Here is a 144,179-nt window from a genome sequence, read left to right as displayed (position 1 = left end):
TGTATGTGAGGTTTTATGTCTTGTTGGATGTACGTCTTGGTCAGTTTAGGCTGGAAAATTGCACCCTCGTCAATGTTCTGCCACATAATCTTGCCTAACTGACGGGCCGGCCCTGGTTAAAACACGGGCCGGCCCTGGTTAAAACACCTCATTAGAATTCCACCAGTGGGAAAAAATGGACCAGGAAAACCAACAAGTCAAGACTGACTTTTTCTCAGAACTTGTTTGTCTTCAAGTGTAAAAACACTGAACCACTAAGAATATTGGGTAAATCCATTTCAATTCAATCACTTTTTGACACCATCCCTTAACAAAACATTCTATACATTTTTGCCCATGGAAGAAGTGGTCAGACCTGAATGCCAAAATATTCAGTAGATAAAGGTGTTCAAAGTTGACCCATTTTGAATACCCATGCCATGAGACATCCATGTCCTAATCACTGGAAAATAAACAGTCGAGTTTGATATAATTTAAAAGCTAGCAAACAGTGGTGCCATATTAGTTTACTATTTCATGAAAAAAAATTTTTTTTAAATAAAAGAGATGTCAATTTTAAACCTTTAATGTAAATGATCTAAAAACGAGTGAACTCCAGTTCAACCCTGTTTGTAACCTTTAAGTTATATCAATTCCAATCCGTTTATATTTTGCAGTGATGAAGACATGGTATGGTGGGGTATGCAAAACAGGTCAACTTTGAGCATGTTCATCTCTTGAATGTCCAAAAAGTCACTTTCTGAGCACTTCTACAAAGACCAAATATGGAAGGTTTTGTTCAAATAAAAAATGGTGCTGTCAAAAAGCGATTGAATTCAAATGGATTTTACCCTATTGTTTTGCAATTCAGCGCCCTAAATGTTCCAGTCAAATGCGTTAAGTGGTGTGTGGAGTCATGGACATTGTACATAAACTCAGCAAAAAAAGAAACTTCCCTTTTTCAGGACCCTGTATTTCAAAGATAATTGGTAAAAATCCAAATAACTTCACAGATCTTCATTGTAAAGGGTTTAAACACTGTTTCCCATGCTTGTTCAATGAACCATGAACAGTTAATGAACATGCACCTGTGGAACAGTCATTAAGACACTAACAGCTTACAGACGGTAGGCAATTAAGGTCACAGTTATGAAGACTTAGGACACTAAAGAGGCCTTTCTACTGACTCTAAAAAATACCAAAAGAAAGATGCCCAGGGTCCCTGCTCATCAGTGTGAACGTGCCTTAGGCATGCTGCAAGGAGGCATGTAGTAGGACTGCAGATGTGGCAAGGTCAATAAATTGCAATGTCCGTACTGTGAGACACCTAAGACAGCACTACAGGGAGACAGGATGGACAGCTGATCATCCTAGCAGTGGCAAGACCACATGTAACAACACCTGCACAGGATCGGTACATCCGAACATCACACCTGCGGGACAGGTACAGGATGACAACAACAACTGCCCGAGTTACACCAGGAACGCACAATCCCTCTATCAGTGCTCAGACTGTCCGCAATAGGCTGAGAGAGGCTGGACTGAGGGCTTGTAGGCCTGTTGTAAGGCAGGTCCTCACCAGATGTCACCGACAATAACGTCGCCTACAAACCCACCGTCACTGGACCAGATAGGATTGGCAAAATGTGCTCTTCTCTGACGAGTCACGGTTTTGTCTCACCAGGGGTGATGGTCGGATTCATGTTTATCGTCGAAGGAATTAGCGTTACACCGAGGCTTGTACTCTGGAGCAGGATCGATTTGGAGGTGGAGGGTCCGTCATGGTCTGGGGTGGTGTGTCACAGCATCATCGGACTGAGCTTGTTGTCACTGCCGGCAATCTCAACGCTGTGCGTTACAGGGAAGACATCCTCCTCCCTCATGTGGTAACCTTCCTGCTCATCCTGACATGACCCTCCAGCATGACAATGACATCAGCCATACTTCTTGTTCTATACTTGATTTCCTGCAAGACAGGAATGTCAGTGTTCTGCCATGGCCAGCAAAGAGCCCGGATCTCAATCCCATTGAGTACGTCTGGGACCTGTTGGATCAGAGGGTCAGGGCTAGGGCCATTCCCCTCAGAAATGTCTGGGAACTTGCAGGTGCCTTGGTGGAAGAGTGGGGTAACATCTCACAGCAAGAACTGGCAAATCTGGTGCAGTACCTAATGCAGCTGATGCCCCCCCCCGTTGTTTAGAGACACATTATTCAATTTCTGTTAGTCACATGTCTGTGGAACTTGTTCAGTTTATGTCTCAGTTGTTGAATCTTGTTATGTTCATACAAATATTTACACATGTTAAGTTTGCTGGAACTCAACACAGTTAACAGTGAGAGGACATTTCTTTTTTTGCTGAGTTTAGCACAGTTTTCAAAAGGTTACTGTGTTTGCATGCCTTGGTTGTAATTTTTATGCTTTATGGTCCTGGTTTATTAAAGTTTACTTGGTAGGCACCCTGTTTAATTTTCAGGATGTTGTTATCAACTGGAACCAAGTTGAATAATCAAATTATCATGACTTTACTGACCAAATGGGTCTGGCTCTAATGATCGGAGAGAAATGCAGTTCCACGGTACTGATCTGCTCACAAGGAAATAAAAATGTTTTATCATTATAATATGCTGATTTTACTCATGTAGCAAGCATTTCAGGGAGAACTTTTCAGCTGGCACAAAAACAGTTTTGAAATGCCTTTGCCCTACTTTATGAGGGCTGGCTGAGTGGGTTTTTGTATTGGTGGTTTGTTAGCAATGTTTCAGTGATGGGATCAGCTGATAACTCATTCATATGTAGGGGAGAGTAAGGTGAGTTGACCCAATGGGTTAGATCCATTGTTTCTATGAAACCATACACAAAATGAATCATGTGACCAAAAATGTAGGAAGAGGTCAGGTCATAATTTTCCTGTGAAGGAAGAAACCACATGGAAACATTTATATATTGTGTTATAGGTTTCATGATCCTTGTAAAAGTACATAGCTTTATGATTGTTTTGTGGTCTCCGATCACATTTTCGATTCAAGCGTAAATTGGCTTTCATGTAGTCAAAATGTTTGCCAGATGCCACCACACCCCATACAAATGATGATTCGATTTTGTGCAATGTGTCATGCATATTAACTCAAGATGCCCCGTGTATACAAACGTAAATCAAGCAGGGGTCTAGCCTCCCTTGAGGTTCTAGAGAGAGCAGCCAAGGAAGTGAGTGAAGGGAAGGAGTCCATTTAAGGAGCAGCAGGGATGAACAAATAGACTGAATGACACTGAAGATGTACATTGTCAAAAAAGAAAACAAACATGAGCGAAAGAGAGGTCTTATCTGATGACATGGAGTCTGAGCTTGCTGAGCTTGCTGAACATATCAAGAATCTCTCGGACCAGTTTCATGGGCTTAGTAGCCTCAAATGCAGAGAACTACGAATTCACACATCGAAACACCATCGCTGTCCCAGACAACTGGTCAAGAAATTGAAGGCTAAGTGATACTGAACAGAGAGATTAACACTGATTATTCTAAACATTAGAAACACTTCAAGAAACATACTCAAAAACTCAATTAAAATAAAAACACACAAAAAAACATATACCACTTGCAGCAGCACTATCAAGGTTCTTATCAGCTATTTCAAGCATTCGCTGAGACGACGGGCCAATAATTCGTTTTTAGGTTTTACAGTACCTTACACAAAATGTATCTGCGCATTTCCCTAGTCACCCCGTTCACTCTGTCCAGTTTGAAATATAGTTGAATAGTGGAGACCAGAGTCTATCAAACTTGGGCTGTCTCTTGTGGAGGTCATAAGTGAGCTTTTCAAGAGGAAGAAAGTCAACAATCTGGTCAATCCACATTTTAAATGTAGGGGGGGTATTAGAGGCCCACAATAGAAGAATACATTTCTTAGCAAAGTATGTAATAGTCATAAGCAAATTTTCTTTGTCATGATCAAGAACAAAGTCCTGCTGGGCATTAAGAAGATAGATACACGGGGTCATATCAAACTGTACCTCTAGTATTTTCTGTGCAGCAGTATGTACAGATTGCCAGAATCTGGCAATCTCCCTACAGCTCCAAAATACATGCATATAGGTTCCACTTTCAGAGGTACATCTTTTACAGTTAGGAGACATATCTGTTTTCATTCTATGGAGTCTCAAAGGAGTATAATAACATTTGTACAAAAATTTGTAATTAGATTCTTTCATTTTTACACTGGTAGAGGAGCAGTATACCCTGTCGCAAACCTCCGCCCATAACTCATCACTAATAGTCAGACCAAGGTCCTTTTCCCAGATTATTTTCAAAGGAGTAAAGGAGGAGCTTCCTTTCTCAGAAAGGAGTCTATAGATGCAAGATATTTTGCCTTTAATGGATTGTGCTGTGACAAGAAGGGTTTCAACTTCGTTCAACTGAGTTCTAAACCTCCTCTTGGAGGTAAATGAGGAAATTACATGTCTAATTTGAAGATATTTAAAAAAAAAAAATGGGATCTTGGCACATCGAATTCACTGCAGAGCTCTTGAAAGGATTTCAGTGTAGTGGTTTTCTGATGAAATAGGTCTGAAAAGGTCCTGATTCCTAGAGTATGCCAAAGATTAAAGTTGGCATCCCTCAGGGCTTTTGGCAAGTCTGAGTTGCCTACTATAGGCGAGTGAGAACATATTTGGGAGGAAATGCCGAGTGTTTTTAACAATTGACATCAATAAGGGATCCTAGCTTGGATTCACCTGGTCAATCAATCAATCAATCAAATGTATTTATAAAGCCCTTCTTACATCAGCTGATGTCACAAAGTGCTGTACAGAAACCCAGCCTAAAACCCTAAACTGCAAGCAATGCAGGTGTCGAAGCACGGTGGCTAGGAAAAACTCCCTAGGAAGGCCAGAACCTAGGAAGAAACCTAGAGACGAACCAGGCTATCAGGGGTGGCCAATCCTCTTCTGGCTCTCCCGGGTGGAGATTATAACAGAACATGGCCAAGATGTTCAAATGTTCATAGATGACCAGCAGGGTCAAATAATAATAATCACAGTGGTTGTCGAGTGTGCTACAGGTCAGCACGTCAGGAGTAAATGTCAGTTGGCTTTTCATAGCCGATCATTCAGAGTATCTCTACCACTCCTGATGTCTCTAGAGAGTTGAAAACAGCAGGTCTGGGACAGGTAGCAGCACGGCCAGGTGGACTGGGGACAGCAAGGAGTCATCGGACCAGGTAGTCCTGAGGCATGGTCCTAGGGCTCAGGTCCTCTGAGAGAGAGAAAGACAGAAAGAAAGAGAGAAAATTAGAGAGAGCATACTTGAAATCACACAGGACACCGGATAAGACAGGAGAAATACTCCAGATATAACAGACTGACCCTAGCCCCCCGACACAAACTACTGCAACGTAAATACTGGAGGCTGAGACAGGAGGGGTCGAGAGACACTGTGGCCCCGTCCGACGATACCCCGGACAGGGCCAAACAGGCAGGATATAACCCCACCCACTTTGCCAAAGCACAGCCACCACACCACTAGAGGGATATCTTCAACCACCAACTTACCATCCTGAGACAAGGCTGAGTATAACCTACAAAGATCTCTGCCACGCCACAACCCAAGGGGGGGGGGGGGGGGCAGGAAAATCACCTCAGTGACTCACCCCTCCTAGGGACAGCATTGAAGAGCACCCCAGTGGAGAGAGGGGAACCGGCCAGGCAGAGACAGCGAGGGCGGTTCGTTGCTCCAGTGCCTTTCCGTTCACCTTCACACCTGGTCAGTCTATGTCATGGAAACTCAGTGAATATCTGAATGTATACATACATTTAAGATATACAATATCCCACAACCCTATTCCATTAATTAATCTTTGACCTCCCAGCACCATCAACCACTGTCACAGGAAACCATCACCCACTTACCCCAAGGCAGCTCAATTTACCCTGTACTTATGCTAAACTTACCCCATGATAAGTTGTTTGCCAAGATAATACTTTTGGACAAGCTATGTTTGAAACTGTTATGTTGAAATCTGATTTCCAGGGATATACAGTTGAAGTCAGAAGTTTGCATACACTTTAGCCAAATACATCAAAACACAATTCCTGACATTTAATCCTAGTAAAAAATTCCCTGTCTTAGATCAGTTAAGATCACCGCTTTATTTTAAGAATGTGAAATGTCAGAATAATAGTAGAGAGGATTATTTATTTCAGCTTTTATTTATTTCATTACATTCCCAGTGGGTCAGAAGTTTACATACACTCAATTAGTATTTGGTAGCATTGCCTTTAAATTGTTTAACTTGGGTCAAACATTTTGGGTAGCCTTCCACAAGCTTCCCACAATAAGTTGGGTGAATTTTGTCCCATTCCTCCTGACAGAGCTGGTGTAACTGAGTCAGGTTTGTAGGCCTCTTTGCTCGAACACGCTTTTTCAGTTATGCCCACAAATTGTCTATAGGATTGAGGTTAGGGCTTTGTGATGGACACTCCAATACATTGACTTTGTTGTCCTTAAGCCATTTTGGCACAACTTTGGAAGTATGCTTGGGGTCATTGTCCATTTGGAAGACCCATTTGTGACCAAGCTTTAACTTCCTGACTGATGTCTTGAGATGTTGCTTCAATATATCCACATAATTTTCCTGCCTCGTGATGCTATCTATTTTGTGAAGTGCACCAGACCCTCCTGCAGCAAAGCACCCCCACATCATGATGCCATCTATTTTGTGAAGTGAACCAGTCCCTCCTGCAGCAAAGCACCCCCACAACATGATGCTGCCACCCCCATGCTTCATGGTTGGGATGGTTTTCTTTGGCTTGCAAGCCTCCCCCATTTTCCTCCAAACGTAACGATGGTCATTATGGCCAAACAGTTCTATTTTTGTTTCATCAAACCAGAGGACATTTCTCAAAAAGGTACGATCTTTGTCCCAATGTGCAGTTGCAAACCGTAGTCTGGCTTTTTTTATGGCGGTTTTGGAGCAGTGGCTTCTTCCTTGCTGAGCGGCCTTTCAGGGTATGTCGATATAGGACTCGTTTTACTCTGGATAAAGATACTTTTGTACCTGTTTCCTCCAGCATCTTCACACGGTCCTTTGCTGTTGTTCTGGGATTGATTTGCACTTTTCGCACTAAAGTACGTTCATCTCTAGGAGACAGAACGCATCTCCTTCCTGAGCGGAATGAAGGCTGCGTGGTACCATGGTGTTATACTTGCGTACTATTGTTTGTACAGGTGAACGTGGTACCTTCAGGCGTTTGGAAATTGCTCTCAAGGATGAACCCGACTTGTGCAATTCTACCATTTTTGGACTTGGCTGATTTCTTTTGATTTCCCCATGATGTCAAGCAAAGAGGCACTGAGTTTGAAGGTAGGCTTTGAAAGACATCCACAGGTACACCTACAATTGGCTCAAATTATGTCAATTAGCATATCAGAAGCTTCTAAAGCCATGACATCATTTTCTGGAATTTTCCAAGCTGTTTAAAGGCACAGGCAACTTAGTGTATGTGAACTTCTGACCCACTGGAATTGTGATACAGTGAATTATAAGTCTGTAAACAATTGTTGGAAAAATGACTTGTGTCATGCAAGAAGTAGATGTCCTAACCGACTTTCCAAAACTATAGTTGGTTAACAAGACATTTGTGGAGTGGTTGAAAAATGAGTTTTAATGACTCCAACCTAAGTGAATGTAAATTTCCGACTTCAACTATAGGTACCTCCCACATTTTCCTTACTCTAGGCTCTGATTAAGGCGATTCATGTCAAATCATAAGCTAGTTGTCTACTTGTCCTGTCAATAAATCTATTAGATTTATGCAGGAACAGAGTGCTCCTATTTATTTATTCTCCCGGATCGTCACCAGCTGAAGTATCCTGGGGTAAGGAATGTTTTTTGGATCATCAGCAAGTTTTCAAGATGCTCTGGCAGAGGACCTCAAATTCAGTTCCACGTTTTCCTCCTTCTCACCTCGTCACATGGAGATGTGAGAAAATAAGAACAACAGAATTGTGCTTGAAGGGAAGTGTCAAGTCTGGGAGGCATTGCCAAGGACTGATCGTATTTGATCATACGTTATGGCCTCAAACTCATGCCGCTGGCTCCAGATATTTAGGAGAGATTTTTTTCTCTCCCACTGCACTGTTTTTGAGAGTATCTCTTCAGCTGTGGTTAGTGAAATGATCCCAAGCCCTGGGACCCCACAGGGGACTCTCATGCACAGCACTGGGAAGAGAGATACTCTTTCAGTTGACACAATTCATTCACTTGAACTTAACTTGTGAATATACAATGTCAGGACAGGGTCTAGGTGCTGTGGTCCCCCTCCTTTATCACATCTGAGCAAATGTTCCATCGTGGAACCTAATCTTGGGAGCTATGCAGCCCAACCTCGGCAACTGTGGATCAGGCTGCACTTTGTTGGGGAAGGAGAGGTGCCTAGTAGAGAGCACATGGCAGAAAATCTACTGCTTGAATCCCAGTGGATCACTCCTGCAGACATCTATTCTTACATAGTCTTCCCAAACCGGTGAGAATTTGAATTGTGTTTTTTCTCAGCCAACTCCCTATGCTAGTTTTGAGCACCGCAACGCAAATGCACATGAGCAGAAATGGAGTGACTGGGAAGTGGAGTCCCCATTCAATGTGGATGAGAAGACTATAACGGTCAAGTTCTGGACAGAAAGAGTCTCTGACCATGACATAAAGCCATATCTGTAACACTACTGCACTCTCCTTCAGCTTGCCATGAAGTCAGTAGACAACAATTTCCTAAGGAGGTACAAGGTCCGAACCAAGAGAGGAACCAAAGGTGAAGCTGTAGAGATTCCCAACAACATCATGTTGGGTCCACACAGTGGCAGAATCTTCTACTCAGGACAGACCACCCACTGCTATGTCTGTAATGCCACGGAACTCCAGGTGAAGGATTGTAAGACTGTCAAGTGCTGGAGATGCAGTGAGTTCGGCCACAAGTCCAGAGAGTGTGCGAGTGGAAGCAAGTGCACACTCTGCAATGGTGATGGGCGCACCTACTTCAACTGTCCACAAGCCTACAGCAAAGGAGCAAAAACCGTGGAAGGCAAGCAGAACCTGAAACGCAACAACCAATAGTAGATAAGCCTGAAGAGCCCCAGATCCCACAGCATGTCCCCAAACAGATGAGCAGCAGAGAAGTGAGGAAGAGAGGGGACAAGGCAGTAGAGAAAGGTGAAGAGGAGAGACAACACAAACCCGAGAGCAACAGCCAGTCATATGCCAGTCTTGTCGTCAGTACTGACAGCACAGCAGAGAACAAGATTGACGAGGAGAGTAATGACAGTTTTGATTCCTCCAGTGAAGAGCCATCCCAAGACTCTCCCCTCCCTGATGACACAGGTCCGGCAGCAGAATGGTCCATTCAAATGGAGGCTAATCACGACCCACCAAACCTTACCAGTACTCCGGCTGCCTCCCACCTCCCTGGTGGCTACCCTCCTCTGCCCCTAGACACTTCCAGCTCCATCGAAGGTACCCGTTTGTCAAAACGTGATAAGAAACATCCTGTCTCTTCCTCTCAGGAAGAGGGGACCACAAAAAGACAAAGAAAATATCATTTAAATGAGTATAAATAAATATAAAAATAATAAACAACTTTATACAAGCAAAACATAAACAAGGGAAATATTTACAGGACTTCTTTATTATCAGTATTTGTCTGCCAAATAATATTCTAAATTCTAAACATTGAAGTGATTATGTCTAAAGACAACAACATTTATTTTTGAAATGTGTGCCTTCTATTATGCAATGTGTATAAATAAAATTGTCAGTCATGTATTTGATTAATTATTGACTGAAAATAGATACAGTGGGGCAAAAAAAGTATTTAGTCAGCCACCAATTGTGCAACTTCTCCCACTTAAAAAGATGAGAGGCCTGTAATTTTCATCATAGGTACACTTCAACTATGACAGACAAAATGAGAAGAAAAATCTCAAAAATCACATTGTAGGATTTTTAATGAATTTATTTGCAAATTATGGTGGAAAATAAGTATTTGGTCACCTACAAACAAGCAAGATTTCTGGCTCTCACAGACCTGTAACTTCTTCTTTAAGAGGCTCCTCTGTCCTCCACTCATTACCTGTATTAATGGCACCTGTTTGAACTTGTTATCAGTATAAAAGACACATGTCCACAACCTCAAACAGTCACACTCCAAACTCCACTATGGCCAAGACCAAAGAGCTGTCAAAGGACACCAGAAACATTTACATTTACATTTACATTTAAGTCATTTAGCAGACGCTCTTATCCAGAGCGACTTACAAATTGGTGCTTTCACCTTATGACATCCAGTGGAACAGCCACTTTACAATAGTGCATCTAGGTCTTTTAGGGGGGGGGGGTGAGAAGGATTACTTTATCCTATCCTAGGTATTCCTTAAAGAGGTGGGGTTTCAGGTGTCTCCGGAAGGTGGTGATTGACTCCGCTGTCCTGGCGTCGTGAGGGAGTTTGTTCCACCATTGGGGGGCCAGAGCAGCGAACAGTTTTGGCTGGGCTGAGCGGGAACTGTACTTCCTCAGTGGTAGGGAGGCGAGCAGGCCAGAGGTGGATGAACGCAGTGCCCTTGTTTGGGTGTAGGGCCTGATCAGAGCCTGGAGGTACTGAGGTGCCGTTCCCCTCACAGCTCCGTAGGCAAGCACCATGGTCTTGTAGCGGATGCGAGCTTCAACTGGAAGCCAGTGGAGAGAGCGGAGGAGCGGGGTGACGTGAGAAACAAAATTGTAGACCTGCACCAGGCTGGACGACTCAATCTGCAATAGGTAAGCAGCTTGGTTTGAAGAAATCAACTGTGGGAGCAATTATTAGGAAATGGAAGACATACAAGACCACTGATAATCTCTCTCGGTCTGGGGCTTCATGCAAGATCTCACCCCGTGGGGTCAAAATGATCACAAGAACGGTGAGCAAAAATCCCAGAACCACACGGGGGGGACCTAGTGAATGACCTGCATAGAGCTGGGACCAAAGTAACAAAGCCTACCATCAGTAACACACTACGCCGCCAGAGACTCAAATCCTGCAGTGCCAGACGTGTCCCCCTGCTTAAGCCAGTACATGTCCAGGCCTGTCTGAAGTTTGCTAGAGAGCATTTGGATGATCCAGAAGAAGATTGGGAGAATGTCATATGGTCAGATGAAACCAAAATATAACTTTTTGGTAAAAACTCAACTCGTCGTGTTTGGAGGACAAAGAATGCCGAGTTGCATCCAAAGAACACCATACCTACCGTGAAGCATGGGGTTGGAAACATCATGCTTTGGGGCTGTTTTTCTGCAAAGGGATATGTATCGTGAGATTTTGAGTGAAAACCTCCTTCCATCAGCAAGGGCATTGAAGATTAAACGTGGCTGGGTCTTTCAGCATGACAATGATCCCAAACACATCCCAAACACAACGAAGGAGTGGCTTCGTAAGAAGCATTTCAAGGTCCTGGAGTGCCCTAGCCCGTCTCCAGATCTCAACCCCATAGAAAATCTTTGGAGGGAGTTGAAAGTCCGTGTTGCCCAGCAACAGCCCCAAAACATCACTGCTCTAGAGATCTGCATGGAGGAATGGGCCAAAATACCAGCAACAGTGTGTGAAAACCTTGTGAAGACTTACAGAAAACGTTTGACCTCTGTCATTGCCAACAAAGGGTATATAACAAAGTATTGAGATAAACTTTTGTTATTGACCAAATACTTATTTTCCACCATAATTTGCAAATACAATGTGATTTTCTGGATTTTTTTTTGTGTACCATAGTGTACCTATGATGGAAATTACAGGCCTCTCTCATCTTTTTAAGTGGGAGAACTTGCACAATTGGTGGCTGACTAAATACGTTTTTGCCCCACTGTACTTATATATACAAAATGAATAAAGATGATATTAATACTAAAATGAACAAAAAAGCAAGATATGATGCAAAACAACTTGTCTGTATCTCATAAACGAGGTTGGAAAATGATAGAAAATGGTGTCGTGGCTTTACAAACTTCTGATAGGCTAATTTACATCATTTGAGTCAATTGGATGTGTACAAGTGAATGTATTTCAAGGCCTACCTTCAAACTCAGTTCCTCTTTGCTTGACGTCATGGGAAAATGAAAAGAAATCCACCAAGTCCTCCGAAGAAAATTGTAGACTTCCACAAGTCTGATTCATCCTTGGGAACAATTTCCAAATGCCTGAAGGTACCACGTTCACCTGTACAAACAATAGTACGCAAGTATAAAAATACTGCTTTGGAAGGAGATGCGTTCTGTCTCCTAGAGATGACTGGTGCATTTCACAAAATAGATGACATAATGAGACAGGAAAATTATGTGGATATATTAAAGCAACATCGCAAGACATCAGTCAGGATGTTAAAGCTTGTTCGCAAATGGGTCTTTCAAATGGACAATGACCCCAAGCATACTTCCAAAGTTGTGGAAAATGGCTTAAGGACAACAAAGTCAAGGTATTGGAGTGACCATCACAAAGCCCTGACCTCAATCCTATAGAAAATTTGTGGGCAGAACTGAAAAAGCGTGTGTCAGCAAGGAGGTCTACAAACCTAATTCAGTTACACCAGCTCTGTCAGGAGGAATGGGCCAAAATTCACCCAACTTATTGTGGGAAGCTTGTGGAAGGCTACCTGAAACGTTTGACCGAATTTAAACAATTTAAAGGCAATGCTACCAAATACTAATTGAGTGTATGTAAACTTCTGACCCACTGGGAATGTGATGAAATAAATAATAGCTGAAATAAATAATTCTCTCTACTATTATTCTGACATTTCACATTCTTAAAATGAAGTGGTGATCCTAACTGATCTAAGACAGGGAATTTTTACTAGGATTAAATGTCAGGAATTGTGAAAAACTGAGTTTAAATGTGTTTGGCTAAGGTGTATGTAAACTTCCAACTTCAACTGTATGTTTCATGTACTGTAGGGGAAATACAACCCTAAAACACATTGAAGAGTTTTCTACTGCTCCCATATATGAGATCAGGGTGCCCTCGATGCTTTACTGTCTGTGACCTCACAGCTGTTGGGGAGCCTGTGTGTTTGTGGAAAGGGGGGATCGCTTGGTCTGCACCCATAATCATCCACCCACTTAGCATCAGTCCTCAAATGTGTCTACTCTTAACACAGAACCCCTACTTAACAGTGTGATCTCCCATAAAAGCATCAGGATGGGAAATGTCAACTAAACACAGGCTGTAGTGAATGCACTCTTAAAGATTTGTCTATGAAGAACATGCACCTGACCTTGGGGTAAAGAACAGTTGCAAAAATGAAAATGTAGCTATTCACTCTGGAATTACAAACCTGCAATAAAATGTAACCTGTGGAAACATCAAAAGCAGACTATATGTGGTGATGGTTTCTTTTTAAATGTACTGTTCCCCAGATATTGCTAAACACGTAGCCTGGATGGGCTGAATGGCCAGTTTGAATCGATCTAGAGTTCTGCATGTTCAAGGTTTGGGGAGCAGTTGACTGAAAAAAAGAGGATCCAAGGCTGCGGCTGGATCCTATCAGATCATCGCCCAAGGAACACACAGTGGGAAAGGCATCACACATACAAAGGAGACAACTGTTTGGATCTGTCAGAAACCCTCAGAGCCACTGCAGTCCAGCGAGCCACAAAAAGCCTTCTGCTGTATCTAATCTACAACTGATCTTCAGGAAATCTCCAGTTGTTTTGGTCTGAAGAAGATCTCCGTGAGAACCTATGTGGTGTACATGCATTTCTTCATGGCAAATGTGAAACCCTCTGCATCATGCAACAAGAGACCATACACTGACAAGTTGGAAGAAGGCTAAAGGAGACAAGATCCCAAGATATGTCAGAGTTAGGTTAAGGCGACCCCTTAAACGACAACGAGCTAAGATATACCTTCTTACCATGCCTTTGAGAGACAGTTGCTTTCAAAATGGGGTAAAGGTGAACCAACTAAAGATGTGGAATACTTTTCACGCCATGCAGAGTCCAGAGGACACCTTTGATACAGTACAGAATTATCTCTCGCCACAATGTGACAGCCGAATCATTCACTGGTCCTCCTACATCTGACCAGACCCCACCCGACCTCCCTGCAGCTGAAATATGGCTCTGATTATGGGTCTGTGTGTCAAATAAGCAGCATGGGGAAGGAAGCCTTGGGAGGTGCCATAATGTAAAGCAGACAGATCTTTAGCACCATTGGCGCACCCACTGACAGAGACATAGCTCTGTCATCGTCCAGAAAATCATGTTAAACTCCTACACTTGGGCCTTGTACATCGCAGTTAATATCCAGATACCAGAGTCCTTCCAGTCTCGATAGGCGCAGACAGTATTACCTGTCAGCTTGCTAAGAGCTTTTCCCCTGAAGTAATATCTGCATACCCTAAGGTAGTGGTGTTCAGTGAAGGGAGGTAATAGAGTTTGCATGCCGCTGGTAATAGAATAGGACCGTACCATTTAAGCCTCTACTGCTACTCCATCCAATAACAGAAGGCTCTGAAGCAATTTCAGGTCAGGAATTGTTTCTTTTTTTTGTCTAAACTACCAATCACCTATATTCCCTCACACTTCTGTACCTGATCCTCTCTTAATATGACTAGGGTGAGAAAACAAATACCAACCTTAACCTCGCCAATTTGTGTGATCCTTCTTATTTGAAAAAATGGAGATCACTTCCCTACGGTATCAGTTGATTTCTGTCATGCCTTCCAGCTGTACTTTATTGTCATCTGGAGTCAAGTTTTCATAGAAATGTTCCTGTGATGTGCAAGGAATGTTTTCAAAAGACCATTCCCACAATGTCAAATAAAACTTACCCAGAGTGGTTACCATGTTCTCAGAACTTAAAATATTAATGTTCTAGACACATTTCATGGGAACTTTCCAAGGCAATCAAGGCCCTGATTGGTGAACTACTGATCCATTCACAGCTCTTTGTCTGTTGGCAAGGTTAAGGACACTCACACATACAGTGTTTTCAATTGACATATTTACATTAGGCACGTAGACAGTAATAACTATTCAGCATGTCCTCGCCTGAGATTTGAACTCGCAACCTCATGGTTCACAATATTCGGATCTTCCTGCTACGCCTCCACGTCAGTTATCAGTTAATCTGACTATTCTCATCAATGATTTGATTTACTTATTTCAGGATTTGAAGGGCTTTCTGTGTAGTTGTCTAATGTCTGGTGGGGCATATTAACCTGTTTTAACGATACTCCTGACCAACTATGATCAATAAAATATGTTATTAAGTGTACTTCCAACAGAGTTCAGATTTACTTAAGTGCACTCACCCTACTGCTTACCCCCTATAAAGTTGTTTCAGACCTACACAAGTGCCTAGGAAGGAGGGTTTCTTCTGGACATGACCTAACTATACTGGCCAATAAGCAACTCTGTGAACTCTGCGAAGCATTTATTTAGCTGCAATCTGAGGTACAGTTAACTCTAATGAACTTGTCCTCTTCCTTTCCTGTGGCGGTCCTGATGAGAGCCAGTTTCACCATAGCTCTTGATAGTTTTTGCGACTGCACTTGAAGAAACGTTTAAAGTTCTTGAAATATTCCACACTGACTGACCATGTCTTAAAGTAATGATGGACTGTCATTTCTCTTTGCCTATTTGAACTGTTCGTGACATAATATGGACTTGGTCTTTTACCAAATAGGGCTATTCCACAAATGAACTTTTAACAAAGCACACCTGTTAATTGAAATGCATTCCAGGTGACTAGAGTGTGCAATGCTATCATCAAGGGAAAGGGTCGCAACTTGAAGAATGTCAAATATAAAATTAGTTTAACACTTTCTTTTGGTTTGTACATGATTCCATATGTGTTATTTCATAGTTTGTCTTTACTATTATTCTACAATGTAGAATATATATATATTTTAAATAAAGAAAAACCCCGGAATGAGTAGGTGTGTCCAAACTTTTATCAAAACATTTATCACACATTTCGATAGAACACTTGGACATGTTATTTATGCATCTTGGTTTATTATAACAATGTGCATAGATTTCTCCTCTTTCACTAATTTCTGGAACTTTGGCTACTCGCTTTGTGCATGACCTCCAGATGCGTTTTCAGGTTTGAGGTGGTGTTTCTGGACGAAGAGATCAACGCTGCCTTGGCAGAGTTTGCATTTGACTAAAATGTTGTTCTCTTTCTCCTTGATTAACTCAAAATAATGGGAGCATTTCCAGCATTTTCCAAGGAAAAGGTTCATTAAGCTGGCTAACGACACTACATATTTCAGCTTTACAATAGCCTATTGGAAATGGGTTAGACTACAGCATGAATGCCATTAGCATTTGACAAGGATTTAAATACAATACATGACCAAAAGTGTGTGGACACCTGCTCGTCAAACATCTCATTTCACAATGATGGGCATTAATATGGAGTTGTTCCTCTCCTTTGCTGCTATAACAGCCTCTACTCTTCTGGGAAGGCTTTCCACTAGATGTTGGAACATTGCTGCGGGGACTTCCTTCCATTTAGCCACAAGAGTATTAGTGATGTCCTGGCTTGCTTTGTGCATAGGGGCATTGTCATGCTGAAACAGGAAAGAGCCTTCCCCAAACTGTTGCCACAAAGTTGGAAGCACAGAATCGTCTAGAATATCATTGTATGCTGTAACATTAAGATTTCCCTTCACAAGATTTCCCTTCAACTAAGGAGCCTGAACCATGAAAAACAGCCCCAGATCATTATTCCTCCTCCACCAAACATTACAGTTGGCAATATGCATTGGTGCAGGTAGAGTTCTCCTGGCATCCGCCAAACCCAGATTGTGCATGGTTATCTTCGGCTTGTGTATGCCTGCTCGGCCATGGAAACCCATTTAATGAAGCTTCTGATGTACAGTTCTTGTGCTGACGTTGCTTCCAGAGGCAGTTTGGAACTCGGTAGTGAGTGTTGCTACCAAGGACAAACAATTTGCATTTAGAAATAATTCGGACCCCTTATTACTTATTCCAAAATGGATTACGTGTATTTATTTCCTCATCAATCTACACACAATACCCTATAATGACAAAGTGAAAACAGATTTTTAGAAATGTATGCAAATTTATTACAAATAAGAAACTAAAATACCCTATTTACATAAGTATTCAGACCCTTTGCTATGAGACTCGAAATTGAGCTCAGGTAAATGATGTTTCCATTGACCATCTTTGAAATGTTTCTACAACTTGATTGGAGTTCACCTGTGGTAAATTGAATTGATTGGACATGATTTGAAAGGCACACACCTGTCTATATAAGGTCCCACAGTTGACAGTACATGTCAGAGCAAAAACCAAGCCATAAGGTCAAAGGATTTGTCTGTAGAGCTCTGAGATAGGATTGTGTCAAGGCACAGATCTGGGGAAGGGTACCAAAACCTTTCTGCAGCATTGAAGGTCCCCAAGGACACAGTGGACTCCATCATTCCTACTGTAAATGGAAGAAGTGTGGAACCACTTCTTCCAAACTGAGCTGGTCACTCTGACAGAGCTCCAGAGTTCCTCTGTGGAGATGGGAGAATCTTACAGAAGGCCTTTATGGTAGAGTGACCAGATGGACGCCACTCCTCAGTAAAAGGCACGACAGCCCGCTTGGAGTTTGCCAAAAGGCACCTGAGGACTCTCAGACCATGAGAAACAAGATTCTCTGGTCTGATGAAACCAAGATTGAACTCTTTGGCCTGAATGCCAAGCATCACATCTGGAGGTGAACCAGGCACCGCCCATCCCTACTGTAAAGCATGGCGGTGGCAGCATCATGCTGTGGGGATGTTTTTCATCGGCAGGGACTGGGAGCCTAGTCAGGATCGAGGGAAAGATGAACAAAGCAAAGTACAGAGAGATCCTTGATGAAAACCTGCTCCAGAGCGCTCAGGACCTCAGACTGGGGCGAAGGTTCACCTTACAACTGGACAACGACCCTAAGCAAACAGCCAAGACAGCGCAGGAGTGACTTCGGGACAAGTCTCTGAATCTCTGGAGAGACCTGAAAATAGCTGTGCAGCGAAGCTCCCCATCCAACCTGACAGAGATTGAGAGGATCTGAGAAGAAGAATGGGAGAAACCATTCTTTCATAACCAAGAAGACTCAGGGCTGTAATCGCAGCCAATGAATATATATGCAAATGTGATATTTCTTTTTTTTAAATAAATCTGCAAAAAGATCTAAAAACCTGTTTTTGCTTTGTCATTATGGGGTATTGTTTGTAGATTGATGAGGGGGAAATGAAATAATCAATTTTAGAATAATGCTGTGACGTAACAAAATGTGGAAAATTCTAGGGCTCTGAATACTTTCTGAATGCACTGTACATAGTCATTGTTTATCTGGAATGGAATGTTCACACATTGTGCAGTTCTTTATTTAAAAAAATATTGTGATTTGTTACATTTGACCGAGCAGTACTACTTGTTTCTCTGAGATTGAGGCAGATATACAGCTTTTTATTTTTTTTACAAGAAAACATGATTATTTGTCTCTCTGAAATGAAACCATCAAGTCATAGATTTCAAGCAAATACAAGAACTCCATTCCATGATTAGATAGTGAAAAAGCACATCAATCTCTTTCATAATTTCTTTAAACAATAAAATCTAATTGACCAACATTTTTGAAAATTGATATATAGTGTTTTGGAATGAAATTCTTCAAATATACACATTTGTGATATTCTGAGAATATGGTAACCATGTTTCGGGTATGTTTCTATCAGAAGCAACATTACCACCTGGCCCATGTTCACCACCTGGGCCATGTTTGCCACCTGGGCCACGTTTACCACCTGGGCCATGTTTGCCACCTGGGCCATGTTTACCACCTGGGCCATGTTTACCACCTGGGCCATGTTTACCACCTGGGCCATGTTTATCACCTGGGCCTTGTTTACCACCTGGGCCATATTTACCACCTGGGCCATGTTTACCACCTGGGCCATGTTTATCACCTGGGACATGTTTACCACCTGGGCCATGTTTATCACCTGGGCCATGTTTACCACCTGGGCCATGTTTATCACCTGGGCCATGTTTACCACCTGGGCCATGTTTGCCACCTGGGCCATGTTTGCCACCTGGGCCATGTTTACCACCTGGGCCATGTTTACCACCTGGGCCATGTTTATCACCTGGGCCTTGTTTACCACCTGGGCCATATTTACCACCTGGGCCATGTTTGCAGCAACATATTAGGAATGTTACAGATATACATGCAATGATGAGAGCTGATGTGATGATTCCTTATCAGAGACAAGAACAGGGCTCCGGGCAGCCGAGCGGAAATGGAGGAAAACTCGCCTCCCTGCGGACCTGGCATCCTTTCACTCCCTCCTCTCTACATTTTCCTCCTCTGTCTCTGCTGCTAAAGCCACTTTCTACCACTCTAAATTCCAAGCATCTGCCTCTAACCCTAGGAAGCTCTTTGCCACCTTCTCCTCCCTCTTGAATCCTCCTCCCCCCCCCTCCTCCCTCTCTGCAGATGACTTCGTCAACCATTTTGAAAAGAAGGTCGACGACATCCGATCCTCGTTTGCTAAGTCAAACGACACCGCTGGTTCTGCTCACACTGCCCTACCCTGTGCTCTGACCTCTTTCTCCCCTCTCTCTCCAGATGACATCTCGCGTCTTGTGACGGCCGGCCGCCCAACAACCTGCCCGCTTGACCCTATCCCCTCCTCTCTTCTCCAGACCATCTCCGGTGACCTTCTCCCTTACCTCACCTCGCTCATCAACTCATCCCTGACCGCTGGCTACGTCCCTCCCGTCTTCAAGAGAGCGAGAGTTGCACCCCTTCTGAAAAACCTACACTCGATCCCTCCGATGTCAACAACTACAGACCAGTATCCCTTCTTTCTTTTCTCTCCAAAACTCTTGAACGTGCCGTCCTTGGCCAGCTCTCCCGCTATCTCTCTCAGAATGACCTTCTTGATCCAAATCAGTCAGGTTTCAAGACTAGTCATTCAACTGAGACTGCTCTTCTCTGTATCACGGAGGCGCTCCGCACTGCTAAAGCTAACTCTCTCTCCTCTGCTCTCATCCTTCTAGACCTATCGGCTGCCTTCGATACTGTGAACCATCAGATCCTCCTCTCCACCCTCTCCGAGTTGGGCATCTCCGGCGCGGCCCACGCTTGGATTGCGTCCTACCTGACAGGTCGCTCCTACCAGGTGGCGTGGCGAGAATCCGTCTCCTCACCACGTGCTCTCACCACTGGTGTCCCCAGGGCTCTGTTCTAGGCCCTCTCCTATTCTCGCTATACACCAAGTCACTTGGCTCTGTCATAACCTCACATGGTCTCTCCTATCATTGCTATGCAGACGACACACAATTAATCTTCTCCTTTCCCCCTTCTGACGACCAGGTGGCGAATCGCATCTCTGCATGTCTGGCAGACATATCAGTGTGGATGACGGATCATCACCTCAAGCTGAACCTCGGCAAGACGGAGCTGCTCTTCCTCCCGGGGAAGGACTGCCCGTTCCATGATCTCGCCATCACGGTTGACAACTCCATTGTGTCCTCGTCCCAGAGCGCTAAGAACCTTGGCGTGATCCTGGACAACACCCTGTCGTTCTCAAATAACATCAAGGCGGTGGCCCGTTCCTGTAGGTTCATGCTCTACAACATCCGCAGAGTACGACCCTGCCTCACACAGGAAGCGGCGCAGGTCCTAATCCAGGCACTTGTCATCTCCCGTCTGGATTACTGCAACTCGCTGTTGGCTGGGCTCCCTGCCTGTGCCATTAAACCCCTACAACTCATCCAGAACGCCGCAGCCCGTCTGGTGTTCAACCTTCCCAAGTTCTCTCACGTCACCCCGCTCCTCCGCTCTCTCCACTGGCTTCCAGTTGAAGCTCGCATCCGCTACAAGACCATGGTGCTTGCCTACGGAGCTGTGAGGGGAACGGCACCTCAGTACCTCCAGGCTCTGATCAGGCCCTACACCCAAACAAGGGCACTGCGTTCATCCACCTCTGGCCTGCTCGCCTCCCTACCACTGAGGAAGTACAGTTCCCGCTCAGCCCAGTCAAAACTGTTCGCTGCTCTGGCCCCCCAATGGTGGAACAAACTCCCTCACGACGCCAGGACAGCGGAGTCAATCACCACCTTCCGGAGACACCTGAAACCCCACCTCTTTAAGGAATACCTAGGATAGGATAAAGTAATCCTTCTCCCCTCCCCCCTTAAAAGACCTAGATGCACTATTGTAAAGTGGCTGTTCCACTGGATGTCATAAGGTGAAAGCACCAATTTGTAAGTCGCTCTGGATAAGAGCGTCTGCTAAATGACTTAAATGTAAATGTAAATGTAAATGTTTGTTTCTACATTGTACACGTGGTGTGGATTTCAAAAAGACTCTGAGATGCTCCAGTTATCTAGAATTCTACCGATTCCCATCTTTTAATGATAAACACATTTTAATTAGATCAGATATGTGTGTTGTAACTGCTGCCATATAATGACATTAACATATTTTTGCTAAGTGGGTGATGGGTAGGGTGATTCACCCCAGCGGGACCTGATCCCAGGCCACCAGCACCAATGATGAACACCCTGTCCCAAAAAGGGATATCTCTAGGTTTATGTGCGTATTGGGCCAGTATAGTTAGTCCCTGTCCAGAAGATGTTGGTTTGTTGGAACCTTGATGGGATATTCTCCTAACCCTTTGTAAACTGGACACATGAATGTTCTTGCAACATCCTATAAAATGCGTTGTATATTGTTGTATATTCTGAGAACATTGTTCTAGATAAGTTCTGCTTGACATGAAGGGAACATGTTATAAAAAGGTTCTCCGAATGTTTTTGTTAACATAGAAATGTTCCCCTAACTAACAGGAAACGGTACAGTCAAACATTAGGGAAACATTACAAGTAAACATTACAAAAACGTTTACTCTCCCTAGAATTTTTAGCTACAGTAGGTGTTCCGCTTGGTACCTATTGTAAAGTCACTTTTACACATCCATTGTGTACGAAGAGGAATTGATCAGCCTTAGCATCCAGTTATAAACATCTGCCTTTGGGTCCTGAATCAGACTCTCTGTTGCGTCAGTGAGTCCCCATAGTAGGTTGTGATTCCCACTCCTCCATAGAGTCACAGCTGCAGCTGGCCCTGCAGTAAACCTCCAGTCTCCTACAATCCCCTTGCTGTTCATAGGTCTCACTTTTGGGAAGTGTCTGTCCAGGCGTTAATTCTATAGGACAAGCCAGAATCAGCCCCTAACCCAAACATATATAGGCAATCCCTGAACATTTACCCGGGACTTTGGCCAGAATGCAATCAAACCAATTGCCACTCAAACCATGGAGCCTAAGGGTGTATCTTTCACAATGGAGTTATTGTTAGTTATACCCAGTGCTGTAATTAATAACTTTAGCTTCATGTTTTTATATAGTAAAAGGATATTGGCCAGTTGACCTGTTAAAGTTTTTTTCTAAGGAATACACATTAATATCATCTCAGAGGATAAATGCATCCAACTACTGAAAGGATTGGGGCCAGAGTTATCTTTTGTCTTACACAGGGGCATAATTATCTTACCTCACTTGCAAGATATGGCTGATTCCCATCCATGTGCTGAATGACAAAGAAAATAGCAATATCCTATATTGAGTCCCTATTGACTTATTAAGACATGCACATATGGGAAGTTTACATACATACATAGAGGTTTTGGGAGGTTGTATGGACCCCTGGGTGGGTATACAGAACAGGGCCTCTTTGTTTTCAGGGCTACCCCATCCTGTGGTCCCAGCAGAGCGTCCATACAGGCCTGTGATCTTTACATCCTGCCTAGGGATCCGGGAGGATCTGCACCAAGCAGAGTGAGCTGCATTTTACGCGGGCCTGCTGGAAATTCAATTATCCTCTCCTTCAAAATGCTCGGGTGGTCACCTGTAAAAAAAGCCATGAAGAATAATATTACTTTTTGAGATGGCTAAAGATAATAGTTTCAGATTAATGGTCTCAGCCCCCCTCCAGCTGTTTAGTTGAGAGTTTTGTTGACCATCAGTTTATATTATGTTGTACATGCTTATTAAAATGTAAAGGTTACCATTGCATGTCTGGCGAGCAGCAGAAACCATATTTATTATCCACCAACTTCATGCTTGTCTCATGCAATGACCGTGTATTGTGTTAAAAATGTTCTCCCCCCAAAACAGGTTGTATATGTATGCAGTCATTTTAGCCTTGAGGTTGTGGTACAATATGTCTTAATAACCTCTCTAGGATAGGGGGACAGTCGCGTCTCACTTGGCCAAAAACCAGGGAAAATGCAGAGCGGTAAATTCAAATAAAATTATATAAAAATCGAACTTTCATTAAATCACACATGTAAGATACTAAATTAAAGCTACACTCGTTGTGAATCCAGCCAACATGTCAGATTTGAAAAAGGCTTTTCGGCAAAAGCATAAGATGCTACTATCTGATGATAGCACAACAGTAAACAAAGAGAGTAGCATATTTCAACCCTGCAGGCGCTACACAAAACACAGAAATAAAATAGAAATCATGCCTTACCTTTGTTGGCACTCCAATATATCCCATAAACATCACAAATGGTCCTTTTGTTCGATTAATTCCATCCATATATATCCAAAATGACCATTTATTTGGCGCGTTTGATCCAGAAAAAAACAGCTTCCAATTTGCACTACAAAAGGCACTACAAAATATCTCAAAAGTTACCTGTAAACTTTGCCAAAACATTTCAAAATACTTTTGTAATACAACTTTAGGTATTTTTAAACGTTAATAATCGATCAAATTGAAGACGGGTCTATCTGTTTTCAATAGAGGACGAGAGGAAACTAACGCTACTTTTCTAGTCTTGCGCAACTCTCAAAAGTGTTACACTTTTTCAAGATGGCCGTACTTCTTCATTTCACAAAGGAATAACCTCAGCCATTTTCCAAATACTGGTGACATCCAGTGGAAGCGGTGCCTAATAAATATTGTTTCCCTATGAGAACTCATTGAACAGACAGTGACCTCAAAAATAAATAATTCTGAATGGTTAGTCCTCGGGGTTTTGCCTGCTACATAAGTTCTGTTATACTCACAGACATGATTCAAACAGTTTTAGAAACTTCAGAGTGTTTTCTATCCAAATCGACTAATAATATGCATATCTTATATTATCGGCATGAGTAGCAGGAAGTTGAAATTGGGCACGCTATTTATCCAAAAGTGAAAATGCTGCCCCCTATCCCAAAAAGGCGTCTTAACTTGCAATGTCACGGATTGTTTTGACATTTCTCACTAACAAGCTTTGCCCAAGCCACCACTTTTTTTAATGCTTCGTTAAACCAACTGACTGTCTTTGCACAAATACTGGATGGAGTACAACTTTATTTCATGGTCTTCATGTCTCTGCAAAGCACTCGGCACAAGGGAGGGAACATTTCTAAACTCTTTTCAGTACCTCCTTTCAGAGCTAAGTATGCCTCAAACCAAACCAAAAAAAACATGAAACTTCCAACTGCAGACTGGCACACCTTCCAGACGGAGTGTGTATGCCAAAAACCTTGTTTAACATGCAATCTGTTGATGCTAGTAGCTCTCAGGCTGATGCTGGAAAGCCTCTACTGTGTGCGGCAGTATAACGGTAGTGACAAAGCGAAGATAATGTCATAAGTGATTTCCCGATGGCAGTGCCAAGAAGCATTAGCAAACTCATATATCTTCATTAATACTGAGTCATTCAGGGACATGAAAACTACATTAGGCCAACAACTAGCTCTTGCCTGCAGTGATACAGATATTTCAATCTCTACGCCCAGACAAGCAGACCACAAAAAATTATTACGCACTTAAGGGAGACATATTTTTTCTCTTGTAAGTCTATTGATTCCCAGTTTTCTTACATTTTCCTAATTGTGTCCCCACTTTCCCATGATGTTTCTGTTTGTAATCCTGAGTAACACGTCAGGGGATGCCAACACTCTCATCTGTGGTTGCTAAAGCCAGGAAGCAAGGAGAAAAGGAAGCCACATGACTTTCTTCGCTGTCTCACACAATTCAAGAGAAAAACTGTTTCATTTCTCTCCCTGGCCTTGTAACGAGGGTTTTCCAGGATTTTTGGGACTTTTGTCAAGTTTGTCAGTGTTGCTCAGGTTTCCAGTTTGTTTTGGCAGAAAACTATTGACCGTGACATATATGAACAGGTTTCTTCCCTCTCATCTCATTGTCTTGTCCATGCCATTCATTCCTTCTCAGAGTTCTCAGGGCAGCTAAACGTGTGGATGAATGACCCTAAGCTGGTGGAGGTATTGAGTTTGAGAGCGCTGACTGTTCGATGCGGACTGTTCCATCTGTTAGTCAACACATCTCAGGAAACCCAGAACCCAACAGATGCATAAGCCACCCACACAGAGTCAGAGATCCTAGTATCAACAACAACAAACCACGCCGGAACAGGGCTGATAAATGAAAAATGATGGTTTCTAAATAGACTGAGAACAGGCTGACATTCAGGCATTGTTGTTGTTGTGTTTGTTTTTAAATGATATCTGTATCTGATCTGTATATATAGATCTGTATTGTATCTGTATGGTATTCCATTGGGCAGGCTTGTGTGTTTGTGTTGTGGGAAAACAGAGTTGTGAGGAATTGCAGCTCAGCCCGAGACAACTCTGACTCAATATCCAGAACATATTCTTTACATTTTTGTTAATTTACTTCCAGTATTTGTGGTTTGTAGCAAATTCCGTACGGCATGTGTATTAAGTCTGGGACATGATTAGAAACATTGGTTTTATTCATTCGGGGGGTCACAGGTTGTTTAACCCATTGTATCGCTTGTCTAGGCGGTTTTCCAGCGCTTTAAGGGTCTCTGTCTACACTACTATTACTACTATATTATTATTTCCTCTTAGATGCTCCTACAGCTCTCAGTCCCTGTGGTTCCACCACCCTCCAGACAGTGGAGACCCCCGTCTCTCTAATCTCCGGCCCTCCTACTGTACCTCACCCCTGCAGGGAGTGACAACCTCCTTCCCCTCCTTACTCATCCTTTGTTCTCTCCTCCTCCCACTGCTCTTTCTGTCTCCCTCTTTTTTTACTATGACTTCACATCTCTCCTCTCCTCTCTAATGGTGTGTTCACCCCCGCTATTCTCTTCACTCTTCTACTGACCTACACATCTGGAGAGGGTTAAGAAGGGGAGGCTGTTCAACTTCCCAGACATTTTGAGGTGTAGAAAAACGAACTGTGCTTCATAAAGTGTTGGCGAAGAATAGTCACTCCACATCCAAGGTGAAATGTGCTGAATCCATTGACCTGCAATACATTTTCTTCACACAGTGTCAGCATTTATTCCACAGGGAACCTACAGGCTGAATATCATGACTAAAACCAAAACAAGGGTTGAATTCTGGCTTCCCAGGAGCATTCATGGCTGGCGGCAGGTCAATTTGTTAAATCATTTCTGCCGTTAATCCTCCTTGGAGACTACACCTGACCTGTCAGGTGAGAAATGTAGAGGTAGCTGTCTTCCAAGTAGGGTACAGGTGAGACTAAGAGGTATGGAGGAGGAGGGGGGGGTGAGACAGAACCCACAGGGATTTACAAGCACCTGCCCTTCCTAGTGGGTTACAGGTGAGACTAAGAGGTATGGAGGAGGAGGAGGAGGAGGGGGGCTGAGACAGAACCCACAGGGATTTACAAGCACCTGCCCTTCCTAGTGGGTTGCAGGTGAGACTAAGAGGTATGGAGGAGGAGGAGGAGGGGGGGGGCTGAGACAGAACCCACAGGGATTTACAAGCACCTGCCCTTCCTAGTGGGTTACAGGTGAGACTAAGAGGTATGGAGGAGGAGGGGGGGTGAGACAGAACCCACAGGGATTTACAAGCACCTGCCCTTCCTAGTGGGTTGCAGGTGAGACTAAGAGGTATGGAGGAGGAGGAGGAGGGGGGGGGCTGAGACAGAACCCACAGGGATTTACAAGCACTTGCCCTTCCTAGTGGGTTACAGGTGAGACTAAGAGGTATGGAGGAGGAGGGAGGGGGGCTGAGACAGAACCCACAGGGATTTACAAGCACCTGCCCTTCCCAGTGGGTTACAGGTGAGACTAAGAGGTATGGAGGAGGAGGAGGGGGAGGAGGTGGAGGGGGGGGGGGCTGAGACAGAACCCACAGGGATTTACAAGCACCTGCCCTTCCTAGTGGGTTACAGGTGAGACTAAGAAGTATGGAGGAGGAGGGGGGGCTGAGACAGAACCCACAGGGATTTACAAGCACCTGCCCTTCCTAGTGGGTTACAGGTGAGACTAAGAGGTATGGAGGAGGAGGAGGGGGGCTGAGACAGAACCCACAGGGATTTACAAGCACCTGCCCTTCCTAGTGGGTTACAGGTGAGACTAAGAGGTATGGTGGAGGAGGAGGAGGAGGAGGAGGAGGAGGAGGAGGAGGGGGGTGAGACAGAACCCACAGGGATTTACAAGCACCTGCCCTTCCTAGTGGGATACAGGTGAGACTAAGAGGTATGGAGGAGGAGGAGGAGGAGGGGGGGCTGAGACAGAACCCACAGGGATTTACAAGCACCTGCCCTTCCTAGTGGGTTACAGGTGAGACTAAGAGGTATGGAGGAGGAGGGGGGGTGAGACAGAACCCACAGGGATTTACAAGCACCTGCCCTTCCTAGTGGGTTACAGGTGAGACTAAGAGGTATGGAGGAGGAGGAGGAGGAGGGGGGGGCTGAGACAGAACCCACAGGGATTTACAAGCACCTGCCCTTCCTAGTGGGTTACAGGTGAGACTAAGAGGTATGGAGGAGGAGGACGGGGGGGGGGCTGAGACAGAACCCACAGGGATTTACAAGCACCTGCCCTTCCTAGTGGGTTAAGGTGAGGTGTTTGGAGGAAAGTGCACTTCCAGGTAAGATTCAGGGTTTGGGTTCTCAGGTGTTGTAGGTTTGAGGGTGAGGATTGCGTTGGAGAGACAGGACTCTCAGGTAAGGGATAGGTTAGGGGAGGGAATGTTTTAAGGGGCAGAGCCTTTTAGGGTAGGTCTGATGAGGTACTTAACTGGTGAGCGGTAGGGTTATAGTGAGGATGATGTGAGACGATGATGGGGACAACATGTACAAATGCGAGCAGGGACACAATTCTTAGGTGAGGTTCATGGAAGAAGGGAGGAGCCAGGAATATCAGGTGATGCACAGATAAGGGGTGAAACAAGACTTTCAGGTGAGGTTTAGGTGGTAGAAACAGAAATCCCACCTGAGATGATTTTAAGACAGATTACATCTGCTTATTACTTGGTCAGAGGCCTTTAAAAGACATTATTAGAGTGGCTTGAATTACAGCTGGGAAATGGAGGCGAAAGTGATAACCTGTAAGAAGACACTTGCAGATACACACACAGATGCAGCACAGTGGGTTTCTAGAGTGAGAGATTGACTACCAGTCGTAAATTAACATCAGGGGGAATGTTCTGCTTTGTCAGTCAGGGTGTAATCGGAACCTAATGTCACATGAAGGGAGGGTTAAAACTAAGTGCCACGTCTGCTAGGAAGCAAGAAGCACCTTTAACTTCACCCGGACTAACGTTTTGTGGCTAACCATTTACATGTGAAATTTGATCAGTTGTACTAAAGTAACACTCACAGCGTTCTCTTCATGAGGGGCTGTATTATTAGGCCTACACAATGAGGCCATTTGGTGGAGAACCTGGCTCTTGGTCTTGTGGTTACTTAGCGTAAGTCTGGATTATAACAGGAAACTGTCAACCTCTTGACTGTAAGAGTATACAACACATCCTCAGAGACCTGCACTCCTGTAGAAGTGATGGGGCCTCCTTTCAGGCCAAAACAGACACTCCACTCTCAGAGGTCCCCTGCTCAGGATAAACACCCCCCCCCCCCACGCATCCACATGTCAACTCACAGAGATGTGTCTTGACCTGAGATGGCTACAGACGATTGGTGATCACAAAACAGCGCAAAGGGAGTGTGTGTGTGTGTTGTGTGTGTGAACAGACTGGCATGTTTTAGGTTGTTTTCACACATGGTTCATTGGCTAAAGTGCAGATCAGAGTAGAGGTCTTCACGGCTCCACCTGTACCCGAATACCCAAGATCCAATGCAAGATCAATGGAAGATGAGAGTGTAATCAATGGAGGATGGAATTAAAATGACAGAGTTCAAAGTTAAAGGAGAACAATAGGCTACAACTACCAGAAGCCAACAGGTAGGCTGCTACTTAATATTCTGAACGGAGTTGTTGCTATTTGTAACTGCAGAATGAGAAAGCCATGCACTGCAGCCTCAATTAGCCGAGCTAACATTAGCTAGCTTAATTAGCTTCTTCCGGTTTGAAGCAGTCAAGACAGGTACTACGTAATCATTTGATTATAAATAAACTAAAACCAATGATGTGTACTGAACCTGTCGCCCGTAATAAAGCAAAGTGCTTTATGATAAACTGCGTCCAATTGCTTCAATACAGTGGCAGCTGCATTCATATAAACCAGGGGTGGGCAACTGGGAGTCTCATGGTCAAATTACCGACAGGGGTGGAGCCCATTGATCATCAGTTATCATATTAAAAACGGCAAACATTTGCCTTCACCATATGGCAAAATGTGTAGAATTGCAGGAAATTAGCTATAAAACTGCACATTTTTATCTCTGTCCCATGGCAAAATGAGTAGAATTGCAGGGGGTTGGATGTGGGTACGCAGACCCAGAAGCCACTGCGGCCAGTCATGATGAGTTCCGTTTTTTTGTAGCCCCACCCCCATCAAAGTTGCCCACCCCTTATATAAAGGACGTCACCATAATCTATAACCAGTATGAATGTCGACTGTATGATTTGGTTTCTACTATTTAATGAAAGGCATGGCCTATTCCTATGAAATGTTTGTTTCTTAACTTCTTAACTATCCCTTCAATATGCTTCCTGAAAGATATCTTCTCGTCAATCCAGATATTTATAAGCGGGAACACGATCAATGTGGGCACCATCCAATGTACAAATGCATAAATCATCAGATACATTTTTAAGATATTTGGAAAATAATATATACAGTACGTAGTTTTGCCTGCATTAAAATGGGCAATCAGCAGCTGCTACATCCACACACTGAACAAAAATATAAATCAACATGCAACAATTTCAAAGATTTTACTGAGTTACAGTTCATATAAGGACATAAGTTAATAGGAAATAAATTCACTATAATCTGGATCAGAAAACCAGTCAGTATCTGTGTGACCACCATTTGCCTCATGCAACGTGACACATCTCCTTCACATAGAGTTGATCAGGCTGTTGATTGTGGCCTGTGGAATGTTGTCCCACTCTTCAATGGCTGTGTGAAGTTGCTGGATATTGGCGGGAACTGGAAGACGCTGTCGTACCGTATCATGCTCAATGGGTGACAGGTCTGGTGAGTATGCAGGCCATGGAAGAACTGGGACATTTTCAGCTACGAGGAATTGTGTACATATCTTTGCGACAATGGGCCGTGCATTATCATGCTGAAACATGAGGTGATGGTGGTGGATGAATGGCATGACAATGGGTCTCAGGATCTCGTCACGGTATCTCGGTGCATTCAAGTTGCCATCGATATCATCTAATTGTGTTCATTGTCCGTAGCTTATGCCTGCACATACCACAACCCCACTGCCACCATGGGACACTCTGTTCACAAAGTTGACATCAGCAAACCACTCGCCCACATGATGATATACAGGCTGTCTGCCATCTGCCCAGTACAATTGAAACCAGGATTCATCCATGACGAGCAGCCTTCTCCAGCGTGCCAGTGGCCATCAAAGCTGAGCATTTGCCCACTGAAGTCGGTTACGACGCAGAACTGCAGTCAAGTCAAGATCCTGGTGAGGACGACAAGCACGCAGATGTGCTTCTTTGAGACGGTTTTTGACAGTTTGTGCAGAAATTATTTGGTTGTGCCAAACCCATCACCTGTCCGGGTGGCTGGTCTCAGACAATCCTGCAGGTGAAGAAGCCAGATGTGGAGGGCTGGCGTGGTTACACATGGTCTGCGGTTGTGAGGCCGGTTGGACGGACTGCCAAATTCTTTAAAATGACATTGGAAGCGGCTTAAAGTAGAGAAATTAACATTTAGTTCTCTGACAACAGCTCTTGTGGACATTCCTGCAGACAGCATGTCAATTTTACGCTCCCGCAAAACTTGAGACATCTGTGACATTGTGTTGTGTGACAAAACTGCACAATTTAGAGTGGCCTTTTACTGTCCCCAGCACAAGGTGTACCTGTGTAATGATCATGCTGTTTAATCAGCTTCTTGATATGCCACACCTGTCAGGTGGATGGATTATCTTGGCAAAGAAGAAATGCTCACTAACAGGGATGTAAACACATTTTGGAGAAATACGTTTTTTGTGCATATGTAACATTTCAGGGCTCTTTTATTTTAGCTCATGAAACATGGGACCAACACCTTATATGTTGAATTTATATTTTTGTTCAGTATATGTTCCCATTGATTCTTGAAGAATATGACTTATAAATGCCTCATGAGTTTAGTTCAACTGTCATACCCCGTCAGAACCCAAACTATAAGCTTATTTTACTCCAAAGTGTGTAAACAAAGTGTTAACACTGTATAGCAACAAAAAAAACATGGTTCAAACTATAATTGTGATGTCATGGATGGTCAGTCCTTGCATTCATAGCACTCTTTGTGGTTCCATTCCTCCATCCCCATCCCCCTGCTTTATACCGAAACAGTGGTGGGGAGAATGCTTTGTTATTGTTTCAACTGCGGCTGCCACTTCAAGTACCCATCAGTCCAACAAGGGCTTTCTGCAAAGCAAAAAGGCCGATTGTAGCTCAGAGAGAGCCTTGTCAACAGAAGGGGCAACAGAATACACAACAGTATCATCTGCATACAAGTGGAGGTTACAGTTTCCTACAGACAAACCACTGTTGTTTACATAGACAGTAAAAAGTACAGGGCCCAAAATTGACCCCTTTGGGACACCCTTAGTAATATCAAGAAAATCTGACATAACTCCATCAAAAGAAACACATTGTGTCCTGTCTTTCAGGTAGTTTTCAAAGCAAATGCAGGCTGCCTGACCCAGGCCAATTTCAGGCAGTCTACGAATTAACAATGAATGGTCAACAGTGTCGAAAGCCTATAAAAGGGCAGCACAATGTTGCCTTTTGTTCATGCAATTTACAGTGTTTACCATTTAACACCAAAGAAGTAGCAGAGATAGTGCTGTGACCTGGCAGAAACCAGACGGATGGACACTGAGAATACATTTTGAACCTAGAAAAGATCTGAGTGCTGATTAAAGATTCAAACATTTTCGCTAGGCAAGACAGTTTAGAGATCGAGCAATAATTATTCATGTCAGAGGGGTCACCACCTTTGTGGAGAGGGAGCACATGGCCCTAGGGGTAGCACCCGAGATAATTGTCAGGTTAAAAATATGTGTCAATGATTCCACAATTAGGGGAGCAGAAAGCTGCAGCAAGGCTCAAGCAAATCAGCCCCAGTGGATTTTTTAAAACATCAATCATAAGTAGAGTGTCTAGCACATCTCAAGTAGAGAGTTGTTGAAATGAAAACAAGAAGTTGAACTTGATGGTGTCACGCCCTAATCTGTTTCACCTGTCCTTGTGATGGTCTCCACCCCCTCCAGGTGTCGCTTATTTTCCCCAGTGTATTTATCCCTGTGTTTCCTGTCTCTCCGTGCCAGTGTATTTATCCCTGTGTTTCCTGTCTCTCTGTGCCAGTTCATCTTGTATGTTTCCAAGTCAACCAGCGGTTTTCCCGTTCTCCTGCTTTTTGCGTTCTCCTTTTTCTAGTCCTCCCAGTATTGACCCTTGCCTGTTTCTGGACTTTGTGCCTGTCTGTACCTCCTGGACTCTGATCTGGTTTTGACCTTTTTGCCTGTCCACAACCATTCTCTTGCCTAGCCCTTTGGCTTAATAAACATTGTAAGGCTTCCTGTGTCTGCATTTGGGTCTCAGCTTGTGCCTTGATAGATGGACCTTCCATCATGCCAGCTAAAGGCTTTGAGAGGGAAGAGCAGTCGAATGACTGACCAGCCTCTAAACAACCATTTCTTTCAAATAAAAGATCTGCAGAGGTAAAATGTTGATTAAACTTGATTAACTTGCTTTAGGCAGGGAGGGAGATGACCACACTTCAGTGCATTAACTGTTATCCAAAATGTAGACCGATCTCCCACATGGTTTGAGATAGACAATATCATGATTTAGATGTAGCTTTTTTAATTGAGGAAGTGCAGCTATTTCTCAATTGCCTGAAAGCTGCAGTGTCAGTTTCAATCAATCTCCATACAGGGAAATTACAATGTATTACTGTCCATACAATAGACACCTGAGTTACCTCATTACAGAAGTATTAGTTATGCATTATTTGGGGTTTCAGTTTCATTGACATTGCTTTCATTATGCATTAATTACAAGTTATTTATGGGCAATGGTTGACTCATTGGGTTTACGAAAAAGGTAAACAAATGTCTTGTGTATGGGGGGAAATGCTGAAACACTACTTTTGGGAATTGGAACAGATTATTAAAAAGTGGACACTCCTATTGAATCAAATCATAGTCCATTTGAAGCAGACACAAGAACCCATTCTCTGGTGTGGACCTGATTTCTAAAAAACATTTTCATAATGGGGACAAAACAAAACAAGAGTTGACAATCTCATTTCAGACTAACCAGATGGGAAAATGACATACTGTAAATCCCTGGTTTAAACATTGGCTGTGGCCAAAGGGCTAACTGGTGATTGGGCCTGCCTCATTTACCTTCCTCACAGGTCAGAATTTTGACAACTGCAGTGTTAAATGTAACACTTTCTTAGTGTGTATATGTGGCCCACCAAAATAGTGTTAAGCTAACACTTTTCAAAGTGTTGATTAACTAACACCCCAATGTCCCTAATTCCAACTCATTAACACATTAGAGCTGATGCTGTTACACTTTCTCAGTGTTAGGGAATTAACATATTTGGTGTTACAGTAGCTCGCTTTTGGGTGTTTTAACACTATAGGGTATAAAACCTTATTTGCATATTGATTTCCCAGGGTGCCTTTCGAGTTAATTTTAGAGGTACCTGTACCACCCATGACTGTGTTTGCTAGTTACAGACATCATTATTGCTTTCAGTCCTATATCCAACTGCCTAAGTGAATATTTTTTCATAAAAATATTATTACAACACCATACTGCGACAGCCTAGTTTTACCCTAACATAGTGGTCTGAAACTCCTGGTTTGCAGGCCACATCGGCCAGCCATATTATGCTGGCTTTCCACATGTTATATAATTCCTATTGGAATCCAGTCAGAGTCAGGATATCCAACAACTGGAACTTTGAAAATCACCTGCAATCTGCAGATGGAATGACTGCCAAGGTAGGAAGATTGATAAATGAGACTACCTAAACCATCTAAACTGGAACAACTATCTCAATTTAGTCCACCCACTTACAGATTGGTTTAATTTATAAAAATGTATGTTAATTTATCTTTGTGTAGTATACGGCCAATTATTCAATCAATGTCCATGCAAAAACGTAGATATTGAAACAAACTATTCTAAAAAGCAACTTCTAACAAAGCACACTAGGGAGTAAGATGAGACCCCTTCCATGTCTTTTTCAAGCTGAAAGATGTAACGGGAATGATCTCAACACGAGTAACGTGTCGAGTAACAACCCCAACCACCTGATTAACACTTAATCTATTCACCACAGGTGGCATCAGTTTCAATCCAACTGGTGTTAACCTCACTAGAATCAACACTCAGATATAACGCTCACACTTTTTTACCTGAACACCGAGATTTTAACAGACGCAAATGTTCTTTGCTGACTGACATGTCTTTGGGTTTGGAGACTGGAGTTGTTTATATCCTTCTCACTTTTCTTAGAATCCCATGAAGTGTGCCATCAAATGTTTAACTTGGGTCAAACTTTATTTGGATAGTCCGGAAAGCCCATCTGTAGATGCTCTACAGATGGCCATACAAATGATCTGTTGATAGGCAACTGCTTGCTAAAGTTAGGGTTAGGTTTAGAATAAGGGTTAGAGTTAGGATTAGGTTAAAGGTTAAGTTTAGAGTTAGGAGAGTTAGTTGAAATGTTACTGATAGTCGCATCTACAGATGGTCTATCCAAATAAAATCTTACCTTAACTTGTTTAACCGTGTTTGTGTTTTGTTGTTTTGGTGTGTGGGTGAGTATGATTGTGGCTGTATACAAGCGAGGTTAATAGTCAAGGTTTGGCAAGTGTGCTCCTGCCTGAAGGATGTGGGACACAGAAATGTCACAATGGCTGAACCGTACTATTAATGAGACCTGTCCTGACCAACACTGGCACCAACCAGCTATTTCTGTCCCTTGTCACACACACACACATGCCCTCCATTCCAGTGTGTGTCCCGTGTCAGCCAGGCTGTATTGATGGCAGAGTCACCTATGCAGTGTGCTGGCCAGGTGGTCTCAGGATGGGACAGACAGCTGCCTGACTCTATTTTAGTTTAATATCAAAATAGCTGGCCTAATATGGCCATGAGACAGTGTTGTGTGTGTTATTCAGACAGACAGACAGACAGACAGACAGACAGACAGACAGACAGACAGACAGACAGACAGACAGACAGACAGACAGACAGACAGACAGACAGACAGTTAGTTAGTTAGTTAGTTAGTTAGTTAGTTAGTTATTGAGCAGCATGGACCCGTTGACCCCTCTGGTGTTTCATCTCGTTCCTGCTGGGCTATCAGTCTGACAGGCTGAGGTTGAGCTTGGCTGGACAGGGTCTCCCCCGACACACTCACCAGTCAACATAGATTCACCCATCACTATTAGGAGTGCGGTGTGTGTGTGTGGGGGGGGTTGAAAGTATCCTATTTCTGTGCACTTTTGTGTGTGTTTGTTTGTGTGCATGTATGAGTGATTATGTATGTGAGTGTCAGCATTACTCACTGTCCTAGTATGTATTGGCAAGTATGCTATATGATTGCATTCATGCATACATCTGCCAGTGAAAGCATTTTTAAATATGTGCATGTATGTGAATGTATTCGAGCTATGTGTATGTGACGTTAGTGTGTGTTTGTTTGTGTGTGTTGGGGCCTGTGCAGCCTAGGGCTGGGCGATTCCCAATATACAGTGGGGCAAAAAAGTATTTAGTCAGCCACCAATTGTGCAAGTTCTCCCACTTAAAAAGATGAGAGAGGCCTGTAATTTTCATCATAGGTACATAGGAACTATGACAGACAAAATGAGAAAAAAAATTCAGAAAATCACATTGTAGGATTTTTTAATGAATTAATTTGCAAATGATGGTGGAAAATAAGTATTTGGTCACCAACAAAAGTTTATCTCAATACTTTGTCATATACCCTTTGTTGGCAATGACAGAGGTCAAACGTTTTCTGTAAGTCTTCACAAGGTTTTCACACACTGTTGCTGGTATTTCGGCCCATTGCTCCATGCTGATCTCCTCTAGAGCAGTGATGTTTTGGGGCTGTTGCTGGGCAAAACGGACTTTCAACTCCCTCCAAAGATTTTCTGTGGGGTTGAGATCTGGAGACTGGCTAGGCCACTCCAGGAACTTGAAATGCTTCTTACGAAGCCACTCCTTCGATGCCCGGGCGGTGTGTTAGGGATCATTGTCATGCTGAAAGACCCAACCACGTTTCATCTTCAATGCCCTTGTTGATGGAAGGAGGTTTTCACTCAAAATCTCACGATACATGGCCCCATTCATTCTTTCCTTTACACGGATCAGTCGTCCTGGTCCCTTTGCAGAAAAACAGCCCCAAAGCATGATGTTTCCACCCCATGCTTCACTGTAGGTATGGTGTTCTTTGGATGCAACTCAGCATTCTTTATCCTCCAAACACGACGAGTTGAGTTTTTACCAAAAAGTTCTATTTTGGTTTCATCTGACCATATGACATTCTCCCAAACTTCTTCTGGATCATCCAAATACTCTCTAGCAAACTTCAGACGGGCCTGGACATGTACTGGCTTAAGCAGGGGGACACGTCTGGCACTGCAGGATTTGAGTCCCTGGCGGCGTAATGTGTTACTGATGGTAGGCTTTGTTACTTTGGTCGCAGCTCTCTGCATGTCATTCACTAGGTCCCCCCGTGTGGTTCTGGGATTTTTGCTCACCGTTCTTGTGATCATTTTGACCCCACGGGGTGAGATCTTGCGTGGAGCCCCAGATCGAGGGAGATTCTCAGTGGTCTTGTATGTCTTCCATTTCCTAATAATTGCTCCCACAGTTGATTTCTTCAAACCAAGCTGCTTACCTATTGCAGATTCAGTGTTCCCAGCCTGGTGCAGGTCTACAATTTTGTTTCTGGTGTCCTTTGACAGCTCTTTGGTCTTGGCCATAGTGGAGTTTGGAGTGTGACTGTTTGAGGTTGTGGACATGTGTCTTTTATACTGATAACAAGTTCAAACAGGTGCCATTAATACAGGTAACGAGTGGAGGACAGAGGAGCCTCTTAAAGAGGAAGTTACAGGTCTGTGAGAGCCAGAAATCTTGCTTGTTTGTAGGTGACCAAATACTTATTTTCCACCATCACTTGCAAATAAATTCATTAAAAATCCTACAATGTGATTTTCTCATTTTGTCTGTCATAGTTGAAGTGTACCTATGATGAAAATTACAGGCCTCTCTCATCTTTTTAAGTGGGAGAACTTGCACAATTGTTGGCTGACTAAATACTTTTTTTGCCCCACTGTATATCTACATTTTGTAAATGTTTTTTCTAAATAAGCTTTGTTGTACAATTAAATGTCAAATACAGTGCATTTAAACAGTCCAAAATAATATAAGGAATTCAGAGCTTGAGAAATTATACCTCGGATGAATATATTCCTTCCACAACCATAAGACCCACGAATCATTAATCATTTAAGTTGTACCTGCTTTTTTTTGCAGTAATCACTGATCTGGCATTCAAGTTTGTCAATAAAAAGGCCCTTTTTGTCACAAATGTAACCAGAACCATGAATAAGGCACATTCACTAATAATGTAGCAGACATTATAAAAAATTAACACCGGTCTCATGAACAATCTCTCAAGCACAAGCCCACGTTCTAGTGAGTAGCCAGATAATATTTATATTTCAAGTTTAGCCAACTTGGATCGAGGTATATTTTCACAAGCTCTGAATCCAGCTAACAAGGTAGAACAGGTGAATTGTTATGAAGACACCCTTCTGTCCGTCTCCAACTGTTTGAACAGCATGCTGGCCTGTCCACTATGTTCAGATGTTCAAATCACGTTGCCTACCTTATTTCTCAGGATGAGAAAGAGTTGCCAATTCCTTCTATAATTGTTTCATGCTTATTGCACATTTATAAAACACAGACTCAACAGCTACTATAACAATCTTTATTTGACTAAAATGCTGCTAATGATACCGTAATGCGCGCGACAAACTGCGCATTAATTTCCCAGAATGAATGTTCATTGGTACATCTGTTTTAGTAGTGTCTGCTCTGCTCGAAATTTGAGGATTTGAAACATAAACAGGGTATTTCTTTATTTATTTAACCTTTATTTAACTAGGCAAGTTAGTTAAGAAGAAATTCTTATTTACAATGACGGCCTAGGAACAGTGGGTTAACTGGTCTAGGATCAGTGGGTTAACTGGTATAGGAACAGTGGGGTAACTGGTCTAGGAACAGTGGGTTAACTGGTCTAGGAACAGTGGGTTAACTGGCCTAGGATCAGTGGGTTAACTGGTCTAGGAACAGTGGGTTAACTGGTCTGGGAACAGTGGGTTAACTGGTCTAGGATCAGTGGGTTAACTGCCTTGTTCAGGGACAGATTTTTACCTTGTCAGCTCAGGGATTCGATCTAGCAACCTCTTGGTTACTAGCCCAATGCTCTAACCACTAGCATACCTGCCACTCGGTATGGTTCAAAAGGTTAACTTCTCTGTTACAGTAAAATAATGTCTCCATGTGTTTCGGTGTCCATATGACCGATTCTCTAGGACCAAACCTCAAATGTAAATACTGAGTTGAAACCGTTTGTCAGAGAGGAGGAAGTGATCTCTCATCTTAGTTGTTGTGAGTGGTAGGGGGATGGGCTTGGGAGAAAGAGGCGAAGCGAGAGGTTTCACTCTCTCCAAAATCTGTCCAAAATAAGCCCAACGCGTTTATATGCGCTTATTTTGAACCTCAACTTGTCACCTGCCTTTCCGCCTTTGAGACAACGACTCCCATTGTTAGGGAGGTGACATGAGCATTTCGTCATTATATACAGACCTCTGGTGTAAATGGGAAAGTGCACAGCAAAGAAGGAGCGAACGAGCCAGGACCAAAAAGACAACACGAGAAGAAACGCTCATAAACGCTCATAAAAGCTAAAAACACAAAAAACTTGAATCTGCGATATAGGCATTTGGAATATCGTGCAAAAACATGAATTCAAATTAATCAAATACATTTGATATATTGCCCAACCCTAGTGCAGCTCATAACTTCCCCAGTGGGAAGCAATGTGTGTGATGTGGTGTGGTGGAGAAAGTTACTAACGTTTCTTCCAGAAGAGACACCTCCTATAGCAGGAGCCGGCTTTGATTCCACATAGATGAAGACAAAAAGCCCTTAAGCTACTTAGACTACCTGTTTTCTACCTCTTTTCCCCGTTCACTTACTTTTCTTCTTCTCTTTGTTCCTCTCTCTTTTTAATATCGTAGCTTTGTAATCTTGAGGATGAGGATAGAAAGAGGATAGATGGGGTAAGAGGTGGTAGCGTGAACTCAGGTTAGGTCAAAACACACACGCACGCACACACACACACACACACACACACACACACACACACACACACACACACACACACACACACACACACACACACACAGAGAGATGTGGTAGGATATAAGGCGTCATTATCAATCTCCAAGAACTCCTCAAACTCCTCACACACTCACGCACCACTTTGGACCTCCTGTCATTGGCAGAGGGCTCTTTGATTTGTTTGTGTCTCTCATAGACTAAATCGAGGGGAAATCTAAATAAAATCCATCTGTATTAAAGCCGCTGTAAACACACATCCATGTTTAAAGGCCACATTGTGTATGTGTGTGTGTGTGTGTGTGCATGCATGCGTGAGTATACTTGTGTGCATGTGGCGGGGGGGGTAATCATTTTGTAGGTTCGGATATGAGTCAGCTACTGAGTCAAGAATGTGTTGGCCCATTTCTGGGTATAGAGTTTGTTTGTATTTTGTATCAGTCACAGTCACAGTGGACCCAAAGAAAGCTATTAGTGTGATTGATGCGATCACATGGCCAGTGTCAGAGGCCTCAGTGTGAGTAGAATGATTCTAGTGTTTGTGTGTGTTTCTATTCCATGAGTGATTTGATGTGTTAGTGTTTTCTCCTGCAGTGATGTGTATGCCCTATGCAGTGACCCGTGCAGGAAAAGGAATCGGATACAAAAATTATACTGCAACTCCAGGTGCGCACACACACTGACACACACACACACTAACACTAAAACACTAACACACACACACAACGGCTGAGTACAGCTGTGAGCTGCTGTAGTCCCTCTCTCTCTCTCCTCCTATCTCTCTCGCTCACTCTCTTCCTATCATTTGTGTTTGTTTTTTGCTTGCTTATATATTTGAATGTTAAGCATATATTTTTACTACATTTTGTAACTTTCCCCAGGTTGTTGTTGTAAATGAGAATGTGTTCTCAGTCAACACCTGGTAAAATAAGGACTAATAAAAGAAAAATGTTTGATCACCCTGCTTTAAAGGGATAGTTCAGGCAAAATCTATATTTGAGTGGAATTACCTTTAACTTGAGTTGTCTGATCTCGCTCTTCCTCTCTGTCTCTTCCTCTCTGCCTCTTCCTCTCTCTGTCTCTTCCTCTCTCTCTCTGTCTCTTCCTCTCTCTCTGTCTCTTCCTCTCTCTCTGCCTCTTCCTCTCTCTGCCTCTTCCTCTCTCTGCCTCTTCCTCTCTCTGTCTCTCTCTGTCTCTCTCTGTCTCTTCCTCTCTCTCTGTCTCTTCCTCTCTCTCTGTCTCTTCCTCTCTCTCTGTCTCTTCCTCTCTCTCTTGGTCTCTGCCTCTTCCTCTCTGCCTCTTCCTCTCTCTGCTTCTTCCTCTCTCTGTCTCTTCCTCTCTCTCTGTCTCTTCCTCTCTCTATCTCCTCCTCTCTGCCTCTTCCTCTCTCTGTCTCTTCCTCTCTCTCTGTCTCTTCCTCTCTGCCTCTTCCTCTCTCTCTTCCTCTCTGCCTCTTCCTCTCTCTCTGTCTCTTCCTCTCTCTCTGTCTCTTCCTCTCTCTCTGTCTCTTCCTCTCTCTCTGTCTCTTCCTCTCTCTCTCTGTCTCTTCCTCTCTCTATCTCTTCCTCTCTGCCTCTTCCTCTCTCTCTGTCTCTTCCTCTCTCTCTGTCTCTTCCTCTCTGCCTCTTCCTCTCTCTCTGTCTCTTCCTCTCTCTCTGTCTCTTCCTCTCTCTCTGTCTCTTCCTCTCTGCCTCTTCCTGTCTCTTCCTCTCTCTCTGTCTCTTCCTCTCTGTCTCTTCCTCTCTCTCTGTCTCTTCCTCTCTCTCTGTCTCTTCCTCTCTCTCTCTGTCTCTCGCTCTCAATTCAATTCAATTCAAGGGGCTTTATTGGCACTTAGGTTGTAGTCATTCAAACTTGTTTTTCAACTACTCCACAAATTTCTTGCTAACACACTACAGTTTTGGCAAGTCGGTTAGGACATCTACTTTGTGCATAACACAAGTAATTTTTCCAACAATTGTTTACAGACAGATTATTTCACTGTATCAAAATTCCAGTGGGTCAGAAGTTTACATACAGAACAACAGCAAAGTACCTTGTGAAGATGCTGGAGGAAACAAGTACAAAAGTATCTATATCCACAGTAAAACGAGTCCTATATCGACATAACTTGAAAGGCCGCTCAGCATGGAAGAAGCCACTGCCCCAAAACCGCCATAAAAAAGCTAGAATACATTTTGCAACTGCACATGGGCCCAAAGATTGTACTTTTTGGAGAAATGTCCTCTGGTCTGATGAAACAAAAATAGATCTATTTGGCCATAATGACCATTGTTATGTTTGGAGGAAAAAGGGTTAGGCTTGCAAGCCGAAGAACACCATCCCAACCGTGACGCATGGGGGTAGCAGCATCATGTTGTGGGATTGATTTGCTGCAGGAGGGGCTGGTGCACTTCACAAAATAAATGGCATCATGAAGAAGGGACATTATGTGGATATATTGAAGCAACATCTCAAGACATCAGGAAGTTAAAGCTTGGTCACAAATGGGTCTTCCAAATGGACAATGACCCCAAGCATACTTCCAAAGTTGTGCCAAAATGGCTTAAGGACAACAAAGTCAAGGTATTGGAGTGGTCATCACAAATCCCTGACCTCAATCGCATAGAACATTTGTGGGCAGAACTGAAAAAGTGTGTGTGAGCAAGGAGGCCTACAAACCTGACTCAGTTACACCAGCTCTGTCAGGAGGAATGGGCCAAAATTCACCCAACTTATTGTGGGAAGCTTGTGGAAGGCTACCCAAAACTTGGACCCAAGTTAAACAATTTAAAGGCAATGCTACCAAATACTAATTGAGTGTATGTAAACTTCTGACCCACTGGGAATGTGATGAAATAAATAATAGCTGAAATAAATAATTCTCTACTATTATTTTACCATTTCAAATTCTTAAAATAAAGTGGTGATCCTGACCTAAGGCAGGGAATTTTTACTGGGATTAAATGTCAGGAATTGTCAAAAACTGAGTTTAAATGTATTTGGCTAAAGTGTTGTCACGCCTTGGTCAATGTGTTTTGTGTTTTCGTTATATAGTTGGTCAGGCCAGGGTGTGACATGGGTTTATGTGTTGTATTTCGTATTGGGGTTTTGTATTATTGGGATTGCGGTTGAGTAGGGGTGTTGTTAGGCTTGGCTGCCTGAGGCGGTTCTCAATTAAGAGTCAGGTGCTTCTCGTTGTCTCGGATTGGGAACCGTATTTAGGTAGCCTGAGTTCACGTTGTATTTCGTGGGTGATTGTACCTGTCTTTGTGTATTCACCAGATAGGCTGTATAGTTTCACGTTCCGTTTGTTTTGTATTCTCACAGTTATTTCATGTATCGCTATTTCCTTTATTAAAGCACATGAGTAACCTACACGCTGCATTTCGGTCCGACTCTCTTTTTACAGACGAACGCCGTTACAAGTGTATGTAAACTTCTGACTTCAACTGTATACCGTGCTGTAACGATGTACAAATGGTTAAAGTACAAAAGGGAAAATAAATAACCATAAGTTGTATTCTATTTTCAATGGTGTTTGTTCTTCGCTGACTTTTTCTTGTGGCAACAGGTTACAAATCTAGCTGCTGTGATGGCACACTGTGGTATTTCACCCAGTAGATGTGGGAGTTTATCAAAATTGGGTTTGTTTTCAAATTCTTTGTGGATCTGAGTAATCTGAGGGAAATATGTGTGTCTAATATGGTCATACATTGGGTAGGAGGTTAGGAAGTGCAGCTCAGTTTCCACCTCCTTTTGTGGGCAGTGTGCACATAGCCTGTCTTCTCTTGAGAGCCAGATCTGCCAACAGCCTTTTTTCAATAGCAAGGCAATGCTCACTGAGTCTGTACATTGTCAAAGTTTTCCTTAAGTTTGGGTCAGTCACAGTGGTCTCTCTCTATCTTCCTCCCTCTCTCAATTAAATTCAAAGGGCTTTTTTGGCATGGGAAATGTGTTTACATTGCCAAAGCAAATGGAATAGACAATAAACCAAAGTGAAATAAACAAGGGAAAGATGATTTAACATTACACTCCCAAATGTTTTAAAAGAATAGACATTTCAAAAGTAATATTATTGGCTATGTACAATGTTGTAACGATGTGCAAGTCATTGAGGAATGAAAGGGGAAATAAATCAACAGATACATATAGGTTGTATTTACAATGTTGTTTGTGCTCCACTGGTTGCCCTTTTCTCATGGCAATGGGCCACAAATCTTGCTGCTGTGACGGCACACTGCGGTATTTCACCTAACAAATTCTTTGCGGGTCTGTGTGATCTGTGGGAAATATGTCTCTAATATGGTCATACATTTGTCAGGAGGTTAGGAAGTGTAGCTCAGTTTTCACCTAATTCTGTGGGCAGTGGGCACATAGCCTACGGCATCCTCTCTCAATAGCAGGGATATGCTCACTAAGTCTGTACATAGTCAAGGATTTTCTTCATTTGGGATCAGTCACAGTTATCAGGTATTCTGCCAGTGTGTACTCTCTGTTTAGTGCCAGGTAGCCCAATTTGCTCCGTTTTTTTGGTATAGTTATCTCTCTCGATCTGAGTATTCTATCTGTCAACATGGTAATTAACCACACAGTAAAGTAAGCAGGACTACTGAACTGTCCTGCTCCATCTCACATTTTCCTCCTCCTCCTCACTCTCTCCTTCTCGCTCTCTTTATCTCTCCCACTCCCCCTCAGTTGGAGGCCTGCTAGTTTGTTGAATGTGTAAGTCTGCGATGTGTTTTAGTGTAAGTGAGTCCTGCTTAGCCGTCTCGTTTTACACTAATGGACTATGAAGGCAGCAGGGGGTAACACACAGGAGAACGTATGTGTTGTCCCACAGGGCCACTGTGTCAGCTGGTGTTATTCCAGGAATTTTCATTGGAGACTGATTTCAATCTGGAAAACCAGGGTTGTGTTTACTATAGGCACCAATGAGAAAATACATGTCCAAACTGAAAATGGAAAAAGTAAAGTCATAAAGTCAGTGAACTCACTGGCCAATCGGTGACATCAATTCATGAATCAAACCAGCAGACACTGCAGCTCACAGAGGACTGGAGTTGAGAAACCCTGATTCAGATGTTAAACTGTGAACCGTGAGGTTGGAACTGTGTTTGTGGGAGTGTTTCAAGGCATCAAGACACATGGAGGCAAAACCACAGTGAAAACAGGAAGTTACTTGTTTTATGTATATACACTTAAATATCCAAATAGGTTAGATCTCAGAGGCCAAATAAAAGGCCTATAGCTTTTTGTCTGAGTCTACTTCACATAAATCAGATATTACACATTTACTGCCCTGGCAACCATACAGCACAGGTGTTCAGACCACAAACACACCTCAGTCCAAAGTAGTTTTAAAAGGTCCAAGTTTTTGGGAAATCTTATTTTTCATTTCTAGCTATTGGTGAAAGGCCTGGAGGCCAACCAAGCACATGGTGGCAGACCAAGCAGCCAATGAGCCCTGAATTGTTCCAAGTATTATTTTAAAGAGGAGTTATTCACTGAGAGATTAGGAAGTTGAGGTTCAGAATGATGTTCAGATTTAGAACGCAACAAAAAGGGGAAGAGAAACTAGGCTATGAGCTTAAGAACTGTCTTCTGTGGAACCTAAAAATCTGGTGACTGCATGCGTTTCACAAGTCCGACCCTTCAGTTCATCAGCCAGGCAAAAACATGATTAAATTGAACTCCCATCTACTCCCCTGCTCTGGAGATGTGCGCACAAACACAAACACACACACACACACACACACACACACACACACACACACACACACACACACACACACACACTGCATCATATCTATGACTTAGAGTTGCCTCATCTAGACTGTTGTTGCAAGGGAAATCAGCTCAATAACTCAGTGTCACTTCACAAGCCAGTTCAATCAGGACACTGGAAGACGACCATAGTTCACAAATTAGCACAGAATAGGGTAGGTTTCCTAATTTAGCCTTCCTAAGCGTCAATGCTTTCCCCCGTTGAACTAACAGCTTTCGTTATACATTATACGGCCATTCATTCGGCTCACTATTGGTGCACTGATAATCTATACCATGATTGTGTTCACCAACGATTATTTATTTATCACCAACGCTTTATTTAACCATTCCAGAGAGAGACATTTTCCAATTGGCTTTGAAGTTTGAGAGGAAAGAAAAATGACAGAGAACAGAAAAGGATTTGTCTCACAGATCGGTCTGGAAAAGCCCATGTTTGGAGAGTAAAGAGAGAGAAACAGAGCGAGAGGTCACCCACTATTTACAACCCCAGAGAACTCCGGGACTCAAACCTCTTAACGTGTGAGGTGGGCGTCTACATCTATTATATATGACATCATCACTGGCCCACCTCAATACTGACCTCTACTTCATGGAGTGCTGAAGTCAAGAGGTTTCAGGTGTCTGGAGAAATCAGAGAGACCATTATTTTTTTTTAAAGGAGGAAAACTAATGCCCCTGCCAAGTATGAAATTAATATTTAGGGCTTGTGACATTTGCTTACGTCCCCAGTGCAGTTTACAGCTAGGGCAAGAAGCAGATAGCTGCGGTGTCCTACTGTCTGACAGGCTAGCTACAGTGGTGTATGGGACAGCCTGTCTGACAGGGGCCACATGCACAGGGCATGAGTGGATACACCGTGTGGATAGGATTTATGTGGTAACGACACATTTATTGCCACATACATTTGACACAGTGCAAGAGAGAGAGAAGGGGGCCATACCACAGGATGTTGGTGGCACCTTAATTGGGGAGGACGGGCTCCTGGTAATGGCTGGAGCGGAATCAGTGGTATGGTATCAAATACATCAAGCACATGGTTTTCATGGTTCCCATGTGTTTTATGGCATTCCTTTCACTTTGTTCCAGCCATTATTATGAGTCGTTCTTCCCTCAGCAGCCTCCACTGTGCCATACCTATGCTGGATCTAGAGCTGTGCTGGATCTAGACAAATTAGCAGAGGTGGGACCAAGTCATTGTTTTACAAGTCACAAGTAAGTCTCAAGTCTTAGCACTCAAGTCTCAAGTCAAGTCCCAAGTCAAGACAGGCAAGTCTGACTCAAGTCTCAAGTCAAGACTGTCAAGTATCAAGTCAAGTCTCAAATCCTAAACTTTGAGTTTCGAGTCCTAAACAAGTCATAATGTGCTCTTCACCAAATGTAATACCATTTCAGATTTTTTAAAGAGTAATAGTTAGTATATTACATTTACGCAAATCATTAATACTTAAAAAAAATATATATCTTTATTACTTTCCAAATAAACATTATATTTCCATGGAAATACATGGGTAGCCATGAGACAGAACACCCCCCAATAGTGATCAACTATCGAGGAACGCTATGGGGCGCAATCGGACAATGTAGGCGTGTACACAATCGCCCAACTGCATGTTTTACAAGTTGCAATCAGTTTTTGTTGATACAATGTTGTCTTTATATGCGAAAATAATACTTTTGGGTATCATCTTTCCAAGGCTCCATCTGAATTCACTCGCCGACGTTCCTTGTGAACTGCCACGCACAACCTTTTCTCAGCTGGCACAATTTGATTGGCTGCTATCCGATTCTAACTGTAATCTGTTAAATGAAGAGTTAATGCACTGCACACTTTTTTTAATAGCATCATTTTTCATATTTGGGCTTGAGGAGGGTATCAAGTTAGGTCGAGTCAAAAGGCTGAAGTCCAAGTCAAGTCACGAATCATTGGTGTCAAAGTCAGGTCGCAAGTCATCATATTTGTGACTCGAGTCCACACCTCTGCAAATTAGTATCTGTATTTCTACCAAAGACCACTACTGGTACTACTACAGGTTTTGCTGACTGTCACACTAATGCCACTGCAATTTGTATTTTACAAATACTGTACCTTCTATTGCTGCTACAGTATATTACTATTGCCTTATCTATGAAGCAGCTGTTGATACCACGCGTTACATTTGTACTGCAACGGTTCTCTTGTAGTGAAGGAGAGTCGGACCAAAATGTGGTGTGTAGATTGCGATCCATGTTTAATAAACAAACGTAAAACACGAATCAATACAAACACTACAAAACAAAGAACGTAATGAACATAACGAAAACCGAAACAGCCTATACTTGTGTAAACTAACACAGAGACAGGAACAAGGACACTAAGGACAAGCACCCACGAAACACTCAAAGAATATGGCTGCCTAAATATGGTTCCCAATCAGAGACAACGATAAACACCTGCCTCTGATTGAGAACCACTTCAGACAGCCATAGACTTAACTAGAACACCCCACTAGCTACAATCCCAATACATACACACCACATACAAAAACCCATGCCACACCCTGGCCTGACCAAATAAATGAAGATAAACACAAAATACTTCGACCAGGGCGTGACATGTACCATATTAAATCAAATCAAATCAAATGTTATTTGTCACATACACATGGTTAGCAGATGTTAGTGCGAGTGTAGCGAAATGCTTGTGCTTCTAGTTCCGACAATGCAGTAATAACCAACAAGTAATCTAGCTAACAATTCCAAAACTACTACCTTATAGACACAAGTGTAAGGGGATAAAGAATATGTACATAAGATATATGAATGAGTAATGGTACAGATCGGCATAGGCAAGATACAGTAGATGGTATTGAGTGCAGTATATACATATGAGATGAGTATGTAAACAAAGTGGCATAGTTAAAGTGGCTAGTGATACATGTATTACATAAGGATGCAGTAGATGATATAGAGTACAGTATATACGTATACATATGAGATGAATAATGTAGGGTATGTAAACATTATATTAGGTAGCATTGTTTAAAGTGGCTAGTGATAAAGTGGCTGATCCCTGCCTACAGGCAGAAACTAAAACAAAGAGGCTCCCACGCTGAGGTCTGTCCAACGCTGGTCAGACCAAGCTGACTCCACACTCCAAGACTGCTTCCATCACGTGGACTGGGACATGTTTCGTATTGCGTCAGATGGAAATATTGACGAATACGCTGATTCGGTGTGCGAGTTCATTAGAACGTGCGTCGAAGATGTCGTTCCCATAGCAACGATAAAAACATTCCCAAACCAGAAACCGTGGATTGATGGCAGCATTCGCGTGAAACTGAAAGCGCGAACCACTGCTTTTAATCAGGGCAAGGTGTCTGGTAATATGTCCGAATATAAACAATGCAGCTATTCCCTCCGCAAGGCTATTAAACAAGCTAAGCGTCAGTACAGAGACAAAGTGGAATCTCAATTCAATGGCTCAGACACAAGAGGCATGTGGCAGGGTCTATAGTCAATCACGGACTACAAGAAGAAACCCAGCCCAGTCACGGACCAGGATGTCTTGCTCCCAGGCAGACTAAATAACTTTTGCCCGCTTTGAGGACAATACATTGCCACTGACACGGCCTGCAACGAAAACATGCGGTCTCTCCTTCACTGCAGCCGAGGTGAATAAGACATTTAAAGGTGTTAACCCTCGCAAGGCTGCAGGCCCAGACGGCATCCCCAGCCGCGCCCTCAGAGCATGCGCAGACCAGCTGGCCGGTGTGTTTACGGACATATTCAATCAATCCCTATACCAGTCTGCTGTTCCCACATGCTTCAAGAGGGCCACCATTGTTCCTGTTCCCAAGAAAGCTAAGGTAACTGAGCTAAACGACTACCGCCCGTAGCACTCACTTCCGTCATCATGAAGTGCTTTGAGAGACTAGTCAAGGACCATATCACCTCCACCCTACCTGACACCCTAGACCCACTCCAATTTGCTTACCGCCCAAATAGGTCCACAGACGATGCAATCTCAACCACACTGCACACTGCCCTAACCCACCTGGACAAGAGGAATACCTATGTGAGAATGCTGTTCATCGACTACAGCTCGGCATTCAACACCATAGTACCCTCCAAGCTCGTCATCAAGCTCGAGACCCTGGGTCTCGACCCCGCCCTGTGCAACTGGGTTCTGGACTTCCTGACGGGCCGCCCCCAGGTGGTGAGGGTAGGCAACAACATCTCCTCCCGCTGATCCTCAACACGGGGCCCCACAAGTGCGTTCTGAGCCCTCTCCTGTACTCCCTGTTCACCCACGACTGCGTGGCCATGCACGCCTCCAACTCAATCATCAAGTTTGCGGACGACACAACAGTGGTAGGCTTGATTACCAACAACGACGAGACGGCCTACAGGGAGGAGGTGAGGGCCCTCGGAGTGTGGTGTCAGGAAAATAACCTCACACTCAACGTCAACAAAACTAAGGAGATGATTGTGGACTTCAGGAAACAGCAGAGGGAACACCCCCTATCCACATCGATGGATCAGTAGTGGAGAGGGTAGCAAGTTTTAAGTTCCTCGGCATACACATCACAGACAAACTGAATTGGTCCACTCACACTGACAGCGTCGTGAAGAAGGCGCAGCAGCGCCTCTTCAACCTCAGGAGGCTGAAGAAATTCGGCTTGTCACCAAAAGCACTCACAAACTTCTACAGATGCACAATCGAGAGCATCCTGGCGGGCTGTATCACCGCCTGGTACGGCAACTGCTCCGCCCTCAACCGTAAGGCTCTCCAGAGGGTAGTGAGGTCTGCACAACGCATCACCGGGGCAAACTACCTGCCCTCCAGGACACCTACACCACCCGATGTTACAGGAAGGCCATAAAGATCATCAAGGACATCAACCACCCGAACCACTGCCTGTTCACCCCGCTATCATCCAGAAGGCGAGGTCAGTACAGGTGCATCAAAGCTGGGACCGAGAGACTGAAAAACAGCTTCTATCTCAAGGCCATCAGACTGTTAAACAGCCACCACTAACATTGAGTGGCTGCTGCCAACACACTGTCATTGACACTGACCCAACTCCAGCCACTTTAATAATGGGAAATGATGTAAATATATCACTAGCCACTTTAAACAATGCTACCTTATATAATGTTACTTACCCTACATTATTCATCTCATATGCATATGTATATACTGTACTCTAGATCATCGACTGCATTCTTATGTCACTAGCCACTTTAACTATGCCACTTTGTTTACTTTGTCTACATACTCATCTCATATGTATATACTGTACTCGATACCATCTACTGTATGCTGCTCTGTACCATCACTCATTCATATATCCTTATGTACATATTCCTTATCCCCTTACACTGTGTATAAGACAGTAGTTTTGGAATTGTTAGTTAGATTACTTGTTGGTTATCACTGCATTGTCGGAACTAGAAGCACAAGCATTTCGCTACACTCGCATTAACATCTGCTAACCATGTGTATGTGACAAATAAAAATTTGATTTGATTTGATATATTTTACATCATTTCCCATCAATTCCCATTATTAAAGTGGCTGGAGTTGAGTCAGTGTGTTGGCAGCAGCCACTCAATGTTAGTGGTGGCTGTTTAACAGTCTGATGGCCTTGAGATAGAAGCTGTTTTTCATTCTCTCGGTCCCAGCTTTGATGCACCTGTACTGACCTCGCCTTCTGGATGATAGCGGGGTGAACAGGCAGTGGCTTGGGTGGTTGTTGTCCTTGATGATCTTTATGGCCTTCCTGTGACATCGGGTGGTGTAGGTGTCCTGGAGGGCAGGTAGTTTGCCCCCGGTGATGCGTTGTGCAGACCTCACTACCCTCTGGAGAGCCTTACGGTTGTGGGCGGAGCAGTTGCCGTACCAGGCGGTGATACAGCCCGACAGGATGCTCTCGATTGTGCATCTGTAGAAGTTTGTGAGTGCTTTTGGTGACAAGCCGAATTTCTTCAGCCTCCTGAGGTTGAAGAGGCGCTGCTGCGCCTTCTTCACGAAGAAGAAGAACTTAAAACTTACTACCCTCTCCACTACTGTTCCATCGATGTGGATAGGGGGGTGTTCCCTGGATAGGGGGCTGTTTCCTGAAGTCCACAATCATCTCCTTAGTTTTGTTGACGTTGAGTGTGAGGTTATTTTCCTATTACCACTAATACTTGTATTTTGGACCTAATTGCTGTATAATAATGTTTCTCAAAGCCAAGCGAGGACAAGAGAGGCGGAGAGTGTCTAAGACAAGCACATGGTTTAGCTATAGTTCCTAAAATCACAGTGGTGGACCAAACATTACAGCTCTGTTTACCTTATGCCTGATTCCCTCCAATGTTATTCTGGATGTCTTTGTTATTACCCCATTATTTAAGTTTTATATGTAAGACTTGGGTCAACATCGAAGTGAAATGTTTTGTAGCCAAAGAAACCAAGTGTTGCTTAATATGAGGTTAGTGTGAGAGAATGGAGTGGGGTTGTCGTGGGGGCGTGGGTGGGGGTACGGGGGACGGGGGGTTTGTAGCTTGTTTGCGGGGAGTGAAAACACATGACTTTGGCCCCAAAGAGGGCTGCAGAGGGAGCTGCTGACAGAGAGGATTTGTTAGCATCAGTGGTCAGGATGAAACGTGAGGAGGAGATACAGTATCTGAATCAGTTTTATATCTCTGTAAGGGAGGAGCCCTTACTTACCCCCTGCTGCATTACCTCAACCAATCGCATGTGGCTAATCTTTGTCTCAAAACAGGCTACACAAACTCAACCCACGCAAACTCAGCCCACGCAAACTCAGTGTCACGATCGTTGTTTTATGAATCGGACCAAAATGCAGCGTGGTATGGTTCCATCATCTTTTATTAGAAGTGAAACACACAGAAAACAATAAAGCGCACAAATGAAACGTGACGCTAATGTAGTGCTCGCAGAGACAAGATCCCACAAAAAAAACATTGGGAAAAGGCTGCTTAAATATGATCCCCAATCAGAGACAACGATAGACAGCTGCCTCTGATTGGGAACCATACCAGGCCAACATAGAAATACAAAAAAATAGACTACCCACCCTAGTCACACCCTGACCTAACCAAAATAGAGAATAAAAAGGATCTCTAAGGGTAGAGCGTGACACTCAGCCCATACAAACTCAGCCCATGCAAACTCAGCCCACACAAACTCAGCCCACGCAAACTCAGCCCACGCAAACTCAGCCCACGCAAACTCAGCCCACGCAAACTCAGCCCACGCAAACTCAGCCCACGCAAACTCAGCCCATGCAAACTCAGCCCATGCAAACTCAGCCCATGCAAACTCAGCCTCTACTGAAACTACTTAAGTTGCTTTTACACATGCTACTATTCCTTTAACATTTGCTACACAAAGTCTGCCCACCTCTTCCTCTCTGTTCTGTGATCATACTTTTATTTATTTTATTTATTTCACCTTTATTTAACCAGGTAGGCTAGTTGAGAACAAGTTCTCATTTGCAACTGTGACCTGGCCAAGATAAAGCATAGCAGTGTGAACAGACAACACAGAGTTACACATGGAGTAAACAATTAACAAGTCAATAACACAGTGTAAAAAACGGGGGAGTCTATATACAATGTGTGCAAAAGGCATGAGGTAGGCGAATAATTACAATTTTGCAGATTAGCACTGGAGTGATAAATGATCAGATGGTCATGTACAGGTAGAGATATTGGTGTGCAAAAGAGCAGAAAAGTAAATAAATAAAAACAGTATAAAAACAGTATGGGAATGAGGTAGGTGAAAATGGGTGGGCTATTTACCAATAGACTATGTACAGCAGCAGCGATTGGTTAGCTGCTCAGATAGCTGATGTTTGAAGTTGGTGAGGGAGATAAAAGTCTCCAACTTCAGCGATTTTTGCAATTCGTTCCAGTCACAGGCAGCAGAGTACTGGAACGAAAGGCGGCCAAATGAGGTGTTGGCTTTAGGGATGATCAGAGAGATACACCTGCTGGAGCGCGTGTTACGGACGGGTGTTGCCATCGTGACCAGAGAACTGAGATAAGGCGGAGCTTTGCCTAGCATGGACTTGTAGATGACCTGGAGCCAGTGGGTCTGGCGGCGAATATGTAGCGAGGGCCAGCCGACTAGAGCATACAAGTCGCAGTGGTGGGTGGTGTAAGGTGCTTTAGTGACAAAACGGATGGCACTGTGATAGACTGCATCCAGTTTGCTGAGTAGAGTGTTGGAAGCCATTTTGTAGATGACATCGCCGAAGTCGAGGATCGGTAGGATAGTCAGTTTTACTAGGGTAAGCTTGGCGGCGTGAGTGAAGGAGGCTTTGTTGCGGAATAGAAAGCCGACTCTTGATTTGATTTTCGATTGGAGATGTTTGATATGAGTCTGGAATGAGAGTTTGCAGTCGAGCCAGACACCTAGGTACTTATAGATGTCCACATATTCAAGGTCGGAACCATCCAGGGTGGTGATGCTAGTCGGGCATGCGGGTGCAGGCAGCGATCGGTTGAAAAGCATGCATTTGGTTTTACTAGCGTTTAAGAGCAGTTGGAGGCCACGGAAGGAGTGTTGTATGGCATTGAAGCTCGTTTGGAGGTTAGATAGCACAGTGTCCAATGACGGGCCGAAAGTATATAGAATGGTGTCGTCTGCGTAGAGGTGGATCAGGGAATCGCCCGCAGCAAGAGCAACATCATTGATATACACAGAGAAAAGAGTCGGCCCGAGAATTGAACCCTGTGGCACCCCCATAGAGACTGCCAGAGGACCGGACAGCATGCCCTCCGATTTGACACACTGAACTCTGTCTGCAAAGTAATTGGTGAACCAGGCAAGGCAGTCATCCGAAAAACCGAGGCTACTGAGTCTGCCGATAAGAATATGGTGATTGACAGAGTCGAAGGCCTTGGCAAGGTAGATGAAGACGGCTGCACAGTACTGTCTTTTATCGATGGCGGTTATGATATCGTTTAGTACCTTGAGTGTGGCTGAGGTGCACCCGTGACTGGCTCGGAAACCAGATTGCACAGCGGAGAAGGTACGGTGGGATTCGAGATGGTCAGTGACCTGTTTGTCGACTTGGCTTTCGAAGACCTTAGATAGGCAGGGCAGGATGGATATAGGTCTGTAACAGTTTGGGTCCAGGGTGTCTCCCCCTTTGAAGAGGGGGATGACTGCGGCAGCTTTCCAATCCTTGGGGATCTCAGACGATATGAAGGAGAAGTTGAACAGGCTGGTAATAGGGGTTGCGACAATGGCGGCGGATAGTTTCAGAAATAGAGGGTCCAGATTGTCAAGCCCAGCTGATTTGTACGGGTCCAGGTTTTGCAGCTCTTTCAGAACATCTGCTATCTGGATTTGGGTAAAGGAGAACCTGGAGAGGCTTGGGCGAGGAGCTGCGGGGGGGGCGGAGCTGTTGGCCGAGGTTGGAGTAGCCAGGCGGAAGGCATGGCCAGCCGTTGAGAAATGCTTATTGAAGTTTTCAATAATCATGGATTTATCGGTGGTGACCGTGTTACCTAGCCTCAGTGCAGTGGGCAGCTGGGAGGAGGTGCTCTTGTTCTCCATGGACTTCACAGTGTCCCAGAACTTTTTGGAGTTGGAGCTACAGGATGCAAACTTCTGCCTGAAGTAGCTGGCCTTAGCTTTCCTGACTGACTGCGTGTATCGGTTCCTGACTTCCCTGAACAGTTGCATATCGCGGGGACTATTCGATGCTATTGTAGTCCGCCACAGGATGTTTTTGTGCTGGTCGAGGGCAGTCAGGTCTGGAGTGAACCAAGGGCTGTATCTGTTCTTGGTTCTGCATTTTTTGAACGGGGCATGCTTATCTAAAATGGTGAGGAAGTTACTTTTGAAGAATGACCAGGCATCCTCAACTGACGGGATGAGGTCAATGTCCTTCCATGATACCCGGGCCAGGTCGATTGGAAAGGCCTGCTCACAGAAGTGTTTTAGGGAGCGTTTGACAGTGATGAGGGGTGGTCGTTTGACTGCGGCTCCGTGGCGGATACAGGTAATGAGGCAGTGATCGCTGAGATCCTGGTTGAAGACAGCGGAGGTGTATTTGGAGGGCCAGTTGGTCAGGATGACGTCTATGAGGGTACCCTTGTTTACGGAGTTAGGGTTGTACCTGGTGGGTTCCTTGATGATTTGTGTGAGATTGAGGGCATCTAGCTTAGATTGTAGGCCTGCCGGGGTGTTAAGCATATCCCAGTTTAGGTCACCTAACAGAACAAACTCTGAAGCTAGATGGGGGGCGATCAATTCACAAATGGTGTCCAGGGCACAGCTGGGAGCTGAGGGGGGTCGGTAGCAGGCGGCAACAGTGAGAGACTTATTTCTGGAAAGAGTAATTTTCAAAATTAGTAGTTCGAACTGTTTGGGTATGGACCTGGAAAGTATGACATTACTTTGCAGGCTATCTCTGCAGTAGACTGCAACTCCTCCCCCTTTGGCAGTTCTATCTTGACGGAAGATGTTATAGTTGGGTATGGAAATCTCTGAATTTTTGGTGGCCTTCCTGAGCCAGGATTCAGACACGGCAAGGACATCAGGGTTAGCAGAGTGTGCTAAAGCAGTGAGTAAAACAAACTTAGGGAGGAGGCTTCTGATATTGACATGCATGAAACCAAGGCTTTTTCGATCACAGAAGTCAACAAATGAGGGTGCCTGGGGACATACAGGGCCTGGGTTTACCTCTACGTCACCCGCGGAGCAGAGAAGGAGTAGTATGAGGGTGCGGCTGAAGGCTATCAAAACTGGTCGCCTAGAGCGTTGGGGACAGAGAATAAGAGGAGCAGGTTTCTGGGCATGGTAGAATATATTCAGGGAATAATGCGCAGACAGGGGTATGGTGGGGTGCGGGTACAGCGGAGGTAAGCCCAGGCACTGGGTGATGATGAGAGAGGTTGTATCTCTGGACATGCTGGTTGTAATGGGTGAGGTCACCGCATGTGTGGGAGGTGGGACAAAGGAGGTAACAGGGGTATGAAGAGTGGAGCTAGGGGCTCCATTGTGAACTAAAACAATGATCACTAACCTGAACAACAGTATACAAGGCATATTGACATTTGAGAGAGACATACAGCGAGGCAAACAGTAATCACAGGTGTTGAATTGGGAAAGCTAGCTAAAACAGTAGGTGAGACAGCAACAGCTAGTCAGCTAGCACAACAAACAGCAGGTAAAATGGCGTTGACTAGGCAACGGGGCCGACAGATAAAACAAACAAGCAGAATGGAGTACCGTGATTAATAGACAGTCCAGCATGCATCAGCTATGTAGCCAAGAGATCAGTGTCCAGGGGGCAGCGGTGGATGGGCAGGGAAGCTGGACTGGCGAGTGTTATCCAGGTTTTAAAAAACTAACAATGACTAAATAGCTTGTAGCTAGTTAGCTGGTTAGCGTCTGGAGATTCTTGAGTGTGTTCTAAAAAATAAAAAATAATAGCGATTCCGTATCACAATGAGTGAGGCAGGTTGCCGGAAGGTACAAACAATTTAAAAATCTAAAAGAGATATGGGTCCAGAGAGTGTTTGTGACGCGGCGATACAGACGGTTAGCAGGCCTGTGCTAACGAGCTAACAGTTCGTAGGCCCGAGCTAGACAGGGTAGCAGGGGTGTGTTATAGGTGCTCTGGCCGGGCTAGCTTCAAGCTAAGTGGGTGGAAACGCTAGCCAGGGGTAATCATCCGGGGTTGCAGTTTAGCTAGATAGCTAGTTGTGAAGATCCAGCTGAAAAATGTTCCGTTTGCGGTGGGAATCCGGGGTGAAAAATAAATAGGTCCGTTATGCTCTGGTTAGAGTCGCGTTGTTCGAACTGGCGAGAGCTTTCCGGGCTAAAGGTTAGCTGATGACCGGTTAGCTGAAGACCACTAGCATAGCTGGTAGTTAGCTGGCTAGCTTCAGTTGAGGGGGTCCGGTTCCGAAGTAAATATAAATACTTTAGGAAAAGTAGCTACATTGGCGGGTTGCAGAAGAGTATTTGCTTAGGTTTAGCAAAATGTTTTTAAAGATATGCGAAGAAAAAAAAAAGTATATATATCTAAAACGAAAAAGAGACGATATTTACAGAGAGACGATACGACGGGACGACTTACTGCTACGCCATCTTGGACTCCAAAGATGTCTTTGATGTCTGTAATTCCAGGACAAACACACCAGTCACATCCATGTACAAAGAGAGAGGGGAAGAGAGAGCAAGTTGGGGGCAGAAAGAGTGTATGTGAGAGATATAAAGAGAGAGGAGAGAAACACAGAGGGGGGAGAGAATGAGAGAAACACAGAGAGAGGCAGAGAAACAGAGAATGAGAGAAACACAGAGAGAGGCAGAGAAACAGAGAGAATGAGAGAAACACAGAGGTATCATCCACATTAACCTGCTTTGATCTGCTAATGGGGTGTTGGCCCTCCTCCAGGTGGGATGTGTCGCCATGGGCAACCAGACAAGAGGAGGCTGATAAGGTAGATCTGTTCTGGGTGCTGGAACCTCTCAGACTAAACACATTACAGACAGAGGCCATTCTAAGGTAGGTTAGAGAGAGACAGCGAAGGAGAACAGCAAGAGAGGTGCAGATATAAGGCACAGGATTCAGTCACAGAACACTACAGTTTAAATGAATGCAGAGCAGCATACTTGACAAGATATAGTGCATTTTGAAAACTAAAACTGTGTTTTTAAACTGTCCAAATATCCCTCTGAATCTAGTATGGCATAAGCTGTAGCAACTGATTTGGGAGATCTGCCCACCACAGGGAGAGCTGTCGGGTGGAGGTGGGCAAAGTGACAGATTACTAAGAGTTATATTCAGTTTTACACTTGAACTCTCATGACTGTCTCTCCTGCTCTTTCTCTCTCTTTATATTTCACTTTCTCTCTCTCCTCCTACCATATCTCACTCTCGTCTTAACTGCTGCTACCGCATTTCTCTCTTTTGTTCCCAATCCCTCTTCTTCACCTCTTTGAACTCTTGATTGTCTCTGTCTGTTTCTCTCCTGGTCTTCCATTCTTACCACTCCTATCTCTCCTGCTCTCTTGTTCTGTCTTTATTTTTCACATTCCCTCTCTCCTTCTGTCCCTCCGCCCTTCCCCCACATTCCCTCTCTCCTTCTGTCCCTCCTCCCTTCTCCCACATTCCCTCTCTCCTTCTGTCCCTCCTCCCTTCTCCCACATTCCCTTTCTCCTTCTGTCCCTCCTCCCTTCTCCCACATTCCCTCTCTCCTTCTGTCCCTCCTCCCTTCTCCCACATTCCCTCTCTCCTTCTGTCCCTCCTCCCCTTCTCCCACATTCCCTTTCTCCTTCTGTCCCTCCTCCCTTCTCCCACATTCCCTCTCTCCTTCTGTCCCTCCCCCTTCTCCCACATTCCCTCTCTCCTTCTGTCCCTCCTCCCTCCTCCCTCCTCCCACATTCCCTTTCTCCTTCTGTCCCTCCTCCCTTCTCCCACATTCCCTTTCTCCTTCTGTCCCTCCTCCCTTCTACATTTACTTCTCCCACATTCCCTCTCTCCTTCTGTCCCTCCTCCCTTCTCCCACATTCCCTTTCTCCTTCTGTCCCTCCTCCCTTCTCCCACATTCCCTCTCTCCTTCTGTCCCTCCTCCCCTCTCCCACATTCCCTTTCTCCTTCTATCCCTCCTCCCCTCTCCCACCTCTTTGAACTCTCTTTGATGGTCCTGAGGATTAGTTGAGTCTGTCTGTAGGGGTGTGCTGTAGGGGTGTGTAGGTGTGTGATGGAGGGCCTTTCCCACAGAATAACCATCCCCAATCCCCTAGCATGTGAACAAGCCTCTGGTGATTTTTGCTTGTTTTTTAGGGGTTTTGGGATGTATGACAGAGGTACTTTCCACAGAATATTTATATTCATAATTAGCTGCCTTGTAACTTTAACTATCATCATCATCACCACTATGAGGTGGACAGCCCAGTCTCCATACTTCACAGTGAGATGATGAGTTCCTTGGCCTGTTCTCATCCCAGGATCATTGATCATTTCCGTTCTCCCACCATCATATCAGTCACATCAGTCAGAACCGTACTGTATGGGATACACAGATGGAATAATGACTCTGTGACTTGTAGTGTGAGAAATTGTGCTAGTTTAGCAGGGGTTAAACAGCAGTTCTGTACATTAACACGTCCAGGAGCACAGACATAACGTAAAACGTTTAATTATCAATTAAATGCTGAGTCTCAAATAGCCTCATGTCCTTTTTAATAGTCGGTCATCGGCACACACTTCAGCAAATAAACACCTGTTTCAAATAAACGCTGGGTCTAAATGAATTGTTTACAAGTGAACTTCAGTGAGATTGCGCAAAAGAAGATTGCGGTGAGCAACATCATTGCCATGGATGAGACAGCAGTGTGGTTTGACATGTTTGGGTCACAGTCTTGGGGAGTAGTTAACTACATGTAGTCTAACTAGTAATGTAACTACATTTTGCAGTAGCTTGTTGGTAGTTGAACTAAATTCTAATCTAGGTAGTGTTTTCAGAAGTTCATTACTTTTTTGCCATGTAGCAGTGTAGCTAACTACTGGAACTACACACTAATTTCTCGGCATCAGACCTGCAAAATTCTCACTTGAAACATAGTTTTTGTGTTTAATAAGCCAAATGACATATTCTTACAACCTTATCCTGCAGTCAAATAACCAGAAGCACCCACTAGTGGCCCCATGGGTGGGGTTTTATTCATATTTTTCATAATTTCATAATTTAACATTATTACATTTTTCCCTGAAAATACAGTGTTTCTCTGTCAAACAGGCCATCAGCCAGACAAATCACCAGTTGAGATCTTTATCAGGCTCTCTTCCCTCCAACACAGGGCCATAAATCACCAGCTGTCAGCAAGGCCATAAATCCCCAGCTGCCTGCCCCTCCCTAGTCTCCCTCTCACCTATCTGTCAAAAGTGCACCAAAACTAAAAACTTTAACTCAGAGAACTCCTTTTCCAATACACAAACAATATTACTGACTTTAAAAGTGGAATAAAAAAAAACATGTTACATACACTAAATAGCCAGAAGTTATAGACGGTGCACTGTCTCCTTCTCTCAGCACATATCAATGCTGCAGGCTAAAGTTAAATCTAGACTTGGTTTCCTATCGTAATCGCTCCTCTTCCACCCCAGCTTCCAAACTAACCCTAATTCAGATGACCATCCTACACATGTTAGATTACAGAGACATCATTTATAAATCGGCAGGTAAGGGTGCTCTCGAGCAGCTAGATGTTCTTTACCATTCGGCCATCAGATTTGCCACCAATGCTCCTTATAGGACACATCACTGCACTCTATACTCCTCTGTAAACTGGTCATCTCTACATACCCATCGCAAGACCCACTGGTTGATGCTTATTTATAAAACCCTCTTAGGCCTCACTCCCCCCTATCTGAGATATCTACTGCAGCCCTCATCCTCCACATACAACACCAGTTCTGCCAGTCACATTCTATTAAAGGTCCCCAAAGCACACACATCCCTGGGTCGCACCTCTTTTCAGTTCGCTGCAGCTAGCGACTGGAACGAGCTGCAACAAACCCTCAAACTGGACAGTTTTATCTCAATCTCTTCATTTAAAGACTCAATCATAGACACTCTTACTGACAGTTGTGGCTGAAACATGGGAAAGCTCAACATCATTCCTGAAGTAAAATAGAAAGAAAAAAAGATTCAAAATGCCATAAATCCTAAATCCATAAGTCTACACATTCTGTTCAGGGTAACGTACATGAATGTGGGGTAGCGTTAGCCAGCCCTAAGACAGATAACATTATCATAACAACAACATGTTTCCAATAAAGGATGTATCAAACTGGTTATGCCATTGAAGAATCCACGTTGAACAGGCCAAAATACTAATGTCTTAACTTCATAAAAGTGTTCTTTAGTGTATTTACTTTGTTGTTTATGTCACCTATAAAACTGAAGTCGATAGAAGAATCTCCCCGACTTGTGTGGGGTAGGCTAAATGTGACTCGTTTTAGGAAACTTTGGCATATGTCGCTCGTCACTACTTCACAGGGAAGTTATTTCAAAGTAAACTTTGTATTTTTATCAAAATGTGTTTTTTTTTGGCAGAAATGCCTTCTGGAAAATGTGAACTTCCATGTGCCTTAATAACAAACATGTATGCCATCTGTAAATATGAATAAATGTATTAATTACGAGCCTAGTTTGTTTAGCCACAGAAAAAGTGAGCAACCTTCCCTCTAGCCATGATTGGCTGAGATAATGAGTGGGCTGGGCATGCTGAGAGATGAGTTCAGATTGGTTTGCCAACTCGCTTCTGTCTATTTGAGCTGGTTTGTATGTGTAGGTTATCCTGTCTAATGCGGCTTTTAAAAAAACTGAGCAAGAGGACAAGTACATTAGTGTATAGTTTGAGAAACAGACGCCTCACAAGTCCTCAACTGGCAGCTTCATTAAATAGTACCTACAAAACACCAGTCTCAACGTCAACAGTGAAGAGGAAACTCCGGGAGGCTGGCCTTCTAGGCAGAGTTCCTTTGTCCAGTGTCTGTGTTCTTTTGACCATCTTTAATCTTTTATTTTTATTGGCCAGAGATATGGCCAAGGGATATGGTCTGAGATATGGCTTTTTCTTTGCAACTCTGCCTAGAAGGCCAACATCCCGGAGTCGCCTCTTCACTGTTGACGTTGAGACTGGTGTTTTGCACCAGTCTCAACTGGTGGGCAGTTGGGGGCAGTTGAATACACTCCATGGTCAAATGGATGTGGACACCCCTTCAAATGAGTGGATTCGGCTATTTCAGCCACACCTGTTGCTGACAGGTGTATAAAATCAAGCACGCATCCTTGCAATCTCCATAGACAAACACTGGCAGTAGAATGGCCTTCCTGAAGAGCTCAGTGACTTTCAACATGGCACTGTAATAGGATGCAACCTTTCCAACAAGTCGGTTCGTCAAATTTCTGCCCTGCTAGAGCTGCCCCTGTAAGTGCTGTTATTGTGAAGTGGAAATGTCTAGGAGCAACAACGAAGGCTACACAAGCTCACAGATTAGGGGCCGCCGAGTGCTGAAGCGCGTAGCTCGTAACAATTGTCAGCCCTCGATTGCAACACTCACCACTGAGTTTCAAAGCAACGTCAGCACAAGAACTGTTCGTCGGGAGCTTCATGAAATGGGTTTCCATGGCCGAGCAGCCACACACATGCCTAAGATCACCATGCGCAATGCCAAGCATCACCTGGAGTGCTGTAAAGCTCGCCACCATTGGACTCTGGAGCAGTGGAAACACGTTTTCTGAAGTGTTGAATCACGCTTCACCATCTGGTAGTCTGACGGACTAATCTGGGTTTGGCGGATGTCAGGAGAACGCTACCTACCTGAATGCATAGTGCCAACTGTAAGCAGGTGTCCACATACTTCTGGATGTTTAGTGTATATAACATGGTCACTCGCTTTTGTAAGAAATCCTGAATTTGACCCCAAAGTGATCTCTTCTTGCAGTTTGTAGTCATTGACATTTCTGATTTTTCACATAGTAGTTTGGATATGGTGAACTACTTTTTCAAACTAACTTTAGTTAAGTCAACTTAAAGGGTAGCTTCAGTGTAGCTTCCCCTACACTGTTGGCTCACCTACAGGTATTACAAAGGTGCAACGGGGCAAAACAAGTCAGAGGATGGTGCTGAAGTGTGAAATCAGGGGTAATGATAGGCAGCCTTTGCAAGTCTGATCTACAATAGATTTGTTATTGTAATGGTTATACTGGTCTTACTGGTCACAGTAAACAGCATAGTCGTATTTTCAAAAGCTGTGTGCATTAAGGAAATAGATGCTTAAATAGAAACCCATCTCTAATAAGCGCCAGTTGTGTTCAGCAATTGAAGCAAATAAACGTCTTGGCTATTTATTTCAGTTTTATGGTATTCAGAAATAGAGAGTAACATTATAAAAACACATTCCTCAAAGGGCTAACTGGATGTATGTAGGTTAAAGCTCATGGAAAACATACAGTATGTCCAACACTACTGGAGGGTTTCCTCATATTTATGGAGAGGGAGATGAGAAGAGGAGGAGTGGAGAGAGAGAGAGAGAGAGAGGGAGAACAAGGTTCATTGGTTCCCAACCTCCTGCAGAGCTTCAGTGGCTCTCACTGTCACCCCTCACAACTCTCATTCTCCTCTCATCCCTCTTTCCTCACCCTTTTCTCACCCCCATCTTTTCGCACCCTCACAACCCCATCTGTATCCCTCTCTTTCTCCCATACCTCCCCACCACTCTTCCTGCCACTTGGCTCCTGTCCCCTTCTCTCTCCCCTTCTCTCTAGTCCCAGGGCACAGCTGTAGGCTGTAGATTACATTAGATCTGAGGCTCCACTGCCTGACTTATGGTCAATATTGACTCTTCCTACAAAGCCGAGCGAGAGAGAGTGAGAGAAGAAGCTCCGTGACCCCTGGGCCTGACTGTTTGACAGGTCATATTTCTTAATTAGGCCTGACATTAGAGGGCACTTTCCTTCATTAAGCATTCATTAGGAAAGATCTGCTTTGGAGGGAGGGAGCGGGGGAGGGATATTGAGGGGAGAATGAAATGAGAAAGAAAGCTAGAATATTTGTCTCGAGGCCCAGTTGTTCCCTAACTTATTTCTCTGTTTTCGCACGCAAGTACACACACACACATGCACGCACGCAAACACACACACACATACGCACACACAGGGACTTACCTATTATCTCTGTCCATCTATGTCACATGCATGTTTTGGCATGCAGTCTTGCCCCAGGTGACAATAATCACTGTCTTTAGTGTGTCAACAAGGTTCCCTCATCCTTTTCCCCCTCACTCTCTACAGACACACATAGAGGGGCAGCAAGCATGACTACACACACACACACACACAGACACACACACACAAACCTAGACCCCCACCCCGACCCCGACCCCACCATCTCCTCTCTCCCACCAGTAGGACGTCCCAGTGGACTTTTCCACATCACTCTTTTGTTCTGTGAGCAAGTGTGTTTGGTTTCCTTCCTTTCTGTTCCTGCTCTCTCGCTCTTTCTCCCTCTCTCTTCCCATGTTCACTTCATTTGTCTGGCTGGCTCCGACGAGAGTTCCATCAAGACGGTTCTCTTTGTGGTCTGTGTCAGAATTGTCATAGTAACAGCAGCATAGAACATGAATGTTGACCCCATGGAACATGAACACACCGAGTCACACAGACAAATTGGTCTCAGACAAACATATTAAGCATTAGTCATAGTTATATGCCGGTCTTGTAGTTAATTAGCATTACGACTATGTTATGGTTTGTTAGCATTAGCGGATTTGAATCCAAGATGGCGTAGCAGTCGGATGTGTGTTTGTCTTGTCCCGTCTTGTCTCATGTAAATAGTCGGTCTCATCATTTTTTTCCCGTATATATTTTGGATATTTTAATCTCACTTTCCACCTACGATCTAAATATACTTTCCTGCAACCAGCCCCACCCATGTGGTACGGATCTGCTATTTTTATACGTTATAACTGGAACCTCCATCAGAGGCTAGCCAGCTAACTAGCTACTAGCTAGTAGTCACTGTTAGCCACGTCTAGCGGTCTTCACCTTTAGCTCGGTCACCAGCCAGCTTTAGCTCGCAATACCTGCCAGTCTGCACAGCGCGATTTTGGACTGATTTTCTCCACCACATCCCCGGATTCCTGCCACAAGCTCTGGGCCATTTACACTGGATCATCGCAGCTAGCTAGCTGCAATTGGGTGGTTACCGCTGGCTAACGCCTCTGTCCCGAAGCAAGCACCAGTTAGCCTTGAACTAGCCTTGACCTAGGCCCATCTCCCAGCTAGCCGAAGAGGTATACCCGCTAATTAGTGGACTACAATACCTCTTTTGCCAATTGGCCTGGACCCTTTATTGCAGACACGGAGCCGTTATCGTCCGATGTAGTTTCAACAGGCTTTTCCGTTGCGTTGTCACCGAAGACCCACCTAGCAAAGTAGTGACTACCGAACTGCTCCCGGACTCACCTATTGCTGCTCATTGGACCCTATGATCACTCAGCTACACATGCCTCTCTCTAATGTTAATATGCCTTGTCTTCTGCTATACCGGTTAGTTATTGTTTTATTTCACTGTAGAGCCCCTAGTCCAGCTCAACATGCCTTAGATGGCTCTTTTGTCACACACCCCACACATGGGGAAACCTCACCTGGCTTAGCTGGTGTCTCCAGAGATGCAAGCTCTCATCGTTACTCAATGCCTAGGTTTACCCCCACTGTACTCACATCCTACCATACCCTTGTCTGTACATTATGCCCTGAATCTATTCTACCATGCCCATAAATCTGACCTTTTTATTCTCTACTCCCAACGCACAATACAATCAGTTCTTATAGCCTTGAGCCGTACCCTTATCCTACTCCTCCTCTGTTCCACTGGTGATGTAGAGGTTAACCCTGGCCCTGTAGCCCCCAGCATCACACCTATTCCCCAGGCGCTCTCATTTGTAGACTTCTGTAACTGTAACTTGGTTTCATGCATGTTAACATCAGAAGCATCCTCCCTAAATTTGTTTTATTCACTGCTTTAGCACACTCCGCCAACCCAGATGCCCTAGCCGTGTCTGAATCGATGCTTAGGAAAGCCACCAAAAATTCTGAAATTTCAATTCCCAACTATAGCATGTTCCATCAAGATAGAACTGCCAAAGGGGGCAGAGTTGCAATCTACTGCAGAGATAGTATGACTGAACTCTGCAGTCTATCAAGGTCTGTGCCCAAACAGTTCGACCTTCTACTTTTAAAAATCCACCTTTTCAGAAATAAGTCTCTCACTGTTGCCGCTTGTTATAGACCCCCTCAGCCCCCAGCTGCGCCTTGGACACCATTTGTGAATTAATACCCCCCATCTACCTTCAGAGTTTGTACTGTTAGGTGACCTAAACTGGGATATGTTTAGTACACCGGACATCCTATAATCTAAACTAGATGCCCTCAATCTCAGACAAATTATCAAGGAACCTACAAGGTACAACCCTAAATCAGTCAACATGGGCACCCCTCATAGATATCATCCTGACCAACTTTCCCTCTAAATACACCTCTGCTGTCTTCAACCAGGATCTCAGCGATCACTGTCTCATTGCCTGCGTCCGTAAGGCCTTTGTTATCGACCTGGCCCGGCTATCCTGGAAGGATATTGACCTCATCCCGTCAGTAGAGGATGCCTGGTAGTTCTTTAAAAGTGCTTTCCTCACCATCTTAAATAAGCATAAGCATGCCCCATTCAAAAAATGTAGAACTAAGAACAGATATAGTCCTTGGTTCACTCCAGACTTGACTGCCCTTGACCAGCACAAAAACATCCTGTGGCGTACTGCAATAGCATCGACTAGCTCCCGCGATATGCAACTCTTCAGGGAAGTCAGGAACCAATACATACAGTCAGTTAGGAAAGCTAAGGCTAGCTTTTTCAAACAGAAATGTGCATCCTGTAGCACTAATTCCAAAAAGTTTTGGGACACCGTAAAGTCAATGGAGAATAAGAGCACTTCCTCCCAGCTGCCCACTGCACTGAGGCTAGGAAATACTGTCACCACCGATAAATCTACGATAATCTGGAATTTCAATTAGAGTGTTTCGACGGCTTGCCATGCTTTCCACCTGGCTACCCCTACCCTGGCCAACAGGTCTGCACCCCCCGCAGAAACTTGCCCAAGCCCCCCCCCCCTGCTTCTCCTTCACCCAAATCCAGATAGCTGATGTTCTGAAAGAGCTGCAAAATCTGGATCTCTACAAATCAGCTGGGCTAGACAATCTGGACCCTCTCTTTCTACAATTATCTGCTGAAATTGTTGCAACCCCTATTACTAGCCTGTTCAACCTCTCTTCCGTATCGTCTGAGATCCCCAAAGATTGGAAAGCTGCCGCGGTCATCTCCCTTTTCAAAGGGGGAAACACTCGACCCAAACTGTTACAGACCTATATCCATCCTGCCCTGCCTTACAAAGTCTTATGACCTCCAGTGGAACAGTAGTGCCAAGAGGGATTAACAAACAGATCCGGAAGGTGGTGATTGACCGACCATTTACAATCCCACCATATCTTCTCCACTATGCAATCTGGTTTCAGGCAAGCACCATGGCTGGTCATGGAAGCCAGTGCACCTCAGCCACGCTCAAGGTTCTAATACGGGAGATATCTGGATTAGGAACCGCCGGATAGCATTAAAGACTTGATGTTAGTACTGTGCAGATCACCGACCATTTACAATCCCACCATATCTTCTCCATTATGCAATCTGGTTTCCGAGCTGGTCATGGGTGCACCTCAGCCACGCTCAAGGTTCTATACGATATCATAACCGCCATAGATTAAAGACAGTACTGTGCAGCCGTTTTAATCGATCTGGCCAAGGCTTTCGACTCTGTCAATCCCCGCATTCTTATCTGGAGACTCAATGGCCTTGGATTCTCAAATGACTGCCTCGCCTGGTTCACCAACTACTTCTCAGATAGAGTTCAGTGTGTCAAATCGGAGAGCCTGTTGTCCGGACCTCTGGCATTCTCTATGCGGGTGCCACAAGGTTAAATTCTCAGGCCTACTCTTTTCTCTGTATATATCAATGATATCACTCTTGCTGCTGGTGATTCTCTGATCCACCTCTACGCAGACAGCACCATTCTGTATACTTCTGGCCTTCCTTGGGCACTGTGTTAACAAACCTCCAAACGAGCTTCAATGCAATACAACACTCCTTCCGTGGCCTCCAACTGCTCTTAAATGCTAGGAAAACTAAATGCATGCTCTTCAACCGATTGCTGCCCACACCTGCCCGCCCTCCTTGCATCACTTCTCTGGACAGTTCTGACTTAGAATATGTGGACAACTACAAATACCTAGGTGTCTGGCTTGACTGTAAACTCTCATTCCAGACTCATATTAAGCATCTCCAATCCTAAATTAAATCTAGAAGTGACTTCCTATTTCGCAAAAAAGCCTCCTTCACTCATGCTGCCAAACATACCCTCGTAAAACTGACTATCCTACCGATCCTTGACTTCGGCGATGTCATTTACAAAATAGCCTTCAACACTCTACTCAGAAAATTGGATGTAGTCTATCACAGTGCCATCCCTTTTGTCACCAAAGCCCCATATACTGCCCTCCACTGCGACCTGTATGCTCTCGTTGGCTGGCCCTCAATACATAATCGTCGCCAAACCCACTGGCTCCAGGTCATCTATAAGTCTTTGCTAGGTCTCCATAACCCACGCACTCCAGCAGGTATATTTCACTGGTTCATCCCCAAAGCCAACACCCCCTTTGGCCGCCTTTCCTTCCAGTTCTCTCCTGTCAATGACTGGAACGAATTGCAAAAATCACTGAAGCTGGAGAATTATATCTCCCTCACTAACTTAAAGCATCAGCTGTCAGAGCAGCTTACCAATCACTATATCTGTACACAGCCCATCTGTAAATAGCACACCCAACTACCTCATCCCCATATTGTTATTTTATTTTTTTGTATTTTGCACCCTAGTATCTCTACTTGCACATCAACATCTGCACATCCATCACTCCAGTTGTAATGCTAAATTGTAGTTATTTTGCCACTATGGCCTATTTATTGCCTTACCTCCCTAACCTTACTACATTTGCACACACTGTACGTAGATTTTTCTATTGTGTTTTGACTGTATATTTGTTTATCCCATGTGTAACTATGTTGTTGTTTGCCGCACTGCTTTGCTTTATCTTGGCCAGGTCACAGTTGTAAATGAGAACTAGTTCTCAACTGGCTTACCTGGTTAAATAAAGACATTTTTTTCTAAAGACTATGGCTTCTTTAGGCAGCAGGAGTCTGTGGTGATGTGGTAAACCAGCTATTTCACACACCACTGTGGCCCGAATCAGCATTTCACACACACACACACCTGAAGGTCAGGAGACAGGAGCAGAAGTCTCCTGCGGCTCACCTCAGTAGTTTAGAAAGTGGGAAAGAGTAAGAGAGAGAGAGAGAGAGTGTGTGTGAGTGTGAGAGAGAGAGAGTGTGTGTGTGTGTGTGTGTGTGTGTGTGCATAATGATGAAGGGTTCACATCCTCGCCCCAGGCTTATTTTCACCTGCAGCCTGAGCTTTTTCAGGTTGAAGAGAGGAAAACAAGTGGCTGTTGGTTGAGAACACCCGCTGAGTTTGTTTTGATTGGGTGTCTCTGAAAATCACTTGTGGTTGACAGTAGTATGTTAGGTTACTCCCTCCTGTTTACCTGTTTTCCCTCATGAATAACAATAGACACAAATTCCAAACCACATTCATCAGTTCCTAAAATGTGGAACACTGCAGTTGTGTATCCTGAAATGAGACAATTTAAGTTTCTTATCTTGATGGAAAGCATATGTTGGGTGATAAATTGATGGATCAAGGAGGATGAACTTCCCTTGGTAGAAATGGATCGAAATGTTGATTTCCTGCGTTGTGATTGGTGGTTGCTGGAGGAGTGAGGTTATTTGGAGGTCATCTCAGTGTAGTCTTAATGAGGGTCAGAATATAGTCCTTCCTCCATAGTATTCCTCATCCTCAGCCATGTATAGAATGTGGGTCATCCCTGAAGACATCCTTAGCTTCTGGAGTTGAAGCTCTGCTGAACATCTATAGTATGAACTATAACCCCTGACCCAACAAATCTGGATGTTTGTATTCCCCCAATTAGTTAGTGTGTCGAACTCAAAAAGTCATGGGAAAGAGAAGAAGAGAGAGGAGAAACAGAACGGAAAGAGATGGAACGAGGACACTCTGTGTATAGTATTTCACTCTGTGTCAGCATCTGGACTATCTCTAGTTCTCTGTTCTCCTGTTCTCTTGTTATGTTCTCTCAAGTTAGCAGGCCTGCTACAATGCCCTCAGAAAGTATTCACACCCATTTACTCTTTGCACATGTTGTGTTATAGCCTGATTTTGTGTCACTGTCAAAGTAGACATTTTTACAAATGAATAAAAAAATGAAGAGGTGAAATGTCTTGAGTCAACCCTTTTGTTATAGCAAACCTAAATAAGTTCAGGAGTAAAAATGTGCTTAACAAGTCACATACGTTGCATGGACTCAAAAACTGCAATAATACAGTTTAACATGATTTTTAATGACTACCTCATCTCTGTACCCCACACATACAGATAATTGTAAGGTCCCTTATTCGAGCAGTGAATTTCAAACACAGATTCAACCACAAAGACCAGGGAGGTTTTCTAATGCATCGCAAAGAAGGGCAACTATTGGTAGATGGGTAAAAAATATATATAAAGCAGACATTGAATATCCCTTTGAGCAGTTAGCGAGTTATTAACTAGACTTTGGATGGTGTATCAATACAACCAGTCACTACAAAGATACAGGGGTCCTTCCTAACTCTGTAGCCGAAGAGGAAAGAAACGGCTCAGGGATTTCACCATGAGGGCAATGGTGACTTTAAAACAGTTAGAGTGTTTAATGGCTGTGATAGGAGAAAACTGAGGATGGATCAACAACATTAGACTTACAACACAATACTATCCTCCATGGCAGAGTGAAAAGAAAGAAGCTTGTGCAGAATAAAAAATATTCCAAAACATGCATTCTGTTTGCAATAAGGCACTAAAGTAAGACTGCAAAAAATGTGGCAAAGAAAGGAACGTTATGTCCTGAATACAAAGCATTATGTTTGGAGCAAATCAAACACAACAAATCACTGAGTACCACTCTTCATATTTTCAAACATGGTTGTGGCTGCATCATGTTCTGGAAAAATGCTTGTCATCAGCAAGGACTAGGGAGTTTTTTGGGGATAAAAATAAACGGAATAGCGCTAAGCACAGTCCTAGAGGAAACCTGCTTCAGTCTCCTTTCCAACAGACACTGGGAGCCAAATTCACCTTTCAACAGGACAAAAACCTAAAACACAAGTCCAAATAGTTGTTGCTTACCAAGATGACATTTAATGTTCCTCAGTGGCCTAGTTATAGTTTTGACCTAAATCGTCTTAAAAATCTATGGCAAGACTTGAACATGGTTGACAACCAACTTGACAGAGCTTGAAAAACTGTGAAAAGAATAATGTGCAAATAGTGTACAATCCAGGTGTGCAATGCTCTTAGAAAACTTAACCAGAAAGACTCACAGCTGTAATCACTGCCAAAGGTGATCTTAACATGTATTGAGTCATGGGTTTGAATACTTATGTCAACAAGATATATTAGTGTTTCCTTTTTCTTTTTTTCTTTTAATTATTTTTGTTGTTGAATTTTACCCCCTTTTTCTCCTCAATTTCATGGTATCCAATTGTTAGTAGCTACTATCTTGTCTCATCGCTACAACTCCCGTACGGGATCGGGAGAAACGAAGGTTTGAAAGTCATGCGACCTCCAATACACAACCCAACCAAGCCACACTGCTTCTTAACACAGCGCCATCCAACCCGGAAGCCAGCCGCACCAATGTGTCAGAGGAAACACTGTGCACCTGGCAACCTTGGTTAGCATGCACTGCGCCCGGCCCGCCACAAGAGTCACTGGTGTGCGATGAGACAAGGATGTCCCTATCGGCCAAATCCTCCCTAACCCGGACGATGCTAGGCCAATTGTGCATCGCCCCACGGACCTCCCGGTCGCGGCCGGTTACGCCAGAGCCTGGGCGTGAACCCAGAGTCTCTGGTGGCACAGCTGGCGCAGCTGGCGCTGCAGTACAGCGTCCTTAACCACTGCCCCACCCGGGAGGCCTGTGTTTCCTTTTTCATACGTGTTTTTGCAAATATTACATTTTGACATTACACTTTGACTTTACAGAGTATTTTGTGTAGATCATCGACAAAAAAAGGACAATTCAATCCATTTTAGTCCCACTTTGTAGCACAACAAAATGTGGAAAAGGTCCAGGGGTGTGAATACTTTTTGAAGGCACTGTATATCCCAATTAGGTATTTACATAGTAATATATACACACTCACACACTGTCTGTATTGTTGCTGGCATCCTTTCAAAGAGATCCCTGTGAGACAGATATGATTATATAGGATGGGAACATGAATCATATCAACCTCAGACAGTACAGAAAACACAGAGGGAATGCGTGTGTGTGTGTGTGTGTGTGTGTGTGTGTGTGTGTGTGTCACTCCAAGATTCACTAGTAGGTTGTTGACACTCTTAATTACTTCCCTGCATGACCACACATTGGTCACTTTTGGGCTATGGGTGTGGTCTGATGATTCTACAGTACACTAAGGTCAGTCTCGATGCTGAGGAAACCACGTAGACTTATAACGTCATCACAAACATTTATGTTATTAACTCATCACCATAAAACACATTGTCCTACATTCGCTCTCTCTCTTTCTCCCTCTCGCTTGCTCTTTTTCTCTCTGTCTGTCTGCCTCTCTTCTCTTCTGTCTCTTTTTCTCTCCCTCTAGGACAATGGTGATGCAGTAGCTGTGGTGGTGATGTCAGATGAGTAGTTTGTAAGAATGCCAGTGTGAAAACTCCTGCATAGTTTCCACCTTTGATCAACTCTCCATCACTCACTCTCTCAGCACAGATGCGTGCATCTTTACTCATCCTTCTCTCCCTCTCCAAGCTCTGTCTGCAGTCTTCTGTCCCATCCCTCCCTCCAACTCTGTCTTTGTCAGTGGGGGAAAGGTGTTTACATTGGACTAGTGGTGCCACAGGTCTGGTTAATTTTAAACTTGAACTGTGGTTACCATTAGCATCACTAACTCTGGAATGCTAGTAAGCTAGTGCAGGATGGCACAGGAAGATGGGTGCTCATTGGGTGACGTGGCTAGGTGCCCCGCCTCTCTGCTCTGTGACTCAGTGGAGTGTGTCATTTCTAGTGTAATGAGTTTAGTCTGTAACACGGAACACGTACGCCATGCATAACTGCAGTGACCACACCACATGTTGCATACATCACTACTCATCATCATGACATAAGACATTATCCCATGAATAATTTAAAAAATAATCAATTAAACTTACAAGCATCCATTTGGTGCTAGTTAACGTTTGCAAGTTCACCAGTTAAACAGTTGGCAAATGAATCAGAACACCAGTTAGGCAGTTCACAAGATCGCCAACTAGCATGCTAATGCTAAAGATTCCTAGTAGACCACACATACTCAGACTGTGTTCTGTGAAATGTCTCTCTCCTTGTGAAAAGCATGTCTAAGTAGTCTACAGCAGAGACGGCCCAGCCCGACTGAGCACAGACGCCAATTCAACGTCTAATCCACGGTGGTTGAATGTAAATGTTTGAAATGACATGGAAACAACGTTGATTCAACTAGTGTGTGCCCAGTGGGGACTGATGTGGAGGAGAAAAGACACTTAATAACAGCTCTCTCCCAGATTTCCAACCCTACCTTGAGGGAGAGAGGTGTCTGGCAGCCAGACCAAAGAACTGAGGAGGACAATCAGCAATTCAATGAGAGAGAAAGAGAGAGAGAGAGAGAGATAGAAAAAGAGAAGGGGCAGACAAAGTTGTGTAATATAAGGGAGAACGTGAAAGGGGGTGAGAACAGGGAAAAAAATATGGGTAAGAGAAGGGAAAACAAGAGAGATACACAAGGCAAACTGATAGAGGCAGCATACGTTTGGCATATGAGTGAGAGAGAGGGGGAGATAGGAAACAGAGTGAGAGACAGATATTGATGCTGAGATAATGGTTGTGAAAAATGGGCAGGCGGACAGTAGGAAAGAAAGAGATGCGTAAGAATTGGAGGGTACGACTTCAAAGATAAACTGTATTTCTTTTCCCTGAAATGATATCCATTCACATCAATGATGTAGCAACACTGGAGAACTATATCTCACACTCTGACTCAAAACATCCAACATTAGCTAAACTCAGACAAAGTTAAGGATGCTACAGCCTACAAACATTCCCAACCACAACTCTCCATCTTCACTCGGACACCACAGTTGGGCTGGGTGTCAAAGTTTTCTGTCAACACCAGATATTCACCTCCTCATAACCCTGTCCTGACCCCTCACCCTGTCCACATAAATAACTCCCCTACAGGGTCAGAGTTCAATGCTGCTCTTAACTATTCCTCCCTCTCTTTGCTTCTTTCTTTTTCTCATTCTTTGATTTACTTCTATAGTATCATACCCACAGCTACCTCCTGTATTTAACAAAAACAGCGTCTCCCACTTTTGTAAATTGCTCTGTATACATTTAAGTGGTTAGGGCTTATTTGGGGTGTTTCATGTCAAGTTCAGCAGACTCCCCAGTGAGTAGGGCCACCTAGCACGACGCTGCACCTCGTAAAGCAGTCTGTCAGGGTTTGGGAAAAGCTCGCTCCCTGGGATGGTGTAGGGTTTCACCGCTAGGCTGTAGCCTCAGTCATACCGCAACGAGCTATGCTAACACAGACAGGGCAAATTAGTGGTCTGAAATGGAATACACTCCACAAACTGCTCACTCACTCACATATCACACAAAGATCTGTGCTAACACACACATGAACAATGGGGAAACTCACACACACACACAACAACACGCAAGCCGCAAAACTCACATACATTACTGTAAAAAATACTAAGCTCACACACATATACAAACACAAACCACAAAATACAAACACATAAACCACAAAGCTCTGCTACGTGCTAACAGACACTCGCACACATTTAATCACTTAGACCGTGATTCATTTGGAGTGCGGAAAAATTCACTACCACGCAGAAACACACTTTCCAGAGATAAACATACGTTTCATTCAGTAGGCTGATTAAAGTTTCTGGAGCTTGATTTGACTGTCTGAGGAGTGAATTCCAGATGCACATTTAGCGACCTTGGCTTGCCAGCCCCCAAGCTCCTCCATTAAGTTTTGTTGGGGGGGACCAATTATGTTCCATAGGCACATAACTGCTCTCTCATATCTCGAGACAATAACTTCCTTTCTATACTAGTGAGCCTAAGCATTTTCCAGGCAGTAGATCATAGAAATGTCATAGGCCTGTATTACACAAAACAATTTGCAGCATCACATCTTAGGGGAAACATAATTGTTTTTACCCCCTTAATAGTAATTAAATGTGTTGCAATAAGTTCATCACTTTCACTGGAATTCAAACCACCCAATAATTAACTCTCTCTTTCTCTCTTTCGTCCATTCTTTCTCTCTGTTTGTCTGTCTCTCTCGCTCACTGTCTTTCTGTCTTTCCCTTGCTCTCTCACGGGACATCAGTAAATCGACTGTAACCTACTGATGTTACTGAGTTGGTCCGTTATTCCTCTGGGTGTCACTAGGTCAGGCTCCTTAACCATGCTAATGGATCGGTCCACTGGAGCAGGGAGGTTGAGGTGTCTACGGTAAGCAGGTGATTAGAGTAGGAGGGGAGTATAGAACTAGAGCAAATAGAGAAGCAGTGACCTCCATATTCTACATGTTATATTTCCATGTTAGAAGGACTGTTGCCGTGTCCCATAATATGTATAATAATATATGGCCAGGGGAAGGGCATGTACAAACAAGGAGTAATTGGTGACTTTTGTACTAAGAGGTTACACTCTCTTTATATCTCTCTCTCACTTTGTCTCTCTCTATAGTATACATTACATTTGAGTCATTTAGTAGAGGCTGTTATCCAGAGAGACTTACAGTTAGTGCATTCATCATAAGATAGCTAGGTGAGACAACCACATATCACAGTCGTAATGAGTCCATTTTTCCTCACTAAAGAAGCTATCAGTAAAGTCAGTGCTGGTAGGAAAAGACAAGCACATATTTTTTAATTGTTTCTTTATGATACATAAAAATCCTACAAAGAAAGCAACATATAACCAACCACACACAGTGAGTAACAGGAGGAGAGTAAAGAGCTGGGGTGTGTTGGTACACCAAGGTGTTAGCAATTAGTGGGAGGGGTGGGAATTCTCTCCCTCCAAAGTGAAGCTCTTAATGAAGTGTGTCCATGTCCGCTGAGGGGGAATGCCTCCCAAAAGAGGATTACATTCCCTTATTGTGTGTGTGTGTGTGTGTGTGTGTGTGTGTGTGTGTGTGTGTGTGTGTGTGTGTGTGTGTGTGTGTGTGTGTGTGTGTGTGTGTGTGTGTGTGTGTGTGTGTGTGCGTGCGTGTGTGTGTGAATGAGAGATAGAGAGTAGCCTATAGGCAACAAGTCACCAAATAGCCCTTGTTTGTACTTGTCCTAATCAAATATGCTCGGCATTACAACAAAGACAACCAAGGTGGGGGAGAATGACTCATTGTAAATGACATTGAAACAGCAGCTGAATGAGATGACCCACATATAAGTAGAATCTACATAGAGCTAACATAGAGATGAATACAGACGTGTAAATCAAGTCACGTTTCATTCACAACTCCTGACTGACTCATTTGGTGATGACACGCTCATTCATAATTGTAGGGTGCTCTATAGTTCAATTACAGATCCTGTCGTAAGTGCAGGATGTATGACACTGAGATTATGGTTGTGGGGCAGAGCTTCTTGCTGTGAGGGAGAAGTGGTGTATCATTAACAGCTAATACAGTAACACGCACGGAGAAAAGTGGTAATATCACATTTTCCGTCTCAGCCAATCTCCCTTGCGCATGTCTGTGTGTGTGTGTGTGTGTGTGTACGCGCGTGTCTGTCTGTGTGTGCGCAAGCGTGCGTGTGTGTGTCCCAGTGCTCTCAAGAGGAACAATGTAAATAAAGGTTTAATTGGAGAAAAACCTCTCTAACCGAGCGTTTCTGCCTCTCACACTCGGCAGATCTTATTGTGTTCAGGTGTGGCCCTTGGTCTGTGTTTTGGACCGTTGCCCGCATGTCTGTGGGTGTGTGTGTGTGTGTGTGTGTGTGTGCGCATACAAGAATTGGTGTGTGTGCGCTCTGTGCGAGTTCATGTGCGTGTAGATGTGCATTGCTGTGTGTGTTTTAATCTCACACTCAAGAATGCAGTGAATAGTTTTCTCCAGACTGGGGGGTATATATATTACCTGCCTGTCTGTCTCCCTGCCTGGTACATTTCCGTGCCTTTGATAAGCAGGAATTCCAGCTTTTATAGCAGAGCCCTCACCTATTCAAATCAAAGCAGAATTCAGGATAAACATGTTCAAACAACACACAGAGTATGACTATGTAAACCCAATCCAGCAATACTGTTACTTCAATATCTCTTTAGTTTTACAATCATCCACTACCTGTTATGACATTATACATCGAGCCAAGACCAGGGTTTCATGTTAGAATGTTTTTGTAGTCGAATATATAAACATGGCTTTTATGATGAAAATGGTTGCCAGTGTTGCATTGTACGGGCAAGCTCCTTTCAATGACAATTATGTAGATATTTGCAGAATGATTACAACAAGGGCAGGCATGCTTGAACAGTCATAAAGGTTACAGTATGGCATTTTATGTACTATTATACAGCATGCAATCAATTGTAGAGAGAAAAAGTTGTAGTTCCCATTAGAAGGGCCATGAGGTTTTCTTGACCAGGTGAAAAAAGTGTAAGAAGGGACCAGAGTCGAATTGAATGAATTGCAATGGAATTGTGCCCAACCCCAGTGTTGTAGTGGATGGTATACTGAGGTATACTAAGGTGATTGAGGACATTGCCCTGTGTAGGGTGCCGTCTTTCTGATGGGACTTTAAACAGATGTCTTGACTCTCTGTGGTCACTACAGACCCCAGTGTCATGGCTAAATTCCCAATATGGCCCTCATACCATCACACGCAAAGCATGTGAAATACACTGAGTGCACAAAACATTATGAACACTTTCCTAATATTGAGTTATACCCCCTTTTCCCCTCAGAAAAGCCTAAGTTCGTCAGGGCATGGACTTTACAAGGTGTTGAAAGCGTTCCACAGGGATGCTGGCCCATGTTGACACCAATACTTCCCACAGTTGTGTCAAGTTGTCTGGATGTCCTTTGGGTGATAGACCATTATTTTTACACACAGAGCGTGAAAAACCCAGGTGCAATGCAGTTGTTGACACACACAAACCAGTGCGCCTGGCACCTACTACCATACCCTGTTCAAAGACACTTAAATATTTTGTCTTTCCCATTCACCCTCTAAATGGCACACATACACAATCCATGTCTCAATTGTCTCAAGGCTTAAAACTCCTTCTTTAACTTGTTTACTCCCCCTTCATCTACATTGACTGACGTGGATTTAACAAGTGACATCAATAAGGGATCCTAGCTTTCACCTGGATTCACCTGGTCAGTCTATGTCATGGAAAGAGCAGGTGTTCCTAACATTTTATATTCACATGCATGCCACAAACATACCGATAGCCTAGTTTCGGCTAAATATAATCTGTGGGCAGCAAATGTGTGCAGCGCTCTGGTTGTTGCAAGAAGTAGCTCACAGAAGAACAACATTGGTAGCTGGTAGGGTAGGTAGGAAAGACGTTCCAATTCATGATATCTACCAGTAAATGTTAACTAAGGCAACAGGTACTGAAAAAGTTTGGTCCTAAAAAGTTAAATCTAGAATTGGCTTCCTATTTCGCAACAAAGCATCCTTCACTCATGCTGCCAAATATACCCTTGTAAAACTGACCATCCTACCAATCCTCGACTTCGGCGATGTCATTTACAAAATAGCCTCCAATACCCTACTCAACAAATTGGATGCAGTCTATCACAGTGCCATCCGTTTTGTCACCAAAGCCCCATATACTACCCACCATTGCGACCTGTACACTCTCGCTGGCTGGCCCTCGCTTCATACTCGTCGCCAAACCCACTGGCTCCATGTCATCTACAAGAACCTGCTAGGTAAGGTCCCCCCTTATCTCAGCTCGCTGGTCACCATAGCATCACCCACCTGTAGCACGCGCTCCAGCAGGTATATTTCTCTGGTCACCCCCAAAACCAATTCTTTCTTTGGCCGCCTCTCCTTTCAGTTCTCTGCTGCCAATGATTGGAACGAGCTACAAAAATCTCTGAAACTGGAAACACTTATCTCCCTCACTAGCTTTAAGAACCAGCTGTCAGAGCAGCTCACAGATTACTGAACCTGTACATAGCCCACCTATAATTTAGCCCAAACAACTACCTCTTTCCCTACTGTATTTATTTTATTTATTTATTTATTTTGCTCCTTTGCAACCTATTATTTTTATTTTTACTTTGCACATTCTTCCACAGCAAATTTACAATTCCAGTGTTTTACTTGCTATATTGTATTTACTTTGCCACCATGGCCTTTTTTGCCTTTAACTCCCTTATCTCACCTCATCAAATCAAATCAAATCAAATTTATTTATATAGCCCTTCGTACATCAGCTGATATCTCAAAGTGCTGTACAGAAACCCAGCCTAAAACCCCAAACAGCAAACAATGCAGGTGTAAAAGCACGGTGGCTAGGAAAAACTCCCTAGAAAGGCCAAAACCTAGGAAGAAACCTAGAGAGGAACCAGGCTATGTGGGGTGGCCAGTCCTCTTCTGGCTGTGCCGGGTAGAGATTATAACAGAACATGACCAAGATGTTCAAATGTTCATAAATGACCAGCATGGTCGAATAATAATAAGGCAGAACAGTTGAAACTGGAGCAGCAGCACAGTCAGGTGGACTGGGGACAGCAAGGAGTCATCATGTCAGGTAGTCCTGGGGCACGGTCCTAGGGCTCAGGTCCTCCAAGAGAGAGAAAGAAAGAGAGAATTAGAGAGAGCATTTGTGGGGTGGCCAGTCCTCTTCTGGCTGTGCCGGGTGGAGATTATAACAGAACGTGGCCAAGATGTTCAAATGTTCATAAATGACCAGCATGGTTGAATAATAGTAAGGCAGAACAGTTGAAACTGGAGCAGCAGCATGGCCAGGTGGACTGGGGACAGCAAGGAGTCATCATGTCAGGTAGTCCTGGGACATGGTCCTAGGGCCCAGGCCAGTTGAAACTGGAGCAGCAGCATGGCCAGGTGGACTGGGGACAGCAAGGAGTCATCATGTCAGGTAGTCCTGGGGCATGGTCCTAGGGCTCAGGTCCTCCGAGAGAGAGAAAGAAAGAGAGAAGGAGAGAATTAGAGAACGCACACTTAGATTCGCACAGGACACCGAATAGGACAGGAGAAGTACTCCAGATATAACAAACTGACCCTAGCCCCCCGACACATAAACTACTGCAGCATAAATACTGGAGGCTGAGACAGGAGGGGTCAGGAGACACTGTGGCCCCATCCGAGGACACCCCCGGACAGGGCCAAACAGGAAGGATATAACCCCACCCACTTTGCCAAAGCACAGCCCCCACACCACTAGAGGGATATCTTCAACCACCAACTTACCATCCTGAGACAAGGCCGAGTATAGCCCACAAAGATCTCCGCCACGGCACAACCCAAGGGGGGGGCGCCAACGCAGACAGGCTGACCACAACAGTGAATCAACCCACCCAGGTGACGCACCCCCCCCCCAGGGACGGCATGAGAGAGCCCCAGTAAGCCAGTGACTCAGCCCCCGTAATAGGGTAGAGGCAGAGAATCCCAGTGGAAATCCCATTTGCTCTTATATAGACTTGTCTCTACTGCATTATTGACTGTATGTTTGTTTTACTCCATGTAACTCTGTGTCGTTGTATGTGTCGAACTGCTTTGCTTTATCTTGACCAGGTCGCAATTGTAAATGAGAACTTGTTCTCAACTTGCCTAACTGGTTAAATAAAGTATAAATAAATAAATTAAAATGAAATAAAAACAGAGGACGAACGGCAGAGGGGCTAATGATCCTGGAGTGGGGGGGGGGTCTCGTAGTATCCGCGGCACTGACCTTCTTGGATACCAGTCAGTGCTGAGGAAGGGAAGTGGCCCAGGCCTTACTGAACCCCTCCCGGAGGTCCTGATACTCTGCGGAACTGGCGGAGAGGTCCGGGGCAATTTCCAAGCCCCTAGGAAGACGTCCCAGGGCAGGCAGAGCTGATTTCCGGCAATGAGTGTGGCAGGACGGGCTCCAGCCCACGATGGCACCAGTAGCCCAGTCAATGGAGGGATTGTGATGCTGGAGCCAAGAGAATCCCAATACCACGGGAACCTGCGGAGACTCAACCAGCAGGAATTGGACCGTCTCGCTGTGGTTACCCGACACTCGTAGCTTGACAGGGGTGGTCTGGTGGGTGACCCGGCCCATAGAGCGCCCGTCCAGAGCTCTAACACCCATGGGAATGGAGAGGGGTTGAGTGGGGTTGCCCAGCTCAGATGCCAAGGTATCGGCCCCCGAGTCAATGAGTACCTGCAGAGACTTGGACTGGTCGCCCCATCGCAGGATGGCACGGAGGGGGAGATGAACATTTCTTTAAGGCCCACCAGAGTACTCACTCCAACAAATGAGCTAGGTCTCTTGAAGGGACAGATAGACACATAATGACCGGCAGTACGGCAGTACCGCAATACAGACAACTCTGGGTCTCAAGTCTGCGTACGCATTCAGTTGGAGACAGCCTAGCCCTGCCGAGCTGCATCGGCTTGGGAAGAGGTGAATCAGCAGTCTCCGACTGCGGAGAGGACTCGGGTAAGCTCGGATTCTCTCGGGGACGTAGATGAAGAGGACTTTTGGAGTTCATCAGATGCAAGGTGGAATCCTTGAGTGAGCGATTGGGGCTGCAATCAGACCTCTACTCCCTCCTATATTCCCGTAGCCGACCATCGATCCGGATGGTTAAAGCGATGAGTAAGTCGAGATCCATTGGTAGGTCTCGGGCTGCCAGCTCATCCTTTACCTCCTCCGATAATCTGTGCAGGAACGTGTTGAACAGCGCTTCCGGGTTCCAGGTACCCTCCGCTGCTAGTGTGTGGAACTCCACCGCATAGTCTGCCACACTGAGGGTGTCCTGCCGAAGCTGGAGTAACTTTCGGGCAGCCTCTCTCCCAGACCCCGGAGCCTCGAAAACCTTTCTCACCTCCGCCACGAATACCTCCAGACTGAGGCAGACGGTGGATTGTTGCTCCCACACCACCGTGGCCCAGGCGAGTGCCACCCTGGACATCAGCATAATAATGTACGCTATCGTCAAGCGTTCTGAACAGAACGAAGAAGGCTGCAGCTCGAAAATGAGGGAGCACAGGGAGAGAAAGGCCCGGCAGGTTCTGGAATCTCCATCGTAGTGCTCCGGGGGAGGTAAGCGGGAGTTCCCGGGAAACCGGGGTGATGGCGCTACTACCAGCCAGGTTACTGAGGGGCTGGGAGGTTACCGTCGTGGTTGGCAACCCACGGAATTGCTCCCGCAATGGTTCCAATGCTAGGTTGTGACATTCGGCCATGTCCTGGAACCCTTCCATCAATCTACAAAGCAACTCCCCCTGTCTACTAATGATAGCTCCTTGGGAGGAGATGGCATTGCGGAGCTGGTCCAAGTCTGCTGGGTCAGTCATGGCTAGTTCGTACTATCACGTTTCAGGTAAGACTCAAGTGCAGACTGTGTTGAAGTAACAATGTTTATTGCAACAACAGGGGCAGGCTAACGACAGGTCAAGGCAGAGGTTGATAATCCAGAGTAGTGGCAAAGGTACAGGACAGCAGGCAGGTTCAGGTTCAGGCAGAGTGGTCAGGCAGGCGGGTTCAAAGTCAGGACAGGCAAGGGTCAAAACCAAGAGGACGAGAAAAAGAGAGACTGGGGGAAAAACAGGAGCTGAGAAACCGCTGGTTGACTTGAATGAACAAGATGAACTGGCACAGACATACATAAAACACAGGTATAAATACCCAGGGGATAAGTGGGGAAAATGGGTGACACCTGGAGAGGGGTGGAGACAAGCACAAGGACAGGTGAAATAGATCAGGGTGTGACACATGCTCTTTAATCAGCTTCTTGATATGCCACACCTGTCAGGTGGATGAATTATCATGGCAAAAGATAATCACTCATAACAGGAATAGACAAATTTGTGCACAAAATATGAGAGAACATTTCTGGGATGTTTTATTTCCGCTCATGAAACCAACACTTTACATGTTGCGTTTATATTTTTGTTCAGTGTATTTTCTCCTGACTTCCCATGCATTTGACTTCCTATCTGATCATACTCTTTGAAATACACTGCAAAAAATATCCAAGAACTCACTCACTTACTGGAAATATGTAAATGAGATGGATAGAGAGAGAGAGGGGGAAGTGGGAGGGAGAGTGAGAAGGATGTCGAAAGCTAGAGAGAGATAGGAGCATATTTCCCATTTGCTGAGGGACTTGATCCCTTGGTCTTCTTCTCAGTTCTTCTAAATGAGAACGTGAGGGGGGAGCAGTGTGGGGGGGGGTTTCTATAAAGTTCTTCAGGGGTCACATAGATGTGCGCTGCCTCGCCATTGCACGCTCTCCACAGCTGGCCCAAGTGAAAGGTCAAAATGCTATGCATGAATTGGCCGATGATTCATAGAGTGGCTCTCTGTAATGAGTGAATTCATCTACTTTGCTTAGCATTCAAGACTCTGTAAGGGGAGCAAAGATGGAACAGAAACTACCCAGCTTGCACATAACGTTCTGAGAACCATATGTTTCTTAGAGCGTGGTTATCCTATGGTTATTTTGCATATAACCTCCCCACAACTTTCTGGGAATGGTGCAGGATAGTTGCTTGGCTTTGGAACATTCTCAGCACATATAAGGTACTGTACTTGACAAAAATATATACATATTTTCTGGCTATTTCATTACTTTAACAGAATGTTTCCTAAAAGTTCAAACATGGTTACATTTATTTTGGGTTATGGTCTAGAAACATTCTCCAACTGGTTTGACATTGGGAATGTTCTCAAATAGTTCACAGAATGATTAAAAAAACACTTCTGTGGAAATTTCAGTACTTCAGCATAATATTTCCATGAGGAAACCTGTTGGTTCTATTTAGAGTAATGTTCTCACATTTTTCCGAGAATGTTAAGAAAACTTTCTATAAAAACCACAAGAACATTTCAGAAATCGTTCTAACAATGTTATTTTAAAACATTCCTTCCGTTTTCAGCATCAATTAAATCCGTTCTATCCTGTTAAAACCTGTTGTGACTAGGGGGCAGTATTTTAATTTTTGGAGAAAAAAAAAGTTCCCGTAAGTAGACGGGATATTTTGTCAGGACAAGATGCTAGAATATGCATATAATTGACAGTTTAGGATAGACAACACTCTAACATTTCCAAAACTGTAAAAAATATTGTCTGTGAGTATAACAGAACTGATGTTGCAGGCGAAAGCGTTCCAAAGAGTCCCTATTGAGCAGTGAATGGGCAATCAACCAGATTACTCTTTCTCCGTATTCCCGAAGGTGTCTACAGCATTGTGACGTAGTTTTACGCATTTATGTTGAAGAATACCTGTAAGCGCCTACATTGCGCAAGTGGTCACCTGATCTGCCAGAGAGATTCTCGCGTAAAATACAGAGGTAGCCATTACTCCAATCGGTCCTACTGAAAAACGAATTGTCACGGTGGATATATTATCGAATAGATATTTGAAAAACACCTTGAGGATTGATTGTAAACAACGTTTGCCATGTTTCTGTCGATATTATGGAGCTAATTTGGAATATTTTTCGCGATTTGCGTGACTGCAATTTCCGGGCGATTTCTCAGCCAAACGTGAAGAACAAACGGAGCTATTTCGCCTACAAAAATAATATTTTTGGAAAAAAGGAACATTTGTTATCTAACTGGGAGTCTCGCGAGTGAAAACATCCGAAGCTCATCAAAGGTAAACGATTTAATTTGATTACTTTTCTGATTTCCGTGACCAAGTTACCTGCTGCTAGCTGGACAAAATGCTATGCTAGGCTATCGATAAACTTACACAAATGCTTGTCTAGCTTTGGCTGTATAGCATATTTTGAAAATCTGAGATGACAGGGTGATTAACAAAAGGCTAAGCTGTGTCTCAATATATTTCATTTGTGATTTTCATGAATAGGAATATTTTCTAGGGATATTTATGTCCGTTGCGTTATGCTAATTAGTGTCAGGCGATGATTACGCTCCCGCATGCGGGATGGGGAGTCACTAGAAGTTTTAAGTGTGTTCAGGTGTTGGCCGTGCCCACTAATTGGCCTGATCTTAATGAGCGCTTGTTTCCTTTGAATAGACTAAAATTAACAGCTTTGCATGCTTTAAAAAAACATGGCACGCTAGCGCCCTACTGGTGCACAATGGACTAATTCTATGGATAGAAAACAGAAGACTATACTGTAGGTTTGAAAATCACTGATACCGTGTCACAAAAAAAGTGTTTGCATGAATAATGCCTAACAAAATGAATTTCATGTGTTACATCTTTGCTTGGAGTTAACCAAAAATATGCTAGCAGTTTCCATCCACATAACCTATCATTTCCATTCTCATGCCATATTAAAGCCTCCCAGAAAAACGTTCAATGAACCAGAGTAAAACGTTCTCAGAAGCTCCCTGAAACCAAAAAATACACATTCCCAGAACTGGTCAAAATGTTCACTTCTGTTATCAGAACGTTTAAAAAAATGTTACCCGTCAGAAAACGTATGGCTTTGTTCCCACAACCAATGTGAATCCAAAAACAAAAACACATGTTCCCACAACTTCCAAGGAACCAAATGTGCTAGCTGGGTACTGTAGCAGGTTGTTCAAAACTGGAACAGGACTTGTGAAGATTTCCCACTCTCAAAGTTCATTACATACAGTATGGATGTGAAGAGAAATGCTTGAGAAATTGACAGAACAGTCAATGGAAAAAAATGTAGAGAGAAACCCTAAGTCATTCATGCTTGTAGGTGCACGTACACCTTGGCACAGACAGGAGTACAAATATGTACACACACCCACACACACCATCTCTCCTGGTCTTGCTCTGTGAATGTTATCAGGCTGTAGCTGAAGATTAATTCAGTTTAATGTATATAAGATGACTGGAGGGAGTGGTAGATAGTTCACTCAAACAATCCATTTCACAGACATACCAACGGCTTACCAGTAGGTGGTTGAAGATATCCCTCTAGTGGTGTGGGGGCTGTGCTTTGGCAAAGTGGGTGGGGTTATATCCTGCCTGTTTGGCCCTGTCCGGGGGTATTGTCGGGCGGGGGCCACAGTGTCTCCCGACCCCTCCTGTCTCAGCCTCCAGTGTTTATGCTGCAGTAGTTTGTGTCGGGGGGCTAGGGTCAGTCTGTTATATCTGGAGTATTTCTCCTGTCTTATCCGATGTCCTGTGCGAATTTAAGTATGCTCCCTCTAATTCTCTCTCTCTCTCTCTCTCTCTCTCTGTCTCTCTCCACCCTAGGACCATGCCTCAGGATTACCTGGCCTGAGGACTCCTTGCTGTCCCCAATCAACCTGGCCGTGCTGCTGCTCCAGTTTCAACTGTTCTGCCAGCAACTATGGAACCCTGACCTGTTCACCGGACGTGCTACCTGTCCCAGACCTGATGTTTTCAACTCTCTAGAGACAGCAGGAGCGGTAGAGATACTCTGAATTATTGGCTATGAAAAGCCAACTGACATTTACTCCTGAGGTGCTGACCTGTTGCACCCTCGGCGACCAATGTGACTATTATTATTTGACCCTGCTGATCATCTATTAATATTTGAACATCTTGGCCATGTTCTGTTATAATCTCCACCCGTCACAGCCAGAAGAGGACTGGCCACCCCTCATAGCCTGGTTCATCTCTAGGTTTCTTCCTAGGTTCTGGCCTTCCTAGCCCCCGTGCTTCTACAGTCGTGGCCAAAGGTTTTGAGAATGACACAAATATTAATTTTCAAAAAGGCTGCTGCCTCAGTTTGTATGATGGCAATTTTCATATACTCCAGAATGTTATGAAGAGTGATCAGACGAATTGCAATTAATTGCAAAGTCCCTCTTTGCCATACAAATTAATTTAATCCCCCAAAAACATTTCCACTGCATTTCAGTCCTGCCACAAAAGGACCAGCTGACATGTCAGTGATTCTCTCGTTAACACAGGTGTGAGTGTTGACGAGGACAAGGCTGGAGATCACTCTGTCATGCTGATTGTGATGTGTCATTACAACAGTAAAGCATCCTGAGACCATTCATGTGTGGGGTTGCTTTTCAGCCAAGGGAGTGGGCTCACTCACAATTTTTCCTATGAACACAGCCATGAATTAAGAATGGTACCAACACTTCCTCCGAGAGCAACTTCTCCCAACCATCCAGGAACAGATTGGTGACGAACAAAGCCTTTTCCAGCATGATGGAGCACCTTGCCATAAGGCAAAATTAATAACCAAGTGGCTCGGGGAACAAAACATTGATATTTTGGGTCCATGACCAGGAACCTCCTGAGACCTTAATCCCATTGAGAACTTGTGGTCAATCCTCAAGAGGCGGGTGGACAAACAAAAACCCACAAATTCGGACAAACTCCAAGCATTGATTATGCAAGAATGGGCTGCCATCAGTCAGGATGTGGCCCAGAAGCCATTTGACAGCATGCCAGGGCGGATTACAGAGGTCTTGAAAAAGAAGGGTCAACACTGCAAATATTGACTCTTTGCATCAACTTCATGTAATTGTCAATAAAAGCCTTTGACCTCTTCGAGATAGGGGGCGCTCTTTTAATTTTTGGATAAAAAACGTTCCCGTTTTAAACAAGATATTTTGTCACGAAAAGATGCTCGACTATGCATGGAATTGACAGCCTTGGAAAGACAAAACTCTGCCGTTTCCAAAACTGCAAAGATATTATCTGTGAGTGCCCCAGAACTAATGCTACAGGCGAAATCAAGATGAAGTTTCATACAGGAAATACCCCAGATTCTGAAGGCGCTGTGTTCCAATGTCTCCTTATATGGCTGTGAATGCGCCAGGAATGGGCCTGCGCTTTCTGTCGTTTCCCCCCATTGTCTGCAGCATTGTGACATGTTTGTAGGCATATCATTGGAAGATTGACCATAAGAGACTACATTTACCTGGTGTCCCGCCCGGTGTCCTGTGTCGAAATTATTGCGTAATCTGTAGGTCCATGCGCGTTCCATTTCTTCAGAAGAGAAAGTCACATGCCACGATGGATTTTATCGTCGATAGATATGTGAAAAACACCTTGAGGATTGATTCTAAACATCGGTTTGCCATGTTTCTGTCGATATTATGGAGTTAATTTGGAAAAAAGTTCGCGTTTTAATTACTTTTTTTTTTTCCTTACCCAAACGTGATGAACAAAACGGAGCGATTAGTCGACACAAATAATATTTTTTGTAAAAACGGAACATTTGCTATCTAACAGAGTCTCCTCATTGAAAACATCTGAAGTTCTTCAAAGGTAAATTATTTTATTTGAATTCTTTTCTGGTTTTTGTGGAAAATGTGTTGTTAACAAAAGGCTAAGCTTGAAAGCAAATAGATTCATTTCATTTCATTTGCGATTTTCATGAATAGTTAACGTTGTGTTATGCTAATGAGCTTGCGGATAGATTTACACAATCCTGGATACAGGTTTTTTTTCGTAGCTAAACGTGACGCAGAAAACGGAACGATTTGTCCTAAACAAATCATCTTTCAGGAAAAATGGAACATTTGCTATCTGAGAGTCTCCTCATTGAAAACATCCGAAGTTCTTCAAAGGTAAATGATTTTATTTGAATGCTTTTCTGGTTTTTGTGGAAAATGTTGCATGCTGAAATAGAGGCATAATCCTATGCTAGGCTATCAATACTGTTACACAAATTTTTGTTTAGCTATGGTTCAAAAGCATATTTTGAAAATCTGAGATGACAGTGTTGTTAACAAAAGGCTAAGCTTGAGAGCAAATAGATTCATTTCATTTCATTTGCGATTTTCATGAATAGTTAACGTTGTGTTATGCTAATGAGCTTGCGGATAGATTTACACAATCCTGGATACAGGTTTTTTTTCGTAGCTAATCGTGACGCAGAAAACGGAGCGATTTGTCCTAAACAAATAATCTTTCAGGAAAAACAGAACATTTGCTATCTGAGAGTCTCCTCATTGAAAACATCTGAAGTTCTTCAAAGGTAAATGATTTTATTTGAATGCTTTTCTGGTTTTTGTGAAAATGTTGCCTGCTGAATGCTAACGCTAAATGCTACGTTAGCTATCAATACTGTTACACAAATGCTTGTTTTGCAATGGTTGAGAAGCATATTTTGAAAATCTGAGATGACAGTGTTGTTAACAAAAGGCTAAGTAAGCTTGAGAGCAAATAGATTCATTTCATTTCATTTGCGATTTTCATGAATAGTTAACGTTGCGTTATGGTAATGAGCTTGAGGCTGTATTCACGATCCCGGATCCGGGATGGCTCGACGCAAGAAGTTAACACTTATGAAATGCTTGTAATTATACTTCAGTATTCCATAGTAACATCTGACAAAAATATCTAAAGACACTGAAGCAGCAAACTTTGTGGAAATTAATATTTGTGTCATTCTCAAAACTTGTGGCCACGACTGTACACTTGCATTGCTTGCTGGTTTTGGTTTTAGGCTGGGTTTCTGTACAGCACTTTGAGATATCAGCTGATGTAAAAAAGGGCTTTATAAATACATTTGATTTGATTTACCATCACACAATCAACCACTGCTAATGAGTGACTGCTCACTTCTCACCCCAAGTGAAACAAAGAGAGAACATTTTTAAATACGTTTTAGGTGAAACTGAAGATAGCAGTAAGCCATGAGACATTCCTGGTTTCTGTATTAGAAGGCTCTTTCAGAGAAATAAAGTTGCATTCTTACATACACAACCCTGCTCATCAGTCTTGATATGATACATTCAATATAATATATTGTATGAGAGGAAATATGCTTGTGCACAGTGTGTGACCTAGTGAGTAAAATGACCTTAATTTAGTTTGCTGTATCTCCATGTTGGACAGAGTACAGAAAAATTACAGAATATCAGTTCATTTCTGCTACCACTCATCTCCTCGGCATTCGAGCTGCTCCAGGGGGCCACCATGTTCTCCAAGCTGGACCAACAGAACGCCTACCACCTGCTGCGGCTATGGGAAGGGGACGAGTGGAAGACTGCCTTCAACACAGCAAGTATCTGGTCATTCCGTTTGGCCTTTTTTATTTTATTTTACCTTTATTTAACTAGGCAAGTCAGTTAAGAACCAATTCTTATTTTAAATGATGGCCTAGGAACAGTGGGTTAACTGCCTGTTCAAGGGCAGAACGACAGATTTGTACCTTGTCAGCTCGGGGGTTTGAACTTGCAACCTTCCGGTTACTAGTCCAACTCTCGAACCACTAGGCTACCCTGCTTTACCAATGCCCTTGCTGTGTTCCAGGCTCTGATGAATGATGCTCTCCGTGACATGTTGAACCAGTTCGTCTTCGTGTACCTTGACAGCATCCTTGTTTTCTCCCACTCTTCCCAAGAACAAATACTCCAGATACAACAGGATATCCAACACCTCCTGGAGAACCAGCTTTTTGTGGAAGCAGAGAAGTGTGAATTCCATCGCTCCACCATCCCCTTCCAGGTTAGAAACCTGTTATCAACATGGATATGGCAGGGTAGTGGAAAAATACCAAATCGTAGTGTGTGTGGCCATTGGGGCCATTTGCCAGCAGCATACCACCCTGCATACCGCTGCTGGCTTGCTTCTGAAGCTAAGCAGGGTTGGTCCTGGTCAGTTCCTGGATGGGAGACCATATGCTGCTGGAAGTGGTGTTGGAGGGCCAGTAGGAGGCACTATTTCCTCTGGTCTAAAAAAATATCCCAATACCCCAGGGCAGTGATTGGGGACACTGCCCGGTGTAGGGTGCCGTCTTTCGGATGGGACGTTAAACGGGTGTCCTGACTCTCTGCGTAATTAAAGATCCCATGGCACTTATTGTAAGAGTGTCCTGACTAAATTCCCAATCTGGCCCTCAAACCATCACGGTCACCTAATAATCCCCAGTTTACAATTGGCTCATTAATCCCCCTCCTCTCCCCTGTAACTATTCCCCAGGTTGTTGCTGCAAATGAGAATGTGTTCCCAGTCAACTTACCTGGTAAAATAACAGATAAATAAAAGAATTGGTCATTCGAAAAGTGAGTGTAGGGGCAATATTGGCTCATGACAGGAAAAGTATTATATTTTATTGGGGACACAGGCAGAATTGAGAGCGATACAACTACTACCCATGTCTTTGAACATGGGACAAGTAACAATACCCGGATAATTGGCGATGGGTGTGGAACTGACTGGGGTTGGATAATCCTTGTGAGAATCAAAGACAGTGGATATTAGGTAACATTAAAATTGTCAGTATATGGGCGAGAGCACAAATTATGTTTACAAATAGTCAAACTTTGTATCACGCCGCATTTAAACTAAAGGGTGTAAATGAGGGTTCTGTGTTGATACAGTATGTAGTGACTTGTTATTGGTGTAAAAAGATGAAGAAACTCATGCCAGACATCACCACATTAGTAAACTATTTGGTAGAGCAGAGTCACAAGGCATCCTATGCCAGCGATAACATATTTGGGGGTTTCGATTTCGGAAGTCATGAAGCACATTACACGTGATCGAGTAGGAACAATGCGTTCTTTGGCACGAACAAGCACTCCTCGCAGACACAGGAAAACCCTAGTGGTTTTAATCTCGTGAGACACTTTATTCCATCTTAATCTAAAATAGATTTCTATAATTGACAAAAGGGAGGATGGTCACAAGTAATTAAAGTGGCCTCCCTGTGAACAGAACTTATGTTTGTTTAGACTCTAATTTCTAACTTTTTGTTCACCTGGTAAAGTGCAGTATAGTGAATATTAACTAAATGTACACTTACTCTTCCAGGAGAATGAGGGTAGTCATTTTCTCTCCCTGTTTCCGAGGTCGTTGCCTTGTAAGAGCAATTTGTGAAATTCTGCAGTTTTATACAGCAAAAACGTACCGGACATGGCCGTGAAGGGAGCTACCAAATGAAATCCAATTTTATTTATAAAGCCCTTTTTACATCAGCCGATGTCACAAAGTGCTATACAGAAACCTAGCCTAAAACCCCAAACAGCAAGCAATACAGATGTAGAAGCATTGTGGCTAGGAAAAACTCCCTAGAAAGGCCAGAACCTAGGAAGAAACCTAGAGAGGAACCAGGCTATGAGGGGTGGTCAGTCTTCTCCTGGCAGTGCCGGGTGGCGATAACAGTACATGGCCAAGATGTTCAAACGCTCATAGATGACCAGCAGGGTCAAATAATAATCATCACAGTGGTTATAGAGGGTGCAACAGGTCAGCACCTCAAGAGTAAATGTAAGTTGGCTTTTCATAGCCGATCATTCAGAGTTAAACAGAGAGAGCGAGATATTAACAGCAGGTCGGGACCAGGTAACACATCCCGTGAACAGGTCAGGGTTCCATAGCCGCAGGCAGAACAGTTGAAACTGGAGCAGCAGCATGACCAGGTGGACTGGGGACAGCAAGGAGTCATTAGCACTTTGTGACATCAACGGACGTAAGAATGGATTTATAAATCAATTTGCCAGGTAGTCCTGGGGCATGGTCCTAGGGCTCAGGTCCTCTGAGAGAAGAGAAAGAGAGAGAGAGAATTAGAGGGAGCATACTTAAATTTGCACAGGACATCGGATAAGACAGGAGAAATACTCCAGATATAACAGACTGACCCTAGGCCCCCGACACAAACTATAGCAGCATATTTACTGGAGGCTGAGACAGGAGGGGGTCGAGAGACCCTGTGGCCCCGTCCGACTATACCCCCAGACAGGGCCAACCAGGCAGCATATACAGTAACTCCACCCACTTTGCCAAAGCACAGCCCCCACACTACTAGAGAGACCCCCAACTTACTAGCCTGAGACGAGGCCAAGTATAGACCACAAAGAGCTCCCCCACGGCATGAACCCGAGGGGGGCGACAACCCGGACAGGAAGATCATGTCAGTGACTCAACCCACTCAAGTGACACACCCCTCTTAGGCACGGCATGGAAGACCACCCGTAACAGGCAGAGAATCTCAGTGGAGAGAGGGGAACTGGCCAGGCAGAGACAGCAAGGGTGGTTCGTCACTCCAGTGCCTTTCCGTTCACCTTCGCACCCCTGGGCCAGACTACACTCAATCATAGGACCTACTGAAGCGATGAGTCTTCAGTAAGGACTTAAAAGTCGAGACCGAGTCTGCATCTCACATGGATAGGTAGACCATTCCATAAAAATGGAGCTCTATAGGAGAAAACCCAGCCTCCAGCTGTTTGCTTCGACATTCTAGGGACAATAAGGAGGCCTGTGTCTTGTGACCGTAGCGTACATGTAGGTATGTACGGCAGGACCGAATCAGAAAGTAAGTAAAACCTTGATATCAGCCCTTGCCTTAACAGGAAGCCATTGTAGAGAGGCTAGCCTCTGGAGTAATATGATCACATTTTTTGGTTCTAGTCAAGACTCTAGTAGCCGTGTTAAGCACTAACTGAAGTGTATTTAGTGCTTTATCCGGGTAGCCGGAAAGTGGAGCATTACAGTAGTCTAATCTAGAAGTGACAAAAGCATGGATTAATATTTCTGCATCATTTTTGGATAGAAAGTTTCAGATTTTTGCAATGTTACACAGACAGAAAGCTGTCCTTGAAACAGTCTTGATATGTTCGTCAAAAGAGAGAGGTCAGGGTCCAGAGTAATGCCAAGGTCCTTCACAGTTTTAATGTAGACACCTGTACAACCATCAAGATTAATTGTCAGATTCAACAGAAGATCTTTGTTTCTTGGGACCTAGAACTAGCATCTGTTTTGTTTGAGTTTAAAAGTATAAAACAATTGCCACCATCCACGTCCTTATATCTGAAACATAGGCATCCAGGGAGGGAAAATTTGGGGCTTCACTAAGTTTCATCGAAACGTACAGCTGTGTATCGTCCACATAGCAGTGAAAATGAACATTATGTTTCCATATGACATCACCAAGAGATATATATATATATATAGTGAAAACAATAGAGGTCCTAAAAAGGAACCTTGAGGACAAACCATCCACAGAGACAAACTGATGTCTTTCCAACAGATAAGATCTAAACCAGGCCAGAACGTGTCCGTGGTTCCCTCCAAAAGAACGTGGTGATCGATGGTATCAAAAGCAACACTAAGGTAGGGGCCTCCCGGGTGGCGCAGTGGTCTAGGGCACTGCATCACTGTGCTAGCTGTGCCACCAGAGACTCTGGGCTCCAGCCCAGGCTCTGTCGCAGCCGGCTGCCACAGGGAGGTCCATGGGGCGACGCACAATTGGCCTAGCGTCATCCGGGTTAGGGAGTGTTTGGCCGGAAGGGAAATCCTTGTCTCACTAAAATGCAATAAAATGCTAATTAATTACTTAAAAATCATACAATGTTATTTTCTGGATTTTTGTTTTAGATTGAGTCTCTCACAGTTGAAGTGTACCTATGATAAAAACTACAGACCTCTACATGCATTGTAAGTAGGAAAACCTGCAAAATCGGCAGTGTATCAAATACTTGTTCTCCCCAATGTATATTTGATATATTTTCTGTGTCAAGGTTTGGCTTTATTACTGCCACTTTTAGTGAGTTGGTACACATCCGGTGGATAGGGAGCTTTTTATTATGTTCAACATAGGAGGGCCAAGCACAGGAAGCAGCTCTTTCAGTAGTTTAGTTGGAATAGTGTCCAGTACGCAGCTTGAAGGTTGAGAGGCCATGACTATTTTCATCAACGTGTCAAGAGATATAGTATTCAAAAAACTTGTCTCCCTTGATCCTAGGTCCTGGCAGTGTTGTGCAGACTCAGGACAACTGGGCTTTGGAGGAATAAGCAGATTTAAGGGGGAGTTTTTTTGCTTTCTAATGAAGTGAAAGCCATCCTCTTGGGGAATGCTGCTTTTTAGTTAGCTTTGCAACCGTATCAAAAATACATTTTGGATTGTTCTTATTCTCCTTAATTAATTAAGTTGGAAATATAAGATGATCGAGCAGCAGTGAAGGCTCTTTGATACTGCACGGTACTGTCTTTTCAAGCTAATCGGAAGACTTCCAGTTTGGCGTAGCTCCATTTCCGTTCCAATTTTCTGGAAGCTCGTTTCAGGGCTCGGGTATTTTCTGTACACCAGGGAGCTAGTTTCTTATGACAAATGCTTTGTTTTTAGGGGTGTGACTGCATCTAGGGTATTACGCAAGGTTAAATTAAGTTCCACAGTTAGGTGGTTAACTGATTTTTGTACTCTAATGTCCTTGGGTAGGTGGAGGGAGTCTGGAAGGGCATCTAGGAATCTTTGGGGTTGTCCGAGAATTTATATACAGCTTTTGATGATCCTTGGTTGGGGTCTGAACAGGTTATTTGTTGCGATTGCAAACATAATAAAATGGTGGTCTGATAATCCTGGACTATGAGGAAAAACATTTTGATCCACAGTATTTATTCCATGGGACAAAACTAGGTCCAGCTTATGACTGTGGCAGTGAGTGGGTCAGGAGACATGTTGGACAAAACCCACTGAGTCGATGATGGCTCCGAAAGCCCTTTGGAGTTAGTCTGTGTTATCTGCCATGACTACAAGGTCCGATAGGAATTCAAGGAACTCCGTGAGGCCTGTAAACAGTAGCTATAAAAAGTGATTGAGTAGGCTACAATTGTCTTAAAATCACTTATTTATTACTAACTAAGTAATTCACAGAAATGCATAAACAAACAGTAAATATGGTTACAAGAAATGATAGAAGAATGTGCCCTAGTGGGCTAAACTGGCATGGCGGCTTGTTAGACAAAAGGGGAAGTGGGGGTCGACTAAGAAGTCACCACAGAGTGATAATTATAACAATTGAAATGCTAATCCTTTGCACATGAACGCTCACTCATTCAGGAACAATTGCAATCAATATATATATTTACGCTCAGTGTGTCGTCTTGATCGCTGGTGAAAAGTTGTTTATTTTGTAGAATTGTCCGTCTCTCTCCCTCTCTCGTGGTTATAGTGGATAGTTTAGAGTGACATTTATTCGTTTCGTCATAGAATGGATGTTTCGGCGGTTGTCGTTCTTCGCGTTCAATGATACCAAGTTCCATAGCTGCAGACTAGTAATTAATATCAAAGACTTGTTCTTATTCTGTCGGTATCGATAGTCTAAGAGTTTAACCACGTGGTATGGTTAAAAGATTCAGCAATAGTCTACAACCTTTGTCCTCTCCTAATGGAGAAAAACATGGTCTGGTGATAATTTCTCAAAGTTGGGTTTTATTCGGAATTGCAGAAAAGGGCCGGTCCTCTGATTTAGTTCAAATCAAAATGGAATTGTATTTTCCTTCATTAAACAGTCCAAAATCATTACACAATTTTACAAACAGTATCATACTCACTCATTCATCTTATACAACAATTAGATGTAAACCTCATATCTGAGGCTATTATATAAACAGTGTTATGGTAATGTGGCCACACCGTCTCTCATGAGCTTCCCCATGCTGTAACAAACGGATCAGTTCGTAGCTGGATTCTTCACCGATCTTTTATACTTTCTCCGGAACATGACATTTGTTCGTACCTCAAGTTCTGTCTGGTGGAAGAAATTCCTTTGTGCTCTATGAACATTTACTCTGCCTCTTATACTATGTGGCAGGGTCTTCTCAGGAATTTACAACCTCTCTCTGACCACAGCAGCCTAGTTGAAGGAGGCAAGAGGGAGGCAGGGAGAGAGGGATGGGGCTTGCCCCAAAGAGGGCAACGTCATGACACTAGTGTAAACAGGAGGAGATGCCTCATTTAACACAGTAAATTCATCAGGCTTCAGCCATGTTTCAGTCAGGCCAATCACGTCAAGATTATGATCAGTGATTAGTTCATTGGCAATAACTGCCTTGGAAGTGAAGGAGCTAACATTAAGTAGCCCTATTTTGAGATATCACAATCTCTTTCAATAATGACTGGAATGGAGGAGGTCTTTATTCCAGTGAGACCGCTAAGGCGAACACCGCCATGTTAAGTTTGCCCAACCTAGAGCGAGGCACAGACACGGTCTCAATGGGGATAGCTGAGCTGGTGGCAGACTCCACTAAGGATGCAGCAGGCTGTTAGCCAGCTATCTCATTGTGGAGCTATAGGAGTTAGAGCCCTGTTGTAACGTCTCTCTTCGGAAGGCATGGACCAAAGCGCAGCGTGATAAGTGTTCATGATATTTTTATTTCACAAAAACACTTGAACAAAACACAAAGTGAAAAAACAAACAGTTCGGTAAGGCAAATAAACTATACAGAAAACAACTACTCACAAATCACAGGTGAGAAAAGGGCTGCCTAAGTATGATTCCCTATCAGAGACAGCGATAGACAGCTGCCTCTGATTGGGAACCACACTCGGCCAAAAACAAAGAAATAGAAAACAAAGAAATAAAGAAACTAGAATGCCCACCCTAGTCACACCCTAGCCTAACCAAAATAGAGAATAAAAGCCTCTCTATGGCCAGGGGGTGACACCTGCTTATGTTCATAGATAAGATGAGAGCACCCCTCCAGCTAGGATGGAGTCAGTCACTCCTCAGCAGACCAGGCTTGGTCCTGTTTATGGGTGTCTCAGAAAGAGGGCCAATTACCTTCAAATTATTTTTTGGGGGAGGGGCAGAAAACAGTTTTCAACCAGCAATTTAATAAGGCCTGACAAATTTTGTTTTGACCCTACATTATGAATGTGTTTAATGCCATGTCTGATTTGTGAGTTGTCTGTTTAATTTGGTTTTCACAGGTTAAACAGACTGTACCTTAATAGGCAAACACATGAACACGTACATTTGTCATCAAAAGAATTCACTGAAGAAACTTACTGTGACATGAAATGTTTGACTGTTTTTACATAATTAAATAGAGGAAGAAACTTCTTTGAAGGGTTTGAATGACCTCTGACCTGAATTTCTAGTGTGGTTTGATCACCCTCAGACATTGGATGATGATTTAAAAGTCATGTGTAATAATGATTTGAAGGTTATAATCAATTAAGGAGAAGTTTATAATTATATGTGAGTGTCACGAATCCCGTTTCCTGAGTCTGTTTTTTGCCTGTGTTCTGTCCTGGAGTGTTTTTCCGGCGTCCTGGAACGCACCCTGTCTGGTTGCCGGGCAATATAGCCAGTTGAGAGTTCTGATTACCCGCACCTGTATCCCATCAGCTATCTGCACACCTGGTCCTGATCATCATCTCTCCTCTTCATAAGCCCAGACCTGACATCCATTCCCTGCCGGATCGTTAGCCATGAACAGTATGTTGTGCCATAGTATCAGCATCAAGTTGGATAGAATTTGTTTTGTTGTTTTTTTTACGTATTGCTTGCCTTAAACTTACCTCCGTTTGTTCTGTCTTCAGTTACTCACCCGGATCATTTACCCCATTCCCGCCTGGTCGTCGGAGGATTCCGCTACCCCATTGGATCCACCTATTTACTCCCATCAACTCACCACCGCTGCCCGCTACGCCACCTGGATATATCTACCCATTCACATGTAAATAAATACTCACCTTCTTCCTACTCTCCTTGTCCTGGTCTGCTTCTGGGTTCGATTTTGAAAGAACGTGACAGTGAGAGTCGGACCATGAGAAGGATAGACCTGTCTAGTCCATTTTTCTATTCTTTGAATTAATTTGAGTAATAAAAAATTGAATTATCAAGGGTAGTAATTCTAATTTGCTGTGTTTTTTTTTTTTTTTTACACATTAAATCACTTTATGAATCATGTGTCAAAATGGGGGAATTACCAGTCCTTTCAGGTTTTTAGATTGAAGTTTATACATTCTCTAGTGATGTATAGAAGTGTTTTGATACAAATCTCACCAGATTGGGTCTGCTGCATGATCGCGATTACTGCCTAAGGATTAGTCCTCTAACTTCCTGACCCTGTGACTCTGTGAAGAGATCGTCAGTATGATAAGGGAGTATATGCAAATTTGCTAAATGGTTTCAACAATGCTCTTTGATATTCGTTTTATAAATGTTGTATTAAGAAAATTGGGAAGGTAATAATTCATCATACGGTAAAGTTTTCAGAATCAAAAATGCCTTAAACTGTTTTGGTCTGTCAAGGTTATGGCGAAGGTGACCACATGGTGTCTAGATGAATGGATAGTTGAGAACAGTGTGAAGTGCCCATAATTGTTTATTTGGGGCATCAGGTTGATTGTGGAGGTCTGCACATTGTGAAATGTATAGTAATTTAGACTTTGGAAGCATTGAGATACCGATCTGTCATTAACATGTCACTCGTGGGCTGTAATGATAGCACGTAGTACAAACTGTCTATATGATCCTGTTTGTAAATGTACATTCTAACTGTATTGGTGTGTGCTAAGTTTGGGTTGCATAACATTGATAGGATGGGTTTTGTTTAAAAAAAAAAAGGAAAAAGTTAGCAGCATTCTAATTATGAAGTACATCAATACATATGGCTTTCTGGATGAGACCGTTATAAACATGCTCAAGTCAATTGTACCATGTAAGTGGACTAGCAGTAGTGACTACCGTGTTATGGGTTACATAGAATGAATCATTGTGTAAAATGTATTTGTAGCCAGAGGCTAAGTGTTTGCATAAGTGTGCCAAATGATAGGTTACCATTGCTGTACATTCATACCCCAGGGTGAGGGTAACTTTACTATTGTAGTGGAACATCAAAGAGCTCAGTGGTGATTAAAAATATTATTTGTGTCGACTAATCGCTCCGTTTTGTTCATCGCGTTTTGGTAAGGAAAAAATAAGTCATTCAAACGCGAACTTTTTTTCCAAATTAACTCGATAATATCGACAAACATGGCAAACGATTTTAGAATCAATCCTCAAGGTGTTTTTCACATATCTATCGATGATAAAATCCATCGTGGCAGTTTACTTTCAATTCTGAAGAAATGGAACGCGCATGGACTTACTGATTACGCACACAGGACACCGGGCGGGACACCAGGTAAATGTAGTCTCTTATGGTCAATCTTCCAATGATATGCCTACAAACAGTCACAATGCTGCAGACACCTCGGGGAATATACAGAAAGCGCAGGCTCATTCCTGGCGCATTCACAGCCATATAAGGAGACATTGGAACACAGCGCCTTCAGAATCCGTGGCATTTCCTGTATGAAACATCATCTTGGTTTCGCCTGTTGCATTAGTTCTGGGGCACGCACAGATAATATCTTTGCAGTTTTGGAGACGTCAGAGTTGTCTTTCCAAGGCTGTCAATTCCATGCATAGTCGAGCATCTTTTCGTGACAAAATATTGCGCTTAAAACGGGCACGTCTTTTTATCCAATAATGACACAGCGCCCCTATAGGTTCAAGAGGTTAACTTCTTGCGTCGAGCCATCCCGGGATCGTGACTACAGCCTCAAGTCCATTACCATAACGCAACGTTAACTATTCATGAAAATCGCAAATGAATTGAAATAAATATGCTAGCTCTCAAGCTTAGCCTTTTGTTAACAACACTGTCATGTCAGATTTTCAAAAATATGCTCCTCAACCATGGCAAAACAAGCATTTGTGTAACAGTATTGATAGCTAGCGTTAGCATTCAGCAGGCAACATTTTCACAAAACCAGAAAACCATTCAAATAAAATAATTTATCTTTGAAGAACTTCTGTTTTCAATGAGGAGACTCAGTTAGATAGCAAATGTTCAGTTTTTCCTGAAAATTATTTGTGCAGGAGAAATCGGTCCATTTTGTGCGTCATGTTTGGCTACCAAAAAAAAAACAAATTCATTCATCAAAACGCCAAACTTTTTCCCACATTAACTCCATAATAATCGACAAACATGGTAAACGGTGTTTAGAATCAATCCTCAAGGTGTTTTTCACATATCTCTTCATGATATATCGTTCCTGTTAGTATCCTCTCTGTCTCAATCACATGGATGAATGCGAGCAGCTTGGAGATTACGCAGCAATTTCAACAAAGGACACCGGGCGGACACCTGGTAAATGTAGTCTCTTATGGCCAATCTTCCAATGATATGCCTACAAATACGTCACAATGCTGCAGACAACTTGGAGAAACGATAGAAAGGGCAGGCTCATTCCTGGCGCTTTCACAGCCATATAAGGAGACAATGAAAAACAGAGCCTCAAAAATCCTGCTCATTTCCTGTTTGAATTTCATCTTGGTTTCGCCTGTAGCATCAGTTCTGGGGCACTCACAGATAATATCTTTGCAGTTTTGGAAACGTCAGAGTGTTCGTTCCAAAGCTGTCAATTATATGCATAGTCGAGCATCTTTTTGTGACAAAATATTGCGCTTAAAACGGGTACTTTTTTAATCCAATAATGAAATAGCGCCCCCATAGGTTGAAGAGGTTAAAATCATTTACACACCACAAATAAATTGAGATTTTGTGCTACTGATTGAACTCAGCCAGCAGTTCCTGAAGAGGAAGATCACCATGGTTGGCACAGTTAGAAACAACAAGCCTGAGCTTGGTGAGAAAGCAGAGAGGCCTTCTCACCAAAGTTTGCCTACACCCCCACTCTAGTTTCTTACCTCCCAAAGAGGAACAAGAATGTGGTCCTCCTGAGCACACTGCAGAAAACAGCTGAAATCAGTGATCATCGTGGACTACAACCACAAAGGAGGCATGGACAACATGATTAGAATTTACAGCTGCAGGAGGATGACTGCCCGCTGGTCCTCATCCATATCATGAAGGCATTGTAACAAGATCAACCCTACCTGGATTCCTGATAAGCGGAACTAGAGGGTGTTCCTGGAGCAGCTGGGAAAGGCACTTGCTCCCTTCTTTGAAAGTGTGGGGATGCATCTCCCCCATACAGCAGCATCTGCTATGCTTGTGCAAGCTGTTCAGGGGGCTGAACCTTGTGATCCACCTGAAGCTGCAGCAGGCAAGAGGTGGAGATGCAAATTCTGCCCCCTAAAGAAGGACTGTAAAACAAATACTATGTGCTGCACATGTAAGAAGTCCATGCAAACACATGCGTACTGTCCTAATTAGAGTTGGTTGATTTGTGTCTCTTACTTGTTGATAAACTTTGTGGGTGTGGGCAATGGTAAAAAAAAAAATAAGGAGAAGACTAGCATTTTGTTGTTGAATTCCTCATTGTACAGTACATAGAGCAACTGTTGCCAAAAAATACTTACTGATTACCTTCAATAAAACTACTTTCTGCACATTTCTGTGAACAAATAAATATATGTTCACACCTATGCAGTACATTTAGCAATAATAATAAACCTCTACTTCAGTAAAGAAAACAATGACAGGTGTGTTGTAATAAAAAAATAAGTGTCCACTGATTTAAATTAAGTCTTTCTGCATTGTGAAGACGGAAAACCCAAATACCCACAAATGTGCTGAATGCTGAATCTATTTTGCATGAAGAAACAACCTTTGGGGTTAAAAATTATATTAAGCTGCTTTATTTTAGGGGTTTAGTGAAGGCAGGTCATTTTTTAAAATCATTTAGGACAAGGAGTATACAGAATGTTAAAGACTACACAAAGGTTAAAATAATCTGCAGTCTCCTATAGAATTGCTTCCACACCTCACTAATGCCCTTGTAGTTGAATGGAAGCAAATCTCCACAGCAATGTACCAACATCTAGCAGAAAGCCTTCCCAAAAGAGTGGATGCTGTTACAGCAGCGAAGGGGGACCAACTCCATGTTAATGCCCATGATTTTGGAATGAAACGAGCAGTTGTCCACATACTTTTGGCCGCGGAGTGTATTTGTTGTAGGAGGTTATATAAGAAGCATCAACTGTGTGTGGTCGTAGTATTGATGTGCATTACGAGGGTGGAAGACTTCCTTGTAATACTGTAACGTGGGGGATTATATATATATGCGAGGTGAGGTCCTAGGGACTAAGATGAACATAACAGGTCATTTGCATCAGGGAGTGGTGCCGAGGATTCCGACAACAATATCAAGATGCAACAATTAATTCAGTCACAAGAAAATGCACAATTTCCATACACCATCTTCAGCTCCAGGAGTCCTACAAGACAGACTTTAATAGATAACAATATCAGATTTCTCACAAACAAATATCACTAGAGTTACATGTTTCATTCACAGAGACATTAATTATCTTTGCAACGCTCACAGAGGGCGTGTCCAGAGGGAAGGAGAGCAGGTCTAGGTGGAAAATGGGCACCAATGCCTTTAAACACTACATTTACAATCATTCCTATTTCTCATACTTACTTTGTCAATGACCCACCATCACCGCTCCCATCCACCCAAGGCCCACCAACTAGCACATGCCTGAATGACACAAACAGGAAGGCTTTTATACAAAATGCCAAGCCCTTAATTAACAATCACATACACCTGGCACAGGCAGACCTACAAGAGTGCGTTCAAAATAGGTTGATGGTTCTACCCTGTTACAATACCACAGACAGATCCTTCAACCCTAAAAGTGTGTTTTTTTATTTTTATTTTTTTATTTCACCTTTATTTAACCAGGTAGGCTAGTTGAGAACAAGTTCTCATTTGCAACTGCGACCTGGCCAAGATAAAGCATAGCAGTGTGAACAGACAACATAGAGTTACACATGGAGTAAACAATTAACAAGTCAATAACACAGTAGAAAAAAAGGGAAAAAAGAGAGAGTCTATATACATTGTGTGCAAAAGGCATGAGGAGGTAGGCGAATAATTACAATTTTGCAGATTAACACTGGAGTGATAAATGATCAGATGGTCATGTACAGGTAGAGATACTGGTGTGCAAAAGAGCAGAAAAGTAAATAAATATAAACCGTATGGGGATGAGGTAGGTAAATTGGGTGGGCTATTTACCGATAGACTGTGTACAGCTGCAGCGATCGGTTAGCTGCTCGGATAGCAGATGTTTGAAGTTGGTGAGGGAGATAAAAGTCTCCAACTTCAGCGATTTTTGCAATTCGTTCCAGTCACAGGCAGCAGAGAACTGGAACGAAAGGCTGCCAAATGAGGTGTTGGCTTTAGGGATGATCAGTGAGATACACCTGCTGGCGCACGTGCTACGGGTGGGTGTTGCCATCGTGACCAGTGAACTGAGATAAGGCGGAGCTTTACCTAGCATGGACTTGTAGATGACCTGGAGCCAGTGGGTCTGGCGACGAATATGTAGCGAGGGCCAGCCGACTAGAGCATACAGGTCGCAGGGGTGGGTGGTATAAGGTGCTTTAGTAACAAAACAGATGGCACTGTGATAAACTGCATCCAGTTTGGAAGCTATTTTGTAGATGACATCGCCAAAGTCGAGGATCGGTAGGATAGTCAGTTTTACTAGGGTAAGTTTGGCGGCGTGTGTGAAGGAGGCTTTGTTGCGGAATAGAAAGCCGACTCTAGATTTGATTTTAGATTGGAAATGTTTGATATGAGCCTGGAAGGAGAGTTTACAGTCTAGCCAGACACCTAGGTACTTATAGATGTCCACATATTCTAGGTCGGAACCTTCCAGGGTGGTGATGCTAGTCGGGTGTGCGGCTGCAGGCAGCGAACGGTTGAAAAGCATGCATTTGGTTTTACTAGCGTTTAAGAGCAGTTGGAGGACACGGATAGAGTGTTATATGGCATTGAAGCTCGTTTGGAGGTTAGATAGCACAGTGTCCAAGGAAGGGCCGGAAGTATACAGAATGGTGTCGTCTGCGTAGAGGTGGATCAGGGAATCGCCCGCAGCAAGAGCAACATCATTGATATATACAGAGAAAAGAGTCGGCCCGAGAATTGAACCCTGTGGCACCCCCATAGAGACTGCCAGAGGACCGGACAACATGCCCTCCGATTTGACACACTGAACTCTGTCTGCAACAGTATGTGTGTGCTTGTGTGTGGGATGGGATGCAATAGCAATAGGTGTGTGAGAGTGTGTCTCTTTATGTTTGGGGGGTTGTTTTTCGTGCCAACTGTAGGAGTGGAAATCTCATTAAGTCGACTGTGTGTGTGTGTGTCTGACACTGATTGTCATAGTGTAAGCAGATAATAGGTACACACACACGCTTACACACACTAAACCTTACACACACGCACAGAGTCAGCAGAAACAGGAGCTTGGTGACACAGTTGATGAACCTGTGTTATTCTTCAATTAAACTATGGATGAATTCCGAGCCAAGAAACTCTCCTCAGCCCTGCTCAACTTACATGATTGCCAAATCTTTTCTCTCTCAACTACACTATATATACAAAAGTATGTGGACACCCTTTCAAATTAGTGGATTCGGCACTTTCAGCCCCACCCATTGCTAACAGGTGTATAAAATTAAGTACACCGTCATGCAATCTCCATAAACAAACATTTCCAAACTGCCTCTGGAAGCAAAGTCAGCACAAAAACTGTTTGTCGTAAGCTTCATGAAATGGGTTTCCATGGCCGAGCAGCTGCACACAAGCCTAAGATCACCATACGCAATGCCATGCGTGGCTGGAATGGTGTAAAGATTGCCGCCATTGGACTCTGGAGCAGTGGAAACTCGTTCTCTGGAGTGATGAATCACGCTTCACCATCTGGCAGTCCGACGGACAAATCTATGTTGGCAGATGTGAGGAGAACGCTACCTGCCTGAATGCATAGTGCCAACTGTAAAGTTTGGTGGAGGAAGAATAATGGTATGGACCTGTTTTTCATGGTTCAGGCTATGCCCCTTAGTTCTAGTGAAGGGAATTCTTAACGCTACAGAATACAATGACATTCTAGACGATTCTGGGCTTCCAACTCTGTGGCAACAGTTTGGGAAAGCCCTTTCCTGTTTCAGCATGACAATACCCCCGTGCACAAAGCGAGGTCCACACAGTAATGGTTTGTTGAGATCGATGTGGAGTAACTTGACTGGCCTGCACAGAGCCCTGACCTAAACCCCATCGAAAACCTTTGGGATGAATTGGAACACCGACTGCGAGCCAGGCCTAATTGCCCAACATCATTGCCCTACTAAAGCTCTTGTGGTTGAATGGAAGCAAATCCCAGCAGCAATGCTCCAACATCTAGTGGAAAGCCTTCCCAGAAGAGTGGAGGGTGCTATAATTGCAAGGGGGGACCAACTCCATATTAATACCCATGATTTTGGAATGAGATATTCGTCAAGCAGGTGTCCACATACTTTTGGTCATATAGTGTTTGTGTTGTGTTGCATCTCTCTCCTTCTTGTTATTCTCTTTCTAAACCCCCTCTCTCGCTGTCCCCTGCCATCCTCCATAGCATGAGGGTTTAACATGTCACCAGCTGGCTGATGAGTTATGTCACTACATTCTTATCTGTACAATAGACTTCCTCTATGTCAGTCAATCTGTCAGTGTAGAAGACACAGTGGAGTAGTTTACTACAGTGGCTTACTGTACTATCAGGGGTGACCCCTCATTCAGGGCACGTGAGGCAAAGCCCACCTGTTTTGAGCCCCACCTGTTTATGCAAAGAAATAAATAAAAAATTAAAGTTTAGCCTGTTTTGCATGTTTTTTTTGGCGTTAATACATGTCACATATCCGTTTGCAAACTATGTAAAATATATATATATTTGAGTTAATAAAGTTGCATACAAACATGGTCTCTTTTTTACTTTCGTGAGAAGGCAGTTCCAAAATGCATGTGTTTTAGCCTAGCTGTAATGTAGTCACGGGGAGTCAGGTGCAGAAGGTGAGTTATTATTTTTTTTTTATATAAATACAGCAAGCAAGCAAACAAACAAACAAACAAACAAACAAACAAACAAACAAACAAACAAACAAACAAACAAACAAACAAACAAACAAACAAACAAACAAACAAACAAACAAACAAACAAACAAACAAACGCAAAACCAGCACTGCGTACTAAATGTTACCAAAACCAATACTGCCTGATGACTGAGGCTACAGAGGGCTATATAAAGAGAGAGTAATCAGGGTGGTGATGAAGTCCAGGTGTGCTTAACGATGGGGAGCAGGTGTGCGCAATGTGGCTTGCCAGGACCAGTGGTTAGTAGACCAGCGACGTCAAGCTCTGGAGCGTAAGGTTTGGTAATGTTCTCTAGTTGCACCGTGATTGGCTCAGTGTTTGGTCACTCATGGAGATACTACGTTACTGCAAAATCTATGGGGAGCGTTTGAAAATTCAAGCCCCTTGGGTGCTGCCATAGAATTATATTAGAAGTACCATCCAAGAAGTCTCAAGGTCATTGGCCACAGAATCACGTTATATCCATCGTAGTTTTGATTGGACTGATAATGACAACATCATACAAAATCTAAATCTTAGCTAGCAAGCTACCAGTCATCATCATGAATCAAGTCGACAATCTACAGGCAAATCCTTTTCAATACTTGTCATATGAAGAGAAATTATGGATAAAACGTATTGGTGCTCATCGGCCATTGGATATAAACATTACACCAAGTTGGAAATCACAAATTCAACAATGGGTGGTTTGGAAAGAATCTGTGGCTAACTGCAAGCATTGCAAGGCAATCAGTAGACTGCTATTCAGTGGAGTGGGTGTGTACGTTTTGAACTGTCATCCAACTGGGAATTCCAAGTCAAGAACTCGGACCTCTTTCTAGAGCTCCGACCTGAAGATCACCGACGTCATGTTTTTTTCAGTTCCCAGTTGTCTTGAAAGCACCATAATTCCATTGATGACAAAGTCTGATGACAAAATTTGCCCAGGAATGACCGCCGCGCCACCTTCCAGTTCAAGTGAGCACAGGTAGTTGAGTCCAAAAATGTATTGTATGTGTATGCTGCCGCATAAATTATGTAATATTCCAGCAAGATATGTATACTGTAGCTAAGAAGGTAATACTAAGTGTATGTTGTGAAGTAAGCTGTTAGTAACACATGTACCTCACCCTAATAAGTTGGTCCCTTTATCCCTCATAACTTAGCCTACTGTTCTGACTTGGTGGTGCACATGTAGCCAATAGCCTGTTTTAAAGAAACATGCTTTGCTGGCATGCATCCCAAAATGTTTTGGGGAGTTTGCCCCACCAAGATTTACATGCTAAAATCATCACTGTGCACTATACAATGCATTCGGAAAGTATTCAGATCCCTTGACCTTTTCCACCTTTTGTTACGTTACAACCTTATTCGAAAATTGATAAAATGGTTTATTTCCCTCATTAATCTACACACAATAACCCATAATGACAAAGCCAAAACAGGTTTAAGATTTTTTTTAAATGTAATAAAAATAAAAACCGTAAATATCACATTTATTTTTAATACATTTACAAAAAATTCTAAAAACCTGTTTTGGCTTTGTCATTATGGGGTATTGTGTGTAGATTGATGAGGGAAATAAACAATTTTATCAATTTTCGAATAAGGCTGTAAACATCCTTTCTGAATTTAAAAGTATTCCTCGAAGCAATAATTTAGTTGTTCAAAAATATCTGTTAATCTGATTACAATATTTTTGCTGGGAACGTAACTGATTACATGTAATCCGTTACATGTAATCCGTTACTCCGCAACCTTGGCTGGAACGTAACAAAATGTGGAAGAAGTCAAGGGGTCTGGATACTTTCCGAATGCACCGTGTGCTGCATTCGTGCTCTCAGTTCAGGCTTGTAGTACTCCGCATCACAAGCAGAGGGCAGAACTGCATTCCTGTGAAATCGAGGATCCCGCAGATTTCTATCCAACCATGTAAAATCATTGATTTTAAAGAAAGGACATAGAGATAAATGACTTTTCAGTATTCTATTTAGCCTCAGAAAGTCACAGATGATCATAATGTTTTGATCCAGTTCCTTATATTGATAGGTTACATCTCTCCCTTTTCCAATTCCAACTATGTGGGGAGAAACGACCACCATAGTGGGAAAGGATGTGTCCCCTCGTCCTCTCCTCATTCAACAGCCGTGGTGTCGCACACGTTCGGTGCTGAGATATTTAGAAACGGTGGTCAATCCGTCTGTCAGGTGGTCTGTTGGCACCTGCGAGCTAGCATGGAGGGAAAACTGAGAATCCTTTTACTTCCCTCTCACACTCGTGAAGTGGGGAAGCCACGGGGCGCACGTTCCAACTTTCCATGACAACGCACAGTGACGCGGCCAGCTGGCAGGGCTGACCACCGCTCACATGACCAGCGCGCACCTGAAGGAGCAAACCCGGCGATGTCCCCGAACGCACGCACACACACCTGTAAGTGGACACACGTTCACTCTCATATCCTGATTCTGTAAATGGTTGCTGTTTTTCTGGCAACAATGTGGTTAGACCGGGGAATTCATGGGTTGCAGGGGCTTCCGGGTGATTTTCTGTTTGTTTTATGTGCAAATAAGCTTAACAATGCTTCGGCCAATTCTAGATTTCAAAAGGTAGGAAGATAACCTGAATCACCTAATACAGTCTATAAAGCATATTGTAATCTCAGTGGAGGCTGCTGTGGGGAGGACGGCTCATAATAATGGCTGGAATGGAGCAATGGAATGGCATCAAACACATGGAAGACAGATGTTTGATGTATTTGATACCATTCCACCTATACTGCTCTGACCATTACCACGAGCGGTCCTCCCCAATTGAGGTGCCACTTGATGTTTATTGGATAATGTATGACATGAGATATTGTCCACACAATGCATTCCTTTATTCATGATGTCACACCCTGACCATAGTTTGCTTTGTATGTTTCTATGTTTTGTTTGGTCAGGGTGTGATCTGAGTGGGCATTCTATGTTGGATGTCTAGTTTGTCTGTTTCTGTGTTTGGCCTGATATGGTTCTCAATCAGAGGCAGGTGTTAGTCATTGTCTCCTATTGGGAACCATATTTAGGTAGCCTGTTTTGTTATTGTGGATTGTGGGTGATTGTCTATGTTAGTTGCTTGTGTCAGCACAGTTGTTATTATAGCTTCACGGTCGTTATTCGTTTTTTGTTTTGTATAGTTTGTTCAAGTGTTCTCTGTTCATTAAATTCACAATGAGTACATACCACGCTGCATTTTGATCCTCCGATCCTTCCAACTACTCCTCCTCAGACGAGCAGGACGACGATCGTGACAGAATCACCCACCAACCAAGGACCAAGCGGCGTGGTAACGGGCAGTAGCAGCAACAGCGGCCAGCATCACAAGACTCCTGGACATGGGAGGAGATTTTGGAATATTACTGCCCCAAAGCAGAGCTGGGGGCAGCGAAAGCAGAGAGGCGGCATTACGAGGAGCTAGCACGGCAGAGCGGCTGGAAGAGGCAGCCCCAAAAATGTATTGAGCGGGGGCACAGGGAGAGTGTGGCAAAGTCAGGAGTCAGACCTGAGCCAACTCCCCCTGTTTACCGTAAGGAGTCAAGGAGGGAACCATAGCCGGTCAGGGTGGTGTTGGAGGTGAGCGAAGCAGAGACAGTGAAGGAGTTAATGGGGAAATTGGAGGAGATAGTTATGAGGGAGGTGCTGTGTTGGTGTATGAGGCACGACGGAGCGTGTTGGGGAGTTGATGTCACCTGGGTCAGCTCTCCATATTCGTCCTGAGGTGCGTGCTAGTCGTCTGGTGAAGACTGTGCCAGCCTCACGCACCAGGCCTCCTGTGCACCTCCCTAGCCCTGCACGTCCTGTGCCAGCTCAGCGCTACAGCGCTCCTAGCCGTGCTAACCGTGGAGGGCGTTGTACTGGTCAGGCACCGTGTTATGCGGTGGAACGCACGGTGTCCCCAGTACGCGTGCTTAGCCCGGTGCGCTACATCCCAGCTCCCCACATCTGCCGGGCTAGGGTGAAGATCCAGCCAGGGCGGATGGTGCAAGCCCTGCTCTCAAGATCTCCAGTGCGCCTTCACGGTCCGGTTTATCCAGTGCCACCTCCACGCACCAGCCCTCCGGTGGCAGCCCCCCGCACCAGGCTTTCTCTCCGTCTTTTGCCTACAGGTGCTCATGCCTGTCCAGCGCTGCTAGAGCCTTCCTCCTCCCCAGAGCCGCCAGAGTCTCCCGTCTGTCCTGAGCCGCCAGAGTCTCCCGTCTGTCCTGAACCGCCAGAGTCTCCCGTCTGTCCTGAGCCGCCAGAGTCTCCCGTCTGTCCTGAGCCGCCAGAGTCTCCCGTCTGTCCGGGAGCCTCCAGAGCCGCCAGCCAGCCGGGAGCCGCCAGCCAGCCGGGAGCCGCCAGAGCCGCCAGCCAGCCGGGAGCCGCCAGAGCCGTCAGCCAGCCGGGAGCCGCCAGAGCCGTCAACCAGCCGGGAGCCGCCAGAGCCGTCAACCAGCCGGGAGCCGCCAGAGCCATCAGCCAGCCAGGAGCCGCCAGAGCCGTCAACCAGCCAGGAGCTGCCAGAGCCTGTCACGCCCAGACCATGGTTTGCTTTGTATGTTTCTATGTTTTGTTTGGTCAGGGTGTGATCTGAGTGGGCATTCTATGTTGGATGTCTAGTTTGTCTGTTTCTGTGTTTGGCCTGATATGGTTCTCAATCAGAGGCAGGTGTTAGTCATTGTCTCCTATTGGGAACCATATTTAGGTAGCCTGTTTTGTCATTGTGGGTTGTGGGTGATTGTCTATGTTAGTTGCTTGTGTCAGCACAGTTGTTATTATAGCTTCACGGTCGTTATTCGTTTTTTGTTTTGTATAGTTTGTTCAAGTGTTCTCTGTTCATTAAATTCACGATGAGCACATACCACGCTGCATTTTGGTCCTCCGATCCTTCCAACTACTCCTCCTCAGACGAGGAGGACGACGATCGTGACACATGATGCGTATCGTGGCATTCCATCCTCATTGGAGATCGTTCTATGCGTAATTGGACTTTTATAAAGAGTCAAGTTAGATTAAAAAAATTATACGTTTCAAGTTTTATTAGTTGTATGTACAGGATATGTATGGTATACATTGTCCAACAAAATGCTTACTTGCAGGTTCCTTCTGGACAATGCAACAATAATAAATAATAAAATATAAGAATACGAACTTAAAGTAAATGGCTCTGTAGAATAGAATAAACATTTTAGCATGGTACTGTATAAAACAGCAAGGCACATTTTATAACAATTTATGATGTTGATTATAATGATGGTGGTGGTAATAACAATATAATTGCACAAAGTTAAAGAGATCCTATTTGAGGGGAACTGAATCATCACAGAAAGAGACACTTTTGAAGTTGGACAATTTTCAATTTTACAGTAGCCTGAGGTTATCAGAAAGGTGATAACCAGCATTAGTAAAAACTACCCAGAAATAGCAAAGCACCCTTTACCCGTTCAAACAGCCGACTAATTGGCCAACTACCGCCCCCTTAGTAAACTTTTGGAAAAAATAGTGTTTGTCCAGATACAATGTTATTTCATCGTAATAACAGACTTTTAGAATGTTCATAAGGAAGGGCACTCAACATATGACACAAATTACTGATGATTGCCCGAAAGAAATTGATAATAAGAAGATTGTGGGAGCTGTATTGTTAGATTTCAGTGCAGCTTATTTAATAGAACACATACGCTTGTTTTATTTAATGGAAGCCTCTCCAACGTAAACCAGGTTGAGGGTGGTGTTCCTCAAGGCAGCTGTCTTGGCCCTCTACTGTTCTCTGTTTTTGCTAATGACCTACCACTAGCATTGAATAAAACCCTTTATGTCTATGTACGCCGATGACTCAACATTATACACGTCAGACACCCACCAGAGCAAGTGAAATCACTGCAACAACAAAGAGCTGCAGTCCATTTTAAATGGGTGGCAAGTAATAAGCTAGTCCTAAATATATGATAAACTAAAAGCATTGTATTTGGGACAAATCATTTGTTAAACCCTAAACCTAATCTAAATCTAGCAATGAATAATGTGGCGATAAAAGCAAGTTAAGGAGAGTAAACTGCTCGGTGTAACCCTAGATTGTAAGCTGACATGGTCAAAACATATTGATTCAAAGGTGGCTAAAATGGGAAGAGGCCTGTCTGTAAAAAAAAGTGATGTTCTGCTTTCTTGACATCACAATCGACCAAATAGGTCCTACAGGCCCTAGTTTGATCAAACCTGGACTACAAAGAGGGACATAGGCAAATTCCAGTTGACCAGGAACAGAACAGCATGTCTGGCCCTGAAATGTACACGGAGGACTAATATCAACAACCTGCATATCAATCTCTCCTGGCACAAAGTAGGGGAGAGATTGACTGCATCACTACTGGTCTTTGTGAGAGGTATTGATGTGTTAAAATCACATAACTGTCTGTTCAATCGGTTAACACACAACTCAAGACACTCATACCCCACAAGACATGCCACCAGAGGTCTCTTCACAGTCCCCAAGTCCAGAACAGAGGCTAGGAAAAGCACAGTACTATATTGAGCCACTATGACTACATGGAACTGTCTTCCACGTCAGCTAAATCAAGCCAGCAGTCAAATCTGATTAAAAACCAGATGAAAACACACCTCACGGCACAACGCGGACTGTGAAGAAACACACTCACACTCTCTAACACCGGACTGTAAAACACAGACTCCACACACACTTTTCTTAGGAATGTAATGTAGTATTGTAATGTAATAATGGAGCAATGTAATTTTCTATAATGCACAATGTTTTGTTTGATTTATCTATGTTTGGACCCCAGGAAGAGTAGCTGCTGCTTTGGCAACAGCTAATGGGGATACTAATAAAATACTAAGGTTTGATTGATGAACCTCACTCCACAAGCGGTCGGTATCAGCGCTTTACGATCGAACCTGTCACACTTCTGTCAAGATTGGCTGACCATCCCCACCTCCTCACTTTAGCCAATGAATGACTCCCAGTGCTTCCAATAGTGCCTTAGACCGCTGCCCCACTCGGAAGGCATCAATATTGAACTTTACGGGAAACTGTGCGTATGTCCACGCAAATCAGATTGTGGCTATAACTAAGTTATTAAACCATTCGTACACACAACTTCTAGTGGTTGATAAACTGTATTGCAAGCAAATATTGTTAATTTAGGGGAAATGGAGGTGTTTGATGCAAGGAGGAGGCGGTTGCTTCACCAGGTTGAAATCCAAAATAGATAGATTCTAGATGTCAGTCAGTTAGCGCACTAGCACTAAGCCAAGGTGGGAAAAATGACAAAACTCCAATAGCCTTCTTCAGAGAGAACATGACGAAAGTTGACAAAACAAAAAGGAGAACAGATGAGGTACTACACAAAGAGCAAGCAGGTATGATTTTCGTTTTGACTCCAAGGCAAGAAAGCACCAGAGCCTGCCGTGCTAACGGGTCCACAATAGATAACAATGAATAACAAAGTCTGTGAATAACATGAGGTGTAGCTAACGTAAGCCAGCTTGAGCTAGCTACTGAACTATCAAGCAAACTTGGTAGCAGAGAGTAGATCCTCAATACGATGTTGAGAAATAGTGCATTGTGGGTAGGTTAGAAGTTATCTGGAAATAAGTTAATAAATATGTAATAACCAAAAACATGATTATATTCGTACTTATAGGTAACCAGATTGTGGCTATAACTAAGTTATTAAGTCTCTGTTACATTGGTGAGTAAAAACTCATGCTTCCTACCCTATAATCTCAGAGTCTATACCAAGGCAGAAGACAGAAACACAACCATGTATTAATAAACTAAATATTGAATTTAATCTTTTGCATAAAAATGTGGGCAGAATTTACTTTTAAATTGTTCAATAGACAATCAATCTTGCAGGATGTGTGGACAGTTTTTCTGCACTCACTATAGGACTATAGGCAGCATGCATTTTTTTGTTTTAAAAAGTCACTGCAAAAGACTGAAACATTCTGCCCACACGTCTATAGAAATGTGATGAAATTTGCTATTACCCTTTCTATTAGAAACGGGCATGGCCCAGTTCCAAGTCATACAGCAAATGAGGGCGTATTTTGTTACCATAAAAGGTGAATGGAGGGCGTTTTCCAGGCGGGGTTGTATGCGCTTGTTCACAAGTGCACAAATATAATAATAATAATATGGCTCTGATTTATCAATGAAAACGTGTATATTTTGGGTAGCCCACCTAATCCTAAAATCTCAACACGATAGAATTTAGTAAGAAATGTACATACAACTAGTAGTCACTAGTTACCACAGCCACAAAGTCAAAATGGGCTTTATCGTAAAAATGTATGAAAACAAAGCTTTTTGGTCTAGATTTAAGGTTAGTGTTAGACATAATGTTAGCAGTGTGGTTAAGGGTAGGGTTAAGGTCATGGTTATGTTTAAAAGCAGATTTTAAGAAGAAAATTGTAGAAATAGGCGGAGATTAGCCATATTATTTTGTGGCTGTGGTAAATAGTGACGACCATAAATCAGGCCCCTCGTTTCCACTAGCTAGTCAGATTCCACAGCCACAAAGTCAACATTGGATACACAAATTAGCTTTTTGGTTTTAATTTAAGGTCAGGGTTAGGCACAAGGTGAGCAGTGTGGTTAATGTTAGAGTTAAGGTTAGTATTAGGTTTAAAATCACATTTTAAGAAGAAGAATTGTACAAATGGGCGGGGTTTAGCCTATGTCTTTGTGGGTATAGAAGCTAGAGACGACCATCCCTCCTTGCCTCACGACAATTCGACAGTGTTGCCGCACAAGAGACCGAAACCGGAGGAGATGTTTTAGACCTCCGAAAATATTTTACGGTGATGCGTTAACGATTTCAAGAGGATATAAGAGAGCTGGGATCAAGCAAACCGGGAACGAGCAGGAAGCGAAAATAAACGGCAGTTTCTGTCACGGTTGGAAGTTTTGACGGATTTCAAAACAGTGGATTCTGTGAATGTGATTGTAAACACTGTTCTGGGGTTGACACGAATGTAGGCTTAATTGCGTAGGACAGAAAGTTTCTGTAGGCTAATAGCAATTTTCCTTTTTCCAATGGACTCGCATTTGGAGACTGCTTGCACACAAAGTATGGAATTACCCCTGTAATGTGGATTGCAATTTCATTTGAAGAAAATAAAGGTCTACTCCAGAACAATGTGAAAAGATACGCGTCCTGGATTCTAATGTTTCTGGATATCTTGAAAATTATTGGCAACAGTTGAAATTATGCTCAACCGATTTTTGCTCAGGTGTCTTGCCTGCTCCGACCGTGGGACCAAAATGGATTTGACGCCACTACAGACCCCGGTCCCCCTTTTACAGAAGTTCTAACAGTTATTACACTTTGCTATTACTGTTTTAAACTTTACAAATGCTTTGGAAGAAATCGCCAGACGACCCGCTTGGATTTTAAATCTACATTTGCATTTGGAATTTCAATCATGAACTTTGACAGTTTGATAACATTATTTCTCCTGACACTTCTGTATTTGTCAGCTGTCAAGGTAAGTTATATGTTATAACAGACCCAGTGTCTCTAAATGGACGTCAAGAAATGGATTACATTTGTGAAATGTGGTCAATGTGGTCAACTTGTAGGTCGTCCTTGTCGTTCCCCTTGCTAGGTCATTACTCGTGTTTTAACAACCTCAAAATGTTTCATGGCTTCAGCGATATGTAAATAGCAATTACGCAAAACTGACACTACACCGACTTCACGTAGGCAGGCCTATTTAGCCTACTGTCTGACGTGGTGGCTTGTGCGTTTGCCGTTGAGAGGTGGAATATGTAGGGGCTAATGGTTTTGAACGAATGTGAGGAAGTTTCGTCTCTTCTGGTGATTGCGGGCCTGCTCAGAACCACCTTGGCAATATTATTACGCTTTAAAGGCGTAGCAGCGGCCTTTTGAATTCAAAGAGACATGGCAACAGGTTCGCTGCCTGCACACTCGATCCTGGCTTCATTTTAGTCCGCATTATTAGAATAGCCTACCACTACCCACCCACATTTTAAATTCTAAATTCTGACAAATGGGGTATTGGCTTAATATTTTAATATGGCTTTAAAATGACTTTAGAGTTTACAATGTAGACGTGGAGGTCTGTTGGTTTGCAAACCATTAATCAAGATGTTAAAACCTCCTCATAACCTTTGAACGAAAGTTTAGGGAGAAACAAAAACGCCAACCAATAGTTATAGTAGACACTGGCCTGAATATGTTAAATTCCGGAATGATATTGAAATGGCATATAGGCCTACTTTCTCAGTACCTGGGGCGGTCCATAGATTCCCAATGACTCATACGTTATAGGCCTAGGTATCTATTAGACCTTTATATTATGAACACTCAAATACAGTTTTACAACTAATAGCCCCACAAAGGCCTATCTCTTAACCCTGCTGGGGTCCCGCGCCCAAGCAGCCCACCTCTCTTCCGAGTCTCTCCCGCGCCCATACAACGTCAACCCGTTAATTCCCTAGAGACCAGTCAAGCGTTTTGGGGGTGTTAAACGAGCTCTTATAATCAACCCTGTTTAGTCAAAGCAACTGGCCGTTATTAGTAATATCATCAGATTGTCTATGGGCAGGTGTTCGCAGCTTGACACCCACTCCATTAATAACAGCATTTTAAGTGTTGCGGCCACTCTTTTGTGAGCCCCAATCGCCGGTCCCTCACACCACCCAAGGGGCGGAGATAGCCGCTGCCTGAAAATAAACCGGGTCTATTTTACTTTTGGCAGGGGTGAAATGTTCACTGGTTGTTACATTATGCGCTTGCGTTGTTCCGACTAAACACTGTAGTCCTCACGGAAAGCCACGAGGTAATCCATCTCCAGGCCTCATGCAATCCTGGTCAGATATTGCGCGAGTTTGCTTGCATAAAGTGAAAAGATGCCAGTCACTATGGAGCGACTGACAGCAATTACCGTGGAAAATGTAGAAAACTGTGGGCTAGATGCGGGTCATTGTTGCACCAGTTACCACATGTGGCCTCTGAGTTGTGTAGCTTAAACTCATATAGAGAATGAAATTGTAACATTTGCAAACATAGGCCTAACACTTCATCAGGGAAAGATAATGTAGCCTTGGCTATGAAACAAAACAAACACACCGCGTGGTCTTTGACAGCGTCCAACGTCATATCGTATGTCTGCGCCACGTAGCCTCTTTGGTTGCACGTTAGTCAATGTGAAATGCACTGTATGAAATTCATGACCGTAAGGATACAATTTAATCGCCAATTTGTGTACCCCTTTTCCTTTCTCCCGCGCAGAGTGCCCACATACCTAAGGAAGGAGGGAGAAGTGCGCATGACGGCGGTAGGTGTTCGATAGGGCACGGTGGGAATAGAGCTTTCATTGGGCTCCCTCGCAGGCAAACTGCCAATGAAACGGGGTTCACCTTGAAAGCAGAGTGAGACCCACGCCGCCTGGCGGAAAGAAGCCCAGCTGCACCATGTTCTCATGTTGGCTGAAGTAGGCTCCAACATTGAAACAAATAGTAACACATTTCAAACAGAGTAGTGTCCATTTTCAGTTATAATCTCCACGGATTCCATTTGAAATATTGTTTGAAGTTAAGATGTGGAAATACTCTTTTTAGAATGGAATTTAGTCTCTGGCCCTCTTGGCTTCTTTACACAAGCCTATGTTGCACAATATTAGGAAAGGGGCTGCTCTCTTAATCAAAAGCTGAACTTTATATGTGATTGTTTCATACTATGCTTGATTTGGCTGGAATAGGACACTGCAGGGAGTGTGCTATTATTTCCAATTTTCCCTTTCTCTCCATGAGGAATCAGAGTTGTCTGTATGTGGTGTCTCAATGTCTTTCCCAACATGTGCACCACTAGGCTACAATGTGTTTAGTGCTTCACAGCAGAAGGTACCTAGCTTTGTGGGGGCTAAGAGAGGGAGAGAAAGAGGAAGTCGGTACAGAAGCATACCACATCCACAATGAGAGAGGAAGGGAGGGGGATACCTTGTTGGGTGATGCCGGTTGTTGAAGGAAAGTGTATGTAGTAGACGTATATTTAGTGTGTGTGTGTGTGTGTGGAGTATGTACAGTGCCTTCAGAAATTGTTTATACCTTTGGTCTTTTTACAAATGTTTTTGTTAAAATGGATTTAATTGTAATTTCTTTGTCAACGATACACACAAAATATTATTTGAAAGTGGAATTTTTTTTTAAATGAAAATGAAACTAACATATCTTGATTTAGATAAGTAATCAACCCCCCGAGTCAATACATGTTAGAATCACCTTTGGCAGTGTTAACAGCTGTGAGTCTTTCTTGGTAAGTCTCTTAAGAGCTTTCCAAACCTGGAATGTGAACATTTGCCCATTATTCTTTTCAAAATTCTTCAAACTCTGTCAAATTGGTTGCTGATCATTGTTTTTAAAAACATTTTCAGGTCTTGCCATAGATTTACAAGCATATTTAAGTCAAAACTGTAACTCGGCCACTCAGAAACATGTAAATGTTTTATCCTGAAAAACTCCCCAGTCCTTAACAATTACTAGCATACCCATAACATGATGCAGCCACCACTATGCTTGAACATATGGAGATTAGTACTCAGTAATGTGTTGTATTGAATTTGCCCCAAACATAACACTTTGTATTCAGGACAAAAAGTTCATTGCTTTGTCATATTTTTTTGCAGTATTACTGTAGTGCCTTGTTGCAAACAGGATGCATGTTTTGGATTTTTTTAAATTCTTTACCGCCTTCCTTCTTTTCACTCTGTCAATTAGGTTGGTATTGTGGAGTAACTACAATGTTGTTGAGCCATCCTCAGTTTTCTGCTATCACAGCCATTAAACTCTGGAACTGTGTTAATGTCACCGTTGGCCTCATGGTGAAATCCCGGAGTGGTTTCCTTCCTCTCCAGCTACTGAGTTAGGAAGGACGCCTGTATCTTTGTAGTGATTGGGTAAATTGACAAACCATCCAAAGTGTAATTAATAATGCTCAAAGGGGTATTCAGTATCTGCTTTTTTTATTTTCACCCATTTACCAATAGGTGCCCTTCTTTGCGAGGCATTGGAAAACCTCCCAGGTCTTTGTGATTGAATCTGTGTTTGAAATTCACAGCTTAACTGAGGGACCTTATAGATAATTGTATTTGTGGGGTACAGTATTATTTGTTAAACAGTATTATTGCACACAGTAGCTAGGTTTCCATCCAATTGGCAACTGAATTTCATGTGAATATTCTAGAATCCAATCCAATATGAGTGTGTGATGACGTACTGCACACAAAATGTACTTTTTCGCTTATGTTTTCATGTACAGAAAAAAATAATCTTAAAGTTCAATGTGTTTCAATTTCATTTTCAACTCTACCGATAGTTTTGTTACAAAAACTGTTGTGTTAAATAGCAAATGTACCTGCACTCTAGCCAACAGATACAGTGCGGGTAGGCTGTGCGGGTTAGCTAGTCTACTTGATGAGATTATTATAGATAAGATCGAGAATATTTTTTATTTGTCAAACGGCAGTCAAGCATCAATCATCATGTCACAAGAACAAGACCCATGCTCTAATAAAGACTCAATAATCCATGCTTTCTGGGAATGCCATGAAGTCTGAAAGTTATGAGCGGAGCTAGAAAGTTGGCTGTCAGAAGTATTACAATATAAACTTACTTTATCGATCCCACCATGTATGAACAAATGATCTGTCAGCATTTATAAAAGTACACCGAAACTTCCTGCTTCCACCACAGCTGTCATTTTTTTTTATACAATATAACTTTACTCGCATATAAACAACTGGGGATGGAAACGTGGTTAATGAGTCCATGCAACTTATTATGTGACTTGTTAAGCAAATGTTTACTCCTGAACTTATTTAGGCTTGCCGTAAAGGGGTTGAATACTCACTGACTCAAGACATTTCAGCTTTTCATTCTTAATTCATTTGTAAAGATTTCAAAAAACATAATTCCACTTTGACATTATGGGGTATTGTGTGTAGGTCAGTGACACAATCTGAATTTAATCCATTTTAAATTCAGGTTGTAACACAACAAAATGTGGAAAAAAATCAAGGGGTGTGAATACTCTGAAGGCACTGTGCAGTATGTGTGTATAGGTTATTGGTGTATTAAATGTGTGTGCATGTCTCTCCTCAGTGATCTCCTTCATGGAGGTGTACAATAAGAGCCTGTGTCAGCCCAGGGAGCTGCTGGTAGAGATCCTACAGGAGTACCCAGAGGAGGTAGAACACATCTTCATCCCATCCTGTGTGGTGCTGACACGCTGTGCAGGCTGCTGCAACGACGAGATGCTACAGTGTACGCCAACCTCCACGCATAACGTCACCATGGAGGTGAGAGACTGAGCGTTTTACATTTTTACCCTTACACATCTCCATCACACGTTTAACTCATATAACCCTACTTCTACATATAACAGAGTCGTCTCCAAGGAGGTGAGAAACTGACCCCTAACCTTTGACTGTTTAACCTCTAAATCTCTTACATTTTGACTGGCCACCTCACCAGAATGGCCCTTTGTAACACAATGCGTCTCAAGTTATGTGGGTCTGTATATGAGAGTGTAAACGGTATATGTTCTAGTATATTTGGGTATACACTACCGTTCAAAAGTTTGGGGTCACTTAGAAATGTCTTTGTTTTTGAAAGAAAAGCGCATTTTTTGTCCATTAAAATAACATCAAATTGATCAGAAATACAGTGTAGACATTGTTAATGTTGTAAATGACTATTGTAGCTGGAAATGTCTTATTTTTAATGGAATATCTACATAGGCGTACAGAGGCCCATTATCAGCAATCGTCACTCCTGTGTTCCAATGTCACGTTGTGTTAGCTAATCCAAGTTGATCCTTTTAAAAGGCTAATTGATCATTAGAAAACCATTTTGAATGTATGTTAGCACATCTGAAAACTGTTGTTCTGATTAAAGAAGCAATAAAACTGGCCTTCTTTAGACTAGTTGAGTATCTGGAGCATCAGCATTTGTGGGTTCGATTACAAACTCAAAATGGCCAGAAACAACAAACTTTCTTCTGAAACTCGTCAGTCTATTCTTGTTCTATTCTTGTTCTATTCTTGCGAAATTAAGACTATTCCATGCGAGAAATTGCCAAGAAACTGAAGATCTCGCACAACGCTGTGTACTACTCCCTTCACAGAACAGCGCAACCTGGCGCTAACCAGAGTAGAAAGAGGAGTAGGAGGCCCCGGTGCACAACTGAGCAAGAGGACAAGTACATTATAGTGTCTAGTTTGAGAAACAGACGCCTCTCAAGTCCTCAACTGGCAGCTTCATTAAATAGTACCCGTAAAACACCAGTCTCAATGTCAACAGTGAAGAGGCGACTCCAGGATGCTGGCCTTCTAGGCAGAGTTGCAAAGAAAAAGCCATATTTCAGACTGGCCAATAAAATCAAATGATTAAGATGGGCAAAAGAACCCAGACACTGGACAGAGGAACTCTGCCTAGAAGGCCAGCATCCCGGAGTCGCCTATTCGCTGTTGACGTTGAGACCGGTGTTTTGCGGGTACTATTTAATGAAGCTGCCAGTTGAGGTCTTATGAGTTGTCTTTTGAACGGTAGTGTATGTCCTAGAGCAGGTGGGAAAGGATGGAGTGTATATGTGAGCATGTTTGACCCATCTACATTGGGGCAAAAAAGTATTTAGTCAGCCACCAATTGTGCAATACTTATTTTCCACCATAATTTGCAAAGAAATTCATTAAAAATCCTACGATGTGATTTTCTGGATTTTTTTCTCTCATTTTGTCTGTCATAGTTGAAGTGTACCTATGATGAAAATTACAGGGCTCTCTCATCTTTTTAAGTGGGAGAACTTGCACAATTGGTGACTGACTAAATAATTTTTTGCCCCACTGTATATTCGACTCTATCTTCTCCTGTTTCCACAGATAAAAAGAATAAAACCCCACAAGCAACAAAATGATATCTTCATGAGTTTTACAGAACACAATGCATGTGAATGCAGGTAAGAAGTGTACACATGCTGCACGTATACATATACTCACAAACTATCTATTCCCGTGTTCTTCTCAGTTCAGGGCATACGGAGGTCTTTCTACAAGGAATTCAGGGGATTGTAGATAAATTAGAATATTTTCTGACTTCCAGGTGCCCTCTATCAACACACTGGTTTGGTCTGGTCTGGTCCATCCAGATCACATAGTGCATGCAGAGTCACTTTAAACTCTGCAGGTCACAGAAAAGTCACACTGCATGAACCACATATCAGCGTTTTCCTTTAACGCCTTAGCTGTTCATTTTGACCAAAAAATTGTGAAGATTTCTATCTTACTCGTGGAGGCTAAGTTCAGTGTGTAGCATTTCCACCTTTTCATAACCTGCATATAACCTGTTCACAAACCATTAAAGGGATGGTGCAAGATATTTGTTAATCAAGCAGTTTTCGGTCAGATGAATTCATGGATTCCATTATTATGTTGATGCGTGCAGTTTGAAGGAAGTTGAAGGTAGTTTCACGAGTCATTGCTAACTAGATTTAGTGCAATAACTGGAGGTCTACAGGAATTATCACAATTTTGAAGCTGTATTTATAATTATATCAAATATATACAACACATTTTTCACCAACAGGTTTCTGTGCAATGCACCACACGACTAATAAGCAAAGCATAACTGTATACCGATTACCAACTTCGGGTGCTTTAACATTATGGTTTGCGTTTTCAACACCACAATCAAATTGATAGACTCAATCTCGATAAACAGAAAATACAGTGCATTCGGAAAGTATTCAGACCCCTTGACCTTTTCCACATTTTGTTACGTTACGTCCTTATTCTAAAATTGATTAAATTGTTTAGTTTTTTTCCCCTCATCAATCTACACACTCTACCCCATAATGACAATGTAAAAACAGTTTTTTTTTTAGATTTTTCAGCAAAAAAAATAAATGAATAAAACGGAAATATAACATTTGCATAAGTATACAGACCCTTTACTCAGTACTTTGTTGAAGCACCCTTGGCAGCAATTACAGCTTCGAGTCTTCTTGGGTATGATCCTACAAGCTTGGCACACCTGTATTTGGGCAGTTTCTCCCATTCTTATCTACAGATCCTCTCAAGATCTGTTAGGTTGGATGGGGAGTGTTGGAGCACAGCTATCTTTAGGTCTCTCCAGAGATGTTCAATTGGGTTCAAGTCCGGGCTCTGGCTGGGCCACTCAAGGACATTCAGAGACTTGTCCCGAAGCCACTCCTACGTTGTCTTGGCTGTGTGCTTAGGGTCGTTGTTTTGTTGGAAGGTGAACCTTGGCCCCAGTCTGAGTGCTCTGGAGCAGGTTTTCATCAAGGATCTCTCTGTACTTTGCTCCATTCATCTTTCCCTCGATCCTGACTAGTCTCCCAGTCCCTGTCGCTGAAAAACATCACCACAACATGATGCTTCTAGCACCATGCTTCACCTTAGGGATGGTGCCAGGTTTCCTGCAGACGTGACGCTTGGCATCCATGCCAAACAGTTCAATCTTGGTTTCATTAGACCAGAGAATCTTGTTTCTCATGGTCTCAGAGTCCTTTAGGTGCATTTTGGCAAACTACAAGCGGGATGTCATGTGCCTTTTACTGAGGAGTGGTGGTTCCAAACTTCTTCCATTTAAGAATGATGGAGGCCACTGTGTTCTTGGGGAACATCAATGCTGCAGAAATGTTTTGGTCCCCTTCCCCAGATCTGTGCCTCGACACAATCCTGTCTCGGAGCTCTACGGACAATTCCTTCGACCTCATTGCTTGGTTTTTGCTTTGACATGCACTATAAACTGTGGGACCGTATATAGATAGGTGTGTGCCTTTCCAAATCATTGAATTTACCACAGATGGACTCCAATCAAGTTATGGAAACATCTCAAGGATGATCAATGGAAAATGCAGCTGAGCTCAATTTCAAGTGTCATAGCAAAGGGTCTGAATTCTTATGTGAATAAGATATTTCCGTTTTTTTATTTTGTTATATACATTTGCAAACATTTCTAAAATCCTGTTTTTACATTTTCATTATGGTAGATTGATAAGGGAAAACATGAATTTAATCAATTTTAGAATAAGGCTGTAACGTAACAAAATGTCAAGGGGTCTGAATACTTTCCAAATGCCCTGTACATCCCTCCCTACCTTGTACCCAGTATCGAAGGCTTGGCTTCGATACTGAAGTAGTATAATCAGATTAAAGCATTGTGACTGGTTGTGTCTATGCCACAGATAAAAGGTAATAGATTTTCAAAGTTAAATGACTAATATTTAGGCTATATTGAAGCATTAGGTTTTAGGTGCACGAGGAATAGCCGCTCATATCGTAGAGGCAGAGCATGCGTTAAGCTTTCCTGAATAACTGGGCCTGCCGGGAGCATACTTATGTGGCCACATTATAGGACGATTTGATGATGATCTGAATCAGACAGCACATCTCAGTTTCAGAAGTAAAAATACAGTCAGACTGGCCTGCTACAGTGCCTTTCTAGACCTTGTAAACTGTTGAAAGTTGACACAACTGATCCAAATGGAATGAAACATTCAAATCACAGGGCTTTTGCACCACTATTCAAATTACATTTTCACTGCCGTTTCCAGCCTAGAGTAGAATTTTGTACTCACTTGAAAACAATAATGCAATTATTCATTGCATTGTGGTGTTGTAGGCTAGTCTGGGTAGGATAATTGTATTGTCTCTAAACAAGATCAATAGGGGCGTTTTTTTTGTTTTTGTTTTTCACCTTTATTTAACAAGGTAGGCCAGTTGAGAACAAGTTCTCATTTACAACTGCGACCTGGCCAAGATAAAGCAAAGCAGTGCGACAAAAACAACAACACAGAGTTACACATGGAATAAACAAACATACAGTCAATAACACAACAGAAAATCTATATGCAGTGTGTACAAATGAAGTAAGGAGGTAAGGCAATAAATAGGCCTTAGTGGCAAAGTTATTACAATTTAGCAATTAACACGGGAGTGATAGATGTGCAGAACAGGATGTGCAAGTAGAAATACTGGTATAAATACTGGTGTGCAAAAGAGCAGAAAAAACAAATGACATCGCCAAAGTCGAGGATCGGCAGGATTGTCAGTTTTACGAGGTTATGTTTGGCAGCATGAGTGAAGGAGGCTTTGTTTTGTGAAATAGGTAGCCAATTCTAGATGTAATTTTGGATTGGAGATGCTTAATATGAGTCTGGAAGGAGAGTTTACAGTCTAGCCAGACACCTAGGTATTTATAGTTATCCACAGATCCGTCCAGAGTAGTGATGCTAGGCGGGTGGGCGGGTGCGGGCAGTGATCGGTTGAAGAGCATGCATTTTGTTTTAGTAGCGTTTAAGAGCAGTTGGAGGCCACGGAAGGAGTGTTGTATGGCATTGAAGCTCGTTTAGAGGTTTGTTAACACAGTGTCCAAAGAAGGGCCGGATGTATACAGAATGGTGTCGTCTGCGTAGAGGTGGATCAAAGAATCACCCGCAGCAAGAGCGACATCATTGATATATACAGAGAAAAGAGAGCTCCGTGTCTCTTGTCTTCACTGTTCTTTCATGCTCAATGGTGCACCTGGCCTCTCTGCTGCTCATCAGCTATTCCTCTTTGTTCTAATACAAACTGTCCCTTGGCAACTTCCTTCAAACTGCATGCAGAGACATACAAATGTTATCTGAAGTTCATCTGAACATTGCCAAAGTCTTGCAATATCCCTTTAATTAGGAGTTTGTTAACCATTAGTAAACATGAGTAAACCATTGTATGTTTTTGTGACTACCTAGTTTATAAGTAGACTGTATAGTTTTAAGGAGTTTTCTCCAAACCTATGAGTACTATGCAATGAGACGTTTCCCAATGCTTGACCTCCTGTACCCACTGGATTAGCTGTGAGCCCAAAGATGTGTTGCTCCATAATCAGTTACAGCCAAATGATCAAGTTGAGCAACAAAATAGACATGGCAATCTGCTATTGTTATCAAGATATTGTGTGTGTGTTTCAAGGAGATAAGTCGGGGAGAAAGACAGCCTTGTCAGAGGTAACGACAGTATCGTCATGACTATTTAGGGATCAGGGATGGACAATACTAGAGTAGCAGAGTGCTACAGGGCCACCCAAGCTAATACCATGCCTATGTCTCTGTCCACTGTTGACGTGAATCTGTTTACGAAGAAACAAACGGTGGGCTATAAGGTAGCATCATGTTTGTTTCTGTCTTTCAGGCCAAAGAATGAAGTGAAAGAACAGAAAGAAAAGTGAGTACAGACTCTTGCTGTGTTGTGACTATCTGCCTTAATTTGAAAAGATACGTTTTTTTTTCTTGTCCATCTCTGTCTTTTTCGCATTGTCTTTCTCCCGCTATCTTTCTCCATCTTCTTCTCTCTCTCTCTCTCTCTCTCTCTCTCTCTCTCTCTTTATCGCTATTTCTCTCTTTATCGCTATTTCTCCTGTGCTCACACGTTTCCGGCATTTCTCTTTCTCAACCTGTGTTGTTACGCACAGTATACAACAATGTATCAAATGATCACTGACACCACCATGTTGGCACAGATCCAGTGATCTTCCTGTAGTTTAGGAGTTCACAAAGAATCACATCCCTTCTATCCATTCTAATTCCATGACCCTTTGAGCTCTCAGGTGAGACACACAGAAAACCCACAGAATACTTCAATGAATGAGTGACACCTGATGAGGTCAATGCCTTCGGCACATTTCATATATTGTCATTTTTTTATGCACCTGCTTCTCTTTACATTCCTCTGTTATGGTCCTTCCTTTCCTCTCTATACATGTCTTTAAGTATGTCTCAGGGTTCATGTCTCTACCTTTGTTTTACAGGCTCCTGTGATGTGTAGATAACACTGTGTGTTTTTAGAGAACCTCTTTAACCTTTTCTTTTTTTACTGTTTATGGGTCTGGCTTTAGTGGTTCTGTTCCACTACAATTGGCCAAAGGATGTACTAAGGGTCGCTATACTGCCTTCTCCGCCTCTACATAGGATTGTCTCGTTTTCCTATGGCCTAATCCTATAGCATTACGAGGGTTTTTGGTAGTATTTAGGTTTTATATGTCGGGTATCCTGCGTTATAGATGAGGGTTTGTTTCTGAGACCTCTGACCGGCCTCGTTTTAACCATCTATGTGTCTGAAGGGTGAGGGCTTTAGTGCTCCTTGCCACCATGATTCTACTGTACACACTGTACACTTCTGTACACTTCTGTTGTTGATGCTACCGTGCGTTACTGTTGGCTCAACCTTGACCTCTGACTTTGCTGTGGTCAGGGGCCTCTTTGGTAGTTAGTGTCACAGTGGTAGTGTTAATGATGCTACCAAAAGGCCTTTGGTCATCATCCTAAGGAAGCTAACTCAAGTCCAGGTTCACCCAAGCCTGTTCCTTTCTTGTCACATTTTGGTATATACAGTGCCAGTCAAATGTTTGGACACACCTACTCAATCAAGGGTTTTTCTTTATTTTTACTATGCTCTACATTGTAGAATAATAGTGAAGAAATCAAAACTATGAAATACACATATGGAATCATGTAGTAACCAAAAAAGTGTTAAACAATTCAAAATATATTTTATATAGTAGATTCTTCAAAGTAGCCACCCTTTGCCTTGATGACAGCTTTGCACACCCTTGACATTCTTTCAACCAGCTTCATGAGGTCGTCACCTGGAATGCATTTCAATTAACAGGTGTGACATGTTAATTGTTAATTTGTGGAATTTCTTTCCTTCTAAATGCCTTTGAGCCAGTCAGTTGTGTTGAGACAAGGTAGTTATGGTATACAGAAGATTTTGGTAAAAGACCAAGTCCATATTATGGCAAGAACAGCTCAAATAAGTAAAGAGAAACGATAGTCCATTAAACGCTTTGATGAAACTGGCTCTCACGAGGACCACCACAGGAAAGGAAGACCGAGAGTTACCTCTGCTGCAGAGGATAAGTTCATTAGAGTTACCAGCCTCAGATTGCAGCCCAAATAAATGCTTCACTGAGTTCAAGTAACAGACACATCTCAACATAAACTGTTCAGAGGAGAATCAGACCTTCATGGTCAAATTGCTGCAAAGAAACCACTACTGAAGGACACCAGTAAGGTGAAGAGACTTGCTTGGCCCAAGAAACATGAGCAATGGACATTAGACCGGTGGAAATATGACCTTTAGTCTCATGAGTCCAAATTTGAGATTTTTGGTTCCAACCGCAGTGTCTTTGTGAAACGCAGAGTAAGTAAGTATGTGAACGGATTATCTCTGCATGTGTGGTTCCCACCGTGAAGCATTGAGGAGAAGGTGTGATGGTGTGGGGGTGCTTTGCTGGTGATACTGTCAGTGATTTATTTATAATTCAAGGCACACTTAACCAGCATGGCTACCACAGCATTCTGCAGCAATACGCCATCCCATCTGGTGTGTCATTTTTTTGTTCAACAGGATAATGATCCAACACACCTCCAGGCTGTGTAAGGGCTATTTGACCAAGAAGGAGAGTGATGGAGTGCTGCATCAGATGACCTGGCCTCCACAATCACCCAACCTCAACCCAATTGAGATGGTTTGGGATAAGTTGGACCGCAGAGTGAAGGAAAAGCAGCCAACAAGTGCTCAGCATATGTGGGAACTCCTTCAAGAGTGTTGGAAAAGCATTCCAGGTGAAGCTGGTTGAGAGAATGCCAAGAGTGTGCAAAGCTGTCATCAAGGCAAAGGGTGGCTACTTTGAAGAATCTACAATATAAAGTATATTTTGATTTATTTAACACTTTTTTCGTTACTAGATGGTTCCATAAGTGTTATTTCATAGTTTTGATGTCTTCGCTATTATTCTACAATGTAGAAAATAGTCAAGATAAAGAAAATCCTTGAATGTGTGTCCAAACTTTTGACTGGTACTATATACCCTGCAGCTGTAAAATCTCATCTCATATACTGTTATCTCAAACATGATGAATCAGCGAGCTCGGCTGCCCCTCATCGTCCAGCATTTATTTCAAAATGTTAAGAGTAGCCGAAGGAGTTAAGAGTACCTGAGTGGCGCAGCGTTCTAAGGCACTGCATCTCAGTGCAAGAGGCGTCACTACAGTCCCTGGTTCAAATCCGGGCTGTATCACATCCGGCCGGGATTGGGAGTCCCATAGGGTGGCGCACAATTGACCCAGCGACATCCGGGGTAGGCCGTCATTGTAAATAAGAATTTGTTCTTAACGGACTGGCCTAATTAAATAAATGTTAAATTAAATATAAAACAAAGAATGTCTCAAAGCCAGTGTTCTTTTGTTCATTTCTTTTCCCAGAACGGTGTTAAAATGTATTACCATCATTTGGTTCTATTTCAGTCCATTCTCAGTCCATATAGTCTCTGTGTGAATGAACAATTGACTAACTGATCTCTGAACTCTGTTCAGTTTATTTGTCTCTGTCCGTCCTCCTCCGATGTCTCTGCGTTATTGTGCTTCTTTCTCTATTTCCAGAGAACCCTGGAAAGGCAAGGGCAAAGGCCAAAAAAGAAAGCGAAAGAAAAAGCGTGAAAAAAAGAATCGCCACTCGTATGTCAGCTCGGCCTTCTCCTCGCTCCACCTGCACCTGACTGTGGCGTTTCTGATCATTAAGCTTGTTTGGGAGGAGTTAATTTGACCCTTTTAATGAATTGCCTCTCTATTCACCGCCCCACCACTCCACCCAATACCACCACACACATCTATTGGCATGAGACTGTAGATAGATGTCATCCCTAAATAATAAATAACATATGATCCTAGATCTATGTTTAGGGGTGACTTCTACCTCATAACCCTACCTCCTTACCTCACTACCACCCCCACCCCCACCCTGGGCGGTGTGGGGACGGGGGTGAAGGAATGGAGTGATAGGGTAATGGTGAAGGTAACAGAACTGAACCTACCAGCATGGCTTTTTGCAGGCGATGTCACTAATCCCGTATCTGTTGTGGGAATCATCCAAGGCCTATGTCAGTGTTGAGTCTGTCTCGCTTTGCTGTGTCTCCAACTTTTTCCTCTTTCCTTTTTTAGTGTTTCTTTTTATCCCTCCAAACAGGCTTTTTCTGTTCCGTCCGCCATCACTGGGCTTTGTTTGTGATATAAGGATACGAGAGATGGCTATCACATTGTTGTTTCTTTCTGGGTTATGTAAACCAACAAATTGTTTAGCCCTTTCTATTTGTGCATTCTCTTTGTTGCCTCTATGGGTCTGAACAACACAAAGAACACAAAAATATGTTTCGTTTGGTGCTGTTTTTACCGGAAAGAGGTGCTCGTGTTTCTAAAATGGTCTTAATGTCAAAGAATAGCGTTATTCTGTTCGTTGTGCTGTGCCTTTAGTTCTCAATGGAATGTCTGTCTGTCGTCCCCCATACTCAGTGAAAAAGGTTTTGTCCACTATTAACACCTCTGTGTGGGAACATAATGGCACAGTCTCTACTGTTCTGTCATTTAAACCAGATCTATCTTCTGGTATCTACTGGTTCTCTATCTGATCTGTGTCTATAAGGGACAACATTTACTTGTAATCTTTCAATTCAATAAAAACTCATCCTGTATCTTTAGGGATGAGTTTAATTTGACATTTTTTTGTTGTAAACCTCACGTCCCAGCCAAAGCTTGCTAGTGCATGTCTAACCGAAACAATGCATACTGTACGTGGGCAAGCCAATCATCCTAAAAATCACTCCCCCCTATGAGACAGTAGGAGGGGGTCTCCCTGCCAGCATGGGCTGAGTCGGGAGCCAGGAGACAGGGGAGAGAGAGATAGTGAAGGGTTTAGGGGTCATTTTGCTGCTTGCAAATTGGTTCTGTTTTTGTACAACCCTCTGGCCACATGCTATAATTCATCCTCTTTTACCCACACCACAGACTGCACATTGACACAGACAGCACATTGACACAGACTGCACATTGACACAGACTGCACATTGACACAGACAGCACATTGACACAGACTGCACATTGACACAGACTGCACATTGACACAGACTGCACATTGACACAGACACCACATTGACACAGACACCACATTGACACAGACTGCACATAGACACAGACAGCACATTGACACAGACAGCACATTGACCCTGAGAGTGTGAAGTTTCAGCATGTGATAAGAGGGTTGACCTTAAGGAAAATGATCGTGGAAGTGTTTTTCTATATTAACACCATTATAATAATCATCCTCCCTCTCTTTTTCTCTTCCTCCTTTTTCGTCTTCTTCATCCTTATCATTTCCTCTCCTCTCTCTCTGTCTACAGTCAGTGCGAGCCATGTTGTGATGGCTGTTTAGCGAGGAGAAAGCGGTTGTTCATCCAGAACCCTCTGACCTGCCAGTGTTCCTGCAGAAACTCTGACGCCGACTGCAGGGCACGTCAGCTGGAGCTCAACGAGAGGACCTGCAGGTGTGTGTGTGTGTGTGTGGGGGGGGGGGCTTGTTATATCACTCTTGGACTCATAACTCCTTTCGGGAACCAAGATGGTGTTTGGTGGCATTTCTTGACCACATGAAGGCATACCATTAGCCAAGAACCTGACCAAGAAATTGGCGCTAAGACCACGAGTGTGTTTTCATACAATCATATGTTTCTGTCTGTCTTCTCTGTGATCCCCAGATGTGACAAGCCCAGGAGATGAGTCTAAGCTTAAGATGAAACAACGTGAAGGGACATTCACAAGATATTTCACAGCACTTTCAACTCTGAGCTTATCTTCTTTGTGGAAAGCATTCCCCTGGACTGACTGAGAAACAGCAGTGAGAAAAGAGAGGGGGAGAGAGAAAGAAATAATACATTAATAGAAAAATAATCCCAATGTATCTGCATATACTAAGAGAGAGAGAAAGAAAAAGTACAGAATTTGTATTGCTGCTAAAAGAGCTAACTAAAACCCATCGTTTGGCGTTTGACTGGACTACGGTTTTGTTGTTGATTCATTTATGCAAATACTTCACTGGATATGTGTGAGTACTGTGGTTATGTGTTAAATCATAAGGAACAAAACCTTGCTATGTGGTACGTATATCCACAGAAGAGAAGAGGAAGGAAGAACATTCTTCCTGACCCATAGACTCCCTTTGCAGGAGCCCAATTGCAATGGCAGGACAGCCAATGGGAGATAGGGATCCGTCCCTTTATGACAGCACTTCCTTTTCCTTAAAGGAAGTTCTAGAACTGATGCGTGGAACGTGTGGAAAGCTAGAACTGTGTATTTTGCTGGCCTAGCTAGCAGTGGAACTGGATTTGGAGTGCCATAATACCCAAAGGGATACTGATGATTGATTTTGGTATACATGGAAACCACTAGAAACAACTGATACTGTAGCTTGATTCCATTGAGAAACTGCCTCACAAACTGTGCTAATCACTTTAGAGTGAGAAATCCTGAATTAGCTTCTTAAATTATTTTTGTTTATTTTTGGGGGAGGGGAGGGGGATGTTATGCTGTCTGGTTGAACTCAATACAGAATGCAATAGTATAGATGGCAAACAGTCTGTATATACTATACCTACTTAATATCCCTTATGTCATAGTCCACTATAGATAATTTATAATGTTAGAGTATTTTCAGTATTCAGTCCTCTACCCATATTTAATTTGATCTATTTATATATCAAGTGTTATGTTCCTTTGGGTTTCCCCCCTTCCTGCTATGTGATGCCATTGTGGTCTCCATTCTGCCTAGCTACAAGGAGATACTGCTCTAGGCTTTTATAAGAAAAAGAAAAACCTTTACGTTAACATTCCTGAAATGGATCATTTGTATGGACGCCATCTATTCTGGATTTATCAACCCTTTTTATAGAGGGTGGAGGTTCTGTGTGTGATTTTTAACCTGCTCTATGGTCTTGGCGTGTGCGTGTGTGTGTGTGTGTGTGTGTGTGTGTGTGTGTGTGTGTGTGTGTGTGTGTGTTAGAGAGGCAGAGGAGGCTTATGCTTGTCTTGAGCTCCATCACGCAGATAACAATAAACCATTGCTAAAAGAAAGCTTGGCCTACCAAGTCAACTGTTTGTATTACAGCTAGCAATCTGCAATATCAAGAATATATGATATCGTGATAATAGTACTTATGGTTTCTTTTCCAATATTAACATGTTTTTTTCTGTGACAGTGTAAAGTAGTAAAGCATATTTATTTACAAATTTTATTTCTTATTTTGTATATCAAATTGAGGAAAAGGTTTCTGTGTTTTGAAGCAGTGGGTTTTGAAGAGGTTGTATGAGTTATTGTTTGTGTTGTGTTTGAAACAGCTTCTCCAACATACGACAGCCATCTTTGATATCTGTTATGACTACGAAACTCGAAAAGGTATGCACTCACACAGCTCATAAGAGCATGTGCTGTGGAATATAAAACATGATTCAAAAGAAGAAATTCCTGAACACCTTTGACAAAGATCTGTAGACCAAAATAGTGTATGAATAAAAAGATTTTGCAAGGCAGCAGTGTGGAGGAATTTCTTCTTTTGAATGCCCGTGGAACTCCAGAAAGCCATGAGGCACATGGGGAAATACTTCTGATGACCTCTTACCTAGGAACTTTGGAAGTGTGTTTTTACCTGCTATAGGCCACGTTCCAATTCTTTAAATTGTCTTCCTTCCGCTCTCACGAAGTGACCTGACAGGTGCTGGTCACTGATCACAATGAGTGAGTTAGCAATGCGAGCTAGCATGTTCACCACTAACAAAGGTGGACTAGTTACTGTAAAAATACTCCTGTGAAATAATCTCAAGACTATTATCCCTGCTTTGCTATGTGGTAAAGGTTTGGTGACAACAGCCTCAATTCCAGTGGTTCCCATCCAAGGGTACTTGGACCCTTGGGGGAACTTGGCCAATCCACATGGGGTACTTGAGAAGACTCATTAGAGGGTACTCTGGGGGTACTCTGGGCAGAGCAGAATTCAGTTGGTGGGATAGTTACTGAAAAAGATTGGGAACCATGCATCTAGTCTATCAACTATGTCCAATACACTGGCAGTTTCTGTAAGGACAGACACTTGGAGACAGGAAGCAAGTACAGGGAGTGAACATTTAATTCATAAACAGACATGAAACAGGACAGGACAGCGTCTGGACATGAAAAACATAACGACAATAATGCTGACATGGGGATGAAACAGGAACAGACGGATATAGGGAAGGCAATCAAAACATAAAGGAGTACAGGTGAGTCCAATGAAGTGCTGATGTGCGTAACAAAGGTAACAGGTGTGCGTAATGATGGGCAGGAGTGCCAGGTAGGGTGACAGTACCCCCCTCTAGGGGCGCCACCCGGCGTCCCACCTGGGTGAGCAAGATGGGCCGAGACATGGGCACCAGACAAGCCGGCTGAGGCGTAGAAGCACTACGATCCGGCTGAGGCGTGTAAGCCGGCTGAGGCATGACGTGGGATGGGAGCCTGCCGAACCAACCGAGGCAAGGAAATTTCTCGAGCCAGCTAAGGCGTGCAAGCCCGACGAGCCAGCTGAGGTACCCCCAGTTCCATCGGCAACAACACCCAGACCCGACGTCACCAACAAAAACAAATACTCCCTGATTATTCAAATTGTTGTGTCAGCGTTCTGTAAGGAGAGACGCTTGGAGACGAGAAGCAAGTACAGGGAGTGAACATTTAATTAATAAACAGACATGAAACACGACAGGACAGCGTCTGGACATGAGAAACATAATGACAATAATGCTGACACGGAGATGAAAAAGAGGAACAGACAGATATAGGGAAGGCAATCAAAACGTGAAGGAGTACAGGTGAGTCCAATGAAGCGCTGATGTGCGTAACGAAGGTGACAGGTGTGTGTAATGATGGGCAGGAGTGCCAGGTAGGGGGAGCGGGAGCAGGCATGACCCCCCTCTGGAGGCGCCACCAGGCGTCCCACCTGGGTGAGCAAGATGGGCCGAGACATGGGCACCAGACAAGCCGGCTGAGGCGTAGAAGCCCTACGATCCGGCTGAGGCGTGGGAGCCTGACGATCTGGCTGAGGCATGAAAGCCTGACGAGCAGGCTGAGGCATGACGTGGGATGGGAGCCTGCCAAGGCAACCGAGGCAAGGAAAGCTCTCGAGCCAGCTAAGTCATGGAAGCCCGATGAACCAGCTGAGATACCCCCGGTTCCATCAGCAGCAACACCCGGACCTGACGTCAACAACAAAAATAAAAACCAAAACTCCCTGATTATTCAAATTGTTGTGTCAGCGTTCTGTAAGGAGAGACGCTTGGAGGCGAGAAGCAAGTGCAGGGAGTGAACCTTATTTTTTTTAAATGTATTAATTCTTTTTTTGACCCATTTCGTGGTATCCAATTGTTTAGTAGCTACTATCTTGTCTCATCACTAAAACTCCCGTACGGGCTCAGGAGAGACGAAGGTTGAAAGTCATGCGTCCTCCGATGCACAACCCAACCAAGCCGCACTGCTTCTTAACATAGCGCGCATCCAACCCGGAAGCCAGCCACACCAATGTGTCGGAGGAAACACCATGCACCTGGCAACCTTGGTCAGCACTTCATTGGACTCAGCTGTACTCCTTTATGTTTTGATTGCCTTCCCTATATCCGTCTGTTCCTGTTTCATCCCCATGTCAGAGGAAACACCGTGCACCTGGCAACCTTGGTCAGCACTTCATTGGACTCACCTGTACTCCTTTATGTTTGGATTGCCTTCCCTATATCCGTCTGTTCCACAAAGGTGACAGGTGTGCGTAATGATGGGCAGCCTGGCGCCATTTAAAGCCGGGGGGGGGGGCAGGCGTGACAGTTTCTTCAGTTATATCACACCCTCTGAACCAATTATGCTAATTATGGAAGCCCATGGTAACCTAGGTTGAATATACTTGTTATCTTCAACCTAGATGGTAACCAGGAAGTATCCTGTGGCCTCATTTATAAACTGCGTATGTACAAAATATACCTCAAAATGCGCATGTGCCAGTTGTCACACAAAATTTGGCATTTTACAAATTGTACTTGACATGAGAAAGTGCTCACCTCCCCGCAAACCTTAGACCATGTGTACACACATCTGCTAGTGGTTTAAATATTGTATTGCAAGCTGGCAAGTAAGTATTGTGTGCAAATGGGGGACATGATGAAAAGCTTATTTCGAATGCAGCCATTTCCTGTTAGTAAGAAAAGCAAAAATTAGTGTTTAATTTTTTATAGGAATCTTTTACATATTTTATTTTCATAACCATTTCAGAGTAAAAAATATGCGCTGCATGTCCTCCCTATCCCATACTAACCCACATGGGTGGTTAAAAGATGAACAAGGTCGATGCTCCAGTACAGTTGGTGACGGTAATCCACCTTAAAGTTGGTTGCCAACCGCTATATAAAATCCACAGAAGAAGAAGAAGTATGAACGAGGAGATAATAATCAAAGAAAACTAACCTAAAACTATCTAAGTTTCCCATTTTATTTGTGGATTAATTTACCATTTTTTTTAAATTGTTGATTTTGTGTGACTCAAAATGGGTAAAAATTCTACAAAGATCCGGGGAAAAAAGGATCATGTGCATTTCAGGAAAAATAACAACCCAAAGTTGGATATTTCCTAGGACAAATTAGCTAGCAACATCAAGCTAGCAAAATGTCCATACATGCTTTGTGTGTGTTTTAACCTGTCTGTCACGCCCTGACCTTTGAGATCCTTTTTATGTCTCTATTTTGGTTTGGTCAGGGCGTGAGTTGGGGTGGGCATTCTATGTTTTGTGTTTCTATGATTTTCTATTTCTAGGTTTTGGCCGGGTATGGTTCTCAATCAGGGACAGCTGTCTATCGTTGTCTCTGAATGGGAACCATACTTAGGTACCCTTTTCCCATCTGTGTTTGTGGGAAGTTAACTTTGTTTGATGGCACTTAGCCTTAAGCTTCACGGTTTGTTTTTGTTTTGTATTGTTTATTGTTTTGTCGGTCGTCATTTAGAATAAAAGAGAATATGTACGCTCACCAGGCTCCACCTTGGTCCAGTTCTTTTAATGGCTGTGACATTGTCCCCAAATTAATATTGTTGGTTGAGAGTTGTTTTTGGTGTTTCAACCTGCGTGGGTCTGGTGAGGAAAGGCAAAATCAACATGCACAGATGGCAGACGCACACACTGAGTTGTTTTGGTCACCATGTAACGGGAAATATGCTATGTATGGCGTGCCCCAAATTTATACATTTCAATATACGTGAGCAGACTTTTTAAAAATGGCGCGTGCAAAAATGTTGTCTGAAATTTACGCAACGGTTATAAATGAGGCCCCTGGGGAGCAGAGCAGAAAATCCAATCCTAATCTCCCTGTAAATGTGGATTACAGGGAGTTTGTTGGGTTTTTGGCCATGTTTGTTTTGAAACAAGTGCCCTCTTAGTCCCAGAGGTAGCCATTTCCCGCCGGATTACCCGTTAGCGCAGAGCGCTAATGCAGTTGTGTGAAAACACTTCTATACCACAACGATTTATTCTACTCATGAAATATACCATAAACCCATTTAATCCCAGGGGCCCTCACACGGCTAAACACCCTTAAGAATGCCATAAACTATTTAATCTGTGATTTACTCCTGTATCCAGGGGAGGTGAGCGACCTAGCCATCCATTTCTCTCCCCCGCTAGCTATGTAAATATAGCCTAACACAAGCTAGCTAGCTGACCTGCTGGACTTTACTCTGTTAGTTTAGCAACGGTGAGTCTGTGACATATTTGATTGTTTTTATAAAGGGACAGTTTAATGTGTGATCCAACACTGTTATCATTCTGGTTCCTCTCTCTCGCTTAAAGGAGGGAAAATATAACGGGAAGTCCAGAATGACTAAGCGTTTTTGTTGTTGTTTGTGAAGTATTGTGTTTTAGTCAAGAACTCCAGCCATGGTTATGTTACTAATGTATATACAGGTCTGGTTGCCCGCATTTAGTAACTCTTCAGAAAGACAGACTTTTCCCACAGACTTACTTTTCCAATGTTTATTGATTTATCATGGTGGGGAACTCTCCTTGTACCCCGTTTGTCTCTTTGTCTCTCCATTAATTTATCTTTTGTAATCTACAGCAATATTTTATGACAAACCACACAGGGAGCAGAATAACATATTATTTATTTAAAGTCTAACCTGTTGGGGGGGGGGGGGTTCTAAGCTAACATTTGGAATTGTTTTAATAAGATTGTCATAATTTAGCTTTTTGCTTAAAAATTTTAGGACCCATTTTTGGTCCAACAAATATAATATTGAATTTGTCCTTTACTACTATAGCCCAGATAAACGCATTGAATAACACATTCATTAATGGCAAATGAATTATAAGAAACAAGGTTATGGAGTCTAAAAGATATAAGAAAGCTCAGAAAATATGCAGTACCAGTCAAAAGTTTGGACACATCTACTCATTCAAGTTTTTTGTTGTTGTTTTGTTTGACTATTTTCTACATTGTAGAATAATAGTGAAGACATCAAAACAATGAAATAGCACATATGGAATCATATAGCAACCAAAAAAGTGTTAAACAAATCCAAATGTATTTTAGATTTTAGATTGTTCAAAGTAGTCACCCTTTGCCTTGATGATAGCTTTGCACACTCTTGGCATTCTCTCAATCAGCTTCATGTGGAATGCTTTTCCATCAGTCCCAATAAGCGCAAACCAGAAGGGTTGGCGTATCGCTGCAGAATGCTGAGGTAGCCATGCTGGTTAAGTGTTTCTTGAAATATAAATAAATCACCGACAGTGTCACCAGCAAAGCACCCCCAGACCATCACAACTCCTCTATGCTTCACGGTAGGAACCACACATGCAGAGATCATCCGTTCACATACTCTGCGTCTCATATAGACACGGCGGTTGGAATCAAAAATCTCACATTTGGACTCATCAAACCAAAGGCCAGATTTCCACCGGTCTAATGTCCATTGATCGTGTTTCTTGGGCCAAGCAAGTCTCTTCTTCTTATTGGTGTCCTTTAGTAGTGGTTTCTTTGCAGCAATTCAACCATAAAGGCCTGTTTCACGCAGTCTCCTCTGAACAGTTGATGTTGAGATGTGTCTGTAACTTGAACTCTGAAGCATTTATTTGGGCTGCAATTTCGGAGGCAGGTAACTCTAATGAACTTGTCCTCTGCAGCAGAGGTAACTCTGGGTCTTCCTTTCCTGTGGCGGTCCTCATGAGAGCCAGTTTCATCAAAGCGCTTGAAGATTCTTCGTGACTGTGCTTGAAAAAACTTCTTCTTCTTGACATTTTCCGCATTAACAGACCTTCATGTCTTAAAGAAATGATGAACTGACTTTTTTTTGTTGCTTGGTATTTTACCAAATACGGCTATCGTCTGTATACAACCCCTACCTTGTCACAACACAACTGATTGACTCAAGCGCATTAAGCAGGAAAGACATTAATAAGGCACTGTCACGACTTCCGCCGAAGTCAGTTCCTCTCCTTGTTTGGGCGGCGTTCGGCGGTCGACGTTACCGGTCTTCTAGCCATTGCCAATTCACCTTTCATTTTCCATTTGTTTTGTCTTGTCTTCCTGCACACCTGGTTTACATCTCCTACTAATTAACATGTGTATTTAGCCCTCTGTTCCCTCCATGTCTGTGTGGGGTATTGTTTATTGTCAAGGTTGGTACGCTTCTGGCTGGTTTGCGCTGGGTTTTGTTTTATACCCGTGCTTTGTGGCAGCCGGTACTTTGTACTTGGGTTTTGTACTTTGTGCTGCCTCACTTGTTCTTTGGGCATTGTTCTTTGGGCATTTGTGTTGTGACGCGGTTGCGTTCTGTATTATGATTGCCTAAGTAAAGTGCTTTGTCCATTCATCTCTGCTCTCCTGTGCCTGACTTCCATGCACCAGCTACACTCACCATTGACAGGCACAACTGTTAATTGAAACGCATTCCAGGTGACTACCTCTTGAAACTGGTTGAGAGAATGCTAAGAGTGTGCAAAGCTGTCATCAAGGCAAAGGGTGGCTACTTGAACAATCTAAAATCTAAAATACATTTGGATTTGTTTAACACTTCTTTGGTTACTACATGATTCAGAAAATAGTCAAATAAAGAAAAACCCTTTAATGAGTTTAAACCTTTAACCCTTTAGTGTCCAAACTTTTGACTGGTACTTTATATATAATATATATTATAATTTTTGCACATATTTAAACCTTTTTTGGGGTGGGCACAAAACTACATTCATACTTCCATTGATTTGTTTTTATTACCAGTACCGGTTACCTTCAGAGAGTCCCCTGGCGCTTGTGGGGGTTATAATAGTTTGTATGTGAACCCGTTTGGAAGCTAAAGATGCTTTAGTGAGAAGACCGATTTTCGGGATGTCTCATGGTCTGACAAACATAGTTCTGAAGTGTGACTTCAGCAGATGCGGTGGATTTTTCTCTCTCAAATAAAAAACAAATCAAATTGTATTAGTCACATGCGCCGAATACAACACGTAGACCTTATAGACCTTACAGTGAAATGCTTACTTACGAGCCCCTAACCAACAATTCCGTTTTTTTTAATGAATAAAAATGAATAAGAATAAGAAATAAAAGTAATAAGTAATTAAAGAGCAGCAGTAAAATAACAATAGCAATATACAGTGGGGTACCGGTACAGAGTCAATGTGCAGGGGCACCGGTTAGTTTAGGTAATATGTACTTGTACTGTAGGTAGAGTTATTAAAGTGACTATACATAGATGATAACAACAGAGAGTAGCAGCGGTGCAAAAGGGGGAGGGCAATGCAAATAGTCTGGGTAGCCATTTGATTAGGTGTTCAGGAGTCTTATGGCTTGGGGGTAGAAGCTGTTTAGAAGCCTCTTGGATCTAGACTTTGCACTCCGGAACTGCTTGCCGTGTGGTAGCAGAGAGAACAGTCAATGACTAGGGTGGCTGGAGTCTTTGACAATTTTTAGGGCCTTCCTCTGACACTGCCTGGTATAGAGGTCCTGGATGGCAGGAAGCCTGGCCCCAGTGATGTATTGTGCCGTACGAACTACCCTCTGTAGTGCCTTGTGGTCGGAGGCCGAGCAGTTGCCATACCAGGCAATGATGCACCCAGTGCTCTCGATGTGGCAGCTGTAGAACCTTTTGAGGATCTCAGGACTCATGCTAAATCTTTTTAGTTTCCTGAGGGGGAATAGGCTTTGTCGTGCCCTCTTCACGACTGTCTTGGTGTGTTTGGACCATTCTAGTTTGTTGTTGATGTGGACACTGAGGAACTTGAAGCTCTCAACATGCTCCACTACAGCCCCGTCGATGAGAATGTGGGCATGCTCAGTCTTCTCCTGTACTCCACAATCATCTCCTTAGTCTTTGCTACGTTGAGGGATAGATTGTTATTCTTCCACCACACGGCCAGGTCTCTGACCTCCTCCTTATAGGCTGTCTTGTCGTTGTCTGTGATCAGGCCTCTTGTGTCGTCTGCAAACGTAATGATGGTGTTGGAGTCATGCCTGGCCATGCAGTCGTGGGTGAACAGGGAGTACAGGAGGGGACTGAGCAAGCACCCCTGTGGAGCTCCAGTGTTGAGGATCAGCATGGCAGATGTGTTAGTACCTACCCTCACCACCTGGGGCGGCCCGTCAGGAAGTCCAGGATCCAGTTGCAGAGGGAGGTGTTTAGTCCCAGGATCATTAGCTTAGTGATGAGCTTTGAGGGTACTATGGTGTTGAACGCTGAGCTGTAGTCAATGAATAGCATTCTCACATAAGTGTTCCTTTTGTCCAGGTGGGAAAGGGCAGTGTGGAGTGCAATAGAGATTGCATCATCTGTGGATCTGTTTGGGCGGTATGCCATATTGGAGTGGGTCTAGGGGTTCTGGGATAATGGTGTTGATGTGAGCCATTACCAACCTTTCAAAGCACTTCATGGTTACGGACGTGAGTGCTACGGGTCTGTAGTCATTTAGGCAGGTTGCCTTTGTGTTCTTGGGCACAGGGACTATGGTGGTCTGCTTGAAACATGTTGGTATTACAGACTCAATCAGGGACATGTTGAAAATGTCAGTGAAGACACCTGCCAGTTGGTCAGCACATGCCCGGAGTACAAGTCCTGGTAATCCATCTGGCCCCGCAGCCTTGTGTATGTTGACCTGTTTAAAGGTCTTACTCAAGTCGGCTACGGAGAGCGTGATCACACAGTCGTCCGGAACAGCTGATGATCTCATGCATGCCTCAGTGTTGCTTGCCTCGAAGCGAGCATAGAAGTGATTTATTCCGTCTGGTAGGCTCGTGTCACTGGGCAGCTCGCAGCTGTGCTTCCCTTTGTAGTCTGTAATAGTTTGCAAGCCCTGCCGTCTGGGGGCATAGCAGGATTTCTTGTAAGCTTCCGAGTTAGAGTCCAGCACCTTGAAAGCAGCAGCTCTACACTTTAGCTCAGTGCGAATGTTGCCTGTAATCCATGGCTTCTGGTTGGGGTATGTACGTACAGTCACTGTGGGGACGACGTCATCGACACACTTATTGATAAAGCCAGTGACTGATGTGGTGTATTCCTCGATGTCATCGGAAGAATCCCGGAACATGTTCCAGTCTGTGATAGCAAAACAGTCATGTAGTTTAGCATCTGCTTCATCTGACCATTTTTTTTATAGACCGAGTCACTGGTGCTCCCTGCTTTAATTTTTGTTTGTAAGCAGGAATCAGGAGGATAGAGTTGTGGTGGGATTTACCAAATGGAGGGCAAGGGAGAGCTTTGTATGCGTCTCTGTGTGTGGAGTATAGGTGATCTAGAATTGTTTTCCCTCTGTTTGCACATTTAACGTGTTGATAGAAATTTGGTAGAACTGATTTAAGTTTCCCTGCATTAAAGTCTCCGGCCACTAGGAGCGCCGCCTCTGGGTGAGTGGTTTCCTGTCTGTTTATTTCTTTATACAGCTGACTGAGTGAGGTCTTAGTGCCAGCATCTGTCTTTGGTGGTAAACAAACAGCCATGAAAGTATAGCTGAACGCTCTCCAGGCAAGTAGTGTGGCCTGCAATTTATCACAATATACTCTACTTCAGGCGAGCAAAATCTAGAGACTTCCTTAGATTTTGGGCACCAGCTGTTGTTTACAAATATGCACAGACCG

General features: G+C 43.4%; 2 protein-coding genes and 1 long non-coding RNA gene across 5 annotated transcripts; all 3 read left to right on the top strand.

Moving 5' to 3' along the window:
• Positions 1-97,812: 97,812 nt before the first annotated feature.
• Positions 97,813-99,089, top strand: LOC135564386 (uncharacterized). The gene is made up of 2 exons (XR_010460976.1): positions 97,813-98,682; positions 98,787-99,089. It is a non-coding gene; the product is annotated as an uncharacterized LOC135564386 (long non-coding RNA).
• A 10,140-nt stretch (positions 99,090-109,229) lies between these two features.
• LOC135564385 (uncharacterized) lies at positions 109,230-111,993 on the top strand. The gene is made up of 2 exons (XM_065009436.1): positions 109,230-109,536; positions 110,374-111,993. Exon 2 carries the CDS (start codon positions 110,827-110,829, stop codon positions 111,715-111,717), a length of 891 nt encoding a protein of 296 aa, XP_064865508.1. The 5' UTR covers positions 109,230-109,536; positions 110,374-110,826; the 3' UTR covers positions 111,718-111,993.
• Positions 111,994-115,759: 3,766 nt separating this feature from the next.
• Positions 115,760-134,584, top strand: LOC115107843 (vascular endothelial growth factor A-A-like). 3 transcript variants are annotated; one of them, XM_065008815.1, is made up of 8 exons: positions 115,843-116,633; positions 118,403-118,448; positions 121,270-121,466; positions 123,048-123,124; positions 127,362-127,394; positions 130,613-130,687; positions 132,403-132,546; positions 132,757-134,584. In XM_065008815.1, exons 1-8 carry the CDS (start codon positions 116,571-116,573, stop codon positions 132,776-132,778), a joined length of 657 nt encoding a protein of 218 aa, XP_064864887.1. In that variant the 5' UTR covers positions 115,843-116,570; the 3' UTR covers positions 132,779-134,584. The 3 variants fall into 3 exon arrangements, with proteins under 3 accessions (XP_064864886.1, XP_064864887.1, XP_029487375.1); XM_065008814.1 differs by lacking the exons at positions 130,613-130,687; positions 132,757-134,584 and adding an exon at positions 129,579-129,796 and having other exon boundaries at positions 115,760-116,633; positions 132,403-132,517; XM_029631515.2 differs by lacking the exon at positions 130,613-130,687 and having other exon boundaries at positions 115,844-116,633.
• Positions 134,585-144,179: the final 9,595 nt, after the last annotated feature.

This window comes from Oncorhynchus nerka, linkage group LG24, assembly GCF_034236695.1.
Source record: "Oncorhynchus nerka isolate Pitt River linkage group LG24, Oner_Uvic_2.0, whole genome shotgun sequence".
Taxonomy (NCBI): Eukaryota; Metazoa; Chordata; class Actinopteri; order Salmoniformes; family Salmonidae; genus Oncorhynchus; species Oncorhynchus nerka.
This window is presented reverse-complemented; position numbering and strand designations above follow the sequence as displayed.

What these genes read in the sequence shown, in the direction of transcription:
- LOC135564385 (XM_065009436.1), top strand. Translation starts at nt 110,827, where the DNA reads ATGTCACCTGGGTCAGCTCTCCATATTCGTCCTGAGGTGCGTGCTAGT.
- LOC115107843 (XM_065008814.1), top strand. Translation starts at nt 116,571, where the DNA reads ATGAACTTTGACAGTTTGATAACATTATTTCTCCTGACACTTCTGTAT. An exon ending in GAGAAGTGCGCATGACGGCG is followed by an intron (nt 118,449 to 121,269) that starts GTAGGTGTTCGA and finishes GTCTCTCCTCAG; the next exon opens with TGATCTCCTTCATGGAGGTG. An exon ending in GTGTTGGAAAAGCATTCCAG is followed by an intron (nt 129,797 to 132,402) that starts GTGAAGCTGGTT and finishes CTCTGTCTACAG; the next exon opens with TCAGTGCGAGCCATGTTGTG.